The sequence below is a fragment of the Panthera tigris genome, chromosome E1 (genome assembly GCF_018350195.1).
Source record: "Panthera tigris isolate Pti1 chromosome E1, P.tigris_Pti1_mat1.1, whole genome shotgun sequence".
In the NCBI taxonomy this organism is placed as follows: domain Eukaryota; kingdom Metazoa; phylum Chordata; class Mammalia; order Carnivora; family Felidae; genus Panthera; species Panthera tigris.
Genome location: NC_056673.1, coordinates 33,141,710 through 33,285,888, shown reverse-complemented (window position 1 = coordinate 33,285,888; position 144,179 = coordinate 33,141,710). Strand labels below are relative to the sequence as shown.

Sequence of the window (144,179 nt, the reverse complement as noted above, 5' to 3'; positions counted from 1 at the left end):
CGTTTTCCTAGACAAGGATTTATTTAAGAGTGAAATAACAACAACCGTAAATTCCCAGAAACACAAGAATTCGAGGGTGCACAGCCTCAGATGTGAACAGTACAGACAAACTGGTCAGAGCTTGCTTCCCACTAGTGGCCTCATGTCCTTACTCAAAACGGTGCTTGTTAAGTCCCCAGTTGCACCAGTGGAAACTTGCCACCACCAGTAAACAATTTCCAAAACTTTGGGGATGTATTTTTTCCTCATATTAATATGTATACGTTTTAAGTTATTTACTGAATTATCACCTAGCCCCAAAATACATAAATTGATTACAAGTATGTTAATTGACCCCAAATTGGAAAGTAGGTGTAGTTTATTGAATTCTTTCCACTGAGCTTCCGAGGTAGGGGCTACTGTCTTTACAACAAATTCTTTGATTTTTCTCCAGAAGTTTAATTCCTCAGACTTTAATTATTGCTCGCCTATGTTTCTACAACTCTTGTCATGAATGGGGATTCCAAATAGTGCATCTGGATGGGGCTAATGCTACACATGTGTTTTCATCTCAACATCATGCCAGCGTGACTTGCAAATTTCCTATTTTGCTAACTCACAACTTGCAGAAGATTAGATCTGTCATGATGGAGAACAGCCGGAATCCAGAACAGTCTGATGTTGTCACGTGGTGAATTTTTCCTCCTTTGAAGTCATTTAGTCCATTCATCCTCTTGGGTGTGATACGGTGTTGGGCATCATATCATCATATGACCTAGGTTTATTTAGTGTGGTGCGTTGCCTTTCTCAGATGCAGACTCTTAGATTCAGATTCGTGAACAAGGTGCTTATTAGCAGGTGTTCTGAGGGTGTAGATGTGGGGAGTGAAAGGGAGCAGAATTGGGTGGAAGAAACTGTGATGCTGTCCTCATGAAGGGCTCAGTTGACCCCTTGGGGGGCAATGGGTTGGCTCTTCAAAGTTGTCTCGAATTGAGGCAAGACAGCCAGGCCTTTCTACACTCATATAGATTAGTCATTGGGTAGGGACTTTCCCTGGGAGGAGGCCGACTGGCCCCGGCAGCTTTCCATGACTGACACAATCCTCAAGGATGGATGGCAGCTGAGGGTCATCTTCTGACAGCACTCGCAACATCTGAGAGGAAGGCTTTCTCATTCCTGAAGATCACATCACAGTATCTATCATACACTTTGATGGTCACTCAATTTACATGGAGTCCCTAGACCAGTGGATTACAAACTTTTTTTTTTTTTTAAAGAAACAGCACTTTTTGTTCCAAGCAATAGCTTACACAAATCTTTCTATAGGGAAGAGACAAAAGCAGCTACTTTTCCAGAATGCCCAAGAAATGGCTCGTAAGATACCTCTACTTAGATACCCAGGGTTTCTTGGGACATGTTGGAAAACCTACTAGGTAAATAGTTGTAAAACTTGACTGATCATCAGAATCAGCTGAAAAACTTTTAAAAAAGTGAAACCACATACACAGATTCTTGGGCTTCTTATCTAGAGTCTCTGGTTCAATAGGTCTAGGGTTGGGTATTAGGATATAAATACATTAACACACACACACACACACACACACACACATTACTGATGTGATTCTTCTAGAATTGTGCTCTTGGATAAGAGCTTCTGTTAAAATCAGGTTTTTCTATTAGAAGAAAAAAATATATATGAATTTCTATTTATTATTCAAAGATGAAGGAGACCAGGGTATACAGACTGGGAGGTGAGCAGGGGTAGGAGCCCTGCTATGCTGCAATTTTCTTCTGTTCTTAAGCTTCTTTCCTTAGCCACATGTTGTTGAAGTTTATGGATTTGTGTTATTCCTCAAAAAGTAACTTAATGACTCTTTTTCTAGGTGCTGACTTTATTGACTCATTTGGTTAGGTCTTGGGGAAAGGAAGTTCTGAGATGACTCAGCCTACCATCTTTACATTGATTTCCCTGGTATGTGCATCTCCAAGTATACGTGACAAAGCCAAATTCCTCTCCAAAGTGACACAGTCCACCAGCAGTTTATGAGTGATTCTGCTACTCTACATTCTGATTAGCACTGGGGGTTGTTTATTTACTTATTACTAACTACTGCAATATTCTAAGTGTTTGGGATAGATCAGCGAACAAAACAAGACATTCTAGCAGGCTGATAATAGACAATACAGCATGATAAATAACTAAATTGTATTGGTTGTTAGAAGATCGTGAGCACAATGGAATAAATAAAGAGAGCAAAATAAGAGAGATCAGGAGTGTCATGGAAGAAGGAATTGAGGTGGTAATTTTAAAAAGAGAGGTTCAGAGCACTCTTTCTGAGGAGGTGATACTTGGAACAGATTTGGAAGGTGATAAAGGAGTTAACTGTGTGGTTTTCTGGAGGAAGCCACTTCCAGTCAAAACTGGGTTTCTCAAGTAGAGGCACTGGGCACTGTTGACATTTTGGGCGAGATAATCCTGTGTTGTGGGAGCTGCCCTGTGTTTTGTAGGATGTTCAGCATGACCCCTGGCCTCTACCCACTAGATGCTAATTGTATGTTCCCCTGTAGTTGTTGCAAGCAAGAATGACCCAAACATTGCCAAATGTCCTGTGGGGGCCAAAGTCACCCTGATTGAGAAGCACTGGTATAAAGCATATAAATAATTTTATCTTGGGGCGCCTGGGTGGCTCAGTCAGTTAAGTGTCCAACTTCAGCTCAGGTCATGATCTCACGGTCCGTGAATTCAAGCCCTGTGCCAGGCTCTGTGCTGACATCTTGGAGCCTGGAGTCTGTTTGGAGTCTGTGACCCCCTCTCTCTATGCCTGTCCCCAGTTGTTCTCGGTCTCTCTCTCTCAAAAATAAACAAACATTTTAAAAATAAAAATAAATAAATAAGTAAATAAATAATTTTGTCTTTTTCTATATGGATCCTAATTGTCTCAGCTACCTGTTATAAAATCCATCCTCCTGCTGAATTATAAAATACTGACTTTGTCAAACAGAAAGTTTTCATATTTTTGAGGGTCAGAGTCTATTACTCTATTATGTTTCTAAAATATATTTATTTATTTTTGAATATATAGTATCTTAAAAACTGTAACTCTTTAAGTCTTGATATCTGGTAGGGTAAATTCTTCCTACTCATTCTTATTTTAAATTAACTTAATAATTCTTTGCTATATACCCTCTTCCATATGCAATTTCAGACCAGCTTGTCACAGTCTATAAAAAAGTGTGATGGGATTATGATAGGAATTCATTAAATTTATAGATTAATTTAGAGGGAATTGACACCTTTATGAAATTGATTTTTCCCATCCATGACCAAAAGTATCTCTTTCCATTTATTTAGGGCTCTTTTTATGTCCTTCAATAAAGATATTATTCATTTTCTCCATATAGGTCTTGGACCTTTCCTGATAGATTTATTTCTGGCTATGTGATAGGTTCTGTTGCTAATGTGAACAGTGCTTTAAAAATAATTATTACATTTTCTTAATCGCTGTTTCTAATGCATAGCGTTATAATTAATTTTTGTATCTTTACTACAACAATCTTGCTTATTGTTTCTAGCAATTTCCTGCAGATTGAATTTAATAGCCCAGGAGGACAATCATATAATATGTGGATTAAGAAAAAAAATTTCCTTTCCAATCCTTTTATCTCTTACTGCCTTTTGTTGTCTTTTTGCTTTGGTTAGCAGTATGGTGGCGGTTTTTCATTTGCTTCCTCATCCTAAAGTGGTTGATTCTAATATTCTACCTGAAGTGCAGTCAGTGCTATAGCCTTTTGGTAGGTAGCCTTTATCAGGTTAAGGATGATCCCTTCCATTTTCAATTCACTATGCGTTTTACCTCCATGGGTATTAAATTTTATCCAATATATTTTTTGGATCTACTAAGATGATCATATGATTTTTCTCCTTTAATCAACAAATGGAGTAACTACATTCACAGATTTTTCTGAAGTTAGCCATTCTTACATTCCTGGAACCAACCCTATTTCATGTTTTCTGGAAAGAACAACTCCACTCTGCAATAAGGGAGTGTCTGTTCCATTTCTAAAACCTCACTCCTAGATGGAGTTACCCACAGAGGCAGATCCAGCTGTATAGGGACCTGAAACTATTTAATTTGGGATCCGTTTATAAGAATAAACATTCAGATTTATGAATACAAATTAGCTATAGAAGTGAATACCTATTTAAAATTGAAAAAAAAACCAAATTACAAATTTCATTAAGCTGTTGGATATCATAAATATCACAAAATTTAGAAAGGTAACCTAACAGTTTTATTCATGAATTACATGGTGATACACCACACTAACACTGTTTTTTGTTTGTTTGTTTTGGTTTCTGGTTTTTTTGGACAACTTTGGCTGCATAATCTTAAAACCACCTCTTTATGAGAAAATGATTTTTAAATATTTTCTATGCAGATTCTGGAAAAGAATTCAGTCTTTCCTTTAGTATAAACAACTGACACTGGTTTTTAAAACATTATTGATATTGGGGATTCATAAAATGTGCAAATTCCCATGCAAAAATCCTGTTTTATATTTCTGCAGCATATCTGTCCCTTATAAATACCAGAATTCTGATAAGTTCTATTTTGCCTGATTTACATAAAAATGACTGATACATTTATAAGTGTATAAGCTGCTTTATTAGTATACTCATGGCATAACAAAGTTTCTGCTTTGAATAGACATGTTATGAAACAAATCTTCTGCTTATAATTTTACACCCATGATACCTGGAAGGAATTTCCAGAGACTAGCTTCCGGCTCCAAAAATTCAAGCTTTGTTTCTTTTCCACTGTTCACATACCTTCAGATTGTGATAACACCTGTGGCTCTATACTTTCACATCATTATTAGCTTCATGGTTAACCCACCATGGTAGGGACCGCATATGAAAAACATTCTTTAGAAAGAAACACAACTGAAAATATAATATATGGCATTAGTAAACTTGTGTGACATCTTTCACAGTTTTTTTCCCCTTGCAGCCTTGTGAAATGAGGACATACACTCAACTTTTCACAGAACATTTATTTCCACGCTGCTAATTAAAATAAGATGCTCTCTGATGAAGAGCTAGTTCACTGAGACAAAGGCAAGGAAAATTAACTTTAAGAAAACGTCTGATAATTAAGCTTTAGTTTTCCTTCCCATTGCGAAAATTTGCTTTCTTTTCCTACAGATAGAAATCGGTTGCCCTTTCTCCAAATTCACATAACTCCCACTAATATTTGCTATAAATGAAATAGATGCTTCGCTAAATAGTCTTGCATGTGATATTTCTCCACTTACTCGTAGATGGGTAACAACACTTTCAAGTGTTTTGATCTCCAAACTGTTAACTCGTATTTGTTTATATAATGAAGTCTTTGGAAATATTGAATGGATGTTCTTGAACTTGCCCTATGTGGCCAAACAGTTCCACCTCCTAAAAATCAAAACATCTGCTCTATGTTCTTCTCCCCAGAAAATATTCCTAATTCTGAGAATTTGGGGGGAACTCAAGCAGGGGGATCATTCTAAGGAACTAAAGAACAGATAATGTTGTCTTTTACTCCAAATTTCTCTTGCTGTGCCTTCTCCCTCCTTCCCTTCTAGGCTGGCTCCATATGGGTCCCCACAGCTTTCATACCCTTCCAGGTCCTTCTCAATCTGATTTTAGGGAAAGTTCTGATAGAGTTTTGTCCCTTGATTCATTCCTGATAGTTTGCTTTTCACATTTCTGATAGGATTTGTGAAGCTTAACACACAAACAACAACACAGAGAATGATTAGCTAAGAAAGTGCTCAGAACAAGGAAATAAATGTTGGTTCCTAATGCAACCGTAAAGCATTTAAAATAAAATAGTTCTGATTTATTAAAAGAAGGAAGAAGGATAAGCAACAAAGAGGCATTTTTTAAACAGAGGGTAAGAAAAATTAAAACTTGAGAAAGATATTGAGGTAATCACAGCCTTTTAAAGTCAAAGGAAATTTAAAGCTTCAGTGATGAATCAGTCCCAATTCCAAAATATTCAGAATGTCTAGGATAAATAAACCTTTTCAAATAATAAGTTTTGAAAATAGAAAATTAAATAGCTGATGAAGGGAATTCATTTTGCTCATTTTTATCCAAGAGACTGTAAGTTCTAGTGAAGGAGAGGCAGATTCCCTCTTTCCCAAGGATAAGGTTGTATACAATACCTGACGTTTTTACTAAGCACTCCAACCCTTTGCTCCTGGGGATAAAAATCAATGCACCTAGTGGGGGAAAAACACATTGGGATTGAAAGATTGTTGGTATGATGTACCCCAGATGTGGCTGAGCATCGACAGCCCCTGAGGAGCTTGTTAAACTGCAAATGCCAGGATGCACAGCCAGTACTTGGAACTGCTGGCCTGTTACAAGTAGGGCAGAGGAAAGAGGTTGAATTGGCCGCCCTTAAGGAAAGGAATGGATGTGTATCTACATCTATATCGATATCGATATAGATATTTAAATGTTTATTTATTTACTTTGAGATAGAGTGTGTAAGCGTGGAGGGACGGGGGGGGGTGGGGGGGGGAGAGAGAATCCAAGGAGGCTCCATGCCCAGGGCAGAGTCCAATGTGGAGCTCGATCTCACAACTGTGAGATCATGACCTGAGCCAAAATCAAGAGTCAGACATTTGACTGAGCCACGCAGGTGCCCCTATATATACATATTTTTTTAATCAAGTTGTGGTAATAAGTCACACTCCACCACTAAACATAATCTGGCCAAGGTGTCCAGATGGTCACAGAGTAAACCCTTGAGCCAGTGCTGGAGTCTTCAACTCTCATTTGTTTCTCTCAGCAAAGACTACCCTCCTTTCGCACCTGCCATTTTAAAACCAACCTTTTTCATGGTGGCAGACTCATCTAAAGTGTCATAAAAGTTTGTGGGGATTGAGAATATGAGTCTTGGAATTGGATCAGGACCTAAATCCTGACTCTGCTACTTATCTGTCTGGTGAACCTGGACAAACCACCTAATCTTTGAAGTTTTTTACTGCATCTGTCAAATGAAGACAATGGCACCTAATTTGTAGGAATTTATTCGATGTAGTGATGTACACAAAAGTGCTTTATGAAGTACCAGACATTTTTAGTTATAAGTTGTAACTGCTTCCTGCTCATGTTTAAAATAAACACCAATCCCTTTAGTGAACTATTCACATATTGTATCATCAGATATGTTACTCTTCTCAAAGTTTCATTAAAAAACAACCTGATTTTCTTGACCAATTTTTCATTATTTTCTGAAGTATATCTACTTGTAACCACATCTATGATTTCTAGAACACAATATGTACCCAGGCATTATAGAATAGTGGGAACATTATTTATCTTTCCAAAGGAAATATTGATTAGTTCCTTCCTATGGGGTCTACCTCACTCTGATGTCATAATAGTCTTTATCAGATCCCGTACACCCCTTACCAGACCATCTCAACAATGGATACCACACTTATTTTAGGGATGGGCATGCTGTACAAGTCAGACCTAGGGTCCTTTCCTATACCTTATTGAGAAAGGAGTTTATTGAGAACGGAGTTTGTTGTTTAACATCCTCCAGGATCAAAACTGCAAGGGATATGCAAGCCTGAAACTGCCGGTTGTTCTCTTTCCCATCAAGGGGACGAACTCCCTGAAAATAAAGGCAATACAGATGGGGAGTATAGAAAAGGAGACAAATCAAGGATACCACACGAACACCTGGTTTCAGTCATACCTGAATAGTGAATAAATAGGATGGATGGATAGATAGATAGATAGATAGATAGATAATAGATAGAATTAATAAGTGAATGGTGAATGTTGGATACCTTCATGGATATTCTATTTTTATAAGCTAATAAGCTTTCCTCCATCCCCAAGTTAGTAGGTACTGGTTATTTACCCTACTTCCAACCAGAAGAGTTCTCTGACCAGTAAAAAACATGTCTATGTATGCATCTGTGGAATCTCAGTTTATGAATTCCACTGTAAAGCCTTTCTGAACCATTTTCTCATTTCCATCCTGGCTGAATTAATGGTTTCACCCTTTGGGCTTGCCTCCAGTGTTGGTTAATTTAGCTGTCTTACATGTGAGGCTTCCTCATAGACTATAAACTCCCCAGGATATGGACTGTGTCTTAATTCAACTTTATAATTCAGCATCTTGCAGATTACCTAACGTCTAGTAGGACCTTAATGATATCTGTTGTACAATCTAATGACTAAATGACTATAATAAGTCTGTTGCAATTTTCAAATGCAAAGACAAAATTTTATTTCTTTATTTCTATACCCTCATATAACTTACTCAAGGACTATTCGATCACAGCATTAATTTATTGGGAATATGGGAATCTGGGAGACAGAATACATCTTCCATGATGGGAAATATTGAGCTAATACAGTCAACTACTTTGCTTTCTGATAATGTAACAACCTGGAAAATCTAGAAGCAGAGATTGTTTACACCATACATTAGATTCTCTGTCTAACATCATCTCTCTTAAATAATCCTTTAGCAGATACTGGCTTGCCATCAATTTATGACTGAATTCTCTAGCAAATGCCTGTGGTGCAGATGGTCTCTCAAGCAAGTTTCCCCACTGGGAAGGGAACGCACTGATCTGCTGTTGTGGATAGCTGGAATCCCAACAGTCAAATTTTCCTTGTAATTTATTAAAGTGGTTTTCTAGTACCAATTAATCCCATGTAGGTTTGATTGGTGTGAGCAGGTTTCCTAGGGCTAGGTTACTATAAGTAGACCATTCAGGCTGAGTACCTGGAAGATCAGTGGGCGCAGACCCACATCTGCAGGAGGCCTGCCCAGTGGTAGCTGTCAGCCTTCTGTTGCTCTCCATTCCTTTAAGTTCTGTCTTGTCTTGATGGAGGTACACACTGAGCACATCAATATTCCATCAGGACATGCATATCATTTTCCTTTAAGGGTGGTATTTGCTGAATCCTCAACACAGTTTTGATTGATTATGTGTTGGGGTCATTTTTGCCTTGGATGATGCTTATTTCTGAAATTCAAATTTAATTTTTTAAAAATTTGATTTTTTTTTACTAATTTTAAGAACAAATATATCTTAAAGGTTGGAGAAACTGTAGATTTTCTAGTGGCTAGTGGTTATAAAAGTCCCCCAAACTCCAGAGACTTTAGCCCCCTTCTCCTGCTCTTGATTTTAGGGTTCATATATTTCATCACTAACAAAGACATTTTTTTCCAACATCCTACTTAATACTGTGTGTGTTAAAAGAACGGGTGTCATTCTTTGGTCTACGAATCTCTTTAAGATAAAACAATGCTAACCTTTAGTATAATTACTGAGCAATTGCTCTCAGTGGGTATTAATCATAGTTTGTTTTGCAAACTTTGGCTTGAGTTTTTTCAGAAGGATCTTCAGTGCAGCAGGGACTCTAATAAGGATTTAGGCGAGAAGGGGAAGATTTCTTTACCAAACAAAGGCAAAAGGCAAACATTAACATTTTCTGAACATGCACTACAAAGCCAGTGTGTCAAATATGCTCTGTCGGCAAAATTCACTTGAAACTATAGGATGCCAGTAAGCACAGCAATTAGGAGGTCAAGGCTGGTGGGATCAAGTTACAATTCTGTCCTTTACTAACTGAATAACCTTAGGCAAATTACTGAACCATCCAGAACTTCCATTTCCTTATTTGTAAAATAGTATTAATAATAATACCTCAATTTATGGTTTTCTAAAAATGAGACTTAAATAAGACAATGCCTACAGTTGTTTCCTTCAGAACTTATTAGGGTGTAATGGTTTTTATTATTATAAATTTATCATTATTTATTATTTAATTAAACCAGATTAAGCAATTGAGTCTCAAGTAAGATTCGCAAGGCCATTTATACAGGCAGGCTGACCTTCTCCCTGGCAACCCTATTTTTTTGTCTATGGAGAGAGAAGTGATGAGAACTGGGGAGGGGGTGTGTGCATTCCAGAGGTGGAGAGATAGGGTGAGGACTTTTGTGGAGCCTTGCACGACGGGATGAGGACAGCAGGGCTCACTGTTCTTTAAGTATTATATTATGATTGCAGCTGCTCAGCCTACCATTATTTTTTATAGTCTATTTTAGAGCCTTTGCCATTTTTAGGCTTGCTTACCACATGTCTCAGTTTTTTGGATGTCAGAAATGGCTTTGAAAAGTTATACAATACTGTAGCAACCTTGGCCATTCATCAGCTCTCAACATCCAAAGTGCTGCCACTATTGTTCAGCAACATTGAAGAAAGGGAATTCACCCCTTGGGACTCGCTTTTGATTGCTATTAGATTTTTAGTCATAGCTATTGCTCTCATAAGAAAAATCCACACCACCTGGGCTTCCCTGCAGTTTTTCATTATAGTGCCCAAGCTGTTCACTGAGATACAGTGAGAGGCTAAGCAACGCCATCCATCCCGGTCTTGTTTGACTTGAAAGTAAAACCTGGTGTCTGAAATCTCTGCCTCTTGCCATCCTAAAACTGGACCCATCAATCTTTCTTCTCATCACTTCTAGCAAAGATGACAGAGACAGACATTTTCCTCCTCGCTTCTCAAGTTAAGGCAACGGAAGTGACTTTGAGACGCGCCACCGCTATCGCCTTACGCAGCTGGAGCAGAGCCTTAGCTGCTCCGGGATGAAGGTGCGTGTTGCCTATGACCTTGTTTTGGGAGGCAGTTTCCTGTTTTCACACAGTCCTTGGAGAATAGATAAACTGAAGCGTAAATCACTCAAACATCGTTTCATAGATCCCACTGTGCTCATTGGCCACTAGAGAATCTCAGTATGCTAACGCAAGTAGAGGTATTTGATGTTTTGGCTTCAGATCCAAACTGAAGCTGAATCAGTAAGAGGGAAGAACCATTATCCAGTTCCTCAGGTTTTGATAATTCTCTCTCTTTTTTTTACATTTATTTATTTATTTATTTATTTATTTTGAGAGAGAGAGAATCCCAAGCAGGCTTCAGGCTGTAAGCATAGGTCCTGTCGTGGGGCTCGATCTCACAAACCATGAGATCATAACCTGAGCAGACATCAAGAGTTGGTCGCTCAACCAATTGTGCCACTCAGGCACCCCTTGGTAATTATTTTCTTATAAATTATAGTCATTTGTTAGCTTATATAAACTTCAAAATCTTTAGGATAAAAATTTTTTGAAGTTTATTTAGTTTTGAGAGAAAGAGAGAGCATGTGTGAGGGGCAGGGCAGAGAGAGGGGGGTGGACAGGGGATCTGAAGCAGACTCTGTGCTGACAGCAGAGAGCCTGATGTGGGGCCCAAACTCATGAACCATGAGATCATGACCTGAACTGAAGTCAGATGCTTCACTGAGCCACCCAGGTGCCCCTAGGATAATATCACTGGTGAAACTATGCCTGAGTGTTTGTCTCTATTGTATTTTTTTTCACTATGGCCAGACAATTTCAAGTTCATCGGACAAGTAGTCAATATTGTTGAGGAACTACAGTGATAAAAACAGGGTAGATATTCTGTCTCAAGGAAATTACTTTAAGACAAAATCTTATAAAATTGCATGAGACACTTGTCTTAGATATGCAAGGTAAAGCTTTATCAGAATATGCCCTATAAGGGCAGAGATAGAACTAAATCCTTAATCTTTTTAATGCTATAGGAGCTTCCAGGGATGATATATGACTATCCATGTCTTGAGAGTCCGCTATATCAGGTTTTAGGACTGTTCAGGGAGTAGAATATAAAAATGGGAGACCCGGATGACTTAGCTACTTAAGCTTCTGACTCTTGATTTTGGCTCAGGTCATGATCTTGTGGTTTGTAGGATTGACTCTACGCTGACAGTGTGGAGACTGCTTGAGATTCTCTCCCTCTCTGCTTCTTCCCTGTTCGTACTCTCTCTCTCTTAAAATTAATAAATAAACATAAAAAAAAATAAATTGGAGGGATTTTATTTATTTCCCCTGAATAAATTGGTGGGAAATCCTAGACTGACTAGGTGGGTGTTTCCAGAAGGGATGCCATCTTGTCCAGATGGAGGGCTGCTTGGGTGGACAGCATATGGCTCAGAACCTCTATATCAGAGATCTCAAATACCCAATGCCACAGGCTAGCATTGGCCTGTGAGTGATGGTCAGAAGGCAACTAAGAAGTGATCGGACTAAGGACACATGGAATACCAGGTCTAGAAACTGTGCCAGGTGTTTTCCAAAGTAACTCACAACTACTGAATCTCATGGGCCATGGGAAGTGCTGACTATCATGTATCATAACTTAACAGGAATATTGTAGTGGCCAAAAGGAATCACAACCTTCTGGTAAAAGTGAGTCTGGAAGCTTTCATACCTTGTCATCTCCTCACATAAGGACAATATCAATACTTGCGATGTCCCTAAAGTCCAGTTTTGGTACAAAATTAACTTAAGAGTCATGGGAAGTAACAGAAGTCTCAGTTTATAAACATTTTTATTCCAAAAGAGCATCAGGGGATGACAAGATAAACAAAATGTAGTATGTCCCTACAGTGGGACACTATCTGGCCATAAAAAGAAACAATGTGCTAACACGTGCTACAACATGTGTGAACCTCAAAGATACTATGCTACGTGAAGAAGCTGGATGAAAGACCGTACCTTGTATATAAAATGTCTAGAACAGGTAGATTAGTGGTAGCTGATGGCTGCGGATGGGAATGAGCACAAAGTTTCTTTCTGGGGTGGTGGAACTGTTCTAAAATGGGATTGTGGTGATTATTGCAGAACTCTAAATTTACTGAAAAACACTGGCTTAGTCACCTGAAATGGGTGAATTTTATTATTATTTTTTTTAACGTTTATTTATTTTTGGGACAGAGAGAGACAGAGCATGAACAGGGGAGGGGCAGAGAGAGAGGGAGACACAGAATCGGAAGCAGGCTCCAGGCTCTGAGCCATCAGCCCAGAGCCCGACGCGGGGCTCGAACTCACAGACAGTGAGATCGTGACCTGAGCTGAAGTCGGATGCTTAACCGACTGAGCCACCCAGGTGCCCATGAAATGGGTGAATTTTAATGGCATGTAAATTTTATCTCAGTAAAACTGTTTAAAAAAAAAAGCACAAGGGGTCTTTGCAGAGGAAGAACAGACCTAAAGAATGCTGAAAGACACCAACCACTGGCTCATTAAGAGAGCACTTGTCTTGGACATAAGCCCCAGGCATCAAGTCATTATAGCATTTCTTTTTCAGCAGAGAAAAAAAGAGGCTCAACCAGCCTCAGGTTCACATCACAGCCTCTGGGACACAGTTAGTTCAGTTGTCACTAGAGGGCACTATTATGCCATTGCTGTTAGGGGCAATACTTGGATGTCTTTTTTTTTTTTTTTTTGGATTAACTCCCTGTTGCAGCTGCAGGGACACAGCAGGCACAGGGCTCCAGGGGACACATTCACATGGTACTTCATATAGATGACCAACTCTGGACTTGGGCCCTTGTTCTAGCTGTTAGTCCTTCAGGTTGTGTTGGAGGGAGCTGGAAGGTAGGGAAAGCTCTGAAAGTCTCAGATATTTATTTTCTACTCACAAGGCTAAGGAGAGCTTCTAGATGAAAACCAAACTCACCATATTCCCCCAGGACTGCATTGCTAGTATGAGCTCAGGGAATCAAAATAAATAGGAGCTCTAAAAAAGTCCAGACTTCAGGAGATAACTTTTGGACACTCGCTGATGATCTAGGCTGGTTCTCTGTGGGCCTCAGGGAGAGGGGGTTTTGTCAGAGGACTTCACAGCAGCAGCACAGAGAAAAGTTGACTATTTCCCTGAGTGGAAAGATTCTGCAGCTGTAGGGGCTTAGGACAAAAGGGAACTTGTGTCAGTGATCTGGATGAAGGTGGGCAGGATGATGCCAGATGGGCAGGGCTGAAAACAGCCTCTAACATTTGATGGACAATATGTTAAATGAAAAAAAAAAAATCAGAGGAATTAAAAGTCAACAGGGTGCATAAGGGGTGCCTGGGTGGCTCAGTCAGTTACGCTCCCTGCTTTGGCTCAGGTCATGATCTTGCAGTTCATGAGTTCGAGCCCATGTTGGGCCCTGTGCTGACAGCTCAGAGCCTGGAGCCTGCTTCGGATTCTGTGTCTCCCTCTCTCTGTAACCCTCCCCTGCTTGCACTCTGTCTCTCAATAAACAAATAAATAAACATTAAAAAAATTTTTTTTTAACTTTTATTCATTTTTGAGAGATGGAGAGAGACAGAGCATGAGTGGGAGAGGGCAGAGAGTGAGGAAGACAGAGAATCTGATGCAGGCTCCAGGCTCTGAGCTGTCAGCACAGAGCCTGATGTGGGTCTCAAACCCATGGACCACAAGATCATGACCTGAGGTGAAGTCGGGCACTTAACTGACTGAACCACCAGGCACCCCGTAAAAAAAAAATAAATTAAATAAATAAATAAATAAATAAATAAAGTCAACAAGGTGCATAATACACTCCACATAATACAAAAGACTTGTTTTGGGGAGCAGCACCAGAAATTACTCTAGTTAATTTGGAAGGATGGGAAGTTGGCTAAAGACGTTGTAACTCAGCTAACAGTTTGCTCCTTGGTGAGTTTCAGGTGGAGACTGCACCAGGTGGAGTTGTCACACCAAAGAAACTTTATTTGCAGCAAATAAGAAGATCATGGGGGGATAACTTCCAAAGCTGTAGCTCTCCAAGTGGGGGTTCATGGGTTTCTTTTATTTAGGGCTAGGATGAGTATTCAGAAAGGGGAGTTTTTGTCATCACATGGAGAGGTGGGCATACGATGGCACATGTATCTTAAGAAAACATGCCTATATATACATTGTATGTTATGTTAATGAGGTTTGAGTTCCTCCTTGGGTGGAGCAGAGGTACCTGTCAGGCAAGCAAGCGGGAGGGGTCTGGGCATGCTCTGAGAGCACTGGATGGGGTCTTGGGCTCCTTATCTCAGGTAAGGAATGCAGGGCCTTGCTTGCTTTTGAAAGAGCACTGTAAGTTTTTGCCACTGATTTGTCTGTGATAAAGTTTAGGCTGTTTCCAGGCCTGGAAGAGACTGTTCGTTTTTGCATTCTCTTTGTTCCCTTAATATGCTTAACTATTGAGATTTTTGCATTTCTTTATTGCAAGAAGTGTGCTTGGACAGGTAGGGCATATAGATCACTGAAAATAGCTGAGGGCCTAAAATGACTTTTCTTGGGTCAGTAAAGCTTTATTTCATCTTTCTTTTTTTGGGGGGCGGGCCCATAACTTTCTGCTTACAGCCTGAGTATAATCCAAAAATTTGGGATAGCTCTAAGCTTGGAGTCTGGACAGGCTACCACCTAAGCCTAAATCAAGTTGTTACTTAGCAGTGATGTTCTTTTTGAATGTAGTAGAGCAGGGGAAAAAAACAAAAAACAAAACTGCTGACTATTCATAATTTCTTTCAGATAACCCAGGAAGAGACAAGCTGTCAAAATAAGTTCTTATTTACTACAACTGAATAACTAATATCTCATGGTGACATACACTTTTATATTTCATGTGTTAACGAGTTTCCTTGAAGTTTTCAGATTTATGTAAAAAAAAAGAACAATTGCCAGTAATTTCCCCTTAATTTTTTTCAGAGACAATTGGAATTAAAATAAAGTTCCTAGGAACATTGCCACCAATGCTAAGATTATACCGGGGCTGTTGTCATTGATTCGGCTCACAGAGCTAAACCACAGATGCGTCTTTATGATTCTACAAACACAGTGTATTCACCTGGAGAAAGCGTGATAGGAGTGGCCTTTATGGCTTGCTAGCCGGGAGTCCTGTGTTTTAGTGACGTGGACCTTTGGTCTGGGGTACAAGAGGTTTATGTTATTCACATATTCTATTGCTCTCATAAATCAAGGACTAACAGGTTTTATGGTGCTGTCATTGTTGCTGTGTCTCCTGGCTTTCTTTGTTGGTAATTGAGGGTTTTTTGTTTTTTTGTTGTTTGGTTGGAAATTCACACGGAGAGTCTTTCTGAGCCAAATGGCTGAGCTTTTGTAGAGAAACATAGAAAAAGTCATGTTTGCTTGAATCACAAAATTTATTTTGCATTTATTTATTTTTTTTTGTAGTGTCTTTGTCTGATTTTGGAATCAAAGTAATGTCTTCCTAGAAATGAGTTAGGATGTGTTCCCTCTTCTATTTTCTGGAAGGATGTGGGTGGAGCTGGTTTCTTTATTTCTCTTTGGGTTTATTTCATGGCTGATCATTCACTGTTTACATCTTTGTTGTTGCAGAGAGGATTTGTTTGGGGGTAGAAACCCTAAGACTCAGGTAGAAACTCTCACATTCTTTATTAGTTCCCACCTGGGGAAACCCTATTCTCATTTCCCAAAGGCCCTGAGTGCCCTTTTGGTTTCTTCCTATGGCACAATCTTTCATATAGACAGGTCTGGGTTCTGATTCTAGCTTGGCTTCTGATTTTTTATTTTTTTTTTTATTTTTTATTTTTTTTATTTTTTAATATATGAAATTTACTGTCAAATTGGTTTCCATACAACACCCAGTGCTCATCCCAAAAGGTGCCCTCCTCAATACCCATCACCCACCCTGCCCTCCCTCCCACCCCCCATCAACCCTCAGTTTGTTCTCAGTTTTTAACAGTCTCTAAAGCTTTGGCTCTCTCCCACTCTAACCTCTTTTTTTTTTTTTTTTTTCTTCCCCTCCCCCATGGGTTTCTGTTATGTTTCTCAGGATCCACATAAGAGTGAAACCATATGGTATCTGTCTTTCTCTGTATGGCTTATTTCACTTAGCATCACACTCTCCAGTTCCATCCATGTTGCTACAAAAGGCCATATTTCATTTTTTCTCATTGCCACGTAGTATTCCATTGTGTATATAAACCACGATTTCTTTATCCATTCATCAGTTGATGGACATTTAGGCTCTTTCCATAATTTGGCTATTGTTGAGAGTGCCGCTATAAACATTGGGGTACAGGTGCCCCTATGCATCAGTACTCCTGTATCCCTTGGATAAATTCCTAGCAGTGCTATTGCTGGGTCATAGGGTAGGTCTATTTTTAATTTTCTGAGGAACCTCCACACTGCTTTCCAGAGCGGCTGCACCAATTTGCATTCCCACCAACAGTGCAAGAGGGTTCCTGTTTCTCCACATCCTCTCCAGCATCTATAGTCTCCTGATTTCTTCATTTTGGCCACTCTGACTGGCGTGAGGTGGTATCTGAGTGTGGTTTTGATTTGTATTTCCCTGATAAGGAGCGACGTTGAACATCTTTTCATGTGCCTGTTGGCCATCCGGATGTCTTCTTTAGAGAAGTGTCTATTCATGTTTTCTGCCCATTTCTTCACTGGGTTATTTGTTTTTCGGGTGTGGAGTTTGATGAGCTCTTTATAGATTTTGGATACTAGCCCTTTGTCCGATGTGTCATTTGCAAATATCTTTTCCCATTCCGTTGGTTGCCTTTTAGTTTTGTTGGTTGTTTCCTTTGCTGTGCAGAAGCTTTTTATCTTCATAAGGTCCCAGTAATTCACTTTTGCTTTTAATTCCCTTGCCTTTGGGGATGTGCCGAGTAAGAGATTGCTACGGCTGAGGTCAGAGAGGTCTTTTCCTGCTTTCTCCTCTAAGGTTTTGATGGTTTCCTGTCTCACATTCAGGTCCTTTATCCATTTTGAGTTTATTTTTGTGAATGGTGTGAGAAAGTGGTCTAGTTTCAACCTTCTGCATGTTGCTGTCCAGTTCTCCCAGCACCATTTGTTAAAGAGACTGTCTTTTTTCCATTGGATGTTCTTTCCTGCTTTGTCAAAGATTATTTGGCCATACGTTTGTGGGTCTAGTTCTGGGGTTTCTATTCTATTCCATTGGTCTATGTGTCTGTTTTTATGCCAATACCATGCTGTCTTGATGATGACAGCTTTGTAGTAGAGGCTAAAGTCTGGGATTGTGATGCCTCCTGCTTTGGTCTTCTTCTTCAAAATTACTTTGGCTATTCGGGGCCTTTTGTGGTTCCATATGAATTTTAGGATTGCTTGTTCTAGTTTCGAGAAGAATGCTGGTGCAATTTTGATTGGGATTGCATTGAATGTGTAGATAGCTTTGGGTAGTATTGACATTTTGACAATATTTATTCTTCCAATCCATGAGCAGGGAATGTCTTTCCATTTCTTTATATCTTCTTCAATTACCTGCATAAGCTTTCTATAGTTTTCAGCATACAGATCTTTTACATCTTTGGTTAGATTTATTCCTAGGTATTTTATGCTACTTGGTGCAATTGTGAATGGGATCAGTTTCTTCATTTGTCTTTCTGTTGCTTCATTGTTAGTGTATAAGAATGCAACTGATTTCTGCACATTGATTTTGTATCCTGCAACTTTGCTGAATTCATGTATCAGTTCTAGCAGACTTTTGGTGGAGTCGATCGGATTTTCCATGTATAATATCATGTCATCTGCAAAAAGCGAAAGCTTGACTTCATCTTTGCCAATTTGGATGCCTTTGATTTCCTTTTGTTGTCTGATTGCTGATGCTAGAACTTCCAGCACTATATTAAACAGCAGCGGTGACAGTGGGCATCCCTGTCGTGTTCCTGATCTCAGGGAAAAAGCTCTCAGTTTTTCCCCGTTGAGGATGATGTTAGCTGTGGGCTTTTCATAAATGGCCTTTATGATCTTTAAGTATGTTCCTTCTATCCCGACTTTCTCAAGGGTTTTTATTAAGAAAGGGTGCTGGATTTTGTCAAAGGCCTTTTCTGCATCGATTGACAGGATCATATGGTTCTTCTCTTTTTTTTTGTTAATGTGATGTATCACGTTGATCGATTTGCGAATGTTGAAGCAGCCCTGCATCCCAGGAATGAATCCCACTTGATCATGGTGAATAATTCTTTTTATATGCTGTTGAATTCGATTTGCTAGTATCTTATTAAGAATTTTTGCATCCATATTCATCAGGGATATTGGCCTGTAGTTCTCTTTTTTTACTGGGTCTCTGTCTGGTTTAGGAATCAAAGTAATACTGGCTTCATAGAATGAGTCTGGAAGTTTTCCTTCCCTTTCTATTTCTTGGAATAGCTTGAGAAGGATAGGTATTATCTCTGCTTTAAATGTCTGGTAGAACTCCCCTGGGAAGCCATCTGGTCCTGGACTCTTATTTGTTGGGAGATTTTTGATAACCGATTCAATTTCTTCGCTGGTTATGGGTCTGTTCAAGCTTTCTATTTCCTCCTGATTGAGTTTTGGAAGAGTGTGGGTGTTTAGAAATTTGTCCATTTCTTCCAGGTTGTCCAATTTGCTGGCATATAATTTTTCATAGTATTCCCTGATAATTGTTTGTATCTCTGAGGGATTGGTTGTAATCATTCCATTTTCATTCATGATTTTATCTATTTGGGTCATCTCCCTTTTCTTTTTGAGAAGCCTGGCTAGAGGTTTGTCAATTTTGTTTATTTTTTCAAAAAACCAACTCTTGGTTTCGTTGATCTGCTCTACAGTTTTTTTAGATTCTATATTGTTTATTTCTGCTCTGATCTTTATTATTTCTCTTCTTCTGCTGGGTTTAGGCTGCCTTTGCTGTTCTGCTTCTATTTCCTTTAGGTGTGCTGTTAGGTTTTGTATTTGGGATTTTTCTTGTTTCTTGAGATAGGCCTGGATTGCAATGTATTTTCCTCTCAGGACTGCCTTCGCTGCATCCCAAAGCGTTTGGATTGTTGTATTTTCATTTTTGTTTGTTTCCATATATGTTTTAATTTCTTCTCTAATTGCCTGGTTGACCCACTCATTCGTTAGTAGGGTGTTCTTTAACCTCCATGCTTTTGGAGGTTTTCCAGACTTTTTCCTGTGGTTGATTTCAAGCTTCATAGCATTGTGGTCTGAAAGTATGCATGGTATAATTTCAATTCTTGTAAACTTATGAAGGGCTGTTTTGTGACCCAGTATATGATCTATCTTGGAGAATGTTCCATGTGCACTCGAGAAGAAAGTATATTCTGTTGCTTTGGGATGCAGAGTTCTAAATATATCTGTCAAGCCCATCTGATCCAATGTATCATTCAGGGCCCTTGTTTCTTTATTGACTGTGTGTCTAGATGATCTATCCATTTCTGTAAGTGGGGTGTTAAAGTCCCCTGCAATGACCACATTCTTATCAATAAGGTTGCTTATGTTTATGAGTAATTGTTTTATATATCTGGGGGCTCGGGTATTTGGCGCATAGACATTTATAATAGTTAGCTCTTCCTGGTGGATAGACCCTGTGATTATTATATAATGCCCTTCTTCATCTCTTGTTACAGCCTTTAATTTAAAGTCTAGTTTGTCTGATATAAGTATGGCTACTCCAGCTTTCTTTTGGCTTCCAGGAGCATGATAAATAGTTCTCCATCCCCTCACTCTCAATCTAAAGGTGTCCTCAGATCTAAAATGAGTCTCTTGTAGACAGCAAATAGATGGGTCTTGTTTTTTTATCCATTCTGATACCCTATGTCTTTTAGTTGGCGCATTTAATCCATTTACATTCAGTGTTATTATAGAAAGATATGGGTTTAGAGTCATTGTGATGTCTGTATGTTTTATGCTTGTAGTGATGTCTCTGGTACTTTGTCTCACAGGATCCCCCTTAGGATCTCTTGTAGGGCTGGTTTCGTGGTGACAAATTCCTTCAGTTTTTGTTTGTTTGGGAAGACCTTTATCTCTCCTTCTATTCTAAATGACAGACTTGCTGGATAAAGGATTCTCGGCTGCATATTTTTTCTGTTTAGCACACTGTAGATATCGTGCCAAGCCTTTCTGGCCTGCCAAGTTTCAAAGGAGAGATCAGTCCCGAGTCTTATAGGTCTCCCTTTATATGTGAGGGCACGTTTATCCCTTGCTGCTTTCAGAATTTTCTCTTTATCCTTGTATTTTGCCAGTTTCACTATGATATGTCGTGCAGAAGATCGATTCAAGTTACGTCTGAAGGGAGTTCTCTGTGCCTCTTGGATTTCAATGCCTTTTTCCTTCCCCAGTTCAGGGAAGTTCTCAGCTATAATTTGTTCAAGTACCCCTTCAGCACCCTTCCCTCTCTCTTCCTCCTCTGGGATACCAATTATGCGTATATTATTTTTTTTTAGTGTATCACTTAGTTCTCTAATTTTCCCCTCATACTCCTGGATTTTTTTATCTCTCTTTCTTTCAGCTTCCTCTTTCTCCATAACTTTATCTTCTAGTTCACCTATTCTCTCCTCTGCCTCTTCAAGCCGAGCCATCGTGGATTCCATTTTGTTTTGCAATTCGTTTAAAGCGTTTTTCAACTCCTCGTGACTGTTCCTTAGTCCCTCGATCTTTGTGGCAAGAGATTCTCTGCTGTCCTGTATACTGTTTTCAAGCCCAGCGATTAATTTTATGACTATTATTCTAAATTCACTTTCTGTTATATTATTTAAATCCTTTTTGATCAGTTCATTAGCTGTTGTTATTTCCTGGAGATTCTTCTGAGGGGAATTCTTCCGTTTGGTCATTTTGGAGAGTCCCTTGCGTGGTGAGGACCTGCAGTGCACTTCCCCTGTGCTGTGGTGTATAACTGGAGTTAGTGGGCGGGGCCGCAGTCCGACCCAATGTCTGCCCCCTGCCCACTGCTGGGGCCCCAGTCAGACTGGTGTGTGCCTTCTCTTCCCCTCTCCTAGGGGCGGGATTCACTGTGGGGTGGCGTGGCCCGTCTGGGCTACTTGCACACTGCCAGGCTTGTGTTGCTGGGGATCTGGCGTATTAGCTGGGGTGGGTAGGCAAGGTGCACGGGGGCTGGAGGGGCAGGCTTAGCTCGCTTCTCCTTAGGTGATCCACTTCAGGAGGGGCCCTGTGGCAGCGGGAGGGAGTCAGATCCGCTGCCGGAGGTTTGGCTCCGCAGAAGCACAGAGTTGGGTGTTTGCGCGGAGCGAGCAAGTTCCCTGGCAGGAACTGGTTCCCTTTGGGATTTTGGCTGGGGGATGGGCGGGGGAGATGGCGCTGGCGAGCGCCTTTGTTCCCCACCAAACTGAACTCTGTCGCCCGGGGGCTCAGCAGCTCTCCCTCCCTTTGTCCTCCAGCCTTCCCGCTTTCCGAGCAGAGCTGTTAACTTATGACCTCCCAGACGCTAAGTCGCGCTTGCTGTCGGAACACAGTCCGTCAGGCCCCTCCGCTTTTGCCAGCCAGACTCGGGGGCTCTGCTTGGCCGGCGAGCCGCCCCTCCGCCCCGGCTCCCTCCCGCCAGTCCGTGGAGCGCGCACCGCCTCGCCGCCCTTCCTACCCTCTTCCGTGGGCCTCTAGTCTGCGCTTGACTCCGGAGACTCCCTTCTGCTAATCCTCTGGTGGTTTTCTGGGTTCTTTAGGCAGGTGTAGGTGGAATCTAAGTGATCGGCAGGACGCGCTGTGAGCCCCGCGTCCTCCTACGCTGCCATCTTCCGGAGGGCTTCTGATTTTTTAAAAAGACTTAATTTTTTAGAACATTTTTGAGGTTTACAGGAAAAATTGCTCAGAAAGTGTGAAGGGTTCCCATTGATTCCTTTTCTTCTCCCTCCACAGTTTCCCCTATCTCTAACATCTTGCTTTAGTGTAGTCCATTTGCTAGAATTGGTAAGCATACAATAATATAGAATTATTAACTAGGGTCCATAGTTTAAGTTAGAGTTCACTCTGGGACTGCACCATTGTTTGGGTTGGACAAATGTTTAATGTTATATATTGACCATTATAGGATCATATAGCAATTTCACTATTCTAACTAAACATGCCCTATGATACATTTATTCATTCTGCCCTCTCTGTTACTGAACCCCTGAAAACCACTGATCTTTGTATTGTCTCCATACTTTTGCGTTTTTTGGAAGGCCATAGAGTTGGAGTCATGCAGTACATAACTTTCTCAGATTGACTTCTTTCTCTTAGCAGTACATTTTTACGTTTCTTCCATGTCTTTTCATGGCTTGATAGCTCATTTCTTTTTAGTGCTAAATAATATTCTATTGTCTGAATGTACTAGTTTATCCATTCACCTACTGAAGAACATCATGTTGTATTTACATTTTGACAATTATGAATTATGAATAAAGCTGCTATAAACTTCTATGTGGGCATAAACTTTCAATTTATTTGGGTAAGTGTCTAGGCATGTGACTGCTGGATTATATGGTAAGACTATGTTTAGCTTTATAAGAAACTGTTTTTTCCAGTGTGACTATACCATTTTTCTATTCTCATCAGCAAAGAATGAAAGTTCCTGTGGTTCTACGTTCTTGCCAACATTTGGTGTCGTGTTTTCAGATTTAGCCATCCTAGTGGGTGTATGGTGGTATCTCATTGTTGTTTTAATTTGCAATTCCTTAGTGATATGTGATATTGAACGTCTTTTTATACACCTATTTGCCATCTGTATGTCTTTGTTGAAGTGTCCATTCAGATCCCTTGCCCATTTCTTGAATTGGGTTGTTTTCTTAATGGTGAGTTTTAAGGTTCTTTGTATATTTTGCATACATGCCCTTTATCGGCTATATGCTTTTTAAATTTTTATTTATTTATTTTGAGAGAAAGAGAGAGTGCATGAGCAGATGAGGGGCAGAGAGAGGTGGAGAGAGAGAATCCCAAGCAGGCTCCAAGCTGTCAGCATGGAACCCAATGTGGGGCTCAATCTCACGAACCATGAGATCACGCCCTGAGCCGTAATCAAGAGTTGGACACTTAACCAACTGAGCCACCCAGGCGCACCTGGATATATGCTTTTTTGCAAATAGGTTTTCTCATCCATGCCTCTTTCTCTGGGCACATATGACCTGGGCCATAGCTCTTAATTTTTCTTAGTATTCTCTTCTCAGAAAAATGAGTATAACAACATCCAACTTACTTGGAGGATGGTTTTAAGAGGTAAAGAGGACAAGTTATGTGGAAGAACCCAGTCCACAGCCTTTTGGCCTTGCACCTTTTTCTCCCATTCTCCGAGAATATGTCCATTTAATACTTCTCATGTTTTATATGTGGTTGTTTTCATCAGTGATTTTCACACTTTAATAAGCATAAGAACTGTAGACTCTGATTCAGTAGATGTGGGTGGAACCTGAGATTCTGCATTTCTAACAAGCTCCAGGTGATGTTGGCGCTACTGATCCACAGAGCACACTTTGAATAGTAAGGGGTCACATGTCCGTCTCCTCCTTCAAATCAGTGCTCCCAAACCTCTGTGTTGACCTATTAGTGGGCTATGACATCAGTTTTGTGGATTAGCAGTCATCATTTTTACACATATAGAATACAATAGAAAGATCACAGGGAGTTCACCATTAAGAACATTGTTTCATGTAAAAAGCCTTATAGGGACACACGCGCGCACACACACACACACACACACACACACACACAATATGAATACTGAGGTCCAGGTAAAGGATATTAAAATTTACTGTATTACATTGAAAGAAGGCTAAAAACTTTGCTTATTCATCAATGTATTGCCACCTTCTAAAATATGTGTCTGCAACTGATAGGTAAATTTATTCTTGTTTATTGCAACTGGGGTGTAGAGAAAAGTAAGATGGGTAAGTTTTGAAGTAGTCTGAGTACTCCTCATGATGAAGCGAAGACGTGGATTGGGCTTTGAGGAATATAGGTAGGATGACTCTTGTTAGAAAACAAGGTGGGTGGGAATGACCCTTGAGCTTTAAATAGAAAGTGTTCAGTGGACGGCTTACTTCCAGTGGGGAGCCAAAAGGCAAAGGATGGTCCAGGTATGGGAGGAAACAGGGAGCCAGTGAAAGTTTCTAGTTGTGTGTTTAGAATTGAAAGGTAAGAGCAGAAACACACTGTGGATTAGACAGAGTGGTGACAGTAAAAGGAAATGGGGCAGGAAGCCCAGGTAAATTTCTTTGTTATATTAATACAGGAGTGTGCTGATAAGAGCCTCAGGTAAGTTAATGGCAGAGAAAATGAGGATCACAAATCATTCCAAAGGATAATTTAGTGCCCTAAGCTCACCCTCTATCCATGCTGCTGTGGGGTATCCCCATTAAGTGAAGGAAGCAGATTCGTCAGCCTCTTGGCTTACCTTATCAGAGGTCCCATGATGACTGTCATTACTCTACTTCCATCCCTAGGGTAGACTCAGTGTGTCAGTAGAAAATGAAGGAGAGAAGGGAGGGGGGCGGTGGGAATCAGAGGCTCTAATCCACCTCTTTACCTCTGATGCACTCTTTCCAAACTGGTCCCCCACAGCTCTCACACCACCAAATCAATAAAGACCTACATTTCAACAAGCAGCCAGTACCAAGGTTGACCATCTTCATGAGCTTCTTGTTATGCAGCCAGGAATGTAAGAGCTGGAAAACACCTAAGAGATTTCCCAGTCTGACCATTTCATGTCACAGGGAAGGAGAGGGATGGTGAGCATTCACATAGGCAGTGGCGCAACTGGCAAGGGATAAGCACTCCACAGACGTTTTCTGAATGAAATGGAGATACTTGCAGGGAAAGGACTGGAACCCAGAACCTCTGACCTCTAGACCACTCTCCTCTTCTACTTGTCCCTCAGCTGGCTCTTCCAAAACCCTTGCTACCTGAGAAAAATCTAAGCTGCAAATGTTGGAACCACACAGGGAAACTGGGGTTCATCCTAAGACTCTGCGACTGTGCATGCTGCCTTTTAGTAAAAGGTGTGCAAAGGAGGAAGACGAGTAAATGGGAAAGCCAGGACATTAGATTCATTAAGATGTCAGAGCCCTGAAACACTGAAATAAAATAATGGGTTGGGCTGGCCACAGGGGACCAAGGGTTCACAGACACAGATGAGTACTAAAAGTACCAAGAAGAAAAACAACTCCAGGAATCCCTCAAAGCCAGTGGTACTTGGTTTCCTACAACTCCATTTTAGCCTGGCTGGCTGTGTTTTTTTTTTTTTTTTACATTGTTTTTGGGCTATTTTATTAAGCCCATGGATCCCTCAGACAGGTATATAGCAAAAGGGTGAAATAAAAGGAGGAGAAATATTTGCTACGCAATGGAGAGAATAAAGAAAATGATGATCTTTTGTGGGGAGACTCTGGAAACCTCAGGTCCCTATATCTACCCCGATCTCTTTCTTCTCAATTTCCAGAAGTTAAAACAATGGGCAACAGGTAGCCCATGGGAAAGTTCTGACGAGGATGTGATCCTTGCTGCTGTGTTGGAAATAACTGGATTAGCGAATCAGGATGAAAGCAGAGGGAGGAGCGCTTGGCTATAAGAATGTGAGATTTACATCCCTGGGTCCTAAAATCAAATAGACCAGGGTTGAATGTTGGCGGCCCTTTCATCTTGGGCAAGTTCTTGACCTCCTCATTCGGTTTGCATTTCACAAATGAAGACAATGAGCATTCCTCTTTCACAGCCTGTTTTGAGAATTAAGTGGTATAATTTCTGTAATCTGTTGAGCACAGCCTAGTGCACAAGGAGCACACAGCAAATGACGAGAACGATCATCATCATTACTAGGGATTATTATTATATGCAAGGAAGCTTCTTGGAGCAGCACCGAGGGTGGCAAATGTGGCAGTGTGGCTGCGGCATTGGCTCCACGTGCCAGTGGAAGAGGATGATAAACCAAGAGTCTGGCCTCCAGCACTCTGGGCTTCCGTCCGAGCTCTAACACTTCCCGGTTACGCTGACCTTGGAAAAGGCCCCAGTCCCTTCCCGGTCTTGGTTTATTCATCTCGGAAGTTGGGAAAAATTATAATAAAAACCCCAGGGAAATTATGGGCTGGCTAGAAAACTCCATACACTGAACCATTATACAAATGAATGATTGTTTTGTTCCTTGTAGCAGATGTGGTCAGCTCCTTGCCTCGCACCTCCATCCAACCCCCTGCCTTGCTCATCTCTGAAGCTAATCTCAGGGTGCTACCGGTGATCACAATCGTTAAACTGAAAATTGGTTAGAATGTCCCATTTGCTTGCTGTGGTGAACTCCACTGAGATTTTGGCCAAGCTTATTGTCACAGCATACGTCTTCCAGAGGAGATGTTGATCAGTCAATCTCCTACTTTCCCACCTTTCCAACATCTTCCAGCTGCAGCATCCAAATGGCATGGGGACACCACTCTGCTGCCTAAGAACCAGTCTCATGTCACATGGGAGGGGGCTCAGTCACTTGGAAAACCAGGAACAAGGAGGGGCCCTTAGGGAGTACCACTCAATACAGTACTGCGAGTTATAGGCACTCCTCCTCTCCCTCCCCCTCCTGCTCTTTCCCCCACTTCTCCCTCTCCTCCTCTTCCTCTTCCTCCTCCTCCTCCTCCTCCTCCTCCTCCTCCTACCAGTGGGGGCAAGAGAAAACTTTTATATACATTAAATATGTCCACCTCTTTACATGTCAATCAGATCTTAATAAAGTGGATAAAAGGTTTTTTTAAAAAAAGAATGCCATCCTGCATTGTGACTGCAGAAGTGTGGGCTCACTTCTCCTTGGCTGGTGTATGTAGTCTCTTCAGATCTGTTTCTGAGTCCCTGAGAAGGAGAATAAAAGCAGAGAGACACTTTTCCCTGGGGGGAAAAACAAAGCTTGAAGATTGAGTCTTGTGTTCAGGTAACACCTTGCCAGGCAAATTGTACCTGTTTGCATAGGTCCTCAGATTGGATTCCTCAGAGGCCAGTCTGCATGGGATTCTTCAGTCCCTGAGCCTGCATCTGGGAGCTTGGGATGACTATACAGCACAGAGACTGCTTCTTGAACAAGGATTCCAGCACACAAGCATCCAAAATAATGGTGCTCTTCAAACCAGATGCTCCTGGAGACTAGTACTTACTCCCTTGTTGTTATGTACCCACTGTGTTAATTCCTACTATGCAAAATCTTGGGGATTCTTCCTTTGGGATGATCCCAGAAGTAGTTCTAAATTAAAAACAGGAAAAAAACTTGCTCATCTTACATTTAGTTGCTGAATTGTATTGCCCAACTTTATCAGTCTTGTGATTTGTTTTTACATTTTTTTTCATGAAAACAATAATGGATAGGACTTATTAAGCATGTTAAATCCCTGAGCTGTGTGTTTTCCAACAACTTTCAAGGTGGGAGCAGTCATCCTGGAGATAATCCCCAGTTTTTAGTTGTCATTCCAATAAGCTTCTCAGTGTAAAGTCACACTCAGAATTGTTTAATTCCAAAGTCAATAAAATTTCCATTAGGGCAAAGTGATTGTTTTCCAAGTTTCAATCCATCTTTAAATGGCCAAAAATTGCCAGAGCATGTGCTATGGGTAATTCTAAAAGAGGCTGTCTGACCTACAACTTGGCCAGCCCTATTAAAATAAATTTATATACTCCCATATAATGTATAATGACTCTGAAGGAGGGGTGATCTCTCATTTCCCAGCACACATTTCATGTTTATTTGGGAAAATGATTCCCATCTCAACTCTAATCAATGGGTTCTCTTCTTACTCTGTATTCCTTTTTATTTTTAGCCTGAAAGGAATTTCTAGAATATTTATGAGCATATATCTGGTTGCTTGTGTGTTTACTGCCTGGCTCAGGGAAGCCTGGTGAAGCTGTCATTAATTCAGCACACCAGCATGCCCAGGTGCCTACTGTGGCTGCGAGTCAGGTCCAAAACAGCTTTTCATATCTTCCAGAATCCTTCTAGTTACTCTTCATCTGATGGTTGAGTAGCCTGCCACCTCAGTGATACCATTGACAGTTTGCTCACCATTTACAATAGAAATCCTAGCTTGTTAAATGTCCAAAGGTCATGTATACTGCACCAAAGAATAGGGCTTTAAGCTCTCACCAGAGAGCATAACCCAAACTTAATGAAAGAATCTATACAGTGCTTAACACAGAGAAAATGCTCTACAGATATTAATATCTTCATTTTCTTCCTTGAGTTGCCTGAGTTGCATCTCCTGTGTATACATGGGCTAACAGAAGTGTTATTTCAGGAAAAATAGTCTAAAGGTCATGTACTTTTCTAGATATTCTGAACTGTATTGCAGCACCACTTAGATGGATTGTAAATTCACTTCACAGAGTCTCTGACCAGTGATTATCTGCTGTTTCAAGAAACTACAGATTCACAAGTCCTCTTCCAGAGTTTCCCAAAAGGCTTAATGGCTTTAAAAAACCATAGATCTTTACTCTATCTCATGACTCTGGGATAAAAATCATAGGTCCTTTGAAACAACCTGTTATGTTGGAAAGGCAGTGAGTCTTGAACATCCAGCTGACCTCTGTTCAAATTCCAATTTTGCCCACTTAACTACTGTATGATCTTAGTAAAGCTATTGTACTTCTTTATGTACCAGTATCCTCTTTTTGTAAAATGTAGATATTTTTCTTAGTTCCCCTGGGCTATTGTTATAAGGATTAAATTTTAAATATATATATATTGCACTATATATATATATATATATATATGTGTGTGTGTGTGTGTACATACATATACACATATTTATATATACATACAGATTTTATATACATATATCAGATAGACAGAAAAGATATGATAAGGAGATAATGGAGTGAGGAGAGAGATTGGCACATAAAAGCCTACTCAAAAACGTGTTTCTTTCATTTTTTTTTGTTTGCTCTACCACTAGCTCTCTAATTAGTTTATAGCTAGCTCATTATATATTCTGAATATCAGCCCCTTATCAATTATGTAATTTGAAAATATATCTTTCCATTCTATAGGTTGCCTTTTTACTCTGGTGATTGTCTCTATTGCACAAAAATTCCTAAGTTTGATGTAGACCCATTAGTCTATGTTTGTTTTTATTGCCTTTGCTTTTGGTATCATGGCCAAGAAATCATTGCCAAATCCAATGTCATGAAACTTTTCTCCTATGTTTTCTGCAAGGAGTTTTATAGTCTGGAGTCTTACATTTACACCTTTAACCCATTTTGAGTTACTTTTTCTGTACGATGTTAGATAGGGTCCAACTTAATTCTTTTGCAGGTGGCTGTCTAGTTTTCGTAACTCCAAGGGACATAATTCTTTAGTTGGCAACAGAACTCAACTGCATGGCTCACATATCAGGGCTGGTATTTATTTCATGTAGTACATGTGTATTTGACATTTTTTCATATTCTAATGTCAAATGAATCTGCAGTCATTCATAGCTGCTGCATCTGCTTGAAGGGCCAATGGATAAATTTTGCCTCTGGTTCCTTGTCTGTGGATTCCCAGCCAGTTGGATTTCGCTAGGATACAGAATAGCATACCTCTGCCCCTGTTATTCTCCTGGTTTGAGCCAGTATATGTTTGTGTACATACGAAGATTATAATTTTTGTTTATCTCTTCTCAATGGATTTGTAATCGTAGGTGATTTCTTTGGCCAGTGTCCTGGATCCTTATGCCTTTCCCTACCAACACTATAGATCACTGTGTTTTTTTGTTTTGGTTTTTTTTGAGATTTTGTTTTTAAGGAATCTCCACACCTAATGCGGGGCTTGAACTCACAACAACCCTGCTATCAAGAGTTACACATTCCACTGACTGAGCCAGCCGGGCATCCCATTATAGACAACTCTTAACTGAGAACTCTCTTTTTGACCTTTTCAGATCTTTAACTCCCCAAATATTTTAAGGAGCATGGTGTCCTTAAAATAAAGAGGAACCTAACTACTCAAAAAATGTGGATCCCTAATATTTTTATAATTAGAAATATTTAGAAGAGCCAATTTTGTAAAAAAGAAAGAATAAGAAATTGCCATTTACCTTAACTTATATTAAGATTAGTTATAAAAAATATGATACAATTATTCCACAAGTTTATATGATGACACCACTTTAGACCCTTGGCAATTTTAGTGTGCACTTAACTTAAGCCTCTATTCAATACTGGTATTTACCAATTTTACAGAATTGGTGTTTTTAATCTTATTATTTTGCTTTACTTTCTGTACCAATTCTAACTTGGCTCACTCACTGAGCCATTGTTTCTCAAAATGGGATCCATGGACTGGCTTCATATGAGTCATCTGAGTTACAAAATTCGCATCCTGGGTGCACCCTATGATGGACGTCTTGGTTTAGAACCATCACATCTCAGTGAAATTTTGAAGGCCCAGCACCTTAAATTTTGTCTTACAAGCACCATTGTCCCTAATTTTTTTAAATAATTACTTGTTCTTTAACTTGACTTGGAGTTTCATCTGAACTCTAGCCATTATTGTATGTATTGATCTTGTGGACTGATCCCTGACACTTTATTTTCTCTTCCTGCAGTATCAGAATTCCCTGGATCTGAGGCAAATCTCTGCTCATCTTCACTTGTCCCACACAGTGTACGCTCTCTTTCAAAAGTTACCTGTCTCTCCATTCTATTAACAGTTGGCAGTGTCTCCATCTCTTTCTTGGACTTGGCATGAGTTGTCATGTGGTGCAAGCATTCTCTAATCATTGAACAGCCAGAATATTATTGAATATTGATTATTGAATGTACTCTTCTGTATTCCTCAGGCCCCTTGAAATCAGGCAGGGCCATGCGATTCTCTGGCTAATGAAATATGGGGGAAATGACTAATGTCACTTTCAGGATGAAATTCTTAAGGGTTTGTGCTCAACCCTTCATTTTCTCTTTTTTTTTCCCACAGAATGACATGCAGATATGGCGTCCTAACAAGTTCAAAACAGCCAGAATCAAAGAATCACCTCAACCAGGGCCACTTCTTTAAAGGTCTTATCTTCCAACTTCAGAATTTACAAGAGTCAACAATATATCTTTATTGTGTTAAGCCACAGACATTTAAGGACAAATGCTACTACAGCTCACCCTAGCCTACACTCACAAACACAGTTGATGCCCATATTTATCTATTTGTTTTGCTACATTAAAGCTTTGCGGTTCTACTGAGTTTGCGATACAGGTGGGTCTTTCCCACTTTTCGTTGGCCATTTAACTTTGAACACATTGATATGAGACATATCCAATCTGTAAGGTATTAGCAGTAATTTCGACTTGTAAGCATGTATAATTATAGTAGGCCTTGCCAAGTTCCATATAGACTGCAGCATCAGTTACAAAACTTAACTTCTTTTTGTTTATATGAGTTTCTCGATGTCTTTGATGAGCACTGGCTTCTGTGTTGCCACTTCCCAATTCTAAGAGAAATTCCTCTCTTGGCCACTTTAAACAAGGCCACTATACACAAAGGAGTCAATTTTACCCAAGTGGACAAATAGTATATAGTAGAAATTAGGTATCCTTCCTATCAAAGCAATGTTTGCAATAATCAGGTTATTTTTACCTCACTGGTATAGATCTTAATATGGTGCTTTAGAAACAACAGGTACTTAATGTATGTTGATTGGAATAAGCTTGTAAATGTATTCATCTTTTCTTTTGGATTATTTGCCTCTTGAGGGGAAGGGCTATGTTTCATTTTACCTTTATGTTCTTTCTACACAATGCTTTGTTCGTATTAAGAGTTTGGCAAACATTTAATTTAAATTTAGCAAGTAAGTCTGGCAATGATGAAATTGGAGAAGGGTAGTACTTGAGCTATCAGGTATGACTAGTGAGGCTCCATCTGTTTTTGACCCTGATGAATTAGTGTCAATGAAATATTCAGCAACATCATCTCAGTGAGCCATTTATTTACTATATTTCATGTTCCCCCACATTTAATATTTAGTCATAACATTTATGGACAATGAGAATAGCAAACAAATATTTAAGGCCTCTGATTTCAGCATGGCCTGCTTCTGAAAATTAACACTATGCTTTTTATATGTCAGTGAGATCAATACAGTCTCATAACCACACTTTATAAGATGGATTCAACTCTTGGGTTGAAAAAACATATCCATTTATTCAAATTAAATTAATTCTGCTTTAACATTAAAAAAAATTTAATTCTGTTAAGGAAAGTTTCCACCATTAAAATGTTATTCTTCTTGGGGAAAAAAAAGAACTTTTTTTCCTGTACTTTTAGTATTTGAACTGATTTGCAAATTATTGTGATTAATTTCTGTTGCAACTAGAATTTCTTTGGTCATATTTTTCTCATGTAACTGAAGAAAGATTTTCTCACTCATTTATCTACTGAATGGCCATTGCTCTGTTGACATGAACTTCATAATTAGCAATTCAATATGTCTTCTTTATCTAGAATCAATTAATTATAGTATTTGGTAACATGTTTTACTCCACTTTGGGACATTCTTCCTTCTTGATGAATAGTGATTTTAAAAAAACCCATAAAACAGCTTAAACGTTTTCCTATAATTTCTACTCATATAGGCCCTTGAAAATAATACATTTTAACATGAATATTAGAAGTCCAGACAGTGATCATTATTTAAAAAAATAAACTTAAAAATATTTCTTGGTAGAGTTTGTAATACTTTTGAAGATTTTAAGCACCAGATTGTTGCCTATTCAAGTTGATCACATGTTTATTAAATTCCTACTAGGCACCCAGTACTGTTCTAGGCTCCAGGAGTGCAAAACAAGATTATATAGAAACCCCTACTTTCAAGGAATTCATGATCTAGTCAATAAGATGTGCTTGCATTCAAAATGTCATTATCATGGCAAATACTCTCTCTGGGTTACTTGCGGGTTTTTTTAATGTTTATTTATTTTTGAGAGAGAGAGAGAGAGAGAGAGCGAGAGGCAGAGCATGAACAGGGGAGAGGCAGAGAGAGAGGCATAGAATCTGAAGCAAGCTCCAGGCTCTGAGCTGTCAGCACAGAGCCTAATGCAGGGCTTGCACTCACAAACCACAAGATCACTACCTGAGCCAAAACTGGTCACTTAACTGACTGAGCCACCCAGGTGCCCCTCTTTGGGTTGCTTGAGAGAGGAAATGTTAAGCCTAACACCATACAAGCAGATTGAGTCAGAAAGGAGTGAACGAAGAAGAAGTGGGGTAAAAAAAAAAGGTAAAAACTGAGTTGTTTTTTGATGCATGAAAAAGATGATACCACACTGAAGGATTTAGGGCTGGTGTAGCATCCCAAGGAGAGAGAAGAGCATATTTAAAAGTATGAAGGCAAACACACTGTGTGTTCCTTAACATGCATTCAGACTGTTTCAGGATATATAGGAGAAAGAAGAAGGAAATCAGACAAGAGAGAGATGCAGGGGTCAGGCCATAGGGATACAATGCCAACTCAGTTAAACCTCTACCTTCTAGGAAATAAGTGAATTATGAAGGATCTTACACACAAAGTTGCATCATCAGGAGAATTTGTAGCAAGCATCAAGTTTCATGATTAGGAAATAGAAAATCATATAATAAACCATGCTATAGTTTTTACCATCTTTAAACCCTATAAAATGATATTAAACTTTAACTCAAACATCACAGATGTCACTAGCTGGTGATTAAAACTGTGGCCACATTGCAGTAAGAAACCCAATTGATGGGTTCTGAGTCCATACATACTGACTAGCAGGAAGATCATTATTTTTTAGGAAATTCCTTCTGTTGATCTTCTCTCCAATTTGGCCACCAGTGAAGGCTACTTTCTTCTGTTGTATCCTCTGGTGTTCAGTGGGGCACAGAGATGTCTTACCACATACTGTTCTGTGGCTCCTCTGCTTGTTTGGTCAGTGTTACTTCTCCCCACCAATGCTGTTTTCCCTAGATGGCTGATCAATCCCCAGATAGTCCCAGGACGTGTTTGTTACTGCAGACTCTTTGCCACTTCTACTTTTCATTGAAGTGCATAACGGCAAAGCTGCTTGGGATCTCAGGGACAGTTACATTTGTATGTGATAGTTACTCTCTTCCCACAGGGCATGATCTTTTAGGCTAGGTAGGGCTGGTCTGAGAGTACGCATAAACATATGTAGTCACATACGTCAGGGAAGTGAATCTTGCCCTACCCTGGAAGTCTCCTTAGTTTATAATGGTGTCTGTGTGTGTGTGTGTGTGTGTGTGTGTGTGTGTTCTGAATCATCTGCTTCTCCAGTTGTGGAGGGAAAATAGAATACAGTTTATCAGAAGTGATGATAATTACAGATAGGTTTCAAAAACCTTTGCCATCTGGCTCCTAGGCTCCAGTTAAAGAAATGGATATTTCTGGAGACCTGTTTCACTATTTCCATAACTTCTTGGAAGTTAGGATATCCTAAGGTATCTTGGGGAAAGGTATTACCTTAGTCTATATAATGGCCAACTTAGCGCTAGTCCAGCTAACAAAATCTACACATATAACACATTCGATAGATACAAGATGTCTATCGGTCCTTAGTATTTCAAGAAATATTTGTTAAACTTTCACAATGTGTTGAGTAATGCTTCTACTGGGTAAGATGATTATTATGAATCCTTTACCTTTTCTAGTAGGTCACTTCCGGGGGAGAGAGCTCCCGGGTGAGAAGGGTATGTCTTGTTCCTGGTTCTCTTCTTCAGTTTTCTGACAGTAACTACAGGCAGGTCCCTGGGATGTGTGCATTTGAAATGACATAGAAAACTATACTTTCACCCCTCAAAAAGGGTAGGATTTGCCATTTGTGACTGAAAACAAAGAAAAAGTTTTGTATGTGATAGATGCCAGATACTTGGCCTGTTCTGTCATTTGTGCTTTTGTGTTTGGAACTTTTCCTATTCCATGTGATCTTAGTAGAAAGGTCAGCTATGTATTTCCTAAAATATTATTTCCTAAAATAAGGATGAGCCTATGACATGTGGCATGCTGACAGTCTGCCTTTCCAAATGAGGAAGTCCTGATTAGTTGAAGTCACATTGGTTGCCTCTACAGCCTTCCCATCATGGCTGACCTATCTCCCAACATGACATCACTAAATGTGGAGCTGGGGAGAGAAGCATGGAATTGGCTCTCGAAAGTTGATAGACGTTCCACTTCAGGTCACTGCCAGCAGGTTGATCCTGATATCTTACACCCCTCTGAACACCATTATTGGTCCAGGATCAAGTCCATAAATCCAAACAATGCTGATGAACACCATTATGAAAGATTGGTATAGCAGCTTGTGAGGAGAGTGCCAAACATATTACCCTGGGACTAAGACTGTGAGGAATATATAAACTTAGGGCTACTCATCACCACCTTGTTACCATATGAAGAAAGTATGGTAAAACTTTGGTTTGTGAGCATAATTCATTCTGGAAACATGCTTATAATCCAAAGCACTTGTATATCAAAGCAAATTTCCCCATAAGAAATAATGGAAACTCAGATGATCTGTTCTACAACCCAAAAATATTCATATAAAATGATTACAATACTGTAATATAATATGAAATAATAAAGAAAATACAAAACATAAAGAAAAACAAATTAACCTGCACTTACCTTTGAAAACCTTTGTGGCTGGTGTGAGGGAGACGAGAGGAGGGTTATTGTATAGGATGTATTGTATAGGATGATTTTCACTATCACTAATGGAATCACGCCTATCTATTGGCTCAGGTGGAATCTTTTTCTTTTCATGCAGCTTTAACAAGGAACCTATCCAATGACACCTGCTTTTGCCTCCTTTTGAGGATTTTGCGGAAATGTGACATTGCATTGTCGTTAAACCGAACCATCAATCGCAGTGTTACAACCTTATTTGGGTGGTGCTTTTCTATAAAATTTTTCACTGTTTCCCACATTTGACACATCTCCCTAATCTCATTTGAAGTATGGGATTCCTCCACCTTTTCCTTCTCTGCCTCTGCAGACAAGATGCAGACATCTTATAAAATCTTGCAGTTTCGGCCACTTGAATACTTCGTTTGTACTTCTCGATGATTTTCTTCTTAACTTCCACCATAATTGTATCCTTCTTCTTACAGCCTTTCTTTTCAACCTTTTTCTGCCTGGGGGCCATTGTATATGCTCACACAGATGTTCACTACAATACAGTATAAATAAACTCTTGTCATATACCATATTTAATGTAACTGGGGATAAAGCAGCAGAGGAAAGGGTCTACATCTATAGGCAGCCTGATCTAGAATGAAGCAAAGTGTTCCTAAACTTACTCTTATATGGAAAAGCAAAGGAATGTCCATTGGTGCTTTGACATGACAAAAAATACACTAGTGTCAGTTGTGGGCACCTTCCAACATTCTGAAAAATCACTGATTTCTGCCAAACACTGTGCCCTGAGACCAAGCATCAAAGCATGGGAGACAATCACCCACAGTCCTGTGCGCATGCGAGAGAAGAACTGCTGGCTCAGTTGTGATCATGTGACAATTGACGTCATGTACTCTTATTGCCAGACAGTGCTCGTTTATCAAGTTAAAATTTATTGGAAATGTTTGCTTGTCTTGCAGAACACTCACAGAACAAATTATTCACAATCCAAGATTTTACTGTATGTGAAAGTAAGGCAAGATGATGGTAGAACCAAAAAGTGAAGAGAGAAAGTCCAGGTGACAGTTTGAAATCCTGGTCCTACTTTTACCTGGCCAGATTCAGCCCTCTGGGCCCTTCTGATTACATAAGAAAATGAATTCACTTTTTTTTTTTTTTTACATAAGCTAATTGGGTTTCTATCACTTGCAAGCAAAATAACCCTCATCCTAACAAATAAAGAGTGTCTTAGAATAGGAGATTTATATTTTTGTATACTGAGAATGGAAAACTTAGAAATCTTTGGGGACCCAGAGAAGGATGATTAGGCTTTCCTTAAATAGAGGGTGTGCAAAAGAAAACCGGAAATTTCTTTGGGAAATAAAATAAGTGAGGAGACCGCAAGGGTAAAGAGAGAGTGACCTGGACCAAAAGACTCAGAAACCAGGGAACTTAGCCAGAGACTTTGTGCATCGCCACACAGTGGGGGCTTCCCCCACCTTTTTTTTTAATTAACTGTGTGTTCAAAGAGGGGAGGAGTAATGACAGACTCCTGGACGCTAAGCTCGATCTACTCTAAAAATTCTGTCCTTTATGCTATTGCCAGAGTTATCCTTATGACTGGGTATTTGATTATTTCATCTTAAAAGTAAGGTTTTTTTCACTGATATACACAGGCTAATAATTATATTCACTTTGTAGGTTTGCTGTGACAATGAGAGTGAAAGCATTTAGCACAGAAGTTCCCACAATGTGAATCCCCAGTAAAGGTTCTCTCTTATTATCATTAAATGCTCTTTATGCTCTGGAGAGCTTTTGAAGAATTTTAAGAGGAGGGTGATAAGAGCAGGTTTTATTTCTTTAAGATGCTACAGGGCTATCGGCATGTTAGGGTCCCCAGAAAGTCATCTTTCCTGATTTTTTTCTGGTCTCTTTTGATCAGGGGTGAACAAAACTCCTTGAAAAATATCGGTGATTTCAAAGAGAGGCATAGAAACTATCAGTCAATATTAAGATATATAATAGTTTTAATAATAGCAATTAATACTATCATTGCATGCAGAGACTCTTTTAGCCTGGAGGAGGACAATAACAGCTCGGTAACAGGACTGAGAGTTAGAAAGGCCAGTGTTAAATATCAGGTTTAATTGGGTGTAGAACAGGTAAGGGGAATGAGAGAAAATGACTAAATGGCCAATAAGAGTTACCAGAGGGAGAAAATGCATTAAAACATGTATCTCTTACACTGTCCACCTCTATCCCTCTTAAGGACACCTGCAAACTCTTGTATACACACAGGTAGGATAACTGCAGCCATGGATGGAGTGATTTTGGCTGGAAGCCTGACTTGGATTGGACCAGGATGGGGAAGAACTGGAGACCAGGCACGGAGCTCCGTAGCCACTTCCCACAACTCTGACTTGAGTCCTTTGACTCTGGCTGGTGTTCTAACAGTTCGTTAGTGCTTTGGTGACTGGGATAAACAAAAGTCATCATTTCTGGCAACTATACTCCTCCATCTAAGAATCCCATCGCACATCTATGAGACCTAGTTGTTGGAACCAGCATCTCAGTGGTAGTAAAGACTGTGCTTGGAGTAATGGTGTCAAGGCTGTTCCTTGGAGGTTCTGTGAGATATTAATCCATGGTCTGTGAAAAAGTGATTCTGTGGCCATTATTAGTTTGGAAACAGCAACTTAAGCAGAATGAGATCAGTTTATTCACTGTAGGATTCTCAGATGCTTAATAAGCTAATGTTAGTTGTTAACCTAGAAGAAAGATCCAGGCAGATGGGAAGATGGACATTGAATAAAGAGTTCTGCTTTCAATGTGGCCAGTCTGGTGAGAGATACAGAGAAGTAATCCACCTAGAGAAATAGCTTGTGAATACTTCTGCTGAGTGGAATACCCTGCTTATTACTTACCCACTTCATTTATGCCACTCCATTCTCTCAATACCAAAACCAAACCATGGACCTTGTCCTACTGGTATTTACTTCATGTCTGACTTGTGACATTAGGAATTGGCTAAATACCTACATAGACTCCTAGGCATGCAGGGGGGCAGCTTAGGCTTACATCTAGCCCTACATTTCATGACCGGTTCTGTGTTATTGCTCCTCAGTCTTCTAGATTCAAAGCTGTGCACAAGACAAAGTCATAAGCTGTTTATTTCAAGTGTATAGAATTCCTACCATTAGAGACATTAGAACAGGAAGAAATATTAGCTCTTATCACATCCAATCTCTTCATTAGATATCATCATGTTCAATGCCTTATTTTTATAGGAGAGTTCCACTAAAGTAGGTAGGCTATCATATCTAACAGCTGCCCAAGTTGTGCACTGCACAACTGCAAGGTGTCTTTCATCAGATGATGATGTGAATAGCATCCTCTGGAATAATCTATGCAGCCATAGACAGCAGCCCTGGTTAGCAATGTTTAATTTAGTTTCCTCTATAAGAGGTAGCTGTGTGTTCTAAGGAGGCTGGGAATAGTAATTAAAGTGTAATAATCAAAAGAGTATAAATCTTGAAGCCTGAAAGTTATCTCATGTTTCTAAAACACAGTGTTCCATTATAAAATAAATTGCTAGGGTGAACATGTTACAGTTATCTAGAAAAAACTTGTATTATATCCCTAATTTCAAAACTCGGCCTTCTCTATAGAGTAAATGATTAAAACCTAATAGAAAAAGAGGCCAGGGACAGAGAGTCAGCACGAATGACACTAATGTTTAGAAGAGGATCAAGGCAGAGGGAAACATGCCCAGAAACACCTGATGGAAACCAGACGTCCGAATAACAAGGAAATGCATATACATACAATCTGAGGTCTATATAATTCTCCTTGGTGACTCATCTCAAGTGGCTTGCTAAATTGCAAAAGGAGTAGCCCAAGTATTTTAGTTTTATACACAAGAGAACTGAGGAAGAGGAAGCTTTAATGTGTTTTCTACTATCCCTTGGGGGGTTAATTTCCTGAATGTGTCACCCAGGCAGCATCCCATTCAGCGTCAGTCCCATGCCTGCTCCAGCCTTGTGATCTGCCTCCATTTGGCTTGCTGAGGTGTTCAGAACATATTTAAGTGGCCTCAGGAATAGTAACTCTTCTGTGTCCCGCTGTGAGGTTTACCTTGTCAGGCAGGACTTGGATCTTAGTCACTGGAGGGGATTTCAAAGCATTGCGATGGTTGCTTTTCTTCCTTCACTTGCTTTACTTATTTCTCCTGCTACACTGTGACAATATTGAACATAGGGACTCTGCATTCTATCCTCAACATCCCTCATTTCTAACCCAGTGCCTGCGACACAGTAGACAATCAATAAATAATTGTCAAGGGAGGGAGAGCTGTGGCCTCCCTCACCCATCATTCGAGAGAATCTCAGCTCTAGTCCCCGTAAGCTGTTTTTTCATGCCTATTAAGCCCCAAGCCCGTTAGTGCCCTACAAGGTCCAAAAGGCTATTTTAGCCAAGATAGATGTTTGCACATCTTCCTCACTGCCCTGGCAAGTGTGGGGGTGGACGACACTTATATTCACTCTGGATCAAAATCAGGAATTTCTGTTTGCTTAGGTTCCAGGGGTAAATCTTCCTGTACATAGAAATGTATCATGTCGGGGCTCTTGATGGGCAGGCTTCCCGGAGCTTCATTGAGTTATCAATGTTTCTACTTGATCTATTGACAATGGAGGCTTGAAAGTAAACAGCTTTGCCAACTCCAAATAGCTGGTTTGAGGCTGGGCAAACAGGAAAGCTTTGCACAAAGCCGAGAGCTGGCATGGGGCTTGGGGTTTTCAGTAAGTTTCGGCAGTTGGCTTCTGGAAGGGAAAAAGAAGCTTGGATTCTGCAATCAGAGCAGGAAATGAGACCTTGAATTCAGTGTGTTTGGAGGCATTGGCCACATGTAGGTAACCGGGGAGTGCTGTACAAGAAGGAGAAGGAAGTAGATTTTAAATTTAAGTCTACCGCTTGGGCAAGCCACCTGACTTCTCTGACATGACATTTCTGCATCATTTTCATATCTCTCAGAAGGATAGAGTGACAGCAGAGGTGACTTGATAGAAAGGGAGGTTGAAGTACTGACATGAAAATGAAATAAAGCTGGATTCCATTCATGGATCTACAAAGCCCTGCCTGTGAAGACTCAAGACACTACTCAGCTTCACTTTGTTCTCTTCATCTGTAAAGTGGAAATGATACCACAAAGGGTGAGCCACAAATACAAGCTTGATAGTCACAAAGCAATTTAGACAGAGCTCTGACAATAATCAGAATACATAATGTGCTGTGTGTGTGTGTTTGTGCACACGTGTGTGTGTTTGGATAAATATATGGGGGGAGTCACCTGGGTGGGTCATTCGGTTAAGCATCCAACTCTTGATATCGGCTCAGGTCATGATCTCCCAGTTCGTGAGTTTAAGTCCTGTGTCAGGCTCTGCACTAACAATATGGAGGCTTCTTGGGATTCTCTCTCTCCCTCTCTCTCTCTCTCTCTCTCTCTGCCCCTCCCCTGCTCTCTCTCTCTCTCTTTCTCTCTCTCAAAATAAATAAACTTTGCAAAAATATGTAGGGAAAATTGAAGAGACACCCTTAAAATGGATTAGAGTGAGGGGGTATGGAGCAAGGGGAGAAATGAGTGAAAACAATGATGGAGGATAAATAAAAGTAAAAGAAAAGAATTGGCTGGCATGGACTGCACATAATTGTACTCCTGAACTGAGGAATGTGAATATTTCAATTCAGTGGTCCATGAAGGGGACAAAAAAGTTGTCATGCAAATAAATATAGAACCACAAACATAGGTGGTGTGAACAGAATAAAAATGTGCTCTAAGAACAAGGGAAGTGGGGGTGTCACATCCTAACATAGATGTGAAGGTGAGCTGGGTGAAGAGTGGAGAAAAGGACATTCCAGGCTGCAAGAACAGCCCACGCAAGGTCTATGGTGCTATAAAGAGCTTGGTGTATTCAAGGCACTGAGAGTGTGAGGCTAACCAGGGTGGAAGTGGTTAGAGAGGAGCCTGAAGTGGTAGACAGAACTAAGTTCTGCAAGATTGTGTGGATTGAATGAAAAATTTGCCTTGTCGTAACTTAAATGCAATGGGAAGCCATTAAGAAGTTTTAAAAGCAGGGACGGGTGAATAGTGATGGATTTGATGGGAATAGAATGTATGTGACATTCTACAAATTTTTGTTGAATATTCTAACTGCTGTCAAGGAGCCAGAGTGGATGTAGACAGATCTAAGAACTTTCTTGCAGCTGTCCAGATGGGCCTCAAGAGTGGTTTGGACAGCAGTGTGGGCAGTAGAAATGCAGAAAAGTAGCTGGTTGGAAAAGTAGTTAGAGATAGTATCAACAGGTCATTTAAGACTAATATGTATGTCTTTGGCAGGAATTATGTGTTAAGATTACTTATTGCCGTTCTTTGTTGTAGGATTATACACCCCTTTCTGATTGGCATCAGAAATAGCCATGTACATTTCTTTAGTCAGTGAATGTGAACTGAAGTAGTACATGTCCCTTCTAGGTAGAATTTTTAAGAGCTAGAGGATGCTTTGATATGTTGCCCATTTCCTTTGGCATGAGACTAGAAATGCCCTTAGATAGAGGCTGCCTCACCAAGCTAGGTCTCAGGATGATAATAAGTGACAGAGCCATAAGTGACCAGTGATGAAATTAACGAGAAATTAATCTTCTTGCTCAAGTGTACATCAAATTATTAATGAGATACACTATATTATAGGCCATTAAAAAAATCTCAGCATGTTTTAAAGGAGCAAAATAACACTTAGAATATTTTATTATTTTTTTTAATGTTTATTTTTGAGAGAGAGACAGAGCACGAGCAGGGGAGGGGCAGAGAGAGAGGGAAACACAGAATCAGGAGCAGGCTCCAGGCTCTGAGCTGTCAGCACAGAGCCTGATGCGGAGCTCAAACCCACAAACTGTGAGATCATGACCTGAGCCGAAGTCGGACACCCAACCGACTGAGCAACCCAGGCGCCCCTTTATTTGTTTGTTTGTTTGTTTGTTTTTAATGCACTTAGAATATTTCCTTAGTGCAATGGTATTAAGTTGGAATCAATAACAGAAGAATATCTGAAAATCCTCAAATATTTGGAAATTAAACAACTCACTAAAGAATAACCTATGGATCAAATAAGAAACAATTAGGGCAATTAGAATATATTTTGAAGGAATAAAAATGAACACTTAGTATGTCAAAATTTATGGGAAGAAGCTGAGGGAAATGTAAATTTTAAATGAATATATTAGAAAGAAAAAAATATAAATCACTGATCCGTGATCCCACTTTAAGAAGATAGGAAAAAGAAAACTAATTAAACTCAAAGGAAATGGAAGACATCTTTAATAAAATATGTATGGAAATCAATAAAATAGATAATGGACAAGAAATTGAGAAAATCAACAAAAAATTGGTTCTTTGAAAAGTTTTAAAAAATGGATAATGCTTAACAAGATTGATTAAGAAAAAAATGATAGAAAACATAAACTACCAATATCAGAAATGAAAGATAAAACATCATCACAGATCCTAGAAACACTGAAAAGATAATAAGGGGAATGTAGTATGAGACAAACTTTATTCCAAGAAATTCAGCAACTTAGATGAAATGAAAAAAAAAAATATTTGAAAAGCACAAGGTACGAAGGCTGCCATTAGAAGAAATTTTTTAAAAAAATCCGAGTGGTCTAGGGACGACTGGGTGGCTCACTTAGTTAAGCGTCTGACTCTTGATTTCAGCTCAGGTCATGATCTCAAGGTTCTCTTTCTCCTCTCTCTCACTGCCGCATCCCTTCTCTCTGTCTCAAAATAAATAAACATTTAAAAAAATCTGAGTTGTCTATATCTATTGAAGAAAATGAATTTAAACTTTAAAATCTTTCCACAAAGGAAATTTTAAAGAATTTTTTCTAAAGTTTGCATGGGAATGTACAGGACCCTAAATAGACCCTTAAAAAATCTTGGGGAGGAAAATGTGGGTTACTTATGCTATCTGATTTTAAGATTTACCATAGAGCTGATGTAATCAAGGAGAACTGATACTGTCAAAAAATATAAATCTATGCAATAGAATAGAAGTTCTATCAATGGAATCATGTATATATGGTAAAAATATAGGGGCACCTGGGTGGTATAGTCAGTGAAGTGTCCAACACTTGATCTCGGCTCAGGTTATGATCTCACAGTTTGTGAGTTCGAGCCCTGTGTTGGGCTGTGTGCTGATGGTGTGGACCTGCTTGGGATTCTGTGTCTCCTCTCTCTCCCCTATTGTGCTTTCCTCTCTTAAAGTAAATAAACAAACTAAAAAATAATAAAAAAACATACAAGGGTGCCTAAGCAACTCAATGGTTAATGAAAGTGTTCTCATAAATAGTACTAGAGCAACTGCACATATGCATGGAAAAAATGAAACTCAACACATACTTTATGTGTATAATACAATTTATTGGAGATGTAGCATACACCTAAACATGAGCTATATTCAAATAACACAGAGAAGACTATTTTCACAACTTTGTAAAAGCCAAAGATTTATTTTCCCTTAATACAAAAAAACACAGGCACCAAAAGGAATATATTGATAAATTGAACTTCATCAAAATTAAAAACCTATGCACATCAAGAGAGCAAAAAGGCAAGGCATAGATTGGGTGAAAACATTCACAATGTATATATTTGCAAAGGACTTATATCTAGAATATATAAAGAAGTCCTATAACTCATTAATAAGAAAAATGCAATTAAAAATAGCAAAAGATTTCAAGAGACACTTCACAAAAGAAGATATTCTAGTGGTCAGTGAACATATGAAAAACTGTTCAACATCATTAGTCATCAGGGAAATGTAAATTAAAGCAAATGAAGGGTGCCTGGGTGGCTCAAATGGTTAAGTGTCAGATTCGCGATTTCGGCTTAGGTCATGATTTCATGGTTGTGAGATCTAGCCCTGCATCAGGGTTCTGCACTGGGTGTGGAGCCTGCTTAGGATTCTTTCTCTCCCTATCCCTCTGCCCCTCCCTCGCTTGGGCACACACATGTTTTTAAATCAACCAATCAATCAATCAATAAAACAAATGAGATACCGCTATATACCCACTAGCATGGTTAAAAGGAAAATTTGGGCATGTATGTGGAGCAACTAGAATCTTAAATATTGTTGGTAGGGTTGTAAAATGGCACAACTGCATCAGAAAACTGCTGAACTGTTCAGCAGTTTTTTACATTCATCTATTCTATGACTCAGCAATTATACTCCGACGGAAATGAAATCACACATACACTAAAGACTTAGATGTAAGTGTTCATAGCAGCTTTGTTTATAATAACTAAAGACTGGAAGCAATCCAAATGTATATCCATGGGAAACTGAATAAGCAAACTGGTACATTTATATAATTCAATACTACTCAGCAATAAAAAGTATGAGCTAGTGATACATTGTGAAAACTAACCTTTATATGGCCTTTCTGATCCAACCCTACATTGTCAAAACCGTTGACCTCTAGTCTTGACCTTGTTATGCCTATCTCCCCTTTAGTCACTATACTCCAGCCATACTGTCTTTCCTTCAATTGCTCATGAGACTTATAAAACTTGACAAATGAATGAGGATTGAGTAGCATGGACTATGTTCCTGTATCAAGAATGCCTTCACTCACTATTCCACCATTTCCAGTCTTCCTGAAATCACATTCTATTTTCTTCAACATTCTACCATGGAAATTTTCAAAAGTTGAAAAACTTTACAGTAAATACTTGTATACCTACCACTAAGATTCTGCCCATAACAATTTATTATGCTTGTTTTATCACATATCTGTCCATTATCCATCTCTCTATACAATGGCCCATTTTTATTCCACCAATTCTTCAAGGAAGCTTCCTTTGAATCTTCAAAGAGGCAAACACCTTATATCCTGTTCTGATACCTTCCCTTACAATTTCTTACTCTTCTCTTATGACACTTGATTTAATTACCATGAATAACTTCATTTAATATTTGGCTTCTCTGCTGGACCAGTGATTCTCAAATTGAGCATGTATCAGAATCACTGGAGAGGCTTTCTAAAACACAGATTACTGAGCCCCATCGCCCAAATTTCTGAGAGAGCAGGTTTTGGCTGGGAGTTCAAAATTTGATTTCTCACAAGTTCCAGGTGATGCTGATACCATTGATCCACAGACCACACTTTGAGAACCACTGAGATTGTATTGAAAGCACCATGGTTTCAGAGATCAGATCTGTTGTAATTGTTGCTGATCCCCACCAGCTATCATAGGGACAGAGTGGGTAGCCAGGATGTAGTATGAATTTTCTGAGTGAATGAATATATATATATATATATTATGCTTTTCATTTACTATATCATAGGGATTCCTCATAACCATTATTGTCAATAAACAGCTTAATCAGTCAGCATATCCTGTTTACTTATCTTCCCCTGTTCTTAGACATTAACATTGTTCCTAATTTTATTGTTATGCTTATTATAATTCTTTTCTAAATAGGTTTTGATATTCACAGGGGTTCCCTTAACATCAGAAAAACAAAATTGTCGCTAATAAAGGACACCTTCGGGTTGTATGTATTTTTCTTGTGGTCTCAGGTATAGTAAAATCAGCGTATCATTTCCCACTTAAATGAGGTAGGAATTCTGACTTCAAAAAGTACATTTCTCAAGGGAAGAAGCAAAACAAACCAAACCAAAACAAAACAGAAACAAAAGCAAAAAACAACAAACCCTAACACACTTGGACTAATTGCAGACGAGGTAATGTTTGTGTGAGGTTTGATGCACAGGTGTGAAGGTGAGAAGTGAGGCCACAGAATTTGCCTGGAGCCAACAGTGTGCATTATCCTAACTGAAAGCACCTGGTTCTAAATGACTGAAGGGGCCCACTGTAACTAAAGGAATTGCCTGGCCCCAGCTTTGAGTTCTTCGGAAAAAGGAAGCAAAACGAATGGCCTTGAGGTGAATGTGACATTTAAAGAAAAAATAAACTTTATCTATTAGAGCAATTCTTGGTTTACAGCAAAATTGAGAAGGTACAGAGATTTCTCATTTATCCTCAGCCTCCACACGTGCAGAGTCTTCCCTCTCATCAACATTCTCCACCAGAGTGGTACAGTTGTTACAGTTGGTCAACCTACATGGGTATCACCTACAAGTCCATAGTGGACATTAGGGTTCACTCCTGGTGGTGTACATTCTGTGGGTTTGGACAATGTGGAATGACACATACCCACCATTATAGTATCATGCAGAATATTTTCACTGCCCTAAAACCCTATGGGATCCACCTTATTCACCTCTCACCCCAACCGTTGTTAACCATTGATCTTTTTACTGTATTGATAGTTTTGCCTTTTACAAAATGTCATATAGTTGGAATCATACCACGTCTAGTCTTTTTAGATTGGCTTTTTCACTTACTAAATACGCATTTAAGTTTCCTCCATGTCTTTGCATGGCTTGATAAATTGTTTCTTTTTAGCATTGAATTAATATTCCATTTTCTGAGTGTAAGGGAGTTAATCCATTCACCTACTGAATAACATCTTTGTTCCTTCCAAATTTTGGCAAGTTTGAATAAAGCTACTATCAGCATACATGTGCAGATTTTTGTGTACATGTAAGTCTTCAACTCCTTTGGGTAAATACTAAGGGGCACTATTCCTAGGTTGTATGATAAGAGTAGGTTTAATTTTGCAAGAAACTACCAAACTGTCTTCCGAAGCAGCTGTACCATTTTGTATTCCCACCAGTGATGAATGAGAGTTCCTATTGCTCCATATCCTTGCCAGCATTTGGAATTCCAAGTGTTGTGGATCTTGGCCATGCTAAATAGGTATGTCCTGTTATATCATTGTTATTTTAATTTGCAATTCCCTGATGACGTGTGGTGTGGGACATCTTTTTATATGCTTATTTACCATCTCTGTATGGTCTTCTGATGAGGTGTCTGCTAATTTTTTCATTGTATTTTTGTCTTCTTGCGTTTTAAGAGTTCTTTGTATATTTTGGATAATAATCCTTTATCAGATGTGTCTTAGAAACATTTTTCCAAGTCTGTGTGTGTGTGTGTGTGTGTGTGTGTGTGTGTGTGTTTTCATTCTCTTCACAGTATCTTTCTCAGGGTAGATATTTCAAATTTGAATGAAGTCTAGCTGCCTTGTCATTTTTTTGTCACTAGCTGGACATGATATACTGGGTAAAAGGAATTGCAATAAATAGGCCTTTAGGAATGTGGTGGTGAGGTGTAAGGGGAGGAGGTGCACGCGTTCTATAGCCATAAGATTAGGTCTCAATCTTTTAGTGGACTGTGGACTTCACAAGTGCTTCTCACCGCTCCCCTCCATTTTGGTGAGACAGGATGGCTAGAGTGGACTGAATTTCAGTCTCCTTCCTTCACATGGAAGGCTAGAGGCAGCTGGTATTGGGTATTTCCTTTCCCTGGGGCCATTTAGGCTCTGATAAATCTCTAGCAGGTTAGGCTTTAGTTAACTAGTTTTTCCTGAGGGCAGAGCTTACTAGGAAAAACCAAGTGCTCTGGCGTCTTTCAAAATGGCTCCTTTTACCCTCCCCCTACTGGAAGCACTGTAAGAACCTGGTGGAGTTTCTGTGAGTAAAACTCACAAAAGTGTGGGGTCTCTCCCAGGGGTCTTTTACCTCTCAGACTTCTCCACACTGAGCCTCCAGCAATTCATCAATTATAACTCAGATTTTCCTTTTGCAGCCCAGTTCCTGTGGAGCTTTCTGCTCCGGTAAGTTGTGCTTCTCTATACTCACCTGTTTGTCTATCCAGTTTGAGGGGTAAAGTTGTTTGCTTTGTGATACACTCTTACAGATCTAAAAAGGGTTGTTGATTTTCCAATTTGTTTAGCTGTTTACTCGTTAGGACAGAGGAACGACTTACAAGCTTTTCACATGAGTTTGGAAGCCTCAGTAGGACTTTTAAGTCTGCTTTTGTTGTGGTTCCTTGGCTACAATATGGGGGGTGGAAGGGAGGTGGTCATTGCAAAATAGCTTCGAAGTTTGGTAATTATTTCTGCCTGATTCAAATGATGAAAAATTTCTGAAATGATTTTTATCGTTTTTATCAGTTACCTGCATTGGAATGAGGGGACATAGTCACCCTAGGCACCATTCTTTTTATTTATTTATTTATTTATTAATTATTTATTTATATTTGAGAGAGAGGCAGGGAGAGCATGAGTGGGGGAGGGGCAGAGAGAGAGGAAGACACAGAATCCAAAGCGGCTCCAGGCTCTACGCTGTCAGCACAGACCTTGAAGCAGGGCTCAAATTCATGAACTGTGAGATCACAACCTGAGTTGAAGTCGGATTCTTAACTGACTGTGCCACCCAGGCACCCCAGGACCATTCTTGCCTGATAGTGGAAGCTTCCCCTTCATCTGGAAGCTGCCATGAACCTCCTTATATTGTTCTTTATTTAACACAAGATAAAACTTGTTGAAGTAGAAGGCATAACATTCATCTGTCCGTAAATGCATCCAACTCCCTTTACTGAGTGCCTTTGTTCCAGGTAGTATGGGAAAACAAATTACATAAACATTGTCTTCCCTCAAAGAATTTAGAGTCTAGCGGGGAGTAGAGCTAATAATCTCCATGTAATGTGATATTATCTGCAAGTATATTATGCATGAGTCTTGTGACGGAAAGATTAGTGTTTGAATGAGGCTGGGGCATCAGGGGGAGGCACTTAACTGAGTTTTGAAAGCAAAGTACCTTTAGTATAAGAAAGGTGGCCATGTACGCCTTAAACTTACATATGTTACATATCAATATTTCAATCAAGCTGGGGAAAAATAGAGAAGTGGCCAAAGCAATTTTAAGTGGAGGTACCATCTAGGAAGACAGGAGGTATAAGCAGAAGAAAGCTTTCCAAGGAACAAGAGTCCTTCAGTGTGGGATTGCTTGTTTGTGACCGTTCAGAAATTGTCAAAGAAGTTGGCCAAGATCAGATCATGAATTGCTGAGAAACTGACCAATCAAGTTGGCCCATGCCTATCTTTTCAGCTTTACTTTACCACTTCCTCCTTACTATCTATGTTCCAGCCTCACTGTTTTAGATCATTCTCCTAAATCTCTCTGTGTCCCCCTTCCTCTGGACCTTTTCACACAGCCTGGAAGTTTTTCTCATGCATCCTTCTTTATCCAGGTGATGATGACTATTTCTTCCAATCTGGCCTTCAATCCTGTTTTCTCAGGGAAGACTCATTGACCCTTCAGATGAAATCTGTCTCTACTTGCATTTTCTCTATTCCCTACACTCTTCCCATAGAGCCCATGTCTTAGTAGATATTTATGAACATAGTCACTCCCCCGCTATTCTGGAAGCTCAAGCAGGAGAGATGTCCTGTCTGTTCTCTTTAATATCGCATCTCTTTTGTGAGAAGAATTTCTGGAATATAATGAGAGTTTAACACATTCTGAATTAAAGAAAACAAAAACTACTATTTATTCAATATCTATAATATGCCTTGCTGTGTGTGTGTGTGTGTGTGTGTGTACATGAAAAAGTTTTTTTCACTTAATCCTAACCCAAACTCTTGAAGTTGGTAAAGTTATTTCTATTTTATAATTAAGATGCATTGGGTTAATGAGAGTCAGTGTCCTTAAAGTTGCAGTATGCCCTCACATCATCATTCATTGTGTGTTATCCTCTCTGTCAACACATGACCTCCAAAGTCTACCCAGAAAAAAAAGCAATGATTTTATCATCTGAGATCTTTATCCTTTTGTTGGACTCTCTCAGATTCTTTCTTTACCACAAGCAGGAGAGTCTCAGCCATTTTCCTTTGGATTTCCACTTGGCCCCGTAGATCCTTCTAAATTTGGCGCCAACATTGTTTACTTATCTGTCCCCCCACCCCCCATCTGTGCTGTGAGGCCCTTAAAAACAGGAGTTTTGTCCTGTTCGTTGTATTAGTTCTGCCTCTCAAGTACCTGGTACAGAACAAGTACTCAAAGTAGAGCCATGGCAGCTTGTATAAAACAGGTTAAAAATTATCAGAGATGTTCAAGATCAGGTTATAAACTGCAGAGAAACTGACAAAGTCCCTCACCTATCTACCTTTAAAATGAAATTAAGTGGCCAAGTTGTATGTATCAATTCTATATGTATGTATCAAGTACTTACTATGTGACAGGTACTGTTCTAGGCTCTGGGAATATAGCAGTGAGTAATACCAGCCAGGTCCAAGTTCCTGTTTTCATGGAGTTAATACTGTAGTGAGACGTCAATGATACCCCAAAGATCTAGAACTCAGAAGGTGCAGAACCAGCCTTTAAATTTAGGTCTACTTGTCTCTGACATCTTTTACTGGCTGCTGCTCAATGCAGTTTCCCTAATACAGGCTCCAAAATAGTAAACATATTTTCTCCCATGATCACATTCAGCCTACTGTAAGCCTTGGGCATTACTCTTTTCCTGAGAGCACACCTATCAGTTTGTGAGGTGATCCAAACTTTTTGGCCATCTTGAAGAGAAAATATTGCTTGGCTACTTGGCATTTATTTTATTCCAAAAGCAATTAAAATACTGTTCTTATAGTTCAACAAATATCCCAGCTCTAGAGGAATTAGTTGTGGGTATCTTTAACTTCTTGTATAATGGCATATGACATAAATTAAGTGTTTTGTTTTGAACTTATTTACTAGAATTTTGGCTACTTAGCCTCGTAAGTACATATGTCTTTTCCTAGACACGTAGTTAATAATCTGCTTCTGACACTGCCCTCTAGACCAAATTCAGAGAAGATGCTTCATCTTTAAATGCTATTTTCCTTTTTATGCACATTTATAATTCTGATGCTTCTATTACCTCATATACATTTTCCTACTCAGAACTCCTGTCTCTTCAATGTCCTATATTGTTTTAAACAATGCACTTAGCCGTATTCCTCTTTCTTCTTTCATTGACCATCACACGTATCATAAAGTTAGTCCTGTTGTGGGGGAAAAAGTAACAAACAAAACAAAAAGCACTCCCACTGATTTGTATAGACCTAGTGTTGTCCCCAGAGCTCTCTGTAGGTTACAACTGTAAACCTCAATAGTCTTCTGTTGCCTGCACGATAGTGTACTAGGGGATGAGTCCTCACAAGCATTTCTGCAATTTTAGTTTACTCATCTAGCATCGTGGCCATCCTTCTTTTCTTCCCCTTTGACATTTCTCTTTGTTCCTTTTCTGCTTATCAGTTTCTGCAGGCCAAGTTAATCTAAGACTCAGGTTTCTCAAGCAAGGACCTCCTCTCCAAATTATCTTTGGCATTCCCTTTTAGATTCATTGTCCTACCTCCTCCTTCTTCTTTTTCACCCTCTTTGTAAACTATAGCCAAGGCTGAGTTTTGTAAAATCTTCCCTCATCTTTCTGCTTCAGAATGAGACTTGTTTCTGCTATTTTCATATTGTACTCTTTGCTCAAGTGTTGCAATTATATTTCTCTTCACTACTTCCTGAAATTTACCTTTACTTTTATTCTATTTTTATCAGCAAGACACTTTCATTCTCCCCCCTTTCACACCCAGAAATATTTCTTGTATATTTTAGGGGAAGATGTTAGGACTACTTCATGAGTCAGCCTCGCAGCTTTTCTTGCTGCTTTTGTAAACTTTGCTTACTCCTTACGAGGTTTATCCCTCTTTTTCCACTAGGGTGACACAACTAGTCCCTTTTTGTAAGGGCACAGCTGTGTTCTTCTTTCTCTCACATCACCTTTTTAAAAAAAGTTTTTGTAATGTTTATTTACAAGAGAGAGAGAGACAGAATGTGAGCGGGGGAGAGGCAGAGAGAGAGGGAGACAAAGAATCTGAAGCAGGCTCCAGGCTCGGAGCTGTTAGCACAGAGCTCAATTTGGGGCTCAAACTCACCAACCATGAGATCATGACCCAAGCTGAAATCAGATGCTTAACTGATTGAGCCATCCAGGTGTTCCACTCTTTTTTTTTGGGGGGGGGGATTATGCATTACAGTGATTTTATGTCACATTCATAACATGTGTTTTCTTAATTCTAGGACTAGCCATTGTCTTTTAGAAAACTTAAAAATGGCATTTAATAATTGTTTATGTTATTTTACTTCATCTCAGAATAACCCTATGCTATATTCATCTTATGTCCATTTTATAGATTTAAAAATATAGACCTTTTTGTCCCTAGAAATATTATAAAGCTGATATAAACTATTTAATCCCAGGCATTTGATTTTTTAAAAAAATATGTTACTTTGGTTATTCTTTTACTTCTATGAGTATCTAAATATTCCAGATAGTGTGCTATGTTCTGGAAAAAGAAAAGTAAATTTCCTGCTTAAAATGTTTACTCAAAATTTCACAGAAACAATAGAGTATAAATAATTTTGATTCATGTGGTAAATAAAACTATGTGATAGAGTTATGGGAACATAGAGGAGACAGAAATTCATCTAGAGAATAAGAGATAGCTTCATATATTTGAATTGTGTATGAAAAAAGTGAATAACAACACAGAATATCAAAAGGATATGAGAGAGATGTCCATGTTGCAGGAATATATATAATATGTAGAAGTAAAAGGTATAAAAGAGCATGGTACAACTAGAGAGAGGAAACCAGTATGGCTTGAATCAAGTATAGTTATGTGAAGAGGGGAGATATAAGTCTAATGGGCAAAGTATGATAGGAATAGATCATGTGGATGTGTTTTGCCAGAGTGTGAGCTATTGTCAGAGGTGAATGCAATTAAGCCCTGGGAACATGCTAGGTTAACACAGAGATGTCTATTTGTTGGGACTGTTATATTCAAGTAACTGAGTGTTCTTGTTTAGCAGCAGGCCAGGTTCTTTTGCTTTGTACGATTGTGTGGGTATCCCCACTGAAACAGACTCTGCCATCTTTACTTCCCTGGACATCAGTATCTATCCAGCAGAGGGAGAGGCAAAGAGACAATAGAGGACAGCACAGGAGGTATTTTTTGTTGTTGTTTTGTTTTTTAATTTTTTTAATGTTTATTTTTGAGAGAGAGAGAGACGTGAGCAGGGGAGGGGCAGAGAGCAAGGGAGACACAGAATCCGAAACAGGCTTCAGGCTCTGAGCCATCAGTACAGAGCCTGATGCAGGGCTTGAACCCACTAGCTGTGAGATTGTGACCTGAGCTGAAGTCTGACACTTAGCCAACTAAGCCACCCAAGTGCCCCAGTATAAGAGGTTTTCATAAACCAGTCTTGGAGATAGGGCTCTTTACCTTTATCCATATCTTATTGGGTAGAACTATATATCTACCTGAAAAGGACACTGGGGAACATAGTGGAGCTGTGTGCCCAGGATAAAAGCCTCTGCTCCAGCAATGCAAACATTTTAAGGTGGTGGGAGTTTTCAAGAAGGGAAATGACATACCTAGATTCTCACTTGGATGAAGAATACGAAGAAAGCAAGTTCAGAAGAAATAAAGCAAGTTGAAGATTGTATATATTGAGTTTGAGATGGCTTTAGCCTAGGAATTTAAAAGGAGGGTAAGCCTGAAGCTTGGAAACACTTAAAAGTATTGTTAAATCTTTGAGAATTATCCAAACAAAAGTGTGATAGTTAAAATTACCAGAATAAATTATCTGACCAGGGATAGTGTTTGGGCAAGTAGAGAGAAAAAGATAAACCTGAATTTTTTTTAATTTAAATAATTGAACAAATTAAAATGAATCAAAAGAGGGCAATGGTGGTCAGAAAAGTAGGAAGAAAACCAGGAGCAATGTCACCAAAGCCAAGGGAAAAGATGGTTTCAGATGAAGATTTATTCAAATGGCATAAAATGCAATAGAAAACCCAGATAGGAAAAAGACAAGCCAATGAGCTTAACAATTAGAGGTTTTTAATGGTCTATGAAAAAGCAGTTTCAATTAAATTGTTGAGTAGATGCTAGCATGCAGTAATTTAAAAAAAAGAATGGAGAGAACTATACAAAAACAAAGTATCAACACTTCCAAGAAACCTGGATAAGAAGGAAAAATGAGAGAGAGAGAGGGAGATAGTAACTTTAGGGAGAAAAGGGTTGAGACAAGGTTTTGTTTTGAATTTTTAAAGGGTAGTAGATATTTGAACATGTCTGTAGGATCAAGGGAAGAAGCAATGGAAGAGGTTTGAAATATCCAACAGACAGAATAATTGATGGAGCAATGCGTTAGAGGAGGAAACGTTGCAAACATAGGTAGGAGCATCAGCTTTAGAAAGAAAATGTCAATATTTTCTTTTGGAGAGGCAAAAAGAATGAAAAGTTTAAAGGATACAGCCATTTCAGGCCGGAGGGAATATGATACAGAAATTCAAGTTCTACAGTTATTTTCTTGAAGAAGCGGGAGGCAAGGTCTTCCAATGAAAGTGAGTAAGGGTGAGAGGAGAATTGATAGCTGGATAAACTGGAAAAGGTTTAGAAGATTCATGGCGAAGGGTGGGAGGAGGCATCCAAGGCACTTGTGAAAGAGAGTTTCTAGACATCCTTGAAAGCCCAGTAAATTCTGTATCTTCAGAACAAATTCTCCATTTAAGGCTCTACTCCCAGAGACGATATGGGTGTTCTAGAATTCCCTTGGGTCCACTATTCTTTATGGGACCTTTTGGGAAGACAAATTTGTGTACCACAAGTCTGCCAAACCATCAAATCTGATAGGCCTAATGGACAAATGGACAAAACCTTAACCATTTTCCTGTTTTCTCTCTTCTTCAAAATGCTTATTTGCAAAAAAACTTTTACATTACTCTAAGATGGGGGAAGTGAATTAGGTCCGTTACTAAAATACCATAATTTAGCTTCTTTCCTTCATATGCATTAATAAAGTATTAGTGATCACATTCCTTGTAGCTTCCACTTTCACCACACTCATTATCTTCAAGATCTTGACCTGCTAGCTTCTTCTTCAAGAAATCTCAAAAGCAATGCATCATCTCATCTGGGGTACTGAAATGAGGAAGGAAAATGACGTGGGGTAAAACTGGGACTAAGAAGTTTAACTTTGATTCACCCTTACCTTGGCCCTCCCATGTTTATATACTAATAGAACCATAGTTCAGGTGACTACCAGTGCCAAGGAGTGCAAGCCAATTGTCTTAATCTTCCTGGGATGCCATAATAAAATATCATAGACTGGGTGGCTTAAACAACAGAAATGTATTTCCTGTTAGTTCTGGGGAGTGGATACCCAACATTAAGATGCCAGCAGGGCTAGGATTCTAGTAGGTCCTCAGGCCTATATGAAAATGGCCAAGATATGCAAAGAATGTCTGATCCAATCCAGGGAGCTAAGACTCTTCCAGCAGATAATAAGAAGTCTTCATAGAAGGTCATGAGACTTTCTTGAGACACAACTATCCCTATGCTGGTGAGGCAAGAGCTACTGATACAGAATTTTGGGCATCAGGATTGACTGTAGACCTGGATGAGTTTGCAGTATCATTAGTCACTTCAGCTGGAAAAAGGAGCCGACACATTCTCCACAACTATTCAGTCAGTATGACTGTATTGCTTTCTTTATTGTTTTCACCACTTCTGAGAAAGTGCGGGAGAGTAAAAATGGAGTCTGCACACTTAAGATCAAGTCAGCTAATGATAGTGGTGGGACTAGAACCCAAGCCCCTAAATTTCCAGGTGTTATACTTCCTCTGTTTGTATTCTATTGCACTTTAAATTTGAAGTTGGATTGACATAGCCTACAGGGAACGGAGACCCCTTATCTGTTTTATCACTCTAAATTACTATTTGAGAGTTAGGGGGTGAAGCAGCTTCTGGGATGATGAAAATAAGAGTTCATCATCTTGGAGCACTTATGTGTCCTACACTTTCAATGTGTCATACCATTTAATTCCCCCAAACACACCTGTGTGGTAGGTATTCTTACCATTTTCATTTTATGTGAAAAAAGAAAGGTTTAGAGGAGAACAAAGTGTCACAGCAAAGAAATAGCAAATCCAAGATTAAAACCCAGCTTGACCAAGTGTAGAGTCAAAGGTTATTGACCCGAAACTATAGACCATGTGCCTAGTAGAAACTACTTGCTCTCCTACAGCAGAAAAGTGATTTCATGTAAATCTTTATTGGTATTGGTATTTTTACAATATGTATTCTGTTACAATGTCATTTGAACTCCACCATTTAAAGGTAATGCACATTTTCTCCTAAATGATAAATCAAACAATAATGATAATGTTTCTTCTCCACAGACAGAATTTCAGAAACACATACTTCAAAGTGGCAAAGTTAGGGGTCTTTCTCTAAAAGAATGAACAATTCAGAATTCCATGATTTCCTGAAATAATGTCCTGACTTTAAGCCTGCAGTTGCATTTTTTTTTTTTTAAAGAAAATAGAGGTTGAGATGCTAGTCCTAAAATTACCCATTACCCAACCTCAGTGAAACATCAGATATACAGTTGGTCTCTTCCCCACTCCCTATCCCCAGCTTAGAGAGTTTCAATTATCCCCAGAGGCACACCAACCTGCTGTGCTAAGTAATAGTCTCAGAATTCTGAGACTGCTTCCACAGCCCATCTCCACTACTGACTCACTGCATGATTTGCTAAAACCAGGTTTGCTCACTCACTGAGATGAGCTAAGAGAAATAACACTCCTAATGTTTAAGACTGTGAGCAGACAACCATGCTCTCTGGGCAACAAGCAAAGAATGCTTAGCAGATGTAATCTGCTTAGTGTTGCAATCAAAACCGGTAACAAGAAATTGTCCAACACATAGTTAATGATATGCTTCATCATTATTTGATTGCATCGTAATTTGACCTAAATGGTGAATGGTTTGTGTAAATTACTGTATTTATTAGCAATGACTATCTCCCAACATTTGTATGGCACTTTAAAGTTACAATGCACTTTACCATAGATTTTCTCATTCTCTCACATGAGAAGATCTAACGAGCTCAGTAAATATTAGTTTAATTTAAATCACTCAAAACCATGTTAGAAAAGCTGGCTAGTAATTACTAACTCCTTTCATGGATGAGGAAGCTGAGACTCAGATATAGACACACAGCTACTTTTCGATTCGGCCAGAGCTAGAGCCAAAGCCATTTGACTTCCAGTGATGGCTGGTCTTTTTACTACCATGTAGTTAAACATAGCATTTCTGAAGGTAACATCAATGCTGGGTGGACATGAATGGGTGGAACTAGATGAAAAAGTCCCTTTTCAGCTGTACCCCTGTGGTTTAGTTCTGTTTATCTCCTTCAAGGGGCTTGTCTTTCTATTGCTTCCTGCAATGCCATCTAGGATCACCTCTCCCTTTCACTTCCTTAAGTCAGATGGATCTGTCCTTTACATTGGTTGAGATTTCAGAGGGAGGAGGGGAGATACCTCTCAGAAGACTCCTGCTCACTATTAATAGTAAAAGGGGCACCTGAGTGGCCCAGTCAGTTAAGCATCCAACTTCATCTCAGGTCGTGATCTCACGGTTCATGGGTTTGAGCCCCGCATCGGGTTCCTCCGTGCTGACAGCTCAGAGCCTGCTTGGGATTCTCTTTTCCTCTCTTTGCCCCTCCCCGGCTCACATTCTCTCTCTCAAAATTAATAAAAATTAAAAATATATAGGGGCTTGCCGTAAAGAGACAACTCCTATTTGTATTGTGCTTTGTAGATAAGCTCTAATAGCCTATCTTTTCACAGGAGGGTTTACATTATCTTGCCCTTGCCTACCCCCTAATATCAGCTCCCCTGTTCCTCCAGATGCACTCAGCTCCAATTCCACAAGACTTACAACAAAATTTGAAGGTAGTAAGGTATTTTACACCTCAATAACCTTGCACATGTTATTTGCTTTGATTGCCTCTCTCCTGCTTTACCCAAAGTATCTTTAAATCCTTAATTCTTTTTCTTCAACGCTTAGTCATCAGAGTGCCCTGGGGGTGATTTTAAGAAACACTGACCCTAGGGGCGCCTGGGTGGCTCAGTCGGTTAAGCGTCCGACTTCAGCCAGGTCACGATCTCGCAGTCCGTGAGTTCGAGCCCCGTGTCAGGCTCTGGGCTGATGGCTCGGAGCCTGGAGCCTGTTTCTGATTCTGTGTCTCCCTCTCTCTCTGCCCCTCCCCTGTTCATGCTCTGTCTCTCTCTGTCCCAAAAATAAATTAAAAATGTTGAAAAAAAAAATTAAAAAAAAAAAAAAGAAACACTGACCCTAGACTCTGTCCTGGGCTGGTTGTATCTGAATCTTAGAGTGGGTGAGCTTGGGCATCCATAAAAATGTCTCTTTATGATTTTGGTGCTTGTGAGGGTTGAGTGTCACTATTCACATTTCTGACTATCCCATTAGGCCTTTAGCTCTTTGGGGGATAGAGGATTTCATTCACTTTTGTATTCCCAGAGCCTAGCATGGGGTCAGACCCTTTTACTAGGCTTTGATTTGTCTCCAAAACAGAACTGGTTAGGTACGCCAAGGGATGCTGGAGTTTCAAACTCCTCTTTTAAACAAAGGCATTTTTGTACTGGGCCTTTACATGAAGCTGCCTTATGCCTGACAATGCTGGATGATGTCTTCTGTTTCATCTTTTCTGACTTGGTATGCTTCATTCCTTTTACTTGGTTTTCCTGAAACCTAGTGTCCTAGTATGTTTCCATTTTGGCTTCTGCCTTCTATCTGGCCTGTATCACTTACGCTGCCATGCCTATGACAATTACCAGTAATTGATGATGGCTCTATTTTCCAATTAGACTGAACATGGCCTCAGAATCCTTATCAACACAGAAACATAAACTCCATTTCAAATAACTCAGTAAGTATGTGAGTCAAAATCTATTTGTATTCTCTAACCTGGACTCTTGAATTGACAACACAACTTTGGGTTGTCTAATCTGCCCAATCAGTTTCTTCTGGTATGAACTTCAATATTCCCTGGCTTTAGCACTACATTTATAGAAAACAGACACATTGCCTTGTGCCCTACCTACTATAGACTGAATGTTCGTGTTCTCACAAAATTCACATGTTGAAATCTTATCTCCAAAACATGGTATTTGGAGGTAAAGTCTTTGGTGGTGACTTGGTCATGAAGGTGGAGACTTCATGAATGGGATTAGTGCCCTTATAATTTTTTTTAAATCTTTATTTTTTTGAGAGAGAGACAGACAGACAGAGCATGAGCAGGGGAGGGACAGAGAGAGGGGGAGACACAGAATCTAAAGCAGGCTCCAGGCTCTGAGCTGTCAACACAGAGCCTGACGTGGGGCTTGCACTCATGGACTGCAAGACCATGACCTAAGCCAAAGTCGGCCGCTTCACTGACTGAGCCACTCAGTCCACTGACTGAGCCCTTGATTAGTGCCCTTGTAAAAGAGACCCAGAAAGGTTCCTTGTCCCTTCCACCATGAAAAGTTACCGAGAGAATACAGTCCTCTATGAACCAGGAAATGAGACATTACTAGGCACTGAATCTGTTAGGACCTTGATCTTTGACTTCCCAGCCTCCAGAACTATAAGAAATAAATTTCTGTTGTTTATAAGCCACACAGTTTATGGTATTCTGTTTTATCATTTGGAACATACTGAGACACCGTCTCAAGCCTTCACTTTGTCCTCAACAATCAAAGGAAATGGTCAAGTGTTGACTGCATTTCATGTGACTATTCCATACCACTATGTCAACTTTGGAGAATATAATAATAGACTTGAGAATAGTAGAAGTCATCTATTTATATGTTCTCATCCAACTGATATTTACAAGTAGTCCCATCCTATTAACTCTTGGTTGTTGCTATGAGGTCATTTTCTTCGCCTTGACACCTATATGTCTCTAGTCTCTGAAAGTGGTTGGAATTGACATTTTGAGCTTTAATTGTCACTATGAGAGGTGCCCTGGATAGCCTGTTGGTCCAAGAGCAATGAAGGACAGGTAGATCAGGCAAGCTCATCTGCCCCTGACATCATTTAATTCTTATATCCTATAAGGAGCAATATGACTTTGGGTAAGTGAAGTAAGAATTGTATGCTTTTTGTCCCAAATTTGTAGAATGAAGCTATTGAGCCAAAGGTTTATAAACTGTTCTAGCCCTAAAACTGATTCTGACAAACTTGTGATTGGAGACAATGGCAGAAATTAATGTCTCTTTCATATAAATAAGGAATATAGGGTTCTTAGATTATAAATAAATTGAGCAAGGTCACTTAAAAGTTAAGTGTGAAGTGTCTGGGTAGGGTTTTTCCTTTTCTGGGATCTTTCTTCATGCCATATGTGTGGTTTGATGAGAGTGCTTTGTATCTCCACTATGACCCACCTTCTAGTTACAGCTGGTGAGTTGGAGAGTGGGAAATTCCCTGCTTAGCCCAACCCCTCCTAAGATTGCAGGAGTGGAACTAAGTGGTTTTCCCCTCAGACTGACTAGTAACTTCAAAGAAGTAAATTTACATTAACAATTGTTCTTGCTAATGTTTTTCTAAAACAGAGAAAGTAGAAAAAGCATCAGTGGGGTGGGGGATGCATAGAAAGAGAACAAGTAAGCAGATATGCAAAGAAGTACAAAGAAAAGAGAGAGACAGCCATTCACTTATCTCCAGTTGATCTAGATGAGGGAGTTAAAATTCTTTTTTTCCTCATAAGGATATCCAATTGGCCCCGCTCCATATTGAATAGACTATCATATCACCACTGTACACAATGTCATCTTTGTCATAAATTGATACTTTTTTAGGTCTATTTCTGGACTCTCTTTTGGTGTATTTATTTGTTTATCTTTGCACTGTCTGAAAGTATGCATTATGGAAATCTTGGTATCTAGTAGAATAAGTCCTTCAGTTTTGGCCCTTTGTATTTTTACATCCTATTAGAAGCTTATTAATTCCTACCATAAAGAAACTACATGGGATTGTACTGAACATATAAATCTATGAAGAGAGAATTAAAATCTTTATAATAGTTCTATAATCCAAGAATATAGTACATTCCCATGATTTAGTTCTGCTTTAATTTCTCTTAATCATATTTTATAATTTTCTACATAAAGTTTGCACATTGTTCATAGATTTATTCCTTTTTGATGCTGTTGTAAATGTATCTTTTAAGATATCCATGTTCTTTTTTTTTTGTGAATATCTAGAAATACAGATCATTTTAAAATATACTGACTTTGCATCTGACCACTTCATCATATGTACCTAATAGTTGCAAGTTTTCTTTATATTATTTTGCCTTTTTATGTATATAATCATATCTATGAATAGGACAGTTTTATTTCATCTTCTCAAGTTCTTTTAAAAAATATTTACTACAAATGGTTATAATCAGTATTTTTGTCTCCTCACAATCTCAGGAAGAAAGTATTCTGTATGTCACCAGTCAGTATGATGTTTGCTATACATTTTTGAGGAGAGAGGGGCAGGTCATATACATCTATTCTGTTTTCTTAGAGGTTGTATCATGAATGAGTGTTGGTTTTTATGAGATTTTTTTTTCTGTATCTATTGAGATTATCATGTTTTTTTCATTCTTTAATCTGTTCACATGGTGAGTTACGTTGACTTGGAATTTTAACCAAGCTTTGTATTTCTGAAATAAACCAAACTTGATCATGGTATATTATCTGTCTTATATTATTGCTGGATTTGAGATTTGGCCTGCCTTAACTTCCTTCCTTCCTTCCTTCCTTCCTTCCTTCCTTCCTTCCTTCCTTATTTTCATTTAATATCCTTGTCATCTTCTTAAATGAAAATTAGACTGCATATTGGGATGAAATTAGTTCAGGTGAGATGTGGAAATCTCAGTGTACTTATTTTTTTTAAGGTGTGTTGACTCATAAGGCAGATTTGTTGTGGGAAGATAATACAACTTAACAACAGAAACTTTGTAAGCAGCACTGGAATCAATTTATAAAAGGATAATGGTAGTTTCTCGGGGAGTATAAAACACATTGAATCTACCTTTGTTGCGACTGGTGTTTGTGTTTACTTAGCATTTTATGTCTCAGCCTATTGTGGGACTCCTGTCTTCTTCAAATGGTGCTAAGCACATTTTTAAGGGATTATCTCAATCCACCCTGCAACATTGAGTGGTGGATACTTTTTAAATTCCCATTTTACAGGTAGGAATATTGAGATGCACAAAGAAGTAAATAATTTGTCCAAAATGATAAGATTACGCATTTAATATGGGATTTGAAATAAGGACAATAATCTTATTACATAGGTATTTTCCCATTTTACTTATTAGATTTTTCCTTTTCAGTGAAATTGGGAAACTGCCCCAATATAGCACAGCTAGTAGGGAACTACTATTGGTTTTAAACTCAGATCGATAGAATTCCAGCATCCATGCTGTTCCTTCTGAACCACATGGCTTTGGGGATATCCTGGAGCCTACTTTGCTTACCGTTCTTTGCAAAGAGCAGATCGCAACTTTGGCAACACATTCTCAGAAGTTGTTGAGTGCGTCCACGGGCCTCCTGCCTGGAATTCAGAGTTCTTGTCTCAGCTCTGCCACTCAATAGCTGTATGACATTGGTCAAGTTGTTTTCTCCCCGTAAAGGACATGGGGGAGAGGAATGAAGATAATCTCCCGTTCTTTATGACTGTACAGTGGTGGGAAACTGTACATTGTTAGGAAACAATTATAATGATCCTCTTTCTTCCTGAGCACAATGAGATTGGTCTCATTCAAGTGCATTAGGGCTTCATTTGTGTGCTAGCATGAGTGTCTCCCAGTTTTGACACAACATGGAGCGTTAAACAGTTGGCACTACTTGCTATGTGGCAGATTTCTTAAAAATATATCCATTATATTATAACTGTCATTCCTCCTTCTTAGAGCAGTACCTGGCACTCAATAAGTTTTCATTTATTATTGCTGACATTTTATTTATTATTTATTATTGTTTTCATTTCATTTATTATTATTTATTATTGTTATTATCACTACCATATGTCTTCCAGCTATTGTACAAATTGTGAAGAAACATAAAAGCAAAGCCATTTGACACCATCAGAGTTGTCAGACCCAACAAGATAAATCTGCTTGGGGCAATTCCAAAACAAGTGCTTCAACATGTGGCATGAGCAGTGGGGTGACACACGTTATGTATGCGGGGACAGATTAAATATACAGGAAACCCTTGGTTTGCGAGCATAATTAATTTTTTGAAAACATGCTTGTAATCCAAAGCACTTACATATCAAAGCAAATTTCAAGAACCATTGGCTCAGTTGTGATCATGTGATGTTCGGCATCATGTACTACTCGTATTGCAAGACATTGCTTGTTTATCAAGTTAAAGTTTATTAGAAATGTTTGCTCTTTGGGGTGCCTAGGTGCCTCAGTCAGTTGAGCATCTCTGTTTTTTTAATGTTTGTTTATTTTTGAGAGAGAGAGAGAGAGAGGGAGAGAGGGAGAGGGACAGAGCGGGAGAGGGTCAGAGAGAGAGGGAGACACAGAATCTGAAGCAAGCTCCAGGTTCTTGGCTGTCAGCAGAGAGCCTGAAGCGGTGCTGGAACCCATGGACTGTGAGATCATGACCTGAGCCGAAGTCAGATGCTTAACCAACCGAGCCACCCAGGTACACCCCAGAGTGTCTGACTCTTGATTTTGGCTCCGGTCATGATCTCTGGTTTGTGAGTTCAAGCCCCAAGTTGGGTCCTGTGCTGATGGTGCAGAGCCTGCCTGGGATTCTTTATCCCTCCCTTTCTGCCCCTCCCCCACTTGCTCTCTATCTCTCTCTCAAAGTAAATAAAAAAACAAACTTAAGAAAAAAGAGAAATATTTGCTCCTCTTGTGAGATACTCGCAGAACAAGTTACTCGGAATCTAAGGTATTACTGCATATATAGATGAATTTATTCCACCATGAGTTAAACTTCCTAATTACACCACATACTCTGTGTGTGGGTATATGTGTGTGATTACCTGATAGGCAGTTGGTATGATACATAAGTACACAGGAATACAAAGTCCTCACTTGTCTTCTTCCTCTAACCATCACCAGGCTGATCCCCACCAGATAATATCACTGTATCACTGTTAACAGTTTTGTGTGAATCCTTCCAATTCTTTTCCAATAAACAAATAATACATTTCTTTGTACAGAAATGTATATTTATTTTTCTGCAGTGTCTCCCATTACCTAATAATATACTTGAGATATGTATAGATGTACCCCACTCTTTTTAACCCTCGCATATTACTTCATAGTATAAATGTAACTTAATTTATTTTACTCTACTTTCCCTATTGTTAGACATGTAGGTTGTTTTCTATTTTTTTACTGTGAAAACAGTGCTTTAATAAACATCATTATTCATATGTTTCTATGCACACAGATATGTATTTCTTTAGGATAGGTTTCTAGAGGTTAAGAGCTTTTGTGCACATGGTGATTTACTGTTTATAACCCCTCCCCCGCTTTTTAACAAAAAGAAAGAAAGAAACAAAAAACACCAGTCACTGTTAAATATCTGCTAGACACTGGACACAGGACTACAAGTTTAAATATGTTGCATCATTTCTTCTGTACTGTCATTCCATTTGTAGGTGACAAAAAGCCTTCTGCAGATTAAGCAATTTATGCTAGTCATACTGCTGGTAAAGTGGTATCAAATGTTAGTTTTTGGTGACTTTTGGAGTAATTTTTATGCTCAGAAGAGACTATTCAGTGATTTTAATTATTTTTAGAAATTAATATTTAACTTATTAAACCTACCCTTCTTCCTTATGCTTTTAAGTTCAACTGATACACAGTATGATTCTGTTCATGAGTCGAGAGAATTTTAGCAATCACATTTAAGGGGATTTTGCATAATGTTTTCTTCCATTCACAACCTTCATAATTAAACATCTTCAAACATCTTCAAGTATATAAAATTTGATATACAGGATTTTTTATTTAAGCATTCTAATTGGTGACTGACAAGCCTTCCCAACTATTTACATCACTCCTAGAAACCTTAAAAATAAAACAAATATGCTGAATCTTAAGTCACTTTCTAGTGTTGAGCATAAATTGAATATGACTTCAACTTAAAATATATATTCAAATCAGTCAATTACACATATCAAATAAGAGTAAGAAAAGTGGAATCTTATTTTAATTGGCTAAATTGTATAAAACATTAAGAATATAAAAAAGATTTCAAAACGCATAGACTCTTTATTTTAAATATTATTATTATGGATTTCATTATCTTAAATACGTTGAGAATTCATTCTAGATCTTCCCAGAATTTAAGGTGCCTAACCATTAAGGATAATGGTTTTTGTCATACAATTTTAGGATTAATTTCTTTTTTTTTTAAGTTTATTTATTTATTTTGAGAGAGAGAGAGAGAGAGAGAGTGAGAGCGAGCACATGTAAGGGAGGAACAGAGAGCAGGAGAGAGAAAGAATATCAAACAGGCCCCAAGCTGTCACCGCAGAGCATGATGTGGGGCTCAAACTCATGAACCATGAGATCATGACCTGAGCTGAAATCAAGAGTTGGGCACTTAACCGACTGAGCCACCCAGGCACCCCTAGGATTAATTTCTAATGAATTAATTATTGGTGATTGAATCCTCAGATTTATTGAGGTACATAATAACCAGAAATTTTTTTAGGGGGAGATACTGTCTAAATTTTTGTCAGTCACCCTCACAAGATACACTGAACTCTATCTAGTCATTTTGTTAATTACCAACATGAGGGGTTTATTCAGCTCCTACATTGTGAAAGAAATACATTTCAAGCAAGAATAAGCTGAAAGTTTGTTACTCAAAATGTAGTATTTAAAAACACATATTGAAATTAACATTATCTCATTTTTCCTAAGCTTCTGAGACTAATTAAACAGATACCTTTATGAAAGGCATATTATGCCTTTCATAAAGTTATGAAAGCTATGGTACCTTTATGTAAGTTAACATAAAAAATTAACAGAGTTGTTTGTCTCTTTTGATATACTTCTCAGAAATCGAGGCAATGAATTCCTTTAATAATGTACACTAAAGTTAATTTATTCTTTTTTTTTTCCCAGTCAGACTACTTATTTTCCTTTATTTTTTACAAAACTAAAGGAGGACCCAAAGCCAGGACCAGGGTGAGATAAGCAAGGCACCTAGGAAGCAAAATTTAGGAAAGCACTCACCATTGGGGGCATGCAAGTATCCACTCTTGCACAACCTGACAATGAATGCCTCTTTCCTTGTCTCACCCTGGACTAAATCCTCACCCACAGTCCTGGCCCCAGTAAGACCTAGTTGAAATACCTGATACCCAATTAAAATTAAAGACAATTGTTGGTATTAGAACACTGCATAATCTTTGTTGTAGAATTCAGGAGGGGCTCAAAGAAATGACTGCTATTGCTAAAATGAAACTTAAAATTTTTTTAATGTTTATTTACTTTTGAGCGAGAGTGAGAGCGAGAGCGAGAGCGAGAGAGAGAGAGAGAGAGAGAGAGACTGAGAACGGGGGAGGAGCAGAGAGAGGGAGACACAGAATCTGAAGCAGGCTCCAGGCCCTGAGCTGTCAGTGCATAGCCTGATGCGGGGCTCGAACCCACAGACTGCAAGATCATAACCTGAGCCGAAATCAGATGCTCAACCAACTGAGCCACTCAGGCACCAATGAAACTTTTCAAAAGTTTTTTCAAAAATGAAACTTTTATCAGTGAGGATCCTGATGCGGGGCTTGAACCCATGAACCATGAGATCATGACCTGAGCCAAAGTCAAGAATAAGATACTGAACCCACTGAGCCACCCAGGCACCCCACTATAATGACACTTCTATCTTTGAGAATACTCTTCACTATAGTGGAGAAATAGTGAAAAATAGGTATAAAAAATTGTAAATCCTGTCTCATTCCAGTAATAATTCATAATCCTCCAGGGATAAATGGACACGTTTTTAAACAAAACACATTAGTTCCCTATAGATACTGTAACAGATTACCTCAAATTTAGTGTTTTAAAACAGCACGGACTCAACATCTTCTAATTCTGGAGGTCAGAAGCCCAGAGTCCCACAGGGCTAAAATCAAGGTGTCTTCAGAGCTGTGTTGTCTCTGAAGGCATCAGAACCCATTTTCTTGCCTTCTCTGGTTGCTGGAAGTCACCTGCATTCCTGGGTGCATCTTCAAAACTGCAGCTTTTCGGACTTGGGCTCTTTTGCTTCCCTCTTCTAAGCACCCTTCTGATTACACTGGGTCCACCCAGGATAATCTCCCGGTGTCAAGATCCTTAATTTAATCACATCTGGAAAATCCTTTTATCCTGTAAAGTAACGTATTTGCAGATTCTCAGGATTTGAATATGGGCATTTTGGAGGGAGCATTATTCTGTCTACCACAAGCCCCTTCCACCTCATTCAGAGATGTATTTTTTTAAAGCTTATTTGTTTTGAGAGAGAGAGCACACGCACCAAGTGCGTAAACGGTAGAGGGGCAGAGAGAGAGGGAGAGAATCCTAAGCAGGCCTTGTACTATCAGCACAGAGCCCAGCTTGGAGCTCAATCCCATGAACCATGAGATCATGCCCTGAGCCAAAATCAAGAGTCAGACGCTTAACTGATTGAGCCACCCAGGCACCCCAGAGATGCATTTTATTTATTTATTTATTTTTAATTTTTTTTTAATTTTTTAAAAATGTTTATTTATTTTTGAGACAGAGAGAGACAGAGCATGAACGGGGAGGGTCAGACAGAGAGGGAGACACAGAATCAGAAGCAGGCTCCAGGCTCTGAGCTGTCAGCACAGAGCCCGACGCGGGGCTCGAACTCACGGACCGTGAGATCATGACCTGAGCCGAGGTCGGACACTTAACCGACTGAGCCACCCAGGCACCCCAGAGAGATGCATTTTAAATGAAATTTTAATTCTTCCATGAAAAATGTTTTATTAACAGAAACAATACTTTTTTATTCTTTAATATCAACTCTATACTAATTATAACAGTATGAATATCTCAATCCAAAGACCTGAATTTTAGCAATTAGAATCTTATGGTTACAGAAAACTGCAATAATTTCTCATATTCATTTTTCATTTCATTATTTCAACATATTTCATAATTTCAACATAATTTCATTATGGAGCAGTGTGATAGAATGGCAATATGGCAATCTTTCAAATATAAAAAAATATGCTACAGAAAGATAAAATTCCATTGGGATGTGAAATAGTTACATGAATTCAAAAGGAAATGAAGTGATACAAAATTTTTAATTGTTAAAGACCTATTTCATATAATATATAAATGGATAAAGGTACGTATCAGATCCTAAGTGGTAGATTCCTTCAAATATATTGAAAATACAGATAAACTCTTATTTTCAAATATTAATATTTATAATATGCTAGAAACTATGTACTTTACAGTTACTTGATCTTATGCTAGAAATTTTTAGGTGAAAATATAAAACTGTATGATACACTACATCGTTTCAAAATATTTTATAAGATGAATGAACAAATGTACATTTGAAGTTGTACAGTCCTAACGTCATACTGAAATACTGTTCTAGGTCAAGAGTTGCCCATCAGTAGCAGAGATTATTGGAAATAGAATTTGATGCATAATTAGCATGTAAACTATTTTCAGTTTTAATCTCTCTTGAGTCCTTATCTGTAGATAGTAGTAATAGCACTAGCTTTGTTCCCGGGGATTTTGTCACTACCTAAAAGGACAAGTTGTCTAATTTTGTTCATAAAAGATAAAGTGCAATACAAATTATAGTGATTAATGTTGTTCACTCTTATGTAAGCACTAACAAGTAATAGGGCTTTTCCTGAACCCTTTGTTTTAGAGACAAGTTTGCCATGAACCTGCTTAGGAGGAGATCAAAAGATCAAGTAGGAAATCCTGACAATTGCTCCTCTGCTCACTCATTAAATCTCCCTAAGGGATGACTTTAATGGGAACAACTGGTGACTGTTTACTGAGTTGTAAAAGTTCAGGTCTTTGGAGATTTTCATTTTGCACAGAGTCTTTCAAATAGGGATTTTAAAGGTTACATTGAAATATGTCATCCTTATTCCTCAATCTTCATGCCTGTGACCTCAGAAGGACACTGATAATAGCTTTGTGAAGGGGAGATTTGCTACTCTCCAGAGGCATTGGCCGTAATTATTTGGTGGGAAAAGCTAATCATTTTCTCACTTGTAGGAAGACTGGAGCTTCCATTGGTGGTAGTCCCTTTGGCAAATTGAATGGCTTTTCTTATGGTAATGTAGGGAATGAATGAACTACACATTAAGGAGCTGTCTGAATAGGAAAATGTATTGACATTTCAGCGTTCCTTATCTGAATTGTGTTGAAGAGTGGCTTTGTCAAATTAAAATGAATGGCAGGTCAGAGCAAGAATTAGGAGCTCTTTCTCACTGCTCAGAAGACGTATTAAGTGTTCTCTAATTCCAAGAGTCCAAAAAGTATTAGCCAACTTAGGTTACAGACACAAGGTTTCCTTACCGGATCTTTGTTGGAAATGTGGAAAAATGAGAGGCTGCAACAAATCTCCGCAAAGGCAACTCTTGACTCTTATTTTGTTGCTTTTCCACCATTGTCATGTATCAGCTCCTTATACAGCGGGCAACTTTGTGTAGTGGATATGGCTTCAATTGGAGCTCATGAGAATCTCTTTCTGCTAACTTACCCCTACACATGTGGCCAGACACTGTATTTCTCTGGTTCTCATTTGTAAATTTCAAACTATTGGGTCAGAGCAGCAATTTTTTTATACCAGCCTACACGAAAATGATAACAGCCTGCACAAATCACTTTGTGTGTGTGTGTGTGTGTGTGTGTGTGTGTGTGTACATGCACATACACACACTGGGCTTCAGATTCATAGAAAGCCCAGCACTGATTTTACGAGAAGAAAACCACATCACCTTTATTTACCGTTTGTTTTTCCACTCCAGAAAGCCTTCAAAGTATCAGTAAGTGAGATGGACATTATTATACAGCTAAACTTTAATATACTGTAATTAATTTTAAAAGTAGATTTTTTGAGGGTGAAGTGACAGATAAAGGAGATAGATATCCAGTGAGGAGACTGAAGACCAGAGATGCAACGTGACTTCCCCAAAGACCTAGAATGTTTGCAAATTATCCTGTGAAAGAAAATGCTTTAAGTCTAAAGAAGCTGAAAGCTCTCCCAGATGGCTAGGAGTTGGTTGAGCCAACACTGGCTGAGTTGGATTAGAACTCACTTTCTGGGAGTCCCTTTCGAAAGAAGAAAGTGAAACTCTGGAGCCCACTTTCAGAATATATCATAAGAAAACTTGTTAAAATTTCAACCTCTTTATAAGCAGAAAGCATAAGCCAAGAACTGCGTGAATGCTACCCTATGAATGCTATGCAGATAAAAGCCTGACTGTCATGTGGGAAAGAGAGTTATGAGAACCTATGCTGCTGGTGATGTAATCAAACTTGGAACATCAACTCTGGAACAAATTTCATTTGCTGGGTTTATGGAAGAAAGCTGGATGTAGGGATGATCATTAAGGATCCTCACTGTGGCTATAGGGGTTGCTCTGCCCAAGGCCACTGTGGCCCCAGTTCTTAGTTTGCCCTTGATTTTGAATTTTAAAGATTGCTGCTTTTTGCCCTTGAACCTGCTATCTACTTTCCTGGCAGCAGTTTCCCTGGTAGTGAGGTCCTAGGCCAGATCTGGAACACGGTCTCTGCTGGTGATTGCTTTGGTGCTCATCAGGTTCAATTCTTTGTGATTAAAAATAATGTGCCTTTATATCTCGAAAAATAAATAAATGATTTAAAAATACTTGTAATGTTATTGCAAAAAAAAAAGACATAGAATTTAGAGTTAAGACCTATTTGCAAACTCATTCTAAGAGCTATACCAATGACTTTAACTTTTACTAATAGTCTCACCTAAACTTATTTCTTTTTCTAGTATGTCAAAAGAAAAGGTTAACAACCACCTGTAAACTTCTGCTAGTTAGCTAACAACAGCTCCTTTGGAGAAAAAAATGATGCTTTCAGTGATCAATTCCAAGAAACTCATCAGGCTATAGGTTTGTTTTTTTGTTTGTTTTTGTTTTAGAATCAAGTTTTCATAGGAAGAATATAAGTAACTGTATCTCTCGTTTCCTGGAGTCTTCAAAGGAAAACCCAGGTTTAAGTCTTTGTTTCTCTATGTGTCTACCTTCCTCTGGCAGAAATTCTTGGATGAAGACTGTGCCCTCTATCTTTCTTTCTCTTGGGCTCTTCCTTTGCTCCACCTGAATTTTTCCAGCAAAGCTTTGGAAGCTTCCTCTCACATTACAAAATCTTGTGACATGAAGCCCAAATCACCTGTGCTCTAGACATTGGTACAATCTCTTGTACTCCTGTGCTCATCTCTTCTCCTTGGCTACATGTTCTCCTTGGACCACTCTCTTATCATTGTTATGACAAGGAAGCTTGGAGTTCAGGCAAGAATTTATGGAGATTGGAACAAAAGGGGGGGGGTCAATCTGTTTGGCTTCAAGATTCCAGACACGTCTTTAGCCAAGCAAAAATATTATACGGAGTACAAGTGTAGCCAAACAGGCTTCTGTGCTGAGCTTTCAAATCAAAACCTCATAGAAATTAACTACGTGCATTTGCCTGAATATTAGTCAAGATGCATCTTTGTCCTTTCTATGCTTTGTGCTGTTTTTTAAAATAATAATTTGAACATGAATTTTGGCTTTGGTGAAGGATCTTGTGGAGAAAGAGAGGATACAGAATCAGAAAATAGAGGGAATATTGATGAAGGTGGGTCTCTTTATATTTCTTGAGATATAATGGAAAAAGTTGGTGTTGAGCAAACATCCCAGGACATAATTTGGAGATACAAGATTCTAGGCTCAAACAATGTTTTTCTCAGTGTGATCTATTTTAAATACTGTCTGATACCAGTTCTATCATCTTTTATTCAAGGTCTCATCCTACCCCACCTCTAAAGGAATCTAGCCTCATCAATATTTCCTCTATGGTCTTATTCTACATTCTGTCTTCTTCCACTAGTTTCTTCACTTTAGCCTACAAACACGATGGAATGCTCATTATCTTAAAACAGTGACAAAAGCAAGGCCAATGCTGTGAATTGGGTAATACTGGAATGTGTATTAAGCTAAAGTAACTCATGTGGAAATGGCAGTTCAGGCTGCATAGTAACTTGGGGAGTCAAGAGAATGAAGTGATGAATATGGATATTCAAGAAGCTACATGTTTGAGTAAGCATGAGTTAGAATATCTTTTTGTAAACAGAGCCTTGTGCATAATCTCCATAGTGTTTTGTAAGTTTGATATCTAAAATATGGAGCCGGGGGCACCTGGGTGGCTCAGTCAGTTGAGCATTCAACTTCACCTCAGGTCATGGTCTTGCAGCTCATGAGTTCGAGCTCCATGTTGGGCTCTGTGCTAACAAACAGCTCAGAGCCTGGAGCCTGCTTCAGATTTTGTATCTCTCTCTCTCTCTCTCTCTCCCCCTCTCCTGCTCATGCTCTGCCTCTCTGTGTCTCTAAAAAATAAATAAATGTTAAAAAAAATTTAATATGGAGTCGGGGTACCCAGGTGCCTCAGTTGGTTAACCATCCGACTCTTGATTTTGGCTTGGGTCATGATCTCATTGTTCATGAGTTCAAGCTCTGCCTTGGGCTCTGTGCTGATGATACAGACCCGGCTTGGGATTCTCTCTCTCTTTCTCTCTCTCTCTCTCTCTCTCTCAAAATAAATAAAATTTAAAAAATAAAATATAGAGTCAAGAAAGGGTACCAACTCCAGAGAGCCATGGGTGCCATTGACTGATGCTTATTTATGTGAGGAACAAGTTATTATCAATAGAGTCATATCAAAGAGGTTATGGCATATGAAGTGATATTTAAGCACCTGAGGTGTTCTGCTAATACTATGTTTAAACCCTGAGGTGTGAGAAGTAGACCAAAATCTAGAGGTCCTTAAAATGGTTCATAAACCGCTAGGACCCAGTTGGGAGCATTGCTGCAAGACTAAAGTGTTAAAAGAGCTCAAAAAGTGGAACATCTTCTGGAAAATGGCTGTGCATCCTCTCTAAGGGAGAAATTCTGTGAGGAGACAAGATTAGCCATTATTAACAGAACTGTATTAAAACATTTTCCTCACAGAATTTGGAATCAGAATCCTTGAGGGTGAAGTCTGAGCATAATATGCTTTTAAGTGTTTATTTATTTATTTTGAGAGAGAGAGCCCATGTGAGCAGAGAGGAGGCAAAGAGAGATTGAGAATCCCAAGCAGGCTCCAAACTGTCAGTGTGGAGCCTGATGTAGGGCTGGAACACACAAACCTTGAGATCATGTCCTGAGCCAAAACTAAGAGTCGGATGCTCAACTGACTGAGGCACCCAGGTGCCCCTTAAAAGATTCATTCAGAGACATTTATTTGTGGCTGGCTTAAACCGCTGTTTGGTGGTTGTGGCTACTATGTCAGTCATTTAAAGGGAGTGGAGGAGGTTTGATTTGAAAGTTTATAGTTTTCATAACCCCTTGGATTCACGAAATTCAAATGTTTCCAGACAATCCTCCATCTAACCCAATATATCTTTAGCATACACGTCTATTTCTGTTGAGGCATAAATCCAGATAAAAGGCTACCCAAACAACCAAAACAGCAAATAAGACCATGAAGTTGCAGGGACTTTAATGGTCTGCTTGAACACTGGCATGGAGGAACAGGTGAGGGATTTGGTCTTGGATCTCGTGTTCCAGAATACTCAGGTAGTAGTGATCCTATGAGATCTCTTCCAAGCAGACTGTAAGGGGTTGAATCAGAGCACTCTCAAAGTTCTTCCCATTTACCCTCAACCATAAGCTTTGTCCTGCAGACACCAATGGCTTATTCCTTCTGCATGTGACAGCAGAAGTTTGCTGGCAGAGGATCTCCAAGGGAAGAGCACCTTCTGGACCTTCCGGTGATTGAGAATATGGTGCTTATAAGGCAAGGGTGATTGTAAACTGAAACTTAAAACCCTGGAAAACCCAGAGTTCATTACATTTGTCACAGAATTAGCTTTCCAGAGGGCGCCTGTCTTGTGTGCTTGTGTGATTAGGGTGCTGAATCCTAGCCGAGAAAAATCGTACAGCCAGGCTAGTTCGTGCCTCCACAAATGTGTCGATTTCAAGGTTGGTTAGGCTCCTGCGACTACTGGTAATTCATCCCAATTTGTCTTCCTTTTTCTATTTCTCACAACCCTGTATCCTAAGAATTCCCTACATGCAATTCAGTGTGTTTTGAAAACATCATTTTTATAAAAGTCTACTTTCTATTCTATCGTATGGTTGTTTTATAGTGTATTTAAACATTCTCTTATTGTTGAGCATGGAGGTTGTTTCCAATTTTTAGCAGTTATGAATAATGTTGCCATGGATATCTTTGTACTAAATCTTGAGGAAGTCTCTTCTTATTTCTTTACAATAGATTCCTACTTGTAGAATTACTAAATGAAAGAGTAGAAAATTTAAAGATGTGTGTACATTATGTGTATATGTTTATGATATAAATAGCACATGCATATACAAAGAAAAACATCCAGACAAATAACTCTCATCCAAAATCCCAAGACTACAAGATTAACACAGTTAACATTTTACTAAATAATCTTTTGAAAATGCTTTATGCATACATTGTCATAAACTTTCTAAAGAAAGGGCTCATTATACATCTTGCCAAATTCCTTCCAGAGGAACATGACAATATAAACTCCTACCTGCTATATATGAGCACGTTGATTATTATAATTAAATAAATATGTTAGGAAATAATGCCTCATTATTTTTATTAGAATTTATGTAACTCGAATGAGATTGATGATCATTTTTCATGTTGATTTTTTAAAATTTCTTATGAATTGATTTTCCTGTTATTTTCTCTTACTTTGTAAGAGGGTAAAGTTATTTTAAAAAATAAAAAAATGCAAGGAAGAAAATAACAGTTATTCAAGTTTCCATCACACAGAATTAACCCTTGTTTAGATTTTGGTAAAATTTATCTTTTCATAAGTTGTTTGGGTTACATAAGTAGTGTTTGAATACATTGCCTCCTTTTAATAAAGAAAGTACATTGTCTTGACTTTGACCTTTCGGTATTTATATATTTCTTTTCCCTAAGAACTAGCATGTGTTTAAAGAGTCTTCTTCCAAAAATTACATTCTGTATCTATATATCTATATCTCTGTCCATGGAAAGTGTATAATGCGGTTTCGTGTCTGTATTGTTTTTCACCTCTTTTTTTCAGCCAACGTGTTTCTGAACTATCTGTATTGATAATTTTGAGCTACTTCATTCCTTTGAACTACTGAAGTCACAGTGTATGTACATATAGATTTATCCTTTCTCTTGGTGTTAGACATTTAGTTTGTATAATTATTTAAAAAGAAGTCTCAGCCCTGGGTATATGAGAATTTTTTTTTCCAATAACTACAATAGCAGTGCTCTGTCAAGCTTCCTTCTGCTCCCTCCTGCTGAGTACTGGGATCCCTTAATGACAGCTCATTTGAGCCAGTGAAGTCCCATTCTGTTATTAAACCAGTTACACTTCAGTTCTTTAAGACTCAGTAATGTACATTTTATCACCGTAATCTCATATTCTATTCAAAGCAATATCCCTTCCCACTGCACTCAGACCAGCATGTGGCTCTAAGCATTTAGACTGGGCAGAGGGAGGCAGAGTAGATTGCCCATGAACCCTCATCCTCCACGTTGCCCCCATTTTTCATTTTCCTTCTTCTCTCTCCTGGTATTGGCTAAAAGGAGAGAGGGGGATAAAACACATCATCTGTTTAAGATGGAGATTCTCTCTTGGGTCGATTGTAAGCACTTTCCCAGCTCGTTGATTTCATAGTGGAAAGTGGTAGCAGCCTCTGACAGTAAAGCTCAGAGCACACCTCTATGGTTTCACACTGTAGCAGTCTGAAGACGGGGCTCCACCTCCTTCCCATCTGTGGCCCTGGACTCTGATTCTAGTGAGCCAAAGTAGGATCTGCTTTCTAGACTTGCAGGAATGTGGACTGGAGTGGATTGTCCTTGCCCCCAGTGGGCTACCCTTCTGTGCTGTCCATCCATCCCTTGTGTCCCTGGCAGTTGGAGTGAGGACTCTCTGGTGACTAAGCAGAAATCTATCCAGAGATAAAATATCAGTCTCCCTTTCTTGTTGACAGTCCCAGAGATTCTCAGGGCCTTTCTTTTTGTGGGTATGGGAACTGGAAGAACCTCTTCCTCCCAGTTCTTTTTATATGACCATGGGGTGGGAGGGTGTGTCACATGTCTGTTCTACTGACCTGTTGTCTCTGTGTTGGCTCCAGGGGGAGAGGGCTGGCACCCTCTATTGGGCAGTTCTCTGTACTTAGTGCAAGGCGCTTAATGTCTTTGGTTCTCAGTTGTGTACTTCAGTTCTAGGAAAAAAGGAAATATCCTATTTGTATCTCAAAGCATCTCTTTACAATAGTTTCCAAGGTTTTACTGTCCCACATAATGCAGTTCTGAACATCCTTGTGCTACTTTCTTGTACACACATGAGTGCTTGTGATACAAGACATTTAGAAGAGGGTCTGCTGAGTCATAGGGTATGTACATTTTCAGTTTTAGTGGGTACTACCAAATTGTCTTCTAAAATGGCTCTAACAACTTGCACCCCCATAGCCCTGTAAGAGATTATTTCCTAACACTCATCATAGTTGACATTACAGAATTTTCATCTTATGAATAAAAAGTAATATCTCATTTTTAATTTGCTTTCTTGATTTTTTTTTGCAAAGATGAATATCTTTTCAGCACCCCCCTTTTTCCTGTTGTAATATCTGGCTTTGAAGAACGTCAATGCTTTGTCATAGTATATTTCATTACCCTCCTAATTTTTAGTAGCCCTTCAGTTAGAATGATTTTTCTAAAATCTAAATCTTAATACAGATTTAGAAATACAGAACACTTTTGCTTAGAAAGTGGTGTTTCCAGTTGCCTTCAACATAAATTTTGAACTTTAACAGGCATGAAAACTCCTATAAGACGTACCCTTGGTATACTTATTCAGTTCATTGATCAACATGGCCTGCCTTACACCCCATGTGTTCCATGCATACTGAACCATTCTTGGCTAATCATTATTCCATCCCTTCTCTTGCCTCTCTACTTTGACTTGTATGTTTCCTGTTTTCTCAGGAACGGCTCTCTACTCCCCAACTTCTACTGCTCTTTGAAGATTCTGTTCATGCATCCTCTCCTCTAGTAACTCCTGTTCCTTCTGTGTGACTTGAGTTTCTCTCAAATACTCTTCTCATAATTTTAACAGTTGTGTTATCTCTTTGTGTCTGGGTTATAGTCTAATGACCCTTGATGTCCTGATGGTCAGCATTGTGACTTGCACATAGGATGACCTGGGGGGGGAAATATTTTACATGAATGAATAAATAAATGAAGCTAAGACCTAGAAATCATAGTTATAATGTCATGAACTGTCTGAAAGAAATATACATTTATTTGAAGTGGTTGAGAATTTAATTATACTTTAAACAGTGAACTCTAGTTCTCTCAACTAGAGAAGTTGAGAGAATGGATCAAGAATTGAGGCATAGAATTGGGTAAGAATTAGTGATTTTAGAAATGAATTGCCTTTTTTTTAACGTTTTTATTTATTTTTGAGACAGAGAGAGACAGAGCATGAATGGGGGAGGGGCAGAGAGAGAGGGAGACACATAATCGGAAGCAGGCTCCAGGCTCTGAGCCATCAGCCCAGAGCCCAACGCGGGGCTCGAACTCACAGACTGTGAGATCGTGACCTGAGCCGAAGTCGGACGCTTAACCGACTGAGCCACCCAGGTGCCCCAAGAAATGAATTGCTTTAAGTGATGGTATTTTACAGTGGAATTTTCTCCTAGGATGTGAACAAATAGGTATCAAACACCAAAGTAAGCATAACAATTTATAATGGAGAATTCACAGGAAGGAGTGTTTGAAAAGAGGTTAGATGGTTATGACAGTTCTCAGATCCTCATCCACAACAAGCAGATTTAAACGAACTGAGGATTTAAATAAAAAAGACGTTGTAAAGAGGATTTTGGAAAAGGTTGCTGGTGGACACTGAGCTCTCCTACCCATCTCAAGGGAAGGGGTAGATTGTACCTGTCCTTCACCTTGTGCCCATGAAAGGGGCTTCACCAGGACCACTCAGAGTTAACACACACACACACTGGTCTGTTGTCTGATTCCTGGCTGAGCAATGGATAGTGTAAGACATAGCCTTAATTAGCTATATACAAGAGACATAGAAGTGACTGTACTGAGTCTGCACTCCCAACACAGATCAGGGGAAGAATGCATGACTGTTTCTCATGGACCAGTGATGGGTAAGATAAAGCAGGGGAAGAGTCAGAGGGTTGCCTGGAGGTGCAAATAATCATCAGCAGTGATGAACTGAAGGTATCACCCAATTTTCAGAGGGTAAAAATAGAATAGGTGACCAGACCAACTAGAACAGAGATCAAGGGAACTGCAGGTGGCAACTCACAGATTCCCTGAGAGCACCATGGGAGAAATAGTCAGTTCAGACATCTGCCAGGTCTGGAGAAAAGCCATTGTTCCAGTAAAAACTTTCCTTAACTCTTTTCCTCTCTTTATGCCTCATGTTTCAACCCAAAGAGGTCAGAAACTTTAGTTAACAGATGGTGTTGAAGGATAAAACAGTGGTGGGGAAAGAGACCAGAGGCCAGCCTTCTTCCCTTGTGCCAGGCTTTTATAGAGATGAGGGGGAAAGAAGGGGTTGGGGAGATAGCAGTAGCCTTAATTTTTTTAAGATATGTGTTTCCTTTATTTTTTAATATAATTTATTGTCAAATTGGCTAACATACAGTGTGTACAGTATGCTTTTGGTTTTAGGAGTAGATTCCCATGGTTTATCGCTTATATACAACACCCAGTGCTCATCCCAACAAGTGCCCTCCTCAATGCCCATCACCCATTGGAAATATGGAATGCTTCATGAATTTGCGTGTTATCCTTGCACAGGGGCCATGCTGACCTTCTCTGTATCGTTCCAATTCTGGTATGTGTGCTGCTGAAGTGAGCATGAGCAGAAGCCTTAATTTTACAGACGTTTGCAATTTTGAACACACAAAATGGACATTTCCATTCTGAAGTTGAAACAATATTTTATCACTGAAAAATTATTAAGAATGTCTGAGATGTGCCTGAATTTTCTATAGGGGTGGGAGAAGACAAACCCTCACTAAATAAATGGGTAAAAACAATGAAAGGTGACATAAAATGGCTTTGTAATTTCATTCCAAGATTCATGCTTGTTCAACGTGATAACATTTTACCTGGAGCTTGGTGAGCATTTGTACTATGGCAGCTACTGAAAGTCTCTGTGCCAGGGTAAACTATTTAAATAATTTACATGTTAAATCATTTCTATTATATTTTATAGACATTCAAGATTACTCTTGAATTTCCTCCTAGATATCAATGCTCAGGTTCTTCAATTCTTGCCTCTGTCTTCTGAACCTCTGTGGTCAGTCTTAATAAGTGAGAAATTGCACATGTGGTGAGCCTAACTCAGATAAGCTGGAATAGATTTTCATACTCTCCAGTTCTGGCCTCCTGGATAGAATCAATACTATTGATCATAGTGGCTGCGTTGGCCAGACAGCCACTACCCTGAGAAAAGCATCTCATCAGTCTGCTGGTGAAAATTCACCGGAAGACATGGAAACATTTTTCAGAGAGTGAGAATGATGTATTCTGTACAGGCCAGGTTAGCAAATTCATAGAATTAAGGGGAGTATGCTCTTCATAGTTTTCTCTGTTTTGAGCATTGACACTGATATTAGGGATATTCTTTTTTTTAATTAAAAATTATTTTTTAATTTTTTAATGTTTATTCTTGATGGAGAGAGAGAGTGTGTGTGTGTGTGAGTAGGGGAGGACCAGAGAGAGAGGGAGGCACAGAATGTGAAGCAGGCTCCAGGCTCTGAGCTTTCAGCACAGAGCCCGATGTGGAGCTCAAACTCACTAACCGGGAGATCATGACCTGAGCCAAAGTCAGACACTTAATCGACTTAGCCACCTGGGTGCCCCAATATTAGGGGTATTCTGAATTCAGTATAAAATTCAGTATAAAATTATTGCTGATTTTCAAAAGAAATGAAGATTATTTTTAGAGTATTTTTAGTTGTAGCAGTCAGAGTTCAATCTGAAATACAGGCAGTCTGAGTATTCTGGTAAGGGATTTGTTATAGGAATTATATCTTTATATATTAGAGAGAGGAACTAGAGAACTAAGGATTGGAAAGGGGAGTTAAATGCTCAGAGAGAGGTCATAAACCATCCTAGGAGCAAGGGAGTGAGTTAGAGCTTAAAGGGAAATCCAGAGGTTCCGTGTGCCTCAGAAGATGTGCCCTTGGGGCACCTGGGTGGCTCAGTCAGTTGAGCATCCGACTTCAGCTCAGGTCATGACCTCACAGTTCATGAGTTTGAGCCCCGCATCAGGCTCTGTGCTGACAGCTCAGAGCCTGGAGCCTACTTCGGATTCTGTGTCTCCCTCTCTCTCTGCCCCTCCTCTGCTTGTGCTCTCTCTCTCAAAAATAAATAAATATTTTAAAAAAAGAAGATGTGCCCTTGTCTGTGGAAGGTCACAGAAACTGTGACCCTCAGCTCTGTGACTTTGCAACAAAGAATCTGGTGGTGGGCCTGGGGTGCTGTTAGTTAGCAAGATCAGCAAGTGGGAATGAGAGCTGGGTGCTAAGCGGGTAAGAGCTTGGACCGGTTGGGATCTCCTGGGAGCTCTGTACCTATCTGCAACATCTCTAACCTCTTAGAATGATGGTTGCTGCTTCTACCTCCAAAATCTCACACTACTTGATTTTTGACAAACTCTAACCCAGAATTACATAGAAAAGGAGAGTCTGGAAAACAGTTCTCAGCATAACCAGGTTGACAATAGATCAACCCACCAGTCAACCCCTTGCCCAGCTGGCATACATATACACCTCCTTTACCTATATTAAACTTCCCAATAAGGACAATAGCAAAGTGAGGCTTCTGCCTAACATGATCTAATCATCCCCTTGTAAAATCGTAGACACACTAACATTCCCTCCAAGGGAAAATACATAAACTCTCACTTTAACTGTTTTGGGGGTGATATTTATTCCCCTTCTGGTGAAGTCACACTCCCCCTTGACAATCCTGTTACTTAAATGCTGAGTTATAAGGTTGACTTATGGAATGGGAAAAAGAGAACTGACAAAGGAGGAAAAAACAAAAAGAATCAATTAACACCTTTATACAGATATATTCACATCAAAATAAGAAGTATTCATTTATAGCTACTATGGTTTGTTTTTCTTCAGTTGTTTATAAGACCACAGCTGGTGGTTACAGCTTCTTTCTTCTAATACCTGTTTGATACTCCTTTTACCCTCAGCAAGCACTTCAGCTGGTCCTGGTGTTTGAGAAGTGAATAAAGTATGCCAAAACTGGCCGCTGGGGCTAAAACAAACTCTGGTTTCTAGCTTAGAGACCCCTACTCCATGTTCTTCTTCCTTTGCTGCACGCACAAAAACCCCCACAGATATGGAAGCTGACAACTATAAATTACCCTCCCCACTTGCATTTGGCACTCAGATCTTTGGTGAAACGGTCTTCTCTGAGCCCACATGTATTAAATAAATTTCCAATCCACCAAGATCTCCGAGTGCCTCTTGGTTTTTCTGCCAGGGTTCCAGCCTGGTTCTGTAACACTGGTTCCTTTCTATCAAGGTGACCAAAACCTTCATTTCTGTATGGGGTTGTTTTAGTTTTCCACTAACTTTGACCACAGGCCATGGAACAACTAAGAGGTGCCCCAGAGGATCTCCTGCATTCCAGACATGCTCCTCTCTGCTCCTATTGTATTGAAAGCAATTTAATTTATCTTTGTCAGAGAATAAATAGGATAAATCACCCGGATGTATAGTAACCATATCTTTACCCATTGTTTCATTTGCTCAGGTAGATCTAAGTGACCACATGGCAGTTTCAACTTTATTTTAATGGCATAATGACTATGTTCCCAGTGGAAACCTTTTTCTCTTGGGAATGAAGACTTGTAAATAAGCCTTTTTTCTCTTGGAACGAAGATTTGTAAATAAGCAGAGCACAACATTATGAGGTTGGGGAAATTTTTGGCTAGGTGATCACCAGGAGAAATGTGTGTGACCACTCTGGAATCCCTGATCTGTGAATGAACGATGGCATTGTATATTGGTTGCAAATAAAGGGTACTTACCATGTCTTTGAGGTGATCAACCCAACCTTTGTAAGGTGTTGCCATCCAACTAGTGCCCTGAGTCTGCAAAAGTGCATTCTACAATTTGGCTACTTCAGGGTGTTAGGGGACATGATGATACCAGTAGACTGTGAGTGTGAGGCTGTTGCTGCACTGGTCAGATTTCTGTTAGAAGCAATGTTATGTGATATCAGCGATATAGTGGATCAGTGTAAGAAAAGGAGAAGCAATCATGGACCCTGCAAACTACATCATGATACAGCAATTAGGAGTTGATATAACCGTATAACCATGGGGTAGGACAACGAATGGGACTAGCCTTGCCAGATAAAAGTAAATTGGTTTTGGTGGTTCTTTTTTTTTTTTTTTTAATATATGAAATTTACTGTCAAATTGGTTTCCATACAACACCCAGTGCTCATCCCAAAAGGTGCCCTCCTCAATACCCATCACCCACCCTGCCCTCCCTCCCACCCCCCATCAACCCTCAGTTTGTTCTCAGTTTTTAACAGTCTCTTATGCTTTGGCTCTCTCCCACTCTAACGTCTTTTTTTTTTTTTTCCCTTCCCCTCCCCCATGGGTTTCTGTTATGTTTCTCAGGATCCACATAAGAGTGAAACCATATGGTATCTGTCTTTCTCTGTATGGCTTATTTCACTTAGCATCACACTCTCCAGTTCCATCCATGTTGCTACAAAAGGCCATATTTCATTTTTTCTCATTGCCACGTAGTATTCCATTGTGTATATAAACCACAATTTCTTTATCCATTCATCAGTTGATGGACATTTAGGCTCTTTCCATAATTTGGCTATTGTTGAGAGTGCCGCTATAAACATTGGGGTACAGGTGCCCCTGTGCATCAATACTCCTGTATCCCTTGGATAAATTCCTAGCAGTGCTATTGCTGGGTCATAGGGTAGGTCTATTTTTAATTTTCTGAGGAACCTCCACACTGTTTTCCGGAGCGGCTGCACCAATTTGCATTCCCACCAACAGTGCAAGAGGGTTCCTGTTTCTCCACATCCTCTCCAGCATCTATAGTCTCCTGATTTCTTCATTTTGGCCACTCTGACTGGCGTGAGGTGGTATCTGAGTGTGGTTTTGATTTGTATTTCCCTGATAAGGAGCGACGTTGAATATCTTTTCATGTGCCTGTTGGCCATCCGGATGTCTTCTTTAGAGAAGTGTTTATTCATGTTTTCTGCCCATTTCTTCACTGGGTTATTTGTTTTTCGGGTGTGGAGTTTGATGAGCTCTTTATAGATTTTGGATACTAGCCCTTTGTCCGATGTGTCATTTGCAAATATCTTTTCCCATTCCGTTGGTTGCCTTTTAGTTTTGTTGGTTGTTTCCTTTGCTGTGCAGAAGCTTTTTATCTTCATAAGGTCCCAGTAATTCACTTTTGCTTTTAATTCCCTTGCCTTTGGGGATGTGTCGAGTAAGAGATTGCTACGGCTGAGGTCAGAGAGGTCTTTTCCTGCTTTCTCCTCTAAGGTTTTGATGGTTTCCTGTCTCACATTCAGGTCCTTTATCCATTTTGAGTTTATTTTTGTGAATGGTGTGAGAAAGTGGTCTAGTTTCAGCCTTCTGCATGTTGCTGTCCAGTTCTCCCAGCACCATTTGTTAAAGAGACTGTCTTTTTTCCATTGGATGTTCTTTCCTGCTTTGTCAAAGATGAGTTGGCCATACGTTTGTGGGTCTAGTTCTGGGGTTTCTATTCTATTCCATTGGTCTATGTGTCTGTTTTTATGCCAATACCATGCTGTCTTGATGATGACAGCTTTGTAGTAGAGGCTAAAGTCTGGGATTGTGATGCCTCCTGCTTTGGTCTTCTTCTTCAAAATTACTTTGGCTATTCGGGGCCTTTTGTGGTTCCATATGAATTTTAGGATTGCTTGTTCTAGTTTCGAGAAGAATGCTGGTGCAATTTTGATTGGGATTGCATTGAATGTGTAGATAGCTTTGGGTAGTATTGACATTTTGACAATATTTATTCTTCCAATCCATGAGCAGGGAATGTCTTTCCATTTCTTTATATCTTCTTCAATTACCTGCATAAGCTTTCTATAGTTTTCAGCATACAGATCTTTTACATCTTTGGTTAGATTTATTCCTAGGTATTTTATGCTTCTTGGTGCAATTGTGAATGGGATCAGTTTCTTCATTTGTCTTTCTGTTGCTTCATTGTTAGTGTATAAGAATGCAACTGATTTCTGCACATTGATTTTGTATCCTGCAACTTTGCTGAATTCATGTATCAGTTCTAGCAGACTTTTGGTGGAGTCGATCGGATTTTCCATGTATAATATCATGTCATCTGCAAAAAGCGAAAGCTTGACTTCATCTTTGCCAATTTGGATGCCTTTGATTTCCTTTTGTTGTCTGATTGCTGATGCTAGAACTTCCAGCACTATATTATACAGCAGCGGTGACAGTGGGCATCCCTGTCGTGTTCCTGATCTCAGGGAAAAAGCTCTCAGTTTTTCCCCGTTGAGGATGATGTTAGCTGTGGGCTTTTCATAAATGGCCTTTATGATCTTTAAGTATGTTCCTTCTATCCCGACTTTCTCAAGGGTTTTTATTAAGAAAGGGTGCTGGATTTTGTCAAAGGCCTTTTCTGCATCGATTGACAGGATCATATGGTTCTTCTCTTTTTTTTTGTTAATGTGATGTATCACGTTGATCGATTTGCGAATGTTGAACCAGCCCTGCATCCCAGGAATGAATCCCACTTGATCATGGTGAATAATTCTTTTTATATGCTGTTGAATTCGATTTGCTAGTATCTTATTAAGAATTTTTGCATCCATATTCATCAGGGATATTGGCCTGTAGTTCTCTTTTTTTACTGGGTCTCTGTCTGGTTTAGGAATCAAAGTAATACTGGCTTCATAGAAGGAGTCTGGAAGTTTTCCTTCCCTTTCTATTTCTTGGAATAGCTTGAGAAGGATAGGTATTATCTCTGCTTTAAATGTCTGGTAGAACTCCCCTGGGAAGCCATCTGGTCCTGGACTCTTATTTGTTGGGAGATTTTTGATAACCGATTCAATTTCTTCGCTGGTTATGGGTCTGTTCAAGCTTTCTATTTCCTCCTGATTGAGTTTTGGAAGAGTGTGGGTGTTTAGGAATTTGTCCATTTCTTCCAGGTTGTCCAATTTGCTGGCATATAATTTTTCATAGTATTCCCTGATAATTGTTTGTATCTCTGAGGGATTGGTTGTAATCATTCCATTTTCATTCATGATTTTATCTATTTGGGTCATCTCCCTTTTCTTTTTGAGAAGCCTGGCTAGAGGTTTGTCAATTTTGTTTATTTTTTCAAAAAACCAACTCTTGGTTTCGTTGATCTGCTCTACAGTTTTTTTAGATTCTATATTGTTTATTTCTGCTCTGATCTTTATTATTTCTCTTCTTCTGCTGGGTTTAGGCTGCCTTTGCTGTTCTGCTTCTATTTCCTTTAGGTGTGCTGTTAGGTTTTGTATTTGGGATTTTTCTTGTTTCTTGAGATAGGCCTGGATTGCAATGTATTTTCCTCTCAGGACTGCCTTCGCTGCATCCCAAAGCGTTTGGATTGTTGTATTTTCATTTTCGTTTGTTTCCATATATATTTTAATTTCTTCTCTAATTGCCTGGTTGACCCACTCATTCGTTAGTAGGGTGTTCTTTAACCTCCATGCTTTTGGAGGTTTTCCAGACTTTTTCCTGTGGTTGATTTCAAGCTTCATAGCATTGTGGTCTGAAAGTATGCATGGTATAATTTCAATTCTTGTCAACTTATGAAGGGCTGTTTTGTGACCCAGTATATGATCTATCTTGGAGAATGTTCCATGTGCACTCGAGAAGAAAGTATGTTCTGTTGCTTTGGGATGCAGAGTTCTAAATATATCTGTCAAGTCCATCTGATCCAATGTATCATTCAGGGCCCTTGTTTCTTTATTGACTGTGTGTCTAGATGATCTATCCATTTCTGTAAGTGGGGTGTTAAAGTCCCCTGCAATGACCACATTCTTATCAATAAGGTTGCTTATGTTTATGAGTAATTGTTTTATATATCTGGGGGCTCGGGTATTTGGCGCATAGACATTTATAATAGTTAGCTCTTCCTGGTGGATAGACCCTGTGATTATTATATAATGCCCTTCTTCATCTCTTGTTACAGCCTTTAATTTAAAGTCTAGTTTGTCTGATATAAGTATGGCTACTCCAGCTTTCTTTTGGCTTCCGGGAGCATGATAAATAGTTCTCCATCCCCTCACTCTCAATCTAAAGGTGTCCTCAGATCTAAGATGAGTCTCTTGTAGACAGCAAATAGATGGGTCTTGTTTTTTATCCATTCTGATACCCTATGTCTTTTAGTTGGCGCATTTAATCCATTTACATTCAGTGTTATTATAGAAAGATATGGGTTTAGAGTCATTGTGATGTCTGTATGTTTTATGCTTGTAGTGATGTCTCTGGTACTTTGTCTCACAGGATCCCCCTTAGGATCTCTTGTAGGGCTGGTTTCGTGGTGACAAATTCCTTCAGTTTTTGTTTGTTTGGGAAGACCTTTATCTCTCCTTCTATTCTAAATGACAGACTTGCTGGATAAAGGATTCTCGGCTGCATATTTTTTCTGTTTAGCACACTGTAGATATCGTGCCAAGCCTTTCTGGCCTGCCAAGTTTCAAAGGAGAGATCAGTCCCGAGTCTTATAGGTCTCCCTTTATATGTGAGGGCACGTTTATCCCTTGCTGCTTTCAGAATTTTCTCTTTATCCTTGTATTTTGCCAGTTTCACTATGATATGTCGTGCAGAAGATCGATTCAAGTTACGTCTGAAGGGAGTTCTCTGTGCCTCTTGGATTTCAATGCCTTTTTCCTTCCCCAGTTCAGGGAAGTTCTCAGCTATAATTTGTTCAAGTACCCCTTCAGCACCCTTCCCTCTCTCTTCCTCCTCTGGGATACCAATTATGCGTATATTATTTTTTTTTAGTGTATCACTTAGTTCTCTAATTTTCCCCTCATACTCCTGGATTTTTTTATCTCTCTTTCTTTCAGCTTCCTCTTTCTCCATAACTTTATCTTCTAGTTCACCTATTCTCTCCTCTGCCTCTTCAAGCCGAGCCATCGTGGTTTCCATTTTGTTTTGCATTTCGTTTAAAGCGTTTTTCAACTCCTCGTGACTGTTCCTTAGTCCCTAGATCTTTGTGGCAAGAGATTCTCTGCTGTCCTGTATACTGTTTTCAAGCCCAGCGATTAATTTTATGACTATTATTCTAAATTCACTTCTGTTATATTATTTAAATCCTTTTTGATCAGTTCATTAGCTGTTGTTATTTCCTGGAGATTCTTCTGAGGGGAATTCTTCCGTTTGGTCATTTTGGAGAGTCCCTGGCGTGGTGAGGACCTGCAGTGCACTTCCCCTGTGCTGTGGTGTATAACTGGAGTTAGTGGGCGGGGCCGCAGTCCGACCCGATGTCTGCCCCCAGCCCACTGCTGGGGCCACAGTCAGACTGGTGTGTGCCTTCTCTTCCCCTCTCCTAGGGGCGGGATTCAGTGTGGGGTGGCGTGGCCCGTCTGGGCTACTTGCACACTGCCAGGCTTGTGTTGCTGGGGATCTGGCGTATTAGCTGGGGTGGGTAGGCAAGGTGCACGGGGGCTGGAGGGGCAGGCTTAGCTCGCTTCTCCTTAGGTGATCCACTTCAGGAGGAGCCCTGTGGCAGCGGGAGGGAGTCAGATCCGCTGCTGGAGGTTTGGCTCCGCAGAAGCACAGAGTTGGGTGTTTGCGCGGAGCGAGCAAGTTCCCTGGCAGGAACTGGTTCCCTTTGGGATTTTGGCTGGGGGATGGGCGGGGGAGATGGCGCTGGCGCCTTTGTTCCCCGCCAAGCTGAGCTCTGCCGTCTGTCCGGGGGCTCAGCAGCTCTCCCTCCCTTTGTCCTCCAGCCTTCCCGCTTTCCGCGCAGAGCTGTTAACTTATGACCTCCCAGACGCTAAGTCGCGCTTGCTGTCGGAACACAGTCTGTCCGGCCCCTCCGCTTTTGCCAGCCCGACTCGGGGGCTCTGCTTGGCCGGCGAGCCGCCCCTCCGCCCCGGCTCCCTCCCGCCAGTCCGTGGAGCGCGCACTGCCTCGCCGCCCTTCCTAGCCTCTTCCGTGGGCCTCTAGTCTGCGCTTGACTCCGGAGACTCCCTTCTGCTAATCCTCTGGCGGTTTTCTGGGTTCTTTAGGCAGGTGTGGGTGGAATCTAAGTGATCGGCAGGACGCGCTGTGAGCCCCGCGTCCTCCTACGCCGCCATCTTCCGGAACTCCAGAACTTCTATCTTCTTAAGAATGGCTCAAAAGACTTAGATTAGGAATTTTATGAATCTGTTATTAGGTTCATTTTTTGTCATACTTGGAAATATCTATTCCATAAAACAATTGTCAGGTGATACTGCTTCATGCACACAAAATGTTCTTTGTGACCTTGCTAAAAATGGCTCAAGATGAGAGAGCGGTTTTGGTGGTTCTATACAAAGCATTCATCAGGACAATGGCTGGATACCAGGTGCCATGGATGTGTTGACTTACTCCATCAGCTGCAACTGCAGTTCTCACTAAATTAAGTTGACAATAATCCTCTGACATTTTTAGAAGATTCCTCTGTCTTCTGTATAGGCTAGATAGGAAGGTGGACTAGGCATGTGGTAGGAATCACCACTCTTTATTTTCTGAGGCCTTGAGGGTGACAGTAATATTTGCAATCTCTCCAAGAATTCAGTATTGCTTTGGCTTATTATTTTGGTAAGTAGAGTCAATTCTAGTGGCTTCCAGGTGACCTCTCCTACAAGAATTGCCCTCGTGTTATGCGTCTGGAAACCAGTGTGGGGACTCTGCAGTTTCTGAGTATGGGTACTAACTTTAAATTCTGGAGCAGAGGAGGTAGGCACAGATTGGGTTTGGGGGCCCCCTGTACCCACTATGAGATAGACCTGGGCCAAAACTTCATAAGCACAGGGCCTCCTTAAGCCTGTAATCTGACTGGTAGATCACAGTGACATTTTAGGTCACCAGAAATTAGTGTCAGTTCAAAGATATTGCCCAATAAGTCATCTTGGTAAATGGTCACTGGGCACACTGGAGAAAACCAGGAGAAGGATTTGAGGTATAAATCTTTAGCAGTGCATAAATTCCTTTCTTAAGGGGACCTGGATTCCTCTTTACTCAAGTGACTAGGTCTGTAAACTGGCTCAAGTCTGAGAATTAGTTGGGGGCTGTATTTTGACCATTCAAGACATATCTCATTTTGATCTAGAATTTTTTTTTTCATTTACACGAGTCAAAACTCTAATTTTTTCTGCCCTTCTATTTTAGTCCCTAGGACAATATGATAAATTTGTCAACATCAATGATCTTTGTGGCTTCAACCATTCTGATTGCTGCTTTGGCTCTAACCATTCAATGTAAATTGGAACAATCATGCAATTTGTTTTATGAGCAAGTGGCTCCTTTTCACGGGTTGTATTTTGCACCTGGTCTTCTAGGTCCTGGAAGGAATTGGGCCTGGAAGCAATGACAGGTGGTGGGAGAAGGTCTTGAGGAGGACCAGCAGTGCCCTATAAGTAACTACCTCAGGAGAATTCAATTCAGGAGGTTCTTCAGACAAGGGAGCAGTCTGCTTCTATTGGAAAAGGAAGCTCAGCAGAATTTTCAGGGTATGATGTGCTCAGCTTCATTAGAATCTGCCCATTAAATCCCTCCATCCTTATTTTCAAGATCCTGCCTCTAAATTTAACATAAAAAGCTATGCAGTTGTGGATTCAATCTGCATTGTATTTAAGTCACCCACAGGATTCGACTTTTTGTCTGATTTTCAGAAATCTTGTGCCTGTGGTTACAGGAGACAAGGTTTTCTTTTAAGGCAGTTATAAAAACTTTCTAATTTTGGGGGGCACCTGGGTGGCTTAGTTGGCTAAGCATCTGCCTTTGGCTCAGGTCATGGTTGCACGGTTCATGAGTTCGAGTCCCACGTCAGGCTCTGTGCTAACAGCTCAGAGCCTGGAGTCTGCTTAGGATTCTGTGTCTCCCTCTCTTTCTGGACCTCCCATGTTTGTGCTCTCTCTCTTTCTCTCTCTCAAAAATAAATACAAATTAAAATTTTTAAAAAAGAAGTCTATGAATGTGTTTGCTCTTCATGGCTACTGTCTTTGAATTTTCAGCAAGGCATCTGAGAGGGTGGGCCTTGGATTTCTTTTGGCGAACAGATATATTATCTGTTAGTATGTAACAAATTATCACAAACTTACAGGTTTAAAACAACACACATTTATTATCTCACAGTTTTCGTGGGTCAGGGTTCAGGACACACGTTAGCCTGGTCGTCTTCTTAGGGTCTCACAAGTCTGCCGCCAAGGTGTCCGAGAGGGCTGGGGTCTCATCTGAAGCTTAGGGTCTCTTCCAAGTTCATGTGATTGTTGGCAGAAATCTTTTCTTTGCTGCTGTAGACCTCAGGGAAGCTTTGTTGTCAAGGCTGGTAGGAATGAGCCTCTCTGACACTTAACCTTCTTTTAAAAATTCTGATGATTGGGTCAAGCCCACCCCAGATAAGCTTGCTTTTGCTTAACTCAAAGTCAAATGATAGGAACTTAGCTGTGGGAATGATACCCTATTATTTTCAGTTTCCCCCACACTCAAGGGCAGGGTATTACACAAGGAGGGTATACCAGGGAGCAAAAACCTTGGGGCTTCCTTAAACCTCTGCCTACCACAGCTGGGGTGGCAGCTGAGAAAATATCTGGGAAGACTGGAACCTGCCAGTACCTCTGTATCTGTCTCTCATTACCTTTAGCCAATGACCAACTACAAAGGGTAATAATCATGCCACTTATCCCTCACCCAAATCATGCAACTTCCTCTGACCCAGAACCTTACAGGAAAGTAAGTTTTGGAAAATGCATTTCCCAGTGCAACCAAGGTGATAAAAAAAAATAAAACAATCTAGCACCACTGGGGTGGAGAAAATGGATTAACTTGCACTGAGCAGGGCACACCTACTTCCCAGAGAATCCAGCATGTATAACAAAATATCATCACTGTTTTCATATGAAGAGGTCTTCTTCCTGTCCTGCTGATAGAGCCAATCTACCTGAGTTGCCTTTTAGTGACACGAAACCAGCCATTTTCTATTTGTTCCAAGTACAAAGAATGGTGTTTCCTACTCTTATGACACAGCTAAATCAGAATGGATATCTTTCTACAATGGAATTTTAAAGGAGCCGCATTTTTCTATTTCATGCAATTTAAATGAACATTTGATGCTAAGAGAAGATGAGATTATTCGCAATATTGAATATCGGCTTTTGTCTCCATAGTGACTTTCTCCAAGGAACTCAGGTGACTGTATCTCTTATGCTTATTATCATGTATAAGAAAGTGCACGTTACAGCTACATTATCGTTTTATAGTTGGAGAAACAGGATTTTGATTAAATGAAACAACCTATAAAATCAGAACAAATTAGAAAATGCCAACAGATCCAAGGACTTTCAAAGAAATTAATCTAATTTGGAAAAAATAAATTAGCACTTGATTGGAGAGAAATATAAGAAATTGGACATAAGGCAAAAAGCATAGACCAGGACTCAGGAGGTTTTACCATAAATTTCTTGTGGGACCTTCATTAAGTTGCTTCAGATTTCTGTGCCTTATCTCTCTGCTCATCTGAGATTTTTGCATCCCCAGAGCTGAAGACAGTGCCTGATACGTTGTATGTGCTTCAAGCCTGTTGAATCATTCAATCAATCACCCAATCAATAGCTCAAAAATTCATGGAAACATTAGAATTAATTTTTGCCCAGCTTTGATACTCTGATTCTGTTACCTCGTATGTCTGATTTAATGGTTAGACTTTCATTGATCTCGGTGTTTTTTTTTTTTTTTTTTCCAGTACTTGAACAAAAGGCAGAGCTTCTCAGCTGGATCTATCAGATCAGTGCTACTTTACATCCTAGAATTCCTTACATTTTGATAGATTGTGTATACTGTGGAAATCCCTAGATACCATATCAGTTCTACAATTATTGGGCAAAATGACAAGGTACAGAAGCTCCCACTAGTTGCCTTTCTATTCCTACTCTTAGATAGCTATAAAAAGTTATAAAACCATGCCACCTCAGCTCTTCATAGATTGCTCTCTACTGAGTCCTCATGGCTGCTTGATAATCATGTTGTCCTCTTAAGATTCTACTCAACTCCCCTAGAATATATCTTCTGCTGATTCTACTCCAATGTCTATGCTCATCTACCACTCACTTTTTTTTTTTTAATTTTAATTCCAGTGTAGTTAACTGCAGTGTTGTGTTAGTTTAAGGTATACAACATAGTGATTCAACAATTCCATATATTACCCGGTGTTCATCAAGGTAAGTGTACTCTTAATCCCCTTCACCTACTTCATCAATTTCCTCACCCACCTCCCTTCTAATAACCATATGTTTGTCCTCAGTAATTAAGAGTCTGTTTTGGGAGGTTTGTCTCTTTTTTCCCCACCTTTGTTGGTTTGTTTTGTTTCTTAAATTTCACATAAGTGAAGTCATATGCTATTTGTCTTTCTCTGACTGAATTATTTTGTATAGTGTTATACTCTCTAGATCCACCCATGTTGTTGAAAATGGCAAGATTTCATTCTTTTTTATGGTAAAATTATATTCCATTGTGTCTGTGTGTGTTTCTATCTATCTATTTATCTACCTATATCTGTATATCACTATCTATCTCTCACATCTTTATCCATTCATCTATCAATGGACACTTGGGTTGCAACCATAATTCGACTGTTGTAAATAATGCTTCTATAAACATAGGGGTTCATATATCCTTTTAAATTAGTGTTTTCATATTCTATAGGTAAATACCCTGTAGTGTGATTACTGGATCATATGGTAGTTCTATTTTTAATTTTTTGAGGAACTTCCATACTATGGTTTCAGGTTTCACATTTAGGTCCTTAATCCATTTTTGGTTTGTTTTTGTGTATGATGTAAGAAAGTGGTCCAGTTACAGTCCTTTGCATGTAGCTGTCCAGTTTTTCTCAGCACCATTTGTTGAAGAGACTATCTTTTCCCCATTGAGTATTCTTGCCTCCTCTGTTGAACATTAATTGACCATATAATTGTGGTTTATTTCTGGGATTTCTATTCTATTCCATTGACCTATGTGTCTGTTTTTGTACCAGTACCATACTGTTTTGATTACTACAACTTTGTAGTATAATGCAAAGTCTGGAATTGTGATACCTCCAGCTTTGTTTTTCTTTATCAAGATTGCTTTGGCTATTTGGGGTATTTTGTGGTTACATACAAATTTTAGAATTATTTGTTCTAGTTCTGTGAAAAATGCTGTTGGTATTTTGATAGGGATTGTATTAAACCTGCAGATTATTTTGGGTAGTATAGATAATTAACAATATTTGTTCTTCCAGTCCATGAACATGGAATGTCTTCATTTGTGTTGTCTTCAGTTTCTTTCATCAGTGTTTTATAGTTTTCAGAGTATAGGTCTTTCACCTCTTTGGTTAAGTTTATTCCTAGGTAGTTTATTATTTTTGGTGCAATTTAAAATGGGATTGTTTTCTTAATTTCTCTTTCTGATGCTTCATTATTGAAATACAACTTATTTCTCTACATTGATTTTGTGTCTGTGATCTTACTAAATTCACTTATCAGTTCTAGTAGTTTTTTGGTAGTCTTTAGGGTTTTCTACATATAGCATGTTATCTGCAAATAGTAAATCTTTTACTACTTCCTTATCAATTTGGATGCCTTTTATTCCTTATTCTTGTCTGATTGCTGTGGCCAGGACTTCCAGTACTGTGTTGAATAAAAGTGGTGAGAGTGGGCATCCTTGATTTTTTTCTGACTTAAAGGAAAAGCTCTCAGATTTTCACCATTGAGCATGTTAGATGTGGGTTTTTCATATAAGGCCTTTATTATGTTGAGGCATGTTCCCTCTAAACCTACTTTGTTGAGGGTTTTTATCATGAATGGATGTTGATTTTTTCACATGTGTTCTTTGCATCTATTGAGATGATCATTAGATTTTTATCTTTTCTCTTACTGATGTGCTGTATCACACTGATTGATTTGCAAATATTGAACTGTCCTTACATCCCAGGAATAAATCCCAATGATTTTTTTAATGTATTGTTGGATTTTTTTTTTTTTTTGCTAATATTTTGTTGAGGATTTTTGCATCTATGTTCATCAGAGATGTTGGCCTGTAGTTCTCTTTTTCTGTGGTGTTATCTGTTTTGGGTATTAGGGTAATGCTGGCCTCATATGATGAATTTGGCAGTTTTTCTTCATCTTCTGTATTTTGGAATAGTTTCAGAAGAATAGGTACTAACTATTCTTTAAATGTTTGGTAGAATTTATCTGTGAAGCAGTTCCTGGAGTTTTGTTTTTGGGGAGTTTTAAGATTGCTGATTCAATTTCCTTGCTGGTAATTGGTCTGTTCAAATATTCTATCATCCTGATTCAGTTTTGGGAGGTTCTATGTTTCTAGGAATTTGTCCATTTCTTCTAGTTTGTCCAACTTGTTGGCATATACTTTTTTCATAATATTCTCTTAAAATATTTATAAAATGTATTTATTTATTTTGAGAGGGAGAGAGAGAGGAGGGGAGGGGCAGAGAGAAAAGGAGAGAGAGAGGATACCAAGCAGGCTCCACACTGTCAGCACAGAGCCTCAGGGCTCAAATCCATAAAGTGTGAGATCATGACTTGAGTCAAAACCAAGTTGACGCTTGAGTGATTGAGCCACCCAGGTGCCACTCTCTTAAAATCTTTTAATTCTGTGGTGACAGTTGTTGTTATTTCTCTTCTTTCATTTCTGATTGTGTTTATTTGAGTCCTCTCTTTTGATGAGTTTTGATGAGTCTGGCTTAAAGGTTATCAATTTTATTGGTCTTTTTAAGGAACTGGCTCCTGGTTTCATTGATCTGTTCTATTTATTTCTGCTCTACTCTTTATTATTTCCTTCAGTCTACTGGTATTGGGCCTTGTTTATTCTTTTTCTATCTCTTTTATGGGTAAGTTTAGGTTGCTAGAGATTCTTCTTGTTTCTTGAGGTACACCTGTATTACTATAAACTTCCCTCTTAGAACCACATTTGTCGTTGATTTGGGACCATTGTGGTTTCATTTTCATTTGTCTGCATGCTTTTTTTTAATTTCCTCTGATTTATTGGTTGATGTATTCATTGTTTAGAAGCATGTTTTCTAACCTCCATGTATTTGTGCTCTTTCCAGATTTTTTTTCTTGTGGTTGATTTCTAGTTTCATAGCTTTAAAATCAAAAAAGATGCATGGTATGACTTTGGTCTTTTTGAATCTGTTGAGACATGTTTTGTAGCATAAGATGTGATCTATTCTAGAGAATGTTCCACGTGCATTTGAAAAGAACGTGTATTCTTCTGTTTTAAGATGGAATATTCTCAAAAATCAGTTAAATCCATTTGGTACAATGTGTCACCAAAGCCACTGTTTCATTGTTGATTTTTTATTTGAATGAACTGTCCATTGATGTAAATGGAGTGCTAACGTCCCCTACTATTATTGTATTACTATTGATTCCTCTTTTATGTTTATTATTAACTGCTTTATGTATTTGGGTGCTTTTGTGTTGGGTGCATAAATATTTATCATTGTTATATCTTCTTGTTGGATTGTTCCATTTATGATTATATAGTATCTTTCTTTGTCTCATTATAGTGTTTGTTTTGAAGTCTATTTTGTCTGATATATGTGTTGATATCCCAGCTTTCTTTTCCCCTCCATTTGCATGATAAATGCTTTTTTTTTTTTTTGAGAGAGAGAGAGAGAGAGAGAGAGAGAGAGAGAGAATGAGAGTGTGTGCTCATGCACGTGATTAGGGGATAGAGGGACAGAGAGATTCTTAAGCAGTCTCTATAACCAGCCTGGAGCCTGATGTGGGCTCTATCTCATGACTGTGAGATCATGACCTAAGCTGAAATCAAGAGTTGGATGCTTAACTGACTGAGCCATTTAGGTGCCCCTCAATCCCTTTACTTTAAATCTATAGGTGTCATTAGGACTGAAATGAATTTCTTGTAGGCAGCATATAGATGAGTCTTGTTTTTTGTCCATTACATCACCCTATATCTTTTGATTAGAGCATTTAGTCCATTTACATTCAAAGTAATTACTGATAAGTATGTACTTATTGCTATTTTGTTACTTGTTTTATGATTGTTTTTGTAGTTTTTCTTTGTTCCTTTATTCTCTTGCTCCTTTCTCTCATGATAAGTTGGCTTTTTAAATGATATACTTGGATTCTTTTCTCTTTATTTTTTTGCATGTCTATTACTGGTTTTTGATTTGAGGTTACCATTAGGTTTGTATATAACATCTTCTGCATATAGCAGTCTGTATATAAACTGATATTCGCTTAAGTTTGAATCCATTCTTTATTCCTCTTCCCCCTGCATGCTTTAGGTAAATAATGTCCTCTTATTTTGTGACTCCCTTGACTGATTTTTACAGATACATTTTTACTGCTTTTGTGCTTCCTACTTTCCTTACTTTTGCTTATGGTCTTTCCTTCAAAGAGTTCCCTTTAACAATTATTGTAGGGCTGGTTTAGTGGTTATGAATGCCTTTAACTTATGTTTGTCTGGTAAACTCTACCTCTCCTTGTATTCTGAATGATAGCCTTGCTGTATAGAGTATTTGTGGTTGCAGATTTTTTTTCCCCTTAGGCACTGTGAATGTATCATGCCACTCCCTTCTGGTTTTCAAAGTTTCTGCTGAAAATATCAGTTGACAGCCTTATGGGGTTTCCCTTGTATGTAACTATTTTCTCTTGCTGCTTTTAAAATTATCTCGTTATCACTACTTTTTGCCATTTTAATTACTACATGTCTTGGTGTGGTTCTCCTTGGGTTGATTTTGTTGGGGGATCTCGGGGCCTCCTGGATCCGGGTTTCTGTTTCCTTCCCCAGATTTGGGAAGCTTTCAGATATTATTTCTTGAATATATTTTCCATCCCCCTTTCTTTTCTTTTGGAATCCCTATAATGTGAATGTTATTAGCTTGGATGGTGTCACTGAGTTCCATAAGTCTATTCTCATTTTGCATATTTTTTTTTTCTCTCACTTGCTCAGCTTGATTGCTTTCCATTACTCTGTCCTCCAGGCCACTGATTTGTTTTTCTGCTTCTTCTGGTCTCCTATTTATTCCATCTAAAATAAATTTCATTTATTGTGTTCTTCATCTCTGGTTGGTTCTTTATCTCTTTGTTAGTGGTCTCACTGATGTCTTCTACTCTTTTCTCAACTCCGGTATCTTTATGATTACTTTAAAATTTTTTAAATGTTTATTTATTTATTTTTCATTAAACAGAATTCTGTTCCCTATCTTCTTATTTATTTATTTTTGAGAAAGAAAGAGAGCACACGTGGGGGAGGGCCAGAGAGAGAGGGAGACACAGAATCCAAAGCAGGCTCCAGGGTCTGAGCTGTCAGCAGAGAGCCTGATGCAGGGCTTGAACTCATGAACCATGAGACCATGATCTGAATCGAAGTCAGATGCTTAACTGACTGAGCCACCCAGGCACCCCTATGATAATTACTTTAAATTATTCATCAGGCATATTGCTTATCTCTGTTTTGCTTGGGTCTCTTGCTGTGGTTTGGTCCCATTCTTTTACTTGGTATATATTCCTCTGTCTCATTTTGTGTAACTGTTTCTCTGTGTTAGGAAAGTCAGTTATATGTCCTGCTTCTGATAGTGTCCTTATGAAGAAGAGATCCTGTAGTGTCCTGGACTGTAGTGTCCCCTGTTTACTGGACCTGGTACTTCAGAAGTGTCTCCTATGTGTGCTGTGTGTATCCTAACATTGTGGCTGAAACTTTTCCTTCAGTTCCGTCATCTGCAGTAGCTCTCTTTTCCTGCTATGGGCAGTGTCTGGTCCCTGTACTGTTAGTGGGTCAGTGTGCGGCTGCCTCAGGCTTGAGTTGAGTCAGATCAGGTGTCTGGCAAAGTGCAGCAGCACCAAACTGCAGTGTGCTTTCCCTGTGTTGTCCCCTAAGCAGCTTTCATTGGTGGGCTGACATGTAGTCAGACCAGTTGTCTGCTCCAAGCCCACTGGTAGGACTAAAAGTCTGGTGTGTGTGGTTTTCTCTCTCCCCAGGGCAGGAACCTTTTTGGAGTGGTGCTGGCCCATGTTGGGGCTGCTTGCATACTGCCAGGCTTGTGGTACTGCTTTGGATGGGCTCCAGACAAAAGTGTAGTTGAGGGGTGGTCCCCCAATGTGTGTGGAGGCAGGACATGCAGTGTTTTCCAGGTTTGTGCACAGCCAGTTCTCTAGAGGATGGGACCTGCAACACAGGGACTGAGGCAGGCCTGGCTGTAGGGGGTGGGGTGGTGGGACAGTGGTGTTAGCAAGTTAGGCAACAAGAGTCAGTGTTATGCTGGTTCCTGACGTGTCTATGTATTTATGCTGGGGTGGGGTGGGGGGGAAGGGGGAAATGGCTCCTGCCAGCTCCTTTGTTTCTGGAGGAGTCTTCCCATAATCTGTGTCCCTCCAGGACACCTCTGACATGAATAAACAACTGTTTCTCCCATATGCCCCAGGCATTTTTCAAACTGTTGCTTCTATACTGTTTCTCTGTGGGCTGTTGTGCATTCTCTTCAAGGGCAGGGACTCAGTTTTCTCTTGCCCACCCAACTCTCCCTGAGTGGAGCCACTAATTTTTTACATTCTGAGTTTTAAGTCCTTCTGGTTTTAAGAACGAAATGTTATGGTGGTTTGTCTTCCCTGTCTGGGGTCCCCAGTGTGAGGGTCTGTTTCTCTCCCCTTTGCATCCTCGGGTCCCTCCCTCCTGTGGATAATCTTGCTGGTCCATTTAGCTCCCCACCACGTTTCTATTCTTCCTACCCTCTTTGATGTGGGCTCTTCTCTACATTTAATTGTGGACTTTGTTCTGCCAGTCTTTGGGTTACTTTCTGGGGTATTTACACTGAAGTGAGTGTTACCTAGTTGTATCAGTGGGGCAAGGTAAACTTAGGGTCCTCCTACTCCGCCATCTTCCCAGCAACACTCATCACTCACATGTTACTAAAAGGATCTTCCCTTTTCTCCTTACACTTCTTCCCTTATTGTTTTCCTCATCATCCTGCTTAAATTGACTCTAAAATCGTGCTAAAATGTTTTTTCTCAATTTACTTTTTGCTCATCTTACTTTCTCAGCTTCAAATAACACATCAATGCAAATGATGCCAAGATCTGAGTACTAGATACAAATTTATTTCCTAATTTGAATCCTACTTTTCTAGATATGTACAGATATTTTACCTGAATTTTCTTCCGTGTCTTTAAAATCAACAGGTTTTAAACGGAAATGATCAGTTTTTCTCTGGTTCTCCCACTAATGCAAATGGAATCATTGTTCTTTCTATCACTTGGGTTTGAAAACTTGGTGTCATTCTGGACCCTTTTCCATGTCCCTTTATTTCAAAATGTCAAGTTCTGTTACTTCTGGCTTAATCCAGGCTCGTTGTGCTGTAAGGCATTCTGGGACCACTTTATCGTGGAATATGGAAGATAGAAGGAAGGTGGGACTAAATGGAGTCACTGTTGGAGAATCTGACCCAGCTTTACAGAGCTGGCTTCATTGGAAGGAGTCTAAGGGACCATCTCTATGGTCCTTTATTAGGTGTTACTATAGGGTGTGATAAACTCAGGCTTATTGAGATCACTCTTGATACTCAGAATGTCTAACTAGAAGATAGCAAAACTCTGAGGGCATAAACAATTCTTGAAGTCAATTACAAAACTGAGGGCACAGTCCTAGAACTCTATTGTTAGGGGACTGGTCCAGCTACACAGTGACCAGGGCTCTGCTAATGCATGTTTATCCTATTAACCTTCCTAAAACAGAGCTTCCATCATGTCAACTGCCTGGTAAAAAATCTTCAGAGGCTTCACATTTTCAACAAAATGGTATCCAAACCTTTCTGTCAAGCTTTTAAAGTTCTCCATCATTTTAGTACCAACATCCCTTTTCTGGCTAACTGTTCACATTCTGCCAATTGAACCTTGGATTACTTCCCAGCACCTACTACAGAAAATAAATAAAAATAATCAAGTATACCAAATGGTGATCGTTTCAAGGAAAAATGAAGGAAATTTAGGTGATGGAGAGTGAGGTGGGTTGGAGTATGTACCCTATTTTGGAGAGTGTTTAGGGAAAGCTACTTGAATAAGGTAACATTTAATAAGAGCATGTAGATGCTCTGAGGTGGAAACATGCTTGCTGTGCTCTAGGAGCACATAGGAGGCCACAAGAACTAGAGTGTAGTGAGGGAGATAAAGGTATACTACCTCATGTAGGGCCTTTTAAATATGGTGACCCTAAGCCTTCTAACACTCCTAATCTATGATTGTCTTCCAAGAGAAATGATGCCCTTTTAGTGCTTGATCATGTCCTGGTTTGGGTAGTTCTTACATTTGTCTAGTGTTCTTTGGTAAATATAGAGATATCATTACCTACTTACAGGGAAAGTTACAAGATTGTATGAAGGGACTCATTACTTCTTTCAACAAATACTTATAGAGAAATTACTATATGTTTACTATTGGTAGATACAAAGGTGATTAAGAAAGAGAATTGGTTACAGCCCTCAAGGAATTTGTAATATATGTGACAACCAAAAATATTTTAGTAAGTGTGATGTATTAAAGGTGATTGCATGTAAAAGGTATAAAAATAATACAGGGTGGTTGACTCTTCTGGAGGTTTGGGCATATTCTGTTAAAGGCTTCATGCAGGCGATTACATGTCTATGGAACTTTATGGGATAAATGCGAGTTTGACAGTCAAAGGATGGGAGGAGATCCAGGCAGAGCACATCACAAATACAGAGTCAAATGATCAGAAATAGTCTGTTTTATTAAAGGACAAATGGGTGAGTGATATTTTAAGAAACTCGGATGGAGGAAAGCTGAGTTCTAAGAAATGAAGCAGGAGAAAGAGGTAGGGGCCAGAATTTAAAGGTTTGTTTTTGTCACTCCAAGGAATTTGGACTTTATTATCTAGTCGATAGAGAGCTGCAGGAGGGTGTCCTGGTCATTAGAAGAGTGATAAGATCCGATTTATATTTTTAGAATTACTCCAAGGCCATCTTAAATGGATTTCATGGGTGAAGACAGTGAAATGAGTTAGAAAGTCACTGTAATAATTCAGAAGAGAAATATATATGAAAGACACATCTGAGTGTACAATGCCTGATATATAGTTGGTGCATAATAAGTGATGGCTTCTTTTCTCATTTGACAATTCTCTGGGTTAGTGATGGAAGATGTGATGATCACCATTTTACAACTTGGGGAATTGAGTTGCTGGTTCAAGTGACTTTCCCTAGGGGATTTAGATTATAAACGGCAGGCCAGAGCTACCACTTTTGTGTTTTTCTTTCAGATTCAGCACTCTATCAATACCTAAGAGCTTTGAGGAGACAAATGAAAATAGCAAGTTTTTAGATAAATAGAATATACATTTTGTGTATATGGCCTTCAAGTGTCCAAGTATGAATCAGATCCTTCCTTAACCAAGTCCCATCTCTACAGTACATCTATTCCACAAATACTTATGGAGAGTTTATTATAAGCAGTAACTGTGGACACAGTGAAGAAAGAAATAAAGATCTTGCTCTAAGTGAACTTAAATTCTTCTGGGTCAGTGAGATAGTCAACAGGAAAGTGAAAAAATGGATCTTATGTTTATAAGCAATGGTTAAATAAAGGTATGTGGCAGATTGATTAGGGGACAGAAAATAACGGGAGTTCTCTATTAGAATAAGTGATCAGGAAAGACTTCTCTGAGGAAATGACATTTGGGTTTATACAAAAAAACAAGATTTGTGAATTCTATAGGAAAAGATCATTTCAAGGAGGAAGAAGGACCATCAAAGATAAAGACCCCCAAACAAACTATATTGTATAGTTTAATTAGAGATCATCAGAGGGCCAATGTGGATGGCAGTGAAATAATATGATTGAAAAAGAAGATGGAAAGGGGTGCAGGAAAAGGGTGCAGCTTAGTTTTTTTATTTTTTCTTTTTCCTGAGAGGCAGTAAATAGTGATAACATCTACTGAAAAGGTATGGATGAAACTTTGGGGTAAAATCAGAACATGATAAGGTTGAAAAACCTTCTGAAAACCCAAGTAGAGATCCTGGGCCACTTGATATCAGTAGAGAGCTCAGGAACAGAGGACAATTACAGAAATAGAAATAGAAATAAAGGAGGCATCAATACACAAAAGTTTTCTATAGCTACAGAATTAGAGAAGATCATCTAGGGAGGGAGTCTATGTAGAAAAAATAGGGTAAAAGACTAGATTTTACAACATTTATATTCAGGGAAGAGGAGGAGTTCCTGGCAATGAAAACTGAGAAGCCGCTGATGAGGAAGAAGAAACACCAGAATAAAGTGTTTTCCCAGCAGGCCAGTGACAAAAGCATTTTAAGAAAGAGGAAATAATCAAATATGTCAGATGCTCCCAAGATGCAAATAAAAGGATGACTGAGCATTGACCAATGGGCTTGGGGAAATAGAAGATATCAGTGACCTTGACAAATGGGGGGTTGGCAGAGTGATGGGGATGGAGGCCAAATAGAAGTGGGTTAAAAGAAAAAGGAAAGTCCACAAGTGGACACTGATAACTCATACCCTGTCGGGGAGTTTGGGAAATTGGATAGTAGTTAGAGGAAGTAAGAGGGCGCTTAGGGGGATTTTAAAATGAGAGATATTACAGACTGTGTGATAATGAGAATGGCCCAGTAGGGAGGGGAAATTACACTTGCAGGGAGTATGGGCAGGGTAAATCTTTTCAGATGAATTTATGTTGGCACAGCTAGGTCGACTTGTAAGCAGCCATGCTGAGAAGAAAACCGGAATTAGCTAATATTCATTGTATACATATATGTGGAGGCATTCCATGAAGCTTTTTCCCATATAACACATACAACTCTATGGTGTAGGTACTATCAGTTCTTCTAATTTACAGGTGAGGGAAATGTGTCTTAGTGTTCCAATGACTTGTCCCAAGGTCACACCATTAGTGATGGAATCTCATTTCAGACCTGGGTCCACCGGCCTGTGCACTTAATTCCTGTACTGTAATGTAAGAGAAAAAAAGCCAGGGCTTCTGTCCAGATCCATGAGGAATAGCTCTAGATAATCAAGGACAATGATATATTTCTTCTCAGTGCTGCCTGGAATGTTTATCAAAATTACCAGGTGTTTCAGTAATAGATTGACATCTCAGAGTTTTGGTTACTCATTCCAGAGTTGCAGGATGTGGGTTATTCCTGTAATCTGTGCCCAGAAATTCAGCCTACAAGTCACTATTTCACAGAAATTGTCCTGAGGATAGTTTCCTTGAGTATGTACCATGCAATATGCTTTTTACCATTTTGCCTGTAGTTCCTCAACTGAATTACTACAACAACAACTCCACAACTTTTTATTGATCTACATTGAATGAAACACTGTGCTAGTTGTTGGGCATATATAGATGAACAAGATAAAGTTTCTGTCCCCAAATGTTCAAAGTAAGAGACAGATTCAAGGTGAATGGTGCCATATCTAGGTTATTTCTGTCAATAGAATTGAATTGGGTTCTGTTGGGTCTTCACATCATTTATGCCCTGAACAAAACTATACCAAAAGCCTTGCATTTGGGGAACATAGAGAAGGGAGGTAGACAGTGAGAGAAAACATTTTTTTTTTTCAAAGAGAAGGATGATTGAATGCTTAATTGATTTCCTACCACAGTCAAAAAAGAATTTGAGTAGGTTTGCAAAGATACAGAACACAGAGTTCATATGATTAAGGGCAGAAATTAGGGACAAGAAAAATAAGATGACTTCAGAATAGGGGCTGAATACCTCTCAAAAGTTGTGAAGATTTGGCCAAAGGTAGGGAAACAATTCATATACAAATACAGAGCAGATGCTCTGTAATTGGATAGAAATGGAATAATTATGTTAATCTGTCTTTTTTAAATCTTAAAAGGCTTTTAATTCTTTGTGTAAATTTAAATTTAAAATATATTCATATTACTTGGCCCTTGCTTCAATTTCTCCTTTCAGGACAAAACTATCCTCTGGTGTCACCTTCACTCAGCATAGATTTTTCTCATGAGGATCATATCAGCATGAGGTCTTCCTCTTCCGCCATTCACATGTGCCCACCTGGCTATTGGGCAGATGTTCTCCTGTAGGGTACACAAATCTTCCAACATTAAGTTTTAATTGCATCCCCATAATTGTTGTTTAAATGTTGACATTCATTTTATGAGCTGATTTTGCTATGCTAATCAGTGCTCCATTCAATCCAGAACAAACAAATAAACAATAACAAAAACAAGAAAAACAGAACTCCTATATATATAGCTGGTGACTCAAATAGCACCACAAATCACGACCGTGACTAATGGCTTGATGTCTATCACAGGACGAACACAGACACCCCCCTCACACAGCTTTCATCCCCATAAACAAAATCTAGTCTGATTTGTTTTAGAATAAATTTGATTTGAGAAGTCACTGAGGCTCTATCAATAAGCAAGAAACAAAATACAGTTTCCTTCCAATGGAATGGAGGTTACACTTTGAGGAGATTGCTTTTCTTCTTCTTAAGGGAATTGGGAGAAGCAAGCTGGAAACTCCTTCCCCAATGGCAAACATAGGGGCCAGTTGTTCAGAACCTCAGATGCTTGTCTTCAAACCCTTTGGGCAATAAGAGAAAAGTTTCAACTTGTCAAGAATGGGATCAATCAAATGGGTTTGGGATTTGGAGTCCAAGGACTTGGCTTTGGTGTGAATTTGGCAAGGACATGGATATAACCAAAACCATTACGTGACTCTGGGCAGCCTCATGTCTCTTATCAAGATTTTGTTCTCTGATGCTTTCTGTAGCAGAAAGTGATAATAAATAATTGAAACTCTATAGGTCGTTGTAAGAATTAAATGAGTAAATATATGGGCACCTGGTGGCTCAGTCAGTTGAGTGCCTGACTCTTGATTTTGGCTCAGGTCAGGTCATGATCCCAGGGCCATGGGATGGAGCCCTGTGTCCAACTCCACACTAAGCGTGGGGCCTGCTTACGATTCTCTCTCTCCCTCTCCCCCACCGGTGCACTCTCTCTCTTAAAAAGAAATTTAAAAAGCCATCCTTTAAAAAAAAAATCAATGCAAAAATATACTTGAGTGTTTTATAGATGATTGAGTTACAAAACATTGTGTCTTAAAATGTGTTTTTATACATAGTTGATACATAACATAGCTTTTGCCAAGCCTCCTAGACTTTTTTGAAAGTCCTATTCCAATTTTAGACATAGAAAGAAGTGGGGATTTGAATTCTGTGGTTTAGAATAAATAGATATTTCCACTGCTGTGACTCCAGATTTAATATTCAAGAAATTATATATTTGATATGGCCTTAAAGTTAGAGAAATTTTATCATTGTTAAAAACCAATCCCCAAAATAGTTTTCAAGCCATTTTCTTGTCTGGTTGACAGGGACCCAATTTTTCACGAGGGCTTTCAGTTTCAGGTCCTCTGATTAAAGTCCTTTTCCTGCAACACCCAAGTACATCACTGGAATTTAGCACCCAAGTTCATTATTGGAATTTAGCATCAATCCGATAATGAGTCAGAGAACTATCAGATACATTCCTGATTGCCTTGGGGTGGATTACAATTTGTCATCTTGATAGAAGGCAGGAATAAGGGATAGAACTTTATTTACAAATGTTGTGCATATTGTCAAGATTGCTGCCCTGATTTTAAAACAGCTGTTAAGTTCTGGTCTTCAGCTGCCAAAGAGTGGCAATTCTTCCTTAGTGTGGTGGGCTTGTACAGAGTAATTTCCCCACCTTGATTTCCAATTCCATATGGTCTGCTTCCTGAGGGTGTTTCAACAGTTGTTGACATCTGTCCTCCTCAGTATATGGTTTTGTCCCTTTCAGGGCAATTAAGGCAAGCTCAGCCATGGCATATGCTTAGTCCTCCACAGTGAAATCTCAGTAATATAAACTCTGGGGGAGGAAGAGGAGAATCAAGAAGACCAGCTAGGGGTGATTGCAGTTTCGCAAAAATCTCAAATTTTAGTGTATGGAAGAATTATAAAGAAACCTGTTAAAATACAGATTTTAATGGAATGAGGTTCAAGATTCTTCATTTCTGTGAGCTCCCAAGCAGTAGGGACACTATTGGTTCATGGAACATCTTTGAACAGGAAGGGTCTATGGTGGGTCCATACCTAATTGCTTCTTCTATTCTCTCTCCTGTGACTTGACACTTCAGTGCAGTGGTTCTCTGCCTGGGCTGCATGTGAGTTCCAACTAGAGAGTCTGACTCCACATTCAAGAAATTCTGATTTAACTATTCTGCTGGAAGGACCAGAAATATTTTCAATTTTTTTCAATGTTTTCTTATTTATTTTAGAGAGAGAGAGTGAGTGAGCATGAGCAGGGGAGGGGCAGAGAGAAAGGGAGACACAGAATCTGAAGCAGGTTCCAGACTCTGAGCTGTCAGCATAGAGCCCAACCCGGTGCTCAAACTCACAAACTGTGAGATCATGACCTGAGCTGAAGTTGGATGCTTAACTGGCCGAGCCCCACCGAGGTGCCTCCTTTTAAAAATTTTTTTAATGTTTTATTATTTATTTTTGAGAGAGAGAGAGAGAGAGAGAGCATGAGCACGGGAGGGGGCCCATAAATATTTTTAAAAATCTCTCCAGGTAACTCTAGTGCATGGTCCAGACTGAGAAGTATGGCTTTGGATTACTTGGCTTGATCCCAGCTTCATACTGTGACACTGCTTTCAGGTCTCTCTTGGCCCCATGCTTCACAGCCTGTAGACCTGTTACCCCATTCAGTTGATCCCCGGATCTGAGAACTATGCTGTTGTCCTGACTTGTCCAGCAGAGAAACCACAATAGAAGGTCACTCTCTCTTCATTTGGTGTCCTCCGTTCTTGATGCTCCCACAACATCGTTATTTTATTTTACCACAATTTGTTTATATGCCCACATCTCTGCTATTCAGCTACTCAAGGATGATGACTGTATCACATCCATCTTTATTTTACCAAGCCCTAGTATAGCATACACAATCTGTACAGATGTACAGAATAAATGAATCAATGTAGTGTGCTTAGTGGGCTCCCGGAAGATCTCCTTAAAATTCTCCAATGAGGGGTTCAAGTATGGAATGTGGAGGTTATACATAGCTGCCTCCACTTCCTAAATGTGGGCAAGAAAATCCTGATTGAAAAGAACACAGACTAAAATAAACATCAGTTAATAACCTAACTTCTTATTTATTCACATAGAATTGCCTTACTAAAAATTTCAGGATAATATTACTCCTATCATAATTTCTAACACTTTTTTATAGAGTTTATTACTTCTTTTCAAAAGTAAACATATGAGTGTATGTATGTATGTGTGTGTGTTAAAGTGTGTGAATGTATATATATATGTAAAATTGTGTGTGTGTGTGTGTAGCACGTGTTATTATAACTTCTCATTTTACTGATGAGGTGACCCCTGGCTTGGAGAGTTTCTATAGTTTGGCTTAAATCACTTAGCTGGTAAGTGGCAGTGCCGGGATTTAAGCCAAGTACTCTGAGTCCAGAAATCGCTCCCATAAAAACCACCCCATACTAGTGCCTACCTTCCACAGATGGCCTGGCTACTTCTAGAGCTGTCATACTTACCCTAAACACCTGTAAACTCCTCTCTTCCCCCACCCCTCCTTTTTGTCTGTTTGTTGTTTATTTTTAATGGTTATATCTCATGGTATGTTCATAACCAAATTAAATCTAAATTTCTAAATGCGAACATCCCTTATTCCCTCTCGTATATTCAATCCCTCCTTTCATCTGGATCTTTCCTATCAGCTGCCAAACACCCCTGAATGGTTCCAACCACTAAAAAGAAGAGATCATTATGTAACATGGTGGAGGTACTAATGACAGTATCACTGTAATGGCAATCATACAATATATAACTGTATCAAATTAACATGTAGTATTGTGTAGATTTAAGGTGTATAACGTGTCAAATATAATTCAACAAAATAAAAATTAAAAAATACCCTTGAAACTCTAAAATTAAAATTATAATGAAACTCTCAAATTCATATTCAGTTTCCGTCTCATCTCTCCCCTTCTCTTTTATTATATTTTATAACACCCTTTCTTCACCTCTGATTTAATCCTCAGCCCGATGTAGCCTAACATCTACCCTCATCACTCCATCAGAAACAGCTCTCACTCTGCCACGCATGACCTCCACACCATTAATCTCCTTTAACCTGTTAATTTCAGGCATCCTCTTACTTGATCTTTCAGCAGCTTCTGACAGTGTTAGACACTATCTTCCTTAAACACTTATTTCCTTGACTGCGTGATGCTATACTGCTCTGATTGTTCTGCTTCTCTGGCTGCTTATCCATCATCTTTGCAGATTTTTCCTCATCTGTATAACAATTAAATGACAGAATTCCTTAAGCTTTTCTCCTAGGCCTTCTCCTCTCTTGCTCAGTGCTGTCCTTGTACATGGTGTTTTTCATCCTAAGATTGTCTTTACCACTGGCTATATATATATATATATATATATATATATATATATATATTTCATATTATATATATATTTCATATATATATTTCATATTATATATATTTCATATTATATATATTTCATATGTATATATTTCATATTATATATATTTCATATTATATATGTGTATATATATATGTATGTATATATTTACCACTAGCTATAGACATTGTCTTTGATCTGTCAATAATCTAATTGACTGATCCTCTTGTATGTTTCAAGGGTCCATCAAAACTAAGCAATTATTTTCCCTACCCACCTTCTGAGTCCCAAATGAATCATCTTTTTGGGTCCTCTATCCCAGGGAATGGTGACTTCTTCCATCTGGGTATGCTCCTCACTTACCTACAAGTCAACTTTGAATCCTCTCTCACTCACCTTCTCTAACCCTTGATTATACCTCTTCAGTACACTATTATTAAGACAGTGCTTTCTATACTTAAGACAATTTTTGGGTATTTTACTTTTTCCCCTATCTTCTAGGAGTCAAATGATTATTACAGCCTGGCCAGTTCTTTTGAACCCCTGAAACAATGTTTACTTGAACCCTTAACTCTTGATAATCTTGAGTACTTTTTTTGTTTTTAACTGAGAGAGAGAGAGCGGGGGAGAGGGCAGAGGGGGAGAGAGAGAGAGAGAGAGAGAGAGAGAGAGAGAGAGAGAGAGAGAATATCCCAAGCAGGCTCTATGCTCAGTGTAAAACCCAACACAGGGCTCCACCCCACAATTTTGGGATCGTGACCTGAGACAAAATTAAGAGTAAGAGGCTCAACTGGCTGAGCCACCCAGGTGCCCCTATTTTCTTGAGAGCTTTTAAAATTCTAAGTTGCACAGAGCTGTGTCCATCACTAAATGTTGATGTTGACCCTTCCAAGTCACTGTTTCTGCTACTACAGAATCCAATTTTCTCTCTAAAGCTCAGCGTGAACTCTGTGCAAACTGCCTCTTGATTCTCTCCTCCAGCTGATGAGCTTGTTATGGGGGAGAAAGAACACAGAGACCAGGGATTTTTTTTTTCCTCCTTTTCAGCAGTCTCTTTAGGTTCACATTTTGTTCAATTGACAAGTACTCGCGTCTGCCTTCTCTTTTTCTATTTCTGGAGCTTTCTGAGGGGTATTTAATGATTTTTCAAGCATTTCAGTCTTTCCAGTTGATTCTCCCCTGCCTGGCACACATGGAACGCAGACCCACACATCTCTGAGAACAGATCCATTGCAGTCTCTTACCTGAGTGGAAACAGATGCTCACTGCAGAAATACGCTTCAGATGGTTGCATGTATAATAATCATCCTTCTGAAGACAGACTCCCCATGGAAAGGGAGCAGAGCACGTTTAGACTAGAGCTGAATAAATGAAAAAGAAGAGTTTAGCAAAGAGGGGGCCACACATTGAAAGGATACTCATCCAGTATCAGCAAATCAATGCTGTGAGTAACTTAAAGATTATCTAGTTCAGCCTTTTTGCTTTACAGATGAGGAAATGGAGTCCCAGAGCATTGAGATAACTTGCTCCTAGATAGAAAAACTAGCTATTGCATTGCAAAAATCTTTTGCTGCCCAGGCCTATTTGAAGACCAGCCTGTACTCTGATGATAGGCTCCTATGATATTCCCTCCTTCTCTGGATGTTGCATATCCCATCTATAATCAATCAATCTCCCCACACACACTCTTTCTTCCTTGCCCTGGGAGTTAAATTTGTAAGAAAAAAAAAAAAAAAACATCTGAAGCATAACAAGTGTGGTTACCTTTCCTATACATATTGTATAGAAAATTTTAGATTTTTATTATTGTTGTTTCTGTTCTTGACCCACACCAACAAAAGGGTCATCCTGGGTATTTGACCAATTGTCCTAATACTGGTTAAATTTTTCTACCTCTCTTTGAACCAATTTACACCTGGTATCGGGCATTTGTTTCCAAGCAATGAGGCAAGGCAGTATTGAATTAACTACAATGGAAGGGACTAGGGAAGAAAGGATATTTCAAGGTGCAGTAGGGAGTAAAGAATTCATCTCTGTGGTCACCTGATAGTGGTGATGTGATTATATGTAAGAAAGTACCAAAATATGGAATAGAAATTGAGCTTCTACTACCACAGACCTACATCCTCTAAGCCCATGGGATTAGATGCTATTTTCTCAACTTTGGATCTGTTTTGCCTTTAACAATGGACTAGAAAAGCTAAGAAGACTGTCTGAGTACATTGTGGAGAATTCCATCTTTATGCAAGTATTTGTTAAAAAGGCTTCTAATACATTCGGCACTTTTATGAATGGCTAACACTCCCCCTCTAAGAAAGTAATCAAGATAGAGGTAGCCCCTCTTCACTTTTTGCTTCTATTTCAACATATGGAAGGAACACCCAGCCTCTCAACAGCTCTAAGGGGTCATCCTAGCTGCTGAGTCATTCAATGTAGGTGGATAGTAGGACTGTAGTAAATGGCAGACTTATATTGAATAGTTGGGTTGAATTCTTTGCTAATTGTTTCTTGAAAACTGTATTCTTACCTGTGGTAGATACTGATCCATATCCATCCTTCCCTATTTTTCCTGATCTACTCAAGGGCCCCATCAATGTTTTTGCCTGCTGTGGTTCAGTGTCCCTTATAACCATATTTGGTGCCATCCATTGGCTAAGCTGTCTCTTGTTGCTCCTCTCTGGAGTCTCTGAACAGAATACTCTTTTTTTTTTTTTCCACTGGAAACCTTCCCCTAATCAGTGGTAAATTTTGCCTTTTTAAATATTGCCCTATCCTGTAGACATGTCTAAGTGACAATCTCATGGTCTTTTCTGTGTAGCAGACCTGCCATGGCAAGTCCTACATGAGCTAGTGTACTCTGAGTGGGCATGTAATTGTCCTTTGTCCTGATTCATTGTTTTTTACTTCCTTTGATCAATCAAGGGTCTTTCATGCAGTTAACTCTACCTCTAATTCTGGCTCCTCCCAGAGTAAGCCCTAGGCACAACCCATGTGATGACTTAGAATGTTACGAAAAGTCTACAACTATTGGTATGAGCTAGTTGGCCATTTATTAAACCATATTGTCAATTTTTGGACCCAATTCTCTCACCAACACCAAATGCCCAATCATTTGAAAGATCTTTTTATTTATTTAAAACATAATGGCAATAATAAGAGTTCTAAACTAGTGAAGTGTTATCTATGTGGGTGAGACAAATTTTAATTATGAGGCTCATTCTGATCAACTCTAAAACAGAGACGATTTCACAGTTGAGAAATTGTTTCAATGGCAGTATATATGAGAAACTGAAGAGGTCAGATCACTTGCCATGGACAATCAAAATAATAGAGAATCTGAGAGTTGAGATTGACCTTGAGCACCCTGTAAAGAATCTCCTCCATATCTAGAGCATCCTTGATGGTGGCCTAAAAATCCATTGCTAGCAAGTGAAAAGGGCAGGTGGATATTCTCTGTAGTACATGTGTCTCCAAATTGGCAAAACTATAGAAATGACAAGAAGAAAAGTGGCTTTTACAAATACTTCTATTGATTTTTGAAAACAGCTTAAAATTTAGATTTTCAGATAGGAATGATAATCCCTGTGTCAGTTATTATATAGAAGTCCTCCAAAAGAACGCTTTAGGATAATTATAGCTGTATAACCTTCTGTATGCCAGACATTGTATTTTTTTACAACACTCAACACTACAAAGTATCAACAACTCCATTTTATAAAGGAGACAATAAATGAACTAGTAGGGAGGAGAACCATATCTAGGATTTTGCAGGTCATAGGTAGAAAAGAATTAGATTTGGATCCAGAAATGCCTGACTCTGGGTCTATGATATTTTCAAAATACTTTGCTGTCTCTTTCTTCAAGCCAAACAGCAATTTTTTTTAGAGGTGCCTTTCTGATATCAACTTAGGCAATGACTTTTATCATCTAGGCATTACATAATATATTATATATAACATTTTGTTTCAAAATAAGCTGTTATTTGGTGATTTGGGGGAAAATATTTGACTTGAGCTGGGCTGCAAGCATAGCACAATCACTAATAATAATGAGGATGTACCACCGATGCAGTTTTTACAATAAGGAAGCCAGTTTGAAAGACTTTTTTTATGGATGGTAGAGAAAAGGATAAAGGGACAAATAGGTGGCAAAGCCTGCTTCTAAGTCACTACCAGGTTTGCTGTATTCAAAAGGAGTGAAGAGGTTTTTGACTGACCCACTGTCTACATGGGTGGAAGAGAAGGTGGTTCATTTTGAGCCATCCTAGTTCTAAGGTGTCTAAAATCTACACATAGATCCTTCTGGTCCATGAGTGAATTCACTTCTGCTGCACCCCAGCCAAGGAAAATTTTAATGTCTGCAGTGGGTTGAATAGTGGCTCCAAAAAGTTATGTCCAAATTCTAAACCCTGGCACTGTGAACGTGACGTTATCTAGAAATGGGGTCTTTGCAGATGTAATTACATTGTTAAAGATCTTGAGATGAGATCATCCTGAATTAATCAGATGGGGCTTCAGTTCAATGAAACGTGTCCTTAGAAGAGGAGAGAGACAGAGAGGGAGAAGGCCATGTGAAGACAGAGGCAGAGACTGAAGTTATGTTGCTCTAAGCCAAAGTGACTATAGTCAGCAGGAGATAGAAGAGGCAAGGAAGGGTTCTACACCAGTCTTTGGAAGGAACCCTACTAGCACCTTGATTTTAGATTTCTGGCCACGACAGCTGTGAGAGAAAAAAAAAATTTTTTTTGTAGTGTTGTAAGTCATCTAGTTTGTGGTGCTTTGTACAGCAGCAGCCCTAGGAAAGTAATGCAATGTCTAAATGGCAATGGCTCACTCAAATGTTTTCTTCCTTGCTTCTGCCAAGGGGGTGCTGACTCTTCTTGCAAACTACATGCAAGAGCATTATGCATGAGCTAAAGTGAATTCACACTGTACCGTTCCTCTTGGAGATTCTCAGTTCCTACAATGAATTTGACCAATGAGGATTTGAACATAGGTGGGAAAGGGAAAGGCAGGCCCTGGGCTCACTTTTTCAGCATGCTTTCTGACTTAGCAATGAAAGTACCCTGCAGAATTGCTGAGTCAAAAAACCCGATGCTAATATTTGCTGGGCTGAGAATAAACAAGAACAGAGTGGGCCACTGGTTTGTATTTCACAGTTGGATGGATCTTTTATCATCTGGAAGTGACAACTCTGTCAACATGTGCCCCTCTTTTTTTTTTTCTACCAGTTTTATTCCAGCTAATACAGCCATAGTTATTAGTTGATATGTTGTGACTTTGTATATTGTGGCATAAAACAGAAATCGTATCTACTGTAATAGCCAATCCTGTTTCTTAGTAAGCATTGCAATTACCCAGGCAAAGTGATTTCCTGCTGAGAAAATTCAGGCACGGAACCATAAAATATTATCTGTTCCTTTTATCCCCATGACATCTTCACTTACATTCCTAAACAAACCACCCTCCAAACAACATGTTTGAATAAGTGCCCCCAAACTCTTAATGATGGTGAGTGATTTTCTTTTTATAGCCGGGGGCTTTGAATTAAGGGGATTCTGGCAGAGGGCTAGGGAAAGTTGGGTTTAACCCAAGTTTGAGAAAATATTAGGCTCTGGAATGATGGCAGCTATCAGTAGTGCAAACATTTAAATGCATCAAATCAGGGAAACTCCTTCCCCTCCTCCTGCTTGCTTGTCAATTTCCTACATAATAGTACACTTTTCAGCTTTCTCACTGAGGTATTTTCCTGCTGTTATCCTCAGGTGCAACAAATATCTGTTAAATATCTATAGCCTCCCAGACAATGTTAGTTGATTTATATACTTTATCATATTAAATCCTTGAAAATAACAATGTAAGGGCAGGAATTATTACCCTTGTGGAGCAGAAACTATGGGTTAGAAAAATTCCTTGTCCCAAATCACAGCCTAAATAAATCTCAGGGCTAGGGATTTCAGCTCTGGTCCTTAGGCCCAAATTATTTATTTCTCCTTTTTGTTTAAAAAAATTAAATTGGTCAAGCTTTTCTTAATATGACGTAAGAAATGTGTGTCAGGGCAGGTGCTTTCAATGGGCTTTATTTCACAGTAGCATTTACTATGGTGGTAACTGCAGAGCAAGTTCTTCAGGGTAAGTTAGAGTAGGAGACCACTCTGTATGGGGATATTTAATTTTATTAAAAAAATTGCCCTTCACACTGGAAGCATTTAATTTTTAATGTGCTAACTTTAATTAAGTTTAATTAATGCTGCTGAGTGTAGTAAACTTTAAGAATTTCAGATGACATCCCTAGAAGCCCTGAAACATCTTTCTTACTTGTTGAATCTACCTTCTGGCTGAATCGCAACTCATGCCTCAACAGAAATTGCTTACTCTTTGCTCTCTCTGAATCCATGCTATCATCTACCCATTTGTTATATGAAATCCAATGTGTAATTGAGTCTTTGTCCAATACTTTGTCAGTGAGAGAGGGAGGGAGCCCTGAGATCATTTATTATCCTAAATAGTGTAACTGAGTTCTGCCTTTCCTAGTTAATAGCCAGGCTGTCTTCTTGAGGGTTTGCTCCGTTTCATTTCATCCTGCTGTTTATATTACAACTGGTGCTTCAGGGGTAAAGGTTCTCCTCCTACACAACTGTGTAAATTAGTTTTGGAGAAAAAGTCCTGGAGCCTAGTATCTAATCCTATGGGTTTCCAGGTTTTGTTTCTAGGTTCTTGGAAAACAAGAGAGTAGGTACCAACAGATGTCCTTTAAAGCTGGGATACAGAACATCTTTCAGATTCAAGCTACCAGAAATATGCCCCTGGAACAGTTCTGCAAATTTACTCAAGACTGACTCAGGTCCTTTAACTGAGTTCCTTACTAGTTCCAGATCTCAATGTGACTCTCCTCTCAGCTTTTCTCCGGTGGTCCCATAATCTCTGTCTTCCTGCCTGTCTTAGCTGGGGCTGCGGTAATAAAATCCTACAGACAGGGCAGCTTAAACAACAGAAACTTATTTCTCACCATTCTGGAGGCTGGGAAGTCCAAGATCAAGGTGCTGGCTGATTTTGTTCCTGGTGAAAACTTTTCTCCCTAGTTTGCAGAGGGAAGTCTTCTCACCGTATCCTTACATGGTAGAGGGAGAGGGAGAGGGAGAGAGAGAGAGAGAGAGAGAGAGAAAGAAAAAGAGAAAGAAAAAGAAAGAAAGAAAGAAAGAAAGAAAGAAAGAAAGAAAGAAAGAAAGAAAGAAAAAGAAAGAAAGAAAGAAAGAAAAAGAAAGAAAGAAAGAAAGAAAGAAAGAAAGAAAGAAAGAAAGAAAGAAAGGGATGGATTGGCTCTCTTGCATCTCTTCTAATAAGGGCACTAATCCCATCCTGAGTGTTCTACATTTATGACCTAAGTACTTTCCAAAGACCCCACCTCCAAATATAATCACATTAGGAATTAGGACTTCAACATAGGAATTTTGAGGGGACACAAAATCTAGTCTATGGTACTGCCTGTTAACCAAGAGGAGCAATACTTGTTCTTATCTAACACCAGCCTCACCACCTATACGTTGGAGCCCAGCTCTTGACACCCTTCTCAAGGACTTGGTTCTAGAAGTCTCCATCTTTCCTGCATTGTTTCTTTCTGATAGAAAGAGGCATTCCTTTTGCTGTATAAATATGCTGTTAATTCTCCCACCTTAAAAAAAAAATCCCCAAGTAAAGTGAAAACTCCTTGTTTTCACTTCCCCTGTCACCTGCTACCTCATTTCTGCGTTCCCCTGTATAGCAAAATTCTTCAAAGGATTCATTATCTCTACTTCTTCTTCTATTATCTTTTAAACACTCTTCTATCAGGCATTTATTTCCACTGCTAGTTCAGACCGGCTTTCCCAAGCCACCAATTTTCTGAATCCTTATGGTCAGTTCTAGTCCTCATTTTCCATGGCAGAAGTTATCATGATGGACCACTTCTTCCTGACTATACCATCGTCACTTGGCTTCCAGATGCCATACTCTCCTGTTTCTCCCCCTACCTCCATCATGATTGCTCCTTCTTAGTTTTTCTTACTGTTCTTCCTCTGTAACCCCCTTCCTTATGACTTCAAAATTTATTTCCAGCCAAGACCTCTCTCTTAAACTCTAAGCCCATATATTCAAAGGCCTACTTACATATAACATTTAACATGTACAATCTGACATGTCAGAACTGAACTCTGGGAAGTCTTCCTCATACACAAACCTGTTCTATTTACTTGTTTTTCGTATTTCAGTTGACAACCAAGCCATCTCTCAATTATTCAGTTCAAAAATCTTGAAATGGACTTCTCTATTATATACACCAAATCCAGTTCACCAGGAAATCCTATTGGTGCTACCATCATAATATATTCAGAACCCAAACATTTCTTAGGTTCTGCTCTAAAAAACCCCAGGTTCAAGATGCCATCATCTGAATCCTGGGTTACTTCAGTATTTCCCTAACTGGTTTCCTTACTTCAGCCCATGCTTTGTTTTAGTCTCCTTTGCTGTCTTTGCTTAGTTCCTTGTTGTTGTTGTTTCTTCTTCTTCTTCTTCTTCTTCTTCTTCTTCTTCTTCTTCTTCTTTTAATGTTTATTTATTTTTGAGGGAGACAGAGACAGAATGCGAGTAGGTTGGGGCAGAGAGAGGGGAAGGCACAGAATCTGAAGCTGGCTCCAGACTCTGAACTGTCAGCACAGAGCCTGACGTGGGGCTCAAACTCACGAGCTGTGAGATCATGACCTGAGCTGAAGTCGGACGCTCAACTGACGGAGCCACCCAGGTGCCCCAGTTCCTTGTTTCTTCTTAGAAGAAACAGTCTTCACTCTGTTCTCAACAGAACAGCCAGAGTGATCCTTTTAAAACCTAAATCATGCCCATCTTGTAAAGTGTACAGTGGTACCCCACTTTATTCTTAGTGAAAATCAACGTTCTGGTATCTTATAATAGAAGTAATGACTATGTCACAATAAATACTATTTCTGATACACATTAATCATTTACTTATGAAAAGTAAAGAATAGGTATCTCTTAAGAAGTCCTTTAAATGTTTGTAGTGAACTGCAAGGCTGGATAGAATGGTACATAAAAGGTGAGAAAATGTTAGACATTTTTATTATAGTCAACAAGTGTTAAGCATTTGCCATAAATAAAATGATAATTAGATAAAATGGGGATTAAAAGGCATAGACTAATCCTCTAGGGACTCATACAGATACATATTCATACAGGTGCATGGCATGAGTGATTCTCATACAAGGCAATGCTTTAGTAGAGGCACAAAGTGCTGATGGAATATACAGTAGGAATATTAGAATGAGCAGAGATTTAAACAGTTCTGAAATCTGGGGGAGATTCAGACACACTGGGGTAGAGGGCAGGAGTTGGTGCAGAACAAAGTCACGAAAGAAAAAACTTTCAACCATGCTACAGTAGCAATGAATAGTCAGGATGACTGAGGGGCAAAGTGCTTAGCTGACAGTGGAGTACTGAGGAGGTTGTGTGTAAGGCACAGGTGGAGACAAATGACACAAATTTAAAAGAGCCAAGGACTGTTGACACAGGATCTTAAATTTCTTGCCTTGACATTCTAATGCTTCTCTTTATTCCATCGGGAGTCATTAAACATGTCAAGGGAGTACCTTATTTGATTCACAGCTTTAGTTTAATTAATCCAATTGTAATTTATTAAATAGCCAATCTGTCCTCACTACTACTATTCTGGATATTTTGATATTCACAAAAAGCGCTTAGGCCATTTGACAAAATACAAATTCCAATGCCTATGTCCAGACATGATCTGGCATGGGTTCCAGGTAACCATATTGAACACAAGACTATGAGTGATTCTGTAGGCAGTTGGCACACTGACTCATTTTGGTAAAATACTAATTTATAGTGTACAAAGCTGTAGAAGCGCTCTCTATAGAAGAGAGTTTCTATATTTTAATATTTTAGTTTCAGAATCATCATTTATATTCCTAGTTTGCAAATAACACACACACACACGTACATGTACACATACACATATACATGTGTGTGTATAATACTTACAGACACAAACACTTCCCCTGTCTTTGGTCAGACCATTCAAAAATGTGATAGGCACTGAGATTTCATTTGTTTGTAGATCCCAAGAACAAGAGCATTCTCCTATAAAAAACATCATTGCCAAACATAAGAAAATAACAGCACTTAATGATGTCATTCCCCAAGTATATTTTATAATTATATTTTAAAACTCAAGATCCAATCCAGTATTACAGGGGAGTAAGAAACTTTTTACTGCCTCCCTCTGTTCTTCATGAGATAGAATAATTTGAGGAGTTCACTTGAAAGCTTCCATATTCTGAATTTTTCTATTTTTTCATGATTAAGCTCAAATTTAAAAAGAAATCTAAAAATAGTTACACAAAGGTGATGTTGCATACTGTCTATAGCATCACATCAGGAAGTGCATAATGTCAGGCCATCCAGCAAAAAGATATGTAACCATACAGATAAAACAATTTATTCAAATACGTATTAAACACAATATTCAGATTGTACTCCCTTAGAGGAATATGTTCCCAAGACAAAAATAACAACTGAAAAATTTTGAACTTCATCTTGCAGCATTTCTTGTTAGTGGTTTTAGTTTGGTAATTCTTTAGCTGTTTTGTATTTACTATAGATCATTGTAGGGCAAAGCAAATGAGAAAATATATTATTTGTAGAAATAAATTTTTGAACCCATTTTCTCACTATTAAAGAGACAAAACACAAGTAAGGAATGGCAGAAGTTGTTGAATTTGGATTAGAAGTATTGGTAGGAATTCATGATTAAAAAGAAAAAAGATTAAAAAAGAAAGTGTCCAGGAAGGAATGACAGTGCAAAGCCAAGCAGCACACCTATTTCTTAGTCATTGATTTCTAACTACCATTTCTCATTTTTAGTGTCAGAATTTCTTGGAGAAATTGCTAATTTCAGGAAAAGTACAAGTTGAGCTTAGAATAAAAGCATCCTTTTATGCCAGAGCAAGAAAGTGCTCACATATTAATGAAGTCATGTCAAAAGAACACGTGCTTACAGAAGTTGGCATGAAGGGGATTTAGCTGGCCAAATTTGTGATAATTTAAGACTCAATTTAATCATGATGACAACATTATAACATAATGAGTAAAATACATGTGTGTGTGTATATATATGTGTGTGTATACATATGTATATATATGTGTATATATATGTGTGTGTGTATATATATGTGTGTGTGTGTGTGTGTGTGTATATATATATATATATATATATATATATGAATTTACAGTAATGTCCCCAGCCCACCACCACATAAAGAGGGTAAAGAATGGAAGATAGGTTTTCTTTAATGCCAATTGTGGTGGATTAAAGATTAAATTATTTGTTAATTTCTCCATTTTGAGGCAAGATATTAAATCTGGGATGGATACATGTGGTAGAAGGGCTATAGTGATAATTCTAGGTCTAAACCAAAACATGTGGTAGAAGGGATATAGTGACAGTTCTGAGTCTAAATTCTAAGAATGTAGGAAAATTTTGGCTTCCTTATTCTTACAACGTTGGATCTAGTATGATCACATTCCCTCTCAGATCCCAATCACCATGGTGTGGGAATCCAAACTCACAAGGTGATGCTAAATTTGGGGACCCTGGTCAATAGCCTCAGCTGAGCTTCCAACTAATAGCTAATTTAACTGCCAGCCATGTAAGTCAGCTATATCTTGGAACTTCCAACTCAGTTGAACTCTTACATGACTACACTTAATATGATGTGAAGCTAAAGAACTAAAGAACAACCAGTTGATCCCCGTCAATGCACAGAATTATGACAGATAATAAAATAGCTGTTTTAAACCATTCTATTTTGGTATGGCTTGTAATGCAGCAATAGATGGCTAATACATGTAGAAGGAATATTAGCATAGAAAATCAACACTTTGTGCACCCAAATAATGGTCTCAAGTAAGGATACTCAATGGATGCTAAAACTTTTGGGGAAAATTAGCATAACAGTAATATGTATTCTCATCTAAGTACTTGCTATATATTAATTACCATTCAGTCAATTGTTCTTTTAAATCTCAGTAAATTTGAAGCCCTGGCTTATTCACTATTAAATATCATTTCTCATCCAGTTTGGAATAGAGTAGATTCTCAATAAATGCTTATTAAATGAAAAATAAATGAATATAAACTTAAGGAAATAGAAAAATTGAAAGTGAAATCACAAAGGACATTTCCTTTAGAAGACTCTTTTCTCTGTTTGATTCTTGTCCTCTAGGGTATCCATTTATCTCAAGAAGAGAGAGGCCCCCTATCTCCAGGGGAGAATGGAATCTTAAAACTGTATTTGTCCAGATCCTTTTCTCAACCATAAAAGACACATTACAAGCTAGCTGTGTACTACAGGCAATTCATGGGTCCTAGTGTCATGTGAATAACACTGAACTCTGAGTTGGATCTTACATTCTAGCAGAGATTTCATCCTTTACTCTCCCCTATGACCAATAACTAAGGCATTGATCATAAGCTTACACATTTCTTTATTTCTAATGTGGGGCAAATAAGAGGTTAAAATGGGAGAATATGTTAGCACAAGCAGGGAAATGTATTTAAGTAATACATTTTGAACATTATGTATTGTTGACTAGATGAAAGAGGGAAGGCTGAGAGGATATGGAGGCAAGGTAAAGAGCTAATACCTAGATATGAAGACAACAGGAAAGATAATGACATATTTCAAAAATAAAAAGTACTGAACAAAAAGAAAATATGGGGAAATTCAGAGTGATCCAAACATGGAAATAGGCTCTGTCATGTCCCAGATCTGTGATTGAGGATAAAGAATAGGAAAGATATTTTTAAAAAGACAGGGAGATGGCCACACTTGAGAAGTGGTTGGACAGATATTTATGCAGTGATTGAGTCATGCATGGTGAGGTGGACAGGAGTGGTGGAGGCAGGAAGACTGGACTGGTTAGCCATCATCAATCCTTTCTATTGTCACCAATACTGGTACAATTGGCCAAGAATACTCACTAGCTGAATTTCTCTGTTATCCAGTCCACTTCTTGCCTGTTATGTTTAACTAGTCATGGAGTAGAAAATACCCAAAGTTTTTATGGTTAATTGGTGGGTTAACAAGCCCACGGAAAGATTTTAATTAATTCCCATTGTGTTGATGAGAGAGCCAGGACTGAATGTAAGCATTTGCATTGGAGATGTTTGAAATCTTGAAGCTAGCACAGATGATGTCTCAGAACTGTAATCTGCGCTCTATATGAGGTTAGAATTTTCTTAAGATAATCAACCGTTAAATAGGTGTCAAGATGTGGGTGTCACACATTTAATTTATTTTGTCCACCACCTGACTTCTTCTGGTAGGTATTCTGATGTAATCAAATACCCCATCAATCTCTGAGTCACCTAGACCAGAAGCTCAGCACATAATTTTTTATTTCCTTCTTTAAAAATCAGTAATGAAAGGCACAAATGTCAACATTTATTTACTGAGAACTGAGTATTGTGGATTTTACTATATAATTTATTTAATTACCTAATTTTATCCTGGCAAAAATCCTATGAGGTAAGTTCTATTAGCCCATTACATAGATGAGGAAAGTAAGACTGATTAAGTGACCAGCCCATGGTTTCCCAGTTGTATCAATAACAGTCTAGCAGAGAATAATTTCTATTGAATATGTATATTTATGCATATATACACATACACATATATACATTACACACAAACAGGGCAGAAAAAGATGTTATAAGTATATAATAAAATCCAGAGTATTGGAAACTTTAAAGGTCAAATTGTCCAGATTTTTCAATACATGTTTAATTGGAACAAGATCAGATAATTCAAAAAGTCTACAGAAAGTCTGAGAAATTAGACTTGGCAAAAGAAACAATCAACAAGATTCTAACGTACATTGGGCCTTCTCACTAACTTGGGAATTCTCAGTGCTCTGACCACAGAATTCTTATTTACCCCTTTCAAAATCTTTTAAATCCCATTTAACTTTAAATTAAAACACAGAGAAAATTACACAAATGTATAGCATAAGCAGTTATGGTAAGATGAATACCTCACCACCCTTCCTAGAAATCCCTCCAATGCTTCTCTTTCCTTCTGTGTGTCAATCCACACAACCTCTCAAATGTCATCACTACTTCACTTTTATATTAATCATTTCCGTGCATTTATTAACTTTTTAAATGTTTATTTATTTTGAAAGACAGTGCTAGTGTGCACATGTGTAGGGGAGGGTCAGAGAGAGAGGGAGAGAGAGAAACCCAAGCAGTCTCCACACTGTCAATGCAGAGCCCAACATGGGGCTCAAATTCAAGAACCAGGAGATCATAACCTGAGCCAAGACCAAGAGTCAAACAACCAACTGAGCCCCCCAAGTGCCCCTCCATGCATTTCTTTAAAGTTGCACCCAAATGTGCATCTCCAGACACTATAGTTTGGTCTTTCTCATTATAAAATATGTATGTGTGAGTTTCTATTTACAGGTTCCCTCTTCATTTCTTTCTTTTCCTTAAAATATATTTTTTGAAGTGGGTCCATTTGATCTGTAGAGTTTCCCAAAGTCTGGATTTTGCTGCTTGCATACTTTCAGTGCAACATATTGTTGTTTTTGTTTAAATTCATCATTTCTATATAATATCTTTATCTCTTTTCTTCAACAGTGAGAATCCTGTTTCTCAAGGACACAGGGGATAGTGACATTAGAATGTCACATAATTATCATTTACTTACCCAATTTACATGTCCACAGTCCACAGTAAATATTACTACTGCTATTATAAATACTGAAAATAGTTAAATATTTTTGCATATGTTCTATTAACCGATTTAAATTTTTAAAAAATTATTTTGTATCTATTTAACTGAGTATATAACCCTTGCTTACTATATTTTCTTCCTTTATTTAATCTTAGCTTGAAAGTAACCATGTTTAATGCTTACCATTCATACTCAACTTGGTAAGCCTCTTCATTTTGGTTGACTAAAGCATGTACTCTAGTTAAGTTCCTCAGGAATGGCTCATGGGAATAAATTCCCCTGGTACTTGCATGATGACAACAGTTTGTGCCTTTACACATGAAAGTCAGTTTAGCTGGATATAAAACCTTTGGCTCATATTTTCTGTACTTAATATCTCTGAAATAAAATGTTACTATATTTTCTTCAGGCATATAACATTGCTATACAATTTTATTTCCTTTATAAGTCAGGTTTTGCTTAGATACGTGGGGGTTTTATGTTTATTCCATGTCTAATAATTTTACTATTTTATAATTTGGTGTTGGTCATTTAAATATTCTCAGGTAGGTATATGTTACTAATTTGATAGGCAGTCTCAAATCTTTTTTAATGTAATGCATTTTTTGAATTATAATTTAATATTTGTTTCTATTATCTTATTTTGGTTTCTCAGACTCCTATCATCTATAAGCTGCATTTTTTAACTTATCTTCCATATTTATTATTTTTTGGAATATTTTTCTGTATTACTGATTTTTCATTTTTTCTTTCTTTGCACCCTCTGTATCTTCTATGGTGCAATCATTTTGTTTGTTTTGTGCTCTTTATAATATAGTCTTTGCATTAGTTCTTTGCTGTTGCTGCATAACAAATTACCACAAAACTTAATGATTTATGACAACAACAAACACTTTTTCTCACCATGTCTGACTCAGAGACTTTTATGAAGTTGTGGTATTCTGAAGACTTGACTGAAGGCTAAAAGATTCACTTACAAGGTAAGTAACACTGATGGCTGATTTGTTAGTATTGGCTATTGGCAGGAGGTTTCAGATCCTCTCCTTCTTGGCCTTTCCATACAGCTTAATGGATGAGCTCACCATGTGGAAGAAGGCTTTTCCCAGAGCAAGAGATCCAAGAAGGCAAATGGAACATGCAATGCCTTTTATGACCTAGCTTCAAAAGTCACATTCCATCAGTTCCATGGTGTACTACTGATCAGTCCTGTGTAAGTGTCAAAAAAAAAATATTATAGGAAGGCTTAAATTTTAAGAGATAAGGGTCACTGGAAGCTATCATAATGTCTAAAGTATTTTTTTTTTAATTTTTGGAACTACTTCTTGAGTTACCTACTTTATGAGTTTTTTAATCTTAATTTATGTTGTTGCTAATGTCTTGTATCTATTTCTTATATCTATTAGTGCTTTTCAATATATATATATGTTTACTGTTCTGATATGTTCTTTGAGTAAGGCTTTCTGATATGCTTTTGTTATCTGTAAAAATGGTATTCTATTATTCTCTTTTCCCTTATGACAATTTTAAAATAAAATTTGACACTGGTACTTCTTTATTGCTTATTTTGTATGAAATTAGTTTTCTTGAGCTTTTAGAAGATGTGGTTCAGGGTAGCTATTATAACTTCACAGAGATTTCTCTTGTTTTCCTGGAGTATTCAGGGATATGATGGTAGCTTTCCAAGACAGTGGCTTTGTTATCCTCTCAAACCTTTATCTGGACCTCTTTTTGCCACATGTCTGCTCAATTTTGATTCTCCTTCTAGTAGTTTCTGCAAGGTGCAAGGCTCTCACCCAAAAGGGAGTCCTAATGGGTTAGTTCTTAATGTTCAGAGAATGTAGACTCTTCTATTTCCTTTAGTATTTGCTGTATAACCTTTGCATTCATCTGCTATTAGATTGGACAGAACCCTTCCAGCTGCCATTCTTAATTTGGCCCTCCATGCTTTCTAGTGAATACATGTTGTTTATTTTGAGATACTACAGTTCTCAGGTCCATTAGATGTCCTGTTGCTTCCCTGTGCTTTTTCATTTGCAGAGATGGTCACTGGGCAAATCAAATGGTTATTAGTAGTTTTTCTTTGCCTATTATATTTTGAAGTTCAGGGATGTCTCACTACCTATTTTTTAATAGACTGTAGGATTTCAGTAGTTTTCTAGTCGACTGCTCTGTTTTTATGCTGATATTCAGAGAGATTAAAAATTATGCTACCATCATCTACCAAATGCACAATCCCTCAATAATTATATATTTTTTAAGTTTATTTCTTTATTTTGAGAGAGGCAGGGGAGGGACAGAGCAAGGGAGGGAGGACAGAGGATCCAAAGTGGGCTCTGTGATGACAGCAGAGAGCCCAGTGCAGGGCTCAAGCTCACAAACCATGAGATCATGACCTGAGCTGAATCCAGATGCTTAACTGAATGAACCACCCAGGTGCCCCTCAATAACTGCATTCTTAATGCAAATGGTTGCTACCAGTAATATTTTTTAAAGTGCCCCCTAAATATTTGTGTCACTTTCTCAGGCCTTAACTACCTGACTTATGAGATACGCTCATGTTCCAGCTACTAATGGGCATCGAGATGAAATATATAGCTCTAAGTGTTCACTGCACTAAACACACTAAAGCATGCATATGTCACACACACATGCCTCACTGTTCCATTTTAAAGGATAGATGACTCTGGTTCTCATCAGTTAGCGTCTTAGCCTATAAAAAATACCTACTACAGACTAGGTAGCTTATAAACAACATAAAATTATTTCTCACATTTCTGGAAGCTGATAAGTCCAAGATGAAGGCACTGGCAGATTTGGTATCTGCTGAAAACCCATTTCCTGGTTCATAAAGTGCTACCTCCCCTCATCGCAAAGAGAAAAGAGTGAGAGAGGTCTCTGGGGTCTCTTTCATAAGGACACTAATCACATTCCTTAGAACTCTACCCTCATGACTAAATCACCTCTCAAAGGCCCTATGTGCTAATACCATCACCTTGGGAGTTAGGAATTTTAGGGGTACATATTCAGTTCGTAACAGTGCACCCAGATCAAGGACAAGATTTTTGGACTTCTGCTCCTCTATGTTTTTATGATCCCGAATCAGTATTTTAACAGCAATGGATCAAAATTTAAAGTTAAGTGGCACTAACACATACTATATAAATACAAGATGAAAGGGAAATTGGTTAACATATGAATATATATTTTGACATGCAACTGAATGAGCTTTTTAGCCAAATGCCAGACGGCTAAATGTTAAAAACAATAGTCCTCTGAAGCTTGATATCCCCATCATAGAATCAACTTTTAGGATACAGAAACAAATCTTAACTATTCTTGAACTTTTAATATTAAAATGTTACTGGCCAAATTTTGTTGGTTTGGTGTTATAAGGACAACAATGTCTCAGCTGGCAGCTGCTAGATTGTTTCTATAATCATACTTCACATCTGTGATTCTCTATAGATGTTCACTTTATGAATTGTTTAGGATAGATCATTTGCTTTAACACTCTTATTTCATATATTTTATAGTCTTTAATATATATGGATCAAAGATAATTTATAAAGGATATAGTTGCATATGCTATTGGAACCATTCCTCCCCTTGAAACTTGAAGGTAGCAAATTTTAATTCTGCTTTTAATTCATTTTGGCCAGATGTTAAGAATTCCCAAAACAGGATTTTTCATGACTCTTGGCCTTAATATATTTAAACAATTTAAAATATATATACATGTATATAAAGGCTAATACATCAGAAGATACGTATTAAGTTAGGATATGCTCTAATTTCTTTATTTCTATATATTTCTGTACATTTCTTATAATATCAATAATACCTTAAAGACATCTGTGAGTTCAAATAATATGTAATTTTTCCTAATATTATCTAATTATCTCTTATTTTTTGTAGTAAATGTCAGATTCTCTATTTTTGAACTATCTAAAAGCTTTTAGTAATTTTTTTATTTGTAAAGTTAAAAATTTTTACTATTCTTGTTAATTATGGCAACATTTTGCTCCTGTAATTGTTTTTCCCTTGAACCAAAGGACAAAACATTGACATGTAAAACATACTAGATCATTACTCTGAAATGATATTAGGAATGTTTACCTATATTTGATGGTGAATATTTAAATATTACAATTATATCCAGAATTATAATAGGCCAAGTAATTTGTGCCAATAATCTTCCCATCTAAAAAATACTGATAAATTAGAGAAAATGTATTTTAAAAATATGCCTTGGATCCATGAGAGAATCAAAAAGGTACTGACAGGTTAGGATCCAAGAGAGAAACCCGAAGAGGTGAGCCTTAAATTTAGGGCCATTTATCCCCAAAAGATAATGACTGACTTTAAAAAGAACATAAGAAACTCAATAGTATTTTGGATCATGTCTCAGGCTAAAAGTACAAAAAATGGAACCCTGGGCCCACCAAACTTGGGTTGGAAGACTAGTAAACCTCTCATATTTTAGATTTAGGCTATAAATGTCTACAATTTGTAGTAAGGGTGAATGGTAAAGTAGATTAGTCCTCATAGACACTAAAGGCCAATTTTGAATGATCTAAAACACTGAAAATAGATTAAGCTTATCCTTGATTTCTTATGCCTCTAGCCACTTACCAGATTCAAATGTAATCTTCTCTGGAGGAACTAATATATCATTGTAGGTCTCAAATTATTTTTATACTTTTCAAATAAAATTTCTGGCATTCAATTAAAAAGTCACATGAAGAGTGTTGGAGGTAAAATTGTGTCCCCCCGCCAAAAGATACGTTGAAATCCTTACCCCTGGTACCTACGAATGTGACCTAATTTGCAAACGTGGCCTTTGCAGATATAATCAAGTTAAGGTTGGGTTATGCTCCATTTGGTGGGCCCTAATCCAATATTCCTGGTGTTCTTACAGGAAGAGACAAATAAACACACAGGAAGGATTCCACATGAAAATTGAGGCAGAGATTTAAATAATTAATCTATAAGCCAAGAAATGCCAAGGTTTGCTGGCAACTCTAGAAGCTAAGGAAGCACATGGAACGCACCCCAACACCTGTAGAGAGAACATGGCTTTGCCAACACCTTACGTTTGGACTTCTGTCCTCCAGAACTGTGACAGAATAAATTGCTCTTGTTTTAAGCCATCTAGTTTGCTATATTTGGTTACAGCAGGTCCAGGAAACTAATACAAGGAGATAGGGAAACATGAACCAAAGAATAGAAAAAATAATAGAAACAAATCCACAGGATTTTTCATTTTTTTCTGATGAAGATGACATTTGTGGGTTTATTTTTGAATTTGCAGCTCAGGGCGCCCAGTGGTTCAGTTGGTTAAGCATCCAACTCTGTACTCCACTCAGCTCAGGTCATGACCTCATGGTTCCTGGGTTCGATCCCTGCATAGGGCTCTGTGCTGCAGAGCCTGTTTGGGATTCCCTCTCACTCTCTCTCTCAAAATAAATAAATAAACTTAAAAACAAAGAATTTTTAGCTCTTCTTCACCATAAAGCAATGATAGTTAAAATGTAAAAAGAGAACACTTAAAATTAAGATAAATACCTCCACTGGCAAAATAGTACATGGAAATAAAGCTGTGATCAGAAGTGAAACTGTAGGGGCACCTGGGTGGCTCAGTCAGTTTCAGCTCAGGTCATGATCTCATGGTTTCATGAGTTTGAGCACCACGTTGGGCTCTGTGCTGACAGTACGGAGCCTGCTTGGTATTCTCTCTCCCTCTCTTTCTGCCCCGCCTCTGCTCATGCTGTCTCTATCTCTCTCAAAACAAATAAACTTAAAAGAAAAAAAAAGAAGTGAAACTGTAGATTTGTTGACATCAATGCCTAAAAGCAGAGAGTGGAAGCAGAGGCTGTGAGTTTGACTCCCAGTGAAACTACAATTTTTTATTTTATTTTTTTAACATTTATTTATTTTTGAGACAAAGAGAGACAGGGCATGAACAGGGGAGGGTCAGAGAGAGGGAGACACTCCAGGCTCTGAGCTGTCAGCACAAAGCCCAATGTGGGGCTCGAACTCACGGACCGTGAGATCATGAACTAAACCGAAGTTGGACACTTAACCAATTGAGCCCCCCAGGCACCCCGAAACTACAAATTAAAAAAAAAAATGAACCAATACAAAGTTGAAGGACTGAATCAGGCCAAGGGTATAAAGCAGGGGAGACTGGGAGTTTGCCACCAACCACTGCCTGCAGCTACAGCCTATATGAGGTTCTCTGCCTCTATAGGGTTAGAGGCAGGGCCTCTAAACAAACCCTTACACATGTTGCTTTTTACTTAATTTCTGCACAGGGGATTTCGTGGACTTGTGGACATTACCACAAAACCACCAGACCTGGAAAGGGAAACCCAGAGTGGAAGAAAGAGAGAGGGAACCTCAAATTCATGAAGAATGTAGAGACCTCTAGCTATCCACCAAAATTTACTTTTCCTTCTTCTATACAATGTCAGAAAATAGTTTCCTTTGCAGTTAGGATGGAACACATGGCTGATTTGTCTCCAATAGAAATGTAGACAGAAATGAAAAGTGCCACTTCTATGAATTCTCTATACTTTGTCCCCTTCAGGTGGACTGGAATGTTGATGCCCAGGACAATTTTGGAAGCCACGCATCAAAAATATAGTTGTTTAATAATTCTGAGGCATGGTTTTAAGATGGCTCCCAAGATTTATTATATTCCCTGGTATATGCACCCAGTTATCAATCAATATAGGTGCTGCCATGAGGGATTCTGCATATTTAAAGTCCCCAGTTAGTGGACCTTAATATAGGGAGATTATCTTTGGTTGGCCAGACTCAATCAGGTGATACCTTAAAAGGGATTGTGTTCTTCCTGCAGATTTGAAATTTAAGAAGGACTTGACCTGAGGGATGTCCTCTGTTGCTGACTTTGAAGTGGAGGAAGCACGAAATGAGGGTGGTCTTTATGATCTGATAATGATCCTGGCTGTCAGTAAGGAAATGGAGGTCTCAATTACTCAGCATGAACGTGACTTCTGCCATCATCCTGAATGAGCTGGAAAGCAAAAGCCCTTGAACTGGCAGAGAAGAATTCAGCCTTAGCCAGTATCTTGAATTTTTCATTGGAAAATTCTGAGCAGAGAAACCAGTTATGCTACATCTGTACTTCTGATCTACAGAACTGAACTAATATATGAGTGTGGTTTTAAGCCACTAAGTTGGTGATAGTTTGTTCTGCAGCAGTAGAAAGCTAGTGCAGGGTGTCTGAATAACCTCACAGAAGAGATCCAAGCTGCAGTTGTGAACACTTTCCATGAGTGCTTAGCAAATCTCAAGAAAACTTAAGGCTGTTAAACTGCCGGGGTGCCTGGGTGGCTCAGTCGGTTGAGTGTCTGACTATGGCTCAGGTCATGATCTCACCATTCGTCAGTTTGAACCCTGCGTCGGCGGGCTCTGTGCTGACAGCTTGGAGACTGGATACTGCTTCAGATTCTGTGTCTCACTCTCTGTTCCTCTCCTGCTTGCACTCTGTCTCTCTCTCTCAAAAATAAAGATTAAAAAAAAAAAAAAGACTGTTAAATTACCAAAGTATTTGCCTCCCCCTTTTTAATCTGACTACCCTAATACAGTGAATAATACAAACAGCATGATGGCATTTATTTAAAGTTTACAAATAAGCAAACATCAGTATCCATTTTGAATTAATTAATTATGTTTGAATATAAGTATAAATATGAATGGAAAGAAATACCTTCACCTGTTTTGAGCAGTTCTTGGAGACACCGTTTACATGGGTGACATTCTGGAAGCCAAATCTAGGGAATGGTATTTAGGTAGATAGCATCTAATAGGAAAGGGAGTTAACAGGTTAGCTTGAAGGTAAGGGTGAGAGAGAATAGGTGAAGTGTACAAAGGGAACTTTGGTATTTTTAATTAATAATATTTGAAACAAAAATGTTAAAATTAAGAGGCTGAACTCTTCCAGATATTTGAAATATTTTATAATAAAAATATATTTAAAAAAACAATATGGGAGACAATTTACCCCATATCACACATGCACACATATAGGAGAACTTAAATGTTGGCAGTATGTGTCCATTGATGAATGGCTAAAACATGGTACATACATACAATGGCATTTTATTCAGCCTCACAAAAGAAGGAAATCCTGTCAGTTGCAACAACATGGATGAATCTGGAAGACATTGCACTAAATGAGAAAAGCACATCACAGAAGGACAAAAACTGTATGACTTCACTTATACGAGGGATCTAAGAGTCAAACTCCTAAAAACAACATACATTATTGGAAGTCAGGGGCTGGGGAGTGGCAGAAACAGGAAGTTTTTATTCAGTGGGTATAATGTTTCAGTTATGCTAGATAAATAAGTTCTACATATCTGCTGGACAGCAAGGTGCCTATAATTAACAATATGGTATTGTGCACTTCAAAACTTAGAGTACATCTCATATTTAGTATTCTTACCGCAAAAGACAAAAAAAAAAAAAAGAGCACGAGAGAAGCACAAGGAAATTCTGGAAGGTGTTGGATATGTACATTACCTTGATTACGGCGATGGTAACAAGGGTGTTTGCACAGATCTAAACTTATCAAACTGTATATGTTAAATGTGTCATGTTCTTTAGACCTCAATAAAGTATTTTTTAAAAAATGAAAACATGACCACTGTTAATGGAGTACAAGCTGTACCACCAACATTAATACCTGGAGTAAAATTGGTGTTATTCTTAACCTTCTCATCATGCATCATATAGGAATGAAATAGCCCTGGGAGAAGAAACTTGAATTCTAAAGGTGTGCCTTAAGCGTGTGGGAAAAGGATCTCTCAGATTCTAAGACTTCTTATAATTTTTCAGGAAAATCCCAGGTGCTAAAATCTAAGGCAGCAGTAAATCCTAAGCCAGCAATAAATCAGCCAGGAAACCACATCTTTTGGACCACATTGTGAGGTTATATTTGTATTTATTTACACCAAATCTTCAGTCCGTGTCAAAGCCTTGAAGTCTTATTTCAGCTGTGATCAGGGACATTAGAAAGTTGTCTATCCTGGGTGATAGTCACCATTAAGAATATATTGTTAAGACAAAGTTGAAACTGGGGACACAGAAGAGGACTGTGGTGCCAGCTCCTCCATATGCACGGAGAGTCACACGCCAGGGGTGACCTAAGAGAACTGGGTGCTATAGCAGTCTTTCTTAAATGCTGTTAGACTTTCTTTCTGGAAATGCAATTCTGATCCTGTCCCAATCTTCTGATAATTAACATCCAAACCCTTGAGCCTGATATTGAAGGCTTAGCACAGTCTTTCACCTATATTCCCTGTCCAGGATCCAACAACTGTCTTTCAGGTAGTTTCCATTTCAACTCTATTCTTCACTGCTTTCCAGACATGCCGTCCTACATACATTCCCTCAAAAATAAAACAAAACAAAAACCCCGTTCTTCCTCTATTTGAAACTCCAGGAGCCATCATGCTGCTATGCGGGAACAAGTATGAGGACAAAACCTGGGCTAAAGCTGTTGTTCTTGAACACTAACATGAATAAGAAAAACAACTAGGAAGATGCCGTTCTGATTCCATAGGTTAGGGTGGTGCACATAACTTTATATTTCTTACGAGGGTCTGGTAATGCTAATGTTGCTGAGCCATGGGCCACATATTGAGTAGTATGGGCTAAAATATGGCAGATGAGAATGGTAAAAAGAGCCTAGGTCCCTGAAGATATTATAGAGCACTTGAGTTAATGCCAATAATAGCCTAAATCTGAAATTTTTGTTATGTGAAAAAAACTCACCAAAAACCTATAAATGTTTTGCCCACTCTTACTGTTTTACTTTCAGCTAATCTCATTCCAAATGTTACCGTTTATCATTATTATCAAAATCTTCAGCATTGTTATCATCCTAGCCATTACTTAAACTATGTGCTGGGCATTATATGAAATCTTCTGATCAAATTATATTTTGCAACTCTCACAGCAGCTTTGTGAAGTGAGTATAATTTTCTCTATTTATGGTAGAGGAAAATAAGGCAGAAAGAGGTTATTTTTACCCATGTTCACAATTAGAAGGTTGCTGTGCAGGCCAATATCTCTCAAATTCCCTTGCTCTTAACTTTTATGTTACAAGCCACCTTCTCCATCAAGCATACAACTGATGCTTAATGACAGTGGGTGATTTTTTTAAATTTACTTTTCTTATTTGATAAACTTGTCCTGTTACAATTTGTGAATTTAAGGTGTACAGCATGTTACTTTGGGACATTTATATGTTGTAATATGTTGCCATTGAAGCAATATTGATCACATCATTATAGTACAGTATTATTGGCTACATTCATTATATTGTGCATTAGATGTCTATAAAACAGGCACTTGAAAAGATGCTCAACATCACGAGTCATCAGGGAAATGCAAATCAGAACCACAATACAATATCACCTCACACTTGTTAGAATGGCTATCAGCAAGAAGACAAGAAACAACAGGTTCTGACAAGGATGTGAAAAACAAAAATGAACCTTTATACACTGTTGGTGGGAATGTAAATTAGTCCAGCGATTATGGAAAATAATATGGAGGTTCCTCAAAACATTAAAAATAGATCTACCATATGATTCCACAATTCCACTACTAGGTATACACTCAAAGGAAATGAAAATAGGATTTTAACAAGATAAATATACACTCACATTCTTAGCATTATTCACAATAGCCAGTATTAGGATAATTAAAATTTTCTCGGATCATTCCAGTTGGAAATTGTCTCTTTATATTATGATTGCATATATCTTAACATTTTGCCATTCGTTGTTCCTTCCCATATCAACACTTAACAGCTACGAGTAAAGATCCAAAGTAAATACTGAGAGGGTAGAGGGAACAACTCATCCCAGGTCTCAACAAAATTATAGGCTTATAATAATAGAAATATGAGATAAGAAAATCAATTTTATTATATTTATAATATATATCAATTTGTTTATATCAATTTTATTATAGTGTTATTAATATAAAATATATCCTCCAACTTTGGGTAGTTATTTGCACACAAGTAATCTTCCCTACAATTACTATTTTTGGTAAAAATATTTATCTGATATTTGTACTTCTAGCACCTAATAGATTCCATGCATAGCAAGTTCTTTACAAAGTTGAATAAATTAATATATCTCTGCATAACAGCATATGACATACAGATACCCTCAGTATTATACTTTTAAAAGGATTTTTTTGTTTTGGGTGAACTCTTTACTGAAGGGATGGAATATACCTATTATCTTCTTTTTTGTGGCTTAGAAGAAACAAACAATAAAAAATAAAAAATATTAACTGCCATTATTAAACACCTAATATTTGTCATACTGCATCCTTTATATGTTTATTTAAGACAATTACAACATCCCAAAAAGGTAGGATCATCTCCATTTTACACACAAAAGGAATGATGCTCAGAGTGATTATGTAAGTCAAAGGTTTGCTGTTTGGGGAACTAAAATTTTACTTATTGTCTATGGCTGGTTTCAGTTTACAATAGCAGAATTTTTCAGTTTACAATAGCAGAGGGCAACCAAGGTTACATTGCCCACAAAGCCTAAAATATTTATTGTCTGGCCCTTTGCAGAAAAACATTTCTAACCCCCAGACTAACTTTCAAAGTCACTGAGTAGGAAGTGATAAAAACTGAGTTTAAGTCAGTTCTGCCTATTTCTAAATTCCATTTGGGGTAGATGGGTTTTGGAAATCTCAGGCTTGGATTCTCGAATCCAGGTTGATGAGGTGCTAGCTATGGAACAGTGGGAAGCCCCGGTACTCTGTAACACTCAGTGTCCCCAGCTGTAACCTGGGGAGAATAGTCTTATCTACCTGTTCGTGTTACCATGAAAATCAAATGTGTTGATTCACATGAAGTCCTTGTCAGAGGTCTATTATCGGGTAATTGGTGAAGACATGGAAGGGGTTGCTCCTTCTGCTATTGCTAGTATTACTCCTATCTTTGTAATGACTATTTTACTATTGCTGTTACTACTCTAATACAAGGAATTTCTAGGACTTCACCATTTTATGGCAAAACTGCTATAGCAGTGTTATTTCTTATTTACTATTTTAGAGCTTTGTCTTTTGTCCATTGTTTCAGAAATTGTGTGACAGCATATTCTGCTATCTTTTTTATTTATATTGAGTCAATAATGCTCAATATAGGTCAAAACCCAGACAATAAATTCCACTATGGCAAAAATCAAAAATCATGTATATATATATATATATATATATATATATATATATGCGCTTATATGTGGCAGGGTGTTTGGCATAGACTAGATATTGAATGACTATTGAATTAACATTCAAACATTTATTAAAATGTCACATATGAAAGATAAAGATGGATATAAAAAAGGCCACTTTATTTTCCAGGGAATAAAAAAGGAAGCAATGTTTTGCTTTGAGTGAATCAATGAAAACTACTTAAATCTGATATTTCAAGTCTTAGTAACTAATCCTTTTATCTCTGCCGATTTACATATTGTATTTGTTGTGTGAGAAACCCATGTCTTTTTGACATACACTTGATGCTCCCTTACTTTAAAGCAGCCACAGGGATTTTCCATTTAAATTATATTGCACCCAAGTACAATTTTGGGGAACTTGAATCTTTCCATAATGAAGTATTCAACTCCAAATGAGACTGTTGGCCTGCACTGCACAAAGCCAGCTCACTTGTAAGAATCCTGCAGGGACAAAAAGGAGAGTGAGGAGGTCTTATGTGTTTCCCCAGTACTTTTGCAACTACTAGCAGGCACATGTTGAATGAATCACAGCATAAGAGTGACAAAGCAGATTGATTTTAATAGACTTGAATCTATATCTGGAAGGATATAGTGAGAACAGGGAGAAAATGAATTTGAGCATTATTCCCAGAAGGATCTTGATGTAGGTGAAGCTATACAAGAAAATAATAAAGTTGCTGCACATGAAACTATAGGTAATCATATTCTTCTTTCTCAGAGTGGAGGGAATATTTTATTAGATTTTGAAAACAAAGCATCTATTAGACAGTGGAAACTGATTAGAAAATTTAGATACTAACTCCTCAAAACTTTCAACTAATTAGGAAATTTTGGAGAAACCCAGTGGATTTTTAGAAAAGCTAGTAGATCAAAGGTGAAGTTGACATAGTATTACAATTCAATGAAAATGGAATTTCCTACCTCTAAGTACTGGCATATCCTTGATCCACTTATTTGATAATTCAAACCTGCATTGTGTATTAGATGCTAAGGATACAAACATGAGCAAGTGTCATAGTTCAGGCTGCTATAATGAAATACTGCACACTAGGTGTCTTATAACCAACAGAAACTTATTTTTCACAGTTCTAAAGGCTGAGAAGTTCAAGATCAAAATGGCAGCAGATTCAGTATCTGGTGAAAACCCACCTCCTGGTCATAGATGGCTATCTTCTCACTCTGTCCTCACGTGGCAGAATGGATAAGGGAGATTTCCAGGGTCTCTTTTACAGGGGCATTAATCCCTTTCATAAGTCAATCCTCCTGACTGAATTGCCTCCCAAAAGCCCTGTGTCCAAATGTCATCACACTGGGGGTTAGGTTTCAACATATGAATTTTCAGAGGTTACAAACATTCAGTCCATAACAGTGAGATATGGTGATTACTTTAAAGTTTGATTTTAGTTTATTAAGTGAGACAGGCAAGTAAATAACTACATTTGATAAATACAGTGGTAGAGTTACATGCTAAGGATCACATGGAGTCACAGTGAAGTGGGATGCAGAGAATGGTTCATAGAGAAAGTGAGACATAAAGTACTATTATTTCTTTGCCGATTTTGACATCAGGGCAATCCTGCCTTCATAAAATGAGTTGGAAGGGTTTATTCTTCTGTTTTCTTTCTTTCTTTTCTTTCTTTCTTCTTCTTTTTTTTTCTTCATTTAGAAAGAGTTGGGGGAGGGGGTGGAGGGAGAGAAAGAATCTTAAGCAGCTTCCATGCTCAGTGTGGAGCCTGATGAAGGGCTCCACCCCACGACCCTGAGATCATGACCTGAGCTGAAATCAAGAGTCAGATCCTCAACCAACTGAGCCACCCAGGCATTCCTCTACAGTTTGTGAAGAATTGGTATTACTTCTCCTTAAATGTTTAATAGAATTCACTATTAAAACCATTTCAGACTGGAATTTTCTTGGTGGGAAGAATTTTAACTTTGATTTTAATTTCTTTAATGGACATAAGGTTATTCAGCCAATTTATTTCTTCTAGAGTTAGTGTCTTTAAAGGAATATGTCCATTTTATCTAAGTTTTCAAATGTATTGCCATAAAGAGTTTTGATATTTCTTGATCTCTTAATGTCTGTAGGATTTGTGGTAATGTCTCTTTTATTCCTAATATTTTTAATTTGTGTCACCTTTTTAAAGTTTCTTTGTAAGTATGGCTAAACGATGATAAATTTTATTGACTTTTATTCAAAGAACCAGTTTTTAGTTTCATTTATATCTCTATTGCTGTGTAGTTCTTCACTTTATTACTTTCTGCTCTTATCTTTATTAACTTCCTTCCTTCTCTATGCTTTGGGGTTTATATGATCATTTTCCCTTGGTTTCCTAAAGTGGAGCCTGAGGTCATTTACTTGAAACACTTCTTTTCTAATATATGCAATTAATATTATATATTTCCCTGTAAACAGTGCTTTAGCTTATTCCACAAATTTAATATTTTATTCTCATTTTCTGTCAATTCAGGATGTTTTCTAGTTTCCTTTGTGATTATTTTATCTATGGATTACTTATACCCATTTTAACTTCCAATATTTTGGGTTTTTTCTGATATTCTGTTATCAATTTCTAGTTTCATATGATTATAGTCAAGGAATATACTTTGTATCTTTTCAACTGTCTTAAATTTATTGAAAACTTTTAATGGCCCCAAATAGATTCTATTTTTATGAGTTTCTATGTATGCTTTAAAAGGTATGTAAATTTTGTTTTTAATGTTTATATATTTTTGAGAGAGCGCAAACAGGGGAGGGGCAGAGAACGTGGGACAGAGGATCCAAAGCTGGCTCTGTGCTGACAGCAGCAAGCCCGATGTGGGGTCAAACTGAAGAACCATGAAATCATGACCTGAGCCAAAGCTGGATGCTCAACAGACTGAGCCACCCAGGCGCCCCCAAAAAGTGTGTACCTTTTAAAAGGTGTGTTCTGCAATTGTTGGGTAGAATGTTCTAAAATGGTAATTATAAGACTGTTAATTACTGAAAGGAGTGTTAGAATATGCAATTACAATTATGGTTCTTTATATTTCTCCAGTTCATTAATTTTTCTTTCATATATTTTGTACCTCTGCTATTGTATGAACATAAATTTAGATTTTTTTTATATCCTCTTGAGGAATTTATTCCTTTATTTTTTTGAGATGTCCTTCCTTATCCTTGGATGCATTTCTTGTTCTGAAGTCTAATTTGTCTAATATTAATGTATAGACTCCAGCTTTCTTTTTGATTAGTGTTTATATTATAGTTTCTTTTAAATTTATCCATATGTACGTGTAAAATATATACACATATGTACATGTGTGTGTGTGTATGTTGGGAGAGAAATGGGGTTGGGGAAAGAGAGAGATTCCATATATAAGGGTCTTTCTTTACTTAAATTCCAATCTCTGCCTTTTAACTGGAATGTGTAGTCTGTTTATTTTTAAAACAATTTTTCTTATGGTTGGATTTGAATCTGCCACCATGTGTTTGTTATACACTGTGTGTTCTTTTTGTTTTTTTACTCCTTTTCTTCCTTTGACTTTTTTCTCTATTACACGCTGTTAATCATAACTCTCTGATGTCTTTGTTCCTGTTGCTCTACATTTTACAAATATTATTGTACCACTCCATTTATATTATAACATTCTTAAAACAGTGTATCTCCATCTCCTCTTTGTCCTTGTGTTACTTTTATCATACTCTCCAACAATTTTTCACTTGTTACTTTATAATTTTCATAGTATTATAAGAATCTGCCCTACTTTTAAATTTTTTAGAATTACAGAATTGCTTTTGACTTCATTAAAAAATTTCTTTCTAGAAGTAAACAAAAACTGAACTGGCATATTAGATAAATATGGAAAAAATCTGTTTTTTCAGTCATTTGATCTTTTCAGATTAAGAAAAAAAAATGTTTCAAAGAGGTAGTCAGATAGGTTGATGGTAAGATACTTAAGCATATCTCCTGCTAATCTTTATGTGACTTGTATTGTGATGTAATGAGATGATATATGTCAAAGGTATACATAAACTATAACACATTCTGTATCAAATGATAGTCATGCAAGAGATTATCACTTAGTTGTAATAATGTGGATATAGTAGAAGATATGAGATCTAACATAAGGAAAGTTTATCAGGCAATACTATTTTTTAAAAATTCTCTTTGAATATAGCAAACAAATAAACAACAACAAAAAATCCACCTTTTTGATATGTTACAATATCATGCTAAAGAGAACTCTGCCTAAGTTTATCTTTAGATTCCTAATTAGCTCAGTTTTTAGTACAACTCCATCAACATTTACCTAACTGCTGTTCTAGTAAATGTACATGGAATAGAGGGACTTAGTATAAGAATAGAAGAAAACTCTTATTCTCATTGAAAGAATGGTCTTTTCAGAGATACTTAATAGAGAATTCAAAATCCTTAGCTGCATTTCAAAAGAACCACAAAATAAAAGGAGGTAGAGTACAACACCATATACCTAAAATATGGGGGGAAAGGAGTAAAGAATGAGTTCAAACTTAAATGACCATCAATTTAAGATAGATTGCTACATGCAGAAGATGTTATATACAAACATAATGGTAACTGCAGATCAAAAACCAGTAACAGATACGTAAAAAATAAAGAGAAAGGAATCAAGTATATCACTAAAGAGAGCTAACTTCTGGTGAAAGAAGAGAGCAAGAGAAGAAAGAAACAGAGATGATCCACAAAAACAAACACAAAACAAATAACAAAATGGCAATAGGTACATACCTATCAATAATCACTTTGAATATAAATGCAGTAAATGCTCCAATCAAAAGACATAGGGTGATAGAATAGAGTACAAACATATATGACCCATCTATATGCTGCCTACAAGAGACTCACTTCAGATCTAAAGACAAATGCAGATCGAAATTGAGGGGATGGGGAAATATTTATCATGCAAGTAGATGTGAAAAGAAAGCCCCAGGATAACAACACTTATATCAGACAAAATTAACTTTAAACCAAAGACTAACAAGAGACAAAGAAGGACAGTATAAATCATTAAGGGGACAATCCAATAATAAGACATAATAGTTGTAAATATTTATGCACCCAGCATGGGAACATTCAAATACATAAAACAGTGCATGAAAAACATAAAGGAACTATGGAACTAGGAACACTAGTAATACAATAATAGTAGGGGACTTTAACACTCCACTTATATCAATGGATAGATCACCCAAAGAGAAAATCAACAAGGAAATACACTGAATGACACACTGGGCCAGATAGATTTAACAGATATATTCAGAACATTCCACCCTAAAATATCAGAATACACATTCAAGTGCACATAGAATGTTCTCCAGGATAGATTACATATTAGGTTATGAAACAAGTCTCAACAATTTCAGGAAGATCGAAGTTATACCATCTTTTCTGATCACAATGCAATGAAACTATAACCACAAGAAAAAATCTGGAAAGAGCACAGATAATAACATTCTAGACATAGAGACAAATGAAAATGAAAACAAAACTATCCAAAATCTTTGGGATACAGCAAAAGCAGTTCTAATAGGGAAGTTTTCAGCAATACACGCCTACCTCAAGAAGCAAGAAAAATATCAAATAAACAGCCTAACCTTATACCTAAAGGAGCTAGAAAAAAATGAAAAGCAACAAATAAAACCCAAATGAAACAGAAGGAAGGAAATAATAACAATTAGAGCAGAAATGATATAGAAACTAAAAAACAAAACAATAGAGCAGATCGATGAAACCAGGAGCTTGTAAAGATCAAGTAAATTGACAAACCTCTAGCAAGACTCATAAAAGAGAGAAAGAGGGGACACACATTAAGAAACTCAGAAAGAAAAGAGGAGAAAAACAACTGACACCACAGAAATACAAAGGATTTTAAGAAATAAGGAGAATATTATGAAAAATTATATACCAATATTGGACAGCCTAGAAGAAATGGATATATCCCTACAAACATATAATCTACAAAAACTGAAGCAGGAAGAAGTAGAAAATTTGAACAGACCAACAACCAGCAATGAAATTGAATCAGTAATCAAAAAACTTCCAAGAAACAAAAGTCCGGACCCGAAGGCTTCATAGGTGGTGAATTCTACCAAACATTTAAATAAGAGTTAGTACCCATTCCTCTCAATATTTTCTAAAAAATAGAAGAGGAAGGAAAACTTCCATATTTATTCTATGAGGTCTGCATTACCCCGATTCCAAATCCAGAGAGATGCAACAAAAAGAGAAAACTATTGGCCAATATGTCTAATGAGCATAGATGCCAAAATCCCCAACAAAATATTAGCAAACAAAATCTAACAATACATTAAAAAGTCATTCAACACGATCAAGTGGGATTTATTCCTGGGATGCAAGCATGGTTCAATATTGCAAATCAATAAATGTGATAGAGCACATCAATAAGAGAAAGGATAAAGAACACATCATTTAAATAAATGCGGCAAAAGCATTTGACAAAGTACATCTATTCATGATAAAAACCCTCAACAAAGTAGATTTAGAGGGAACATACCTTAATATAACAAAGGACTTATACGAAAACACACAGCTAACATCATGCTCAATGGTGAAAAACTGAGAGCTTTTCCCCTAAGGTCAGGAACAAGACAATGATACCCACACTCACCACTTGTATTCAACATTGTACTGGAAGTCCTGCCAAAAACAATAAAAAGGGGAAAAAAGGCATCCAAATTGATAAGCGAGTAGTAAAAGATTTACTATTAGCAGATGACATGATACTATGTACTATATATAGAAAACCCTAAAGACTACCAAAAAACTACTAAAACTGATAAATGAATTCAGGAAGGTCACAGTATACAAAATCAATGTAGAGAAATATGTTGCATTTATATACCCTAATAATGAAGCAGCAGAAAGAGAATTTAAGAAAACAATCCCATTTTAAATTGCACCAAAAATAATAAACTACCTAGGAATAAACTTAACCAAA

The 144,179-nt window shown here is 38.5% G+C and overlaps 1 long non-coding RNA gene and 1 other non-coding gene across 3 annotated transcripts; both read right to left on the bottom strand.

The window, feature by feature from the left end:
- Positions 1 to 56,041: 56,041 nt before the first annotated feature.
- LOC122233697 lies at positions 56,042 to 126,024 on the bottom strand. Of its 2 annotated transcripts, XR_006211364.1 has the most exons (5): positions 125,806 to 126,024; positions 111,344 to 111,460; positions 77,465 to 77,578; positions 68,122 to 68,441; positions 56,042 to 56,176 (listed from the first exon to the last, which is right to left on the bottom strand). It is a non-coding gene; the product is annotated as an uncharacterized LOC122233697 (long non-coding RNA). The 2 variants fall into 2 exon arrangements; XR_006211363.1 differs by lacking the exons at positions 56,042 to 56,176; positions 68,122 to 68,441; positions 77,465 to 77,578 and adding an exon at positions 105,540 to 105,705.
- On the bottom strand, positions 80,139 to 80,245 carry LOC122233815. Its single transcript, XR_006211547.1, has one exon. It is a non-coding gene; the product is annotated as a U6 spliceosomal RNA (small nuclear RNA).
- Positions 126,025 to 144,179: the final 18,155 nt, after the last annotated feature.